This window comes from Phyllostomus hastatus, unplaced genomic scaffold, assembly GCF_019186645.2.
Source record: "Phyllostomus hastatus isolate PE091 unplaced genomic scaffold, TTU_PhHast_1.1 phas_contig_118, whole genome shotgun sequence".
Taxonomy (NCBI): Eukaryota; Metazoa; Chordata; class Mammalia; order Chiroptera; family Phyllostomidae; genus Phyllostomus; species Phyllostomus hastatus.
The window spans coordinates 5,472,496-5,616,674 of record NW_025333543.1 but is presented as its reverse complement, the minus strand read 5'-3'; positions in this window follow the sequence as shown (position 1 = coordinate 5,616,674).

Genomic DNA, 144,179 nt, shown 5'->3' with positions numbered 1-144,179 from the left:
GTCCTGGTTCTAAGAAGTAACACTTCAACGAGAAGGCACAACAAGAGTCACATTGAACCCTAAACTGACTGCTCTCTGGGCAGTTTGGAGTCATCATTCTGTCAGGGTTAACTGAAACTGAGATCAGGCCAATGTTACACAATGAGCCAAACAAGAAATACGTTTGGTTTTCAGGTGATCCACTTGCCTGCCTCTTTGAATGGTAATCATATCTGCAAAGTGCATGATGCTCAAGAGTCTCAGGCTCCTCAAGAGTGAGGGTTAGGCTCCTCAAGGATGAGGGTATGCTCCTGATTTGGCCAATGAGATCATCAGAAGTGTAAGCTGAGGGTGAGGGGAACCCAGAATGGACAATAGAGGAGGGAGATGGTCAATATCAGTTGAGGCCTTGAGACTACTGCACCAGTGGTGGCTACAGTTAACCCCATTAACCTTCCTCTTATAAGTTTCTCCCAGAAAAAGGGGCCCATGTGAGTCCTAAAGGAGCTTTTCCCAGCACTTATACAAAGAATTGAATCTGGGCAGTGCAGGGGTACATTGAAATAGATGCTGTGATGCATCCCCAGCCCTTCTTCAGGAAAGGTGAATTTATTCCCTTAACTGCTGGGACTGCTATAAGAAGAGACCCTTCAACTGTCAATATCTTTCAGCATCTGCCTCTCTCTAGGTTATGCTGCCTTCCTAGGACAGCTCACGTCCAATGACTGATTGAGCAGGAGGAAAGTACCCTGCCCTCTTGTACCAATTTGGGATAATTATGGAAGGCCATCAAAGCTTTAAAGCTATCTGTAGATATGGCTGATATCTTCACTGAGATTACATCACAACCCAACTTCTTTCTCTGCTCAAACTGCTACTCCCTACTCTTCCATATGCATTACTCCCAAGAGTATTCCCTAATATAGCACAAGAAGGTTCATCTTAGAATCTGCTTCCCAAGGAACTGAGCCTGTGAGGGAGAGCAAATACAAGGAAATATATTACCAAGGTGACTACATCAATCACCAAGCATGTCTAGTTGCTCAGTTTTCATAGCGCATTTCCAGAGAGATTGTCTGAAGGGACCGTACTTTAGAACTCTTCATGAGGGATATTGAGAGGGGCAAGGAAGACAGGACAATTTCTTTGTTGGCTCCCTCTTCTTTCCCATTGGTCAAAGTCTGCCCCATAGTGTGACAACACCTCTATGCTTCTAAGTAGGGTCACTCAGCCACTGCAGGTGACCACTGGTGAAGCCAGAGCCTTCTCTTTTTCAATCCAACCAGTGCTTGGGTACAAAGGTATTCCTATTAAATAGTAATATTTTAAATAAATTTTATGATTGTTTAGTGCTTTACAGCTAACAAAAATGGAAAAGTGTGCTACTTTTGTAGAGGAGAAATTTGTAAGACATTTTTTCCCTAGTCACCCACTAGCACTTTAACTCTTTCTGTTAGCAAAGGGGAGAATTTGATGAGTGGGATATTTCTAGGCCAAAGGAAGCCTTAGAAGCCTGGGTGTTGAAGGACATTGGAGGTGAAATATAATCCAACCACCTCCCTTTACAAATGAGAAAGCAGACCTAAAGAGAGAAAATGAGCTCTGTGTCAGCTTTTGATTTGGAAGAAATGATTAGAAAAAAAGTGATTGTATTCATGCTAAAATTAAATAGTGTCCTCATTAAAACTCTATCTCTTAGGAAGACTTTCATTTAGTAAATCCCTATTATCTTCTGTGGATTCCACATTTATTATTTTCTCTAATTAACTGATTGATCTTCACAAAATCCTAGGAGGTATATATCATCACACTTATTAATTAAGAAGTTTAGTAGCCGATACAGGGCCAGATTAAAAATTAGTATCATGTTCAGACAATAGCATTGCACTTACTCCAGAAGTGAAGTAGCTAAAGGATTATTGAAGCCAAGAGCAATGAAATCATATTTTCATTTTAACAAGTTGTTTCTACTTCCTTTTCATTTTGAGTTAAAGCATCAAAGATGATAAGACAATGGTTTGCTCCAAGTTAATAAAAGCTTATCTTTCTGTTTGAATCAATAAAACACTGACATAAATATGAGCAAAAACATCCAGGAAAGACACATTTCCAAATCTCTTCACCACAGCCTGCAGTATATTAGGTAAACCAAAGTCCTCCCACCCCAGTATCTCTGTCTGAAATGAGGGCATTCTGCTTATGGGTCTTTAAGTTTCCTTCTGGCTCTAAAATAAACAAAGCAAAACAAAACAAAACAAATACAAGCACTGCCATTTTGGATAGTCCTTTTGTTTTGTGGTAATGAAAATCCTTAAAACTTTCAAGAATAAGAACACCAATGAATGAGGAGGGGCGGACTCACTGAAATACTGACACAGTGCAGACACAGGAAGTGCTTCAGCAGAGTGGAGCCTCACAGAGAGCATTCTGACCTCTGCCTGTGGTGGTTTAGATTAATTGGCTTATAATTGGACATAAGAGAGATTACTGAAAACTTATACCCAGTGAGAAGGACCCAGTTGACCTTATGTTCTTGTTGGAGAGAAAGACTATGGGAGATCCTTCCACTGCAGGTAAGACTAAACTGAGGATGGCCTGGTTGGGGTACTCCCACTGCCTTATAACCCAGGAGCAGAGACCTGAGCATACATATGCTACAGCTGTGTTTGTTTGACACTTTTTGGTGCCCACAAGCACATAATGAGGATCCAGTAGAATCTGGCTACAATAGGATTGGCTCCTCAATATTCTCCCCCTCATCTAGTAGAGGGAGAACCAACACGAGGAGCAGACCAGAAGAGTCCACATTGAATAATGTGGACAACTGAATCCATAGCCTAGTGGAAGAGGTGGGTTGATACCAATATTTAATTAAATTTTGTTGTGTTTTGTTCATTATAAATAAGAATAAAACTAACATGTGATTCATGGCTGAATAATAATAATAATAATGATAAAGTAGACAAAAATAGCACGGTTAAATTATTGAGTGGCTTTTAGTCTTCCACTAAAGCCTCCCCAGAATACATTTAGAGCTTATTTTAGAAAAAGAAGATACTTAATATTCTTAATATTCTATGATAGGAAATTCAATGACTAATTTTGTTTAAAATGAACAATGTGTGAACTCTAGTCAGCTCCCTATTTTCCTGAACGTAATACAGGTTCACAATGCTTTATTGACTATGTTGAAAGCCAAAAGTTTTTCATAACTCATTTGGTGGCAATGTCTGATCTGAACTCAGTAATAAAACCAGATCTGAATGGATACAAAGCTGTTTATACTATTCACTTATTTCACTCATTGCGAATTTATACATTTCTTAGCTGAAATAGGAATACATTTAATTTAGTGGTGCTGCCCCAGATTTGGAAGAAGGTTTTAGCTATCTGCCCATTTTTCCTTTTGAATATTGACAAACTCTAAATTCCTAAACACCTGTGGTTCCAAGGGCATAAGATATTAGATGGTGAGCTTGTAAATAGATAACAATCTTCCTGGATACAAGGCTTTTTGTTATCTCAGAGGCTAAATGCATTTTGAGTGGTAATCAACCATCAGCTTAAAACCTTATCCCTTAATGTCTGCATGCGAAAAAAACTGTTAAATTTCTTGTTGAATTCCAAAATGAAGCATGGAGGTTATCATTGGGCTTTCTTCTCTCTACATAAACATTTGAATTTTTATTTTTTAATTGCTAAAATTATACTGGTTTGTAAAGTTATTCTTTATATCTGGGATGATGTCCATACTAGCAAATGAAGGTTAAAGGAGAGCAGTGTTTATTTTTGTATTTCCTAAGCCAACCAATCAATTTTAGGGACCATAAGCCACTAAGGAGACAAAGCTTATCCTCCTGCCAGGGGCAAAGCTCTGCCCCCTTTACTTCACCCTGATTGACCCCCAGGGGATGACTAGTTAGACAATGACTGGTAAGATTCCTCAAGGGAGGGATGACCTAAGGCAAGCATGGTTGTGAAGGGGCCATCAGGGAAGGACTTAGGGGACTATAGAAAGGGAGTGCTTGATCCTCACTCCTTGGCTCTGTCATAGCCTGAGTCCTCATTCTATCTGTAAAAAGTCCCCTAATCTCTTGGCTACCTTACTTCCCCCACCTGACTTAAACCTGAAATAATGCTGGAGGCAGGTGTGGCCCTGTGCTGGAATGGGCAGTTCCTGGGGACAATCAGACCTAAGAAAAAATGCATAAAATCCTGTGAAACCTGCTTTGCTAATACCCTCAATTTAAGTGATAAGGGTCCAAGCATACAATGAGTTTGTTTCCCAAAGTTTTATGGCCCTTTGGCTATCTGACTCTGACTCAAATAAGCCCTCATAGTTCTCCGAATGTTATCTATTGTTTGATCATTACTGCCTGACAATGATTGATGAGCTTTATGCCCTATATTCCCATGCAAATTAAACCCAGTAAAAGCCCATTGAGGAACAGGCTCAAAGCTCTTCTCTGAGAGATTGGCTACCTTTCCTTCCCAAGCAGATCATGTCTTGATAGACTTATTCTCATCTGTGACAGCCGGGGGAGCTCTGCTGGACAAAGCTTCCCATAGTATTTAGAAGTTATGTGAGTGATGTGAGATACTGCCTTGTTTTGCAAAATTGCCTAAAATTGGCAATAGTTTGTAGCCTTCACCAAGGACTTCTAGTGCCCTTAAAACTGCCTTCTCACACCTTACATGAGAGTAACCTAGAATTCTGGCTCAGGCACATTTTCATCCTTCGGAAATAAGTACTGTTAGTAAATTTTTTCCAAGCAATACTTACTTGAATTTACATCTTTAAGCAATTTCTTGTCCATAGTTGCTTCTTGTATCTTTTTTAAAATTAATTTTGTTGTTGTTACTTTTGCTAATTCTTTTATTGAGAGGTCTTTCTATGCCTGCAAATATATTTATTCTTCTCTTTGTTTGAATAAGAATCTCCCTTAGCATTAGCACTTTTAATATATTATTTTATTATGTTTAGGTATTTATTACTGTGAATAAGAAGACTGTGTTCAATCTAGTGTAGTTGCATTGTAGGAAATCTATAATTTCTCTCCAGTAGCATTTCATATTTATATTTTTTCCTTGATAGTCAAAAATTTCACTGTGGTATATCTAGCAGTATATTTTCAAAAATTTATTTATCTTATTCACATTATATAAGCTTTTTTTCAATTTAAGGATTCATGCCTTCAATTTTTGTAAAAATTTCAGATATTGTTTTTGCAAATATTTTCTCATTTCATTACTTCTACTCTTATATTCTTACTTATATGATGTCTGTCCTGAAGGTATCCAGCTATGTAATATGAACAATTGAGATATTTATGAAGAAAATACAAAATACAAGAAACATTGTACATAGGACAATGACACTTCAGTCCCCTTCAACATAGACACCTTTGGACTCCACACAATCCTTCCAGTCACCATCAGCTGCCCCATTGTATTTTCCTGAATCTCATTGACAGTCTGAAGTCTTTTCCCTTTCAAAGGTGATTTTAGTTTTGGGAAAAGCTAGAAGTCACAGGGCAACAAATCTGAGCTACATGAGGGCTGAGTCACCTGGGTGACTTGATGTTTCTACAAAAAACTTCTGCATGAGATGTGATGCATGGGTGGGCATGTTGTCGTGATGAAGCTGCCAATCACCAGTTGCCCATAGCTGTGGACTTCTGAATCATCTGAATACTTTTGCAGAAGAATGTTCAAGCTTCATGCAAAATTTGATGCGGATTCATTGTTCTACTCACTCAGTCATTTTCAATGCAATGACCACTCAGTATACATGCTCACTCAGCAGCATCTACCACCTCCACTAACTAGTACAGTGAAGTTGTCATTGTTCACACATGCACTCTCCTTGGCTTCAGGTAACACTGATGTCATGCAAACCATTCACATTATATTAACAATGACTTGACTTTTTCTAGACAGACCTTGCATTTTGGAACTTGTCAATCTATCTTCCATTTTCATTAATATCTCTTTCACAGTTTTCATCCCTTCTCTACCTATGTTGTAATCTGAGTCCTTCTGTTCTAACATACTACTACTTTTATTTTCTATATCTAATTTATTCATTAGTTCATCTAAAACCCCTTTTACTTTCTGAAAGTATTTTTTTATTTCTCTCATTTATAGTTGGTCTTTTAAAAATATATTCCTGCCCTTGTTTTATAATTTTATGTTCTTGTTTCAGGATGCTATGCACTCCCATATCTCTGAGAAATTCAAACATACATATTTAAATGCAGAATGCTATCTTATTTATATTTTATCATTTGTGAATTCTTCTGATGTGTGAATATTTTTTTAACATTTGATTTACGTTTTATTCTTTTTTTTAAGATTTTATTTATTTATTTATTTTTAGAGAGGGAAGGGAAGGAGAAAGAGAGAGAGAGAGAAACATCAATGTGCGGTTGCTGGGGGTCATGGCTTGCAACCCAGGCATGTACCCTGACTGGGAATCAAACCTGTGACACTTTGGTTCGCAGCCCGTGCTCAATCCACTGAGCTACGCCAGCCAGGGCTTATGGATGTGTGAATATTTTGACTGTGTCACATGACAGGGATTTATTTATATGCTTTATAATTTTCAGTTGTCAGTGTATCTTTTGACCTTATTTTTATTTAATTAATTAATATATTTATTGCTTTGTTTTTGTCTTTGATTTTTTTTAGGTTCAGTTGTTCATAGTTGTGAGCTTGTTCTCATTTTACTGTTCATATTTTTTATCTTCCTTTTCTTAGATAAAGCCCTTTAACATTTCATATAATAAGGGTTTGGTGATGATGAACTCCTTTATCTTGGCCTTGTCTGGGAAGCACTTTATCTGCTCTTCCATTCCAAATAATAGCTTTGCTGGATAGAGTAATCTTGGATGTAGGTCCTTGCCATTCATAACTTTGAACACTTCTTTCCATCCCATTCTTGCCTTTAAGGTTTCTTTTGAGAAATCAGGAGGTGATAAGTCTTATGGGAACTCCTTTGCAGGTAACTGTCTCCTTTTCTCTCACTGCTTTTAAGATTCTATCCTTATCTTTAATCTTGGCTAATGTAATTATGATGTACCTTGCTGTGTGCTTCCTTGGGTCTAACTTCTTTGGGACTCTCTGAGCTTACTGGACTTCCTGGAAGTCTATTTCCTTTGCCAGGTTGGGGAAGTTCTCCTTCATTATTTGTTCAAATAAGTTTTCAAATTCTTGCTGTTTCTCTTCTCCTGACACCCCTATGATTCTGATGTTCTAATGTTTAAAGTTGTCCCAGAGGTTCCTAAGCCTCTCCTCATTTTTTTGAATTGTTGTTTCTTCATTTTGTTCTGGTTGAATGTTATTTCTGCCTTGTGGTCCAAATCGTTGATTTGAATCTTGGTTTCCTTCCCTTCATTGTTGGTTCCCTGTATATTTTCCTTTATTTCACTTTGTATAGCCTTCACTTTTTCCTCTATTTTGAGACCATACTCAACAATTTCTGAGGGCATGCTGATTACCAGTGTTTTGAACTGTGCATCTGATAGGTGGGTTATCTCTCCATCGTTTAGTTGTATTTTTTCCAGAGCTTTGATCTATTCTTTCTTTTGGGCTGTATTTTTTGGTCTTGGCACCCCTGTTGCGTAGCAAGGGGCAGAGCCTTAGGTATTTACCAGCCTTTGTTTTTATTGATACAGATTCAGTGGCTTTATGGTTGCCTTATTTAGATCTCTGTGTCATTTAGTACAATTAAGGTAGTTTCTTAAACTTTTTATTTTTTGCTATTTCTGTTCTGTTAAATTCATTGAAAACTTTGTGATGTTCCTGTTTCCTTTCCTTAAGAAATACATAAGCAGATATACACATACTATTTTATTTATAACTTCAGGAAGTATATAGGCCCCTCAAAGCCCAGTCATTGATCCTGTAGGGGGATTTAGATCTCTGGTTAAGAACACTGGACTACAAGTTTAGACATTTTGTCTAATTTTGGTAGAAAAATGATAGATGTATGGCCTTCTTGCAGTACAGCACCAGTTACAATTTTCTTGAAAGATTTTACTTGGACCACAGATAAATCACACCTATTAATTTTTTTAGCCTTCCTTCCTTACAGATGTGTAGTAGTAGCTTACTGTGTTTTTAATTTGCATTTACTAAAGACTAATTATGTTGAGGATCTTTTTGGGTGCTCATTTGGATTCCGAATATTTTTGCAGGGAGTAAAGTGCTGTTCAAATCTTTTGCTTATTATTTAAAAATTTGGTTATTTGGTTTATTATTATTATTGGGTTTTTAGAGCTCTTTATACATTTTAGATGCTAGTTTGTTATCAACTACATGGTTTTCAAATATTTTCTCTCAGTCTATGGTTTGTATTTTCATTTTATTAATAATGTCTTTCAAAAGGTAGAATCTAAAAATTTTACTAAGTCCAACTTAAAAAAATTTTTTGTGCATTGTGTTTTTGGTGTTGTGCCTATAAAATCTTTGACTAACCCATAGTCACAAAGATTTTCTCTTATTTTTTTTAGAAAGTTTTATAATTTTAGGCTTATGGTCTATTTTAAGTTAATTTTTAGAAGTAACATAAAGTTACTATGTATTTTCAACTATATTTTAAAAATATTTTATTTCTTCCTTTTATTTGGAACTAAGGGGGTGAGTTATGAGCTTGTTTACCCCATCACATTGACACTACACTATATAGTGCTTTTATTCAATAGCTCATTTGTTTGATATACAAATTAATAATATACAGGTTAATTGGCTAGTTGCCAATTAAAAGAAGGAACTGACTGGTCAGGCATGAAGTACTGGTTAATGCAGGACAGTATTAAATCATTCTTTTTGACTCTCAACAGATTGCCTAATGTTGAAACTACAGCACTGGGAAAGTTATTTACATAACTAGATCAAACCTGTGCATTATCAAATACTTATTCCTAATTCTATAGTATGTATCAATGGGCTCTAAATAAATCAGTGCATAGGTGATCAGTAAATTGAAAATATAGTGTAGTTCATCATACATGAAAACATCTCTTCAAAACAATAGTATTTATGAAAAATATTCAATGACTATACATGTAATCATAGGAAGTGATGGGGTAAAGGTATTCTATACTGTTTTGAACTTTAATATATTTTTCTACCAAGCTTCTAATATTAAAAAGTACAGAAATTCACACTTTTCTTAAAAAAATTAAGTTTTTTTGTGACCCAGAAAAAAAAGAGTTTCTTTCATAACTAACAAATGTTTTTAGAGGGAAAAGAAAAAAAAGGAAAACAAAATAATTCAGAATGAGGCAGTAATGTATGGAATTCATATTCATGCCTACTTTGAAAAATGTAGGTCATTCTGATTCCACTTCATCTTTTATATAAATATTCCAAAAACTATAAAATGTGCATTGTAAGAAAAGAGTTTTTTCATTTTCACCTTCCTGAGGAAAACTATTGCTAACAATTTAAACTGTACAAAATGTTTTTGACCAACTTTTCTATTAGTATGGGACCATGGTTGATTGGGAATATGCTTCAGTTGGAATGTAAGACCTTAAAAGGGTACTGACACTGGTGACAATTTTTATGTGAAGCAAGAGCAAATATTTGTTACTTTGGAGAAAGAAGAGGAATAAGAGAGACAGAAAACTGAGATCAGCTGGTTGCAGACAACTGTCTATCTCCTGTCAAGTACTTCTCCCCTTAGGCCCAATATCCTCAAATCTTCAATAAAATGCACACACAAATTACAAAATGAATAATACTGCACATCTTGTGAAAATGGAGATGAAGCCAGACTCCTCTTATCTTGGACTAACACAGCACAAAGACATCATGTGCAGGTGAGGATCCTAAAGAGGTGTGCACAGCTACTAGTAGAAAAAATCAGGTTTCTTACCCTGGCCAGTAGCTCAGTGGATTGAATGCCAGCTGCTAACCAAAGGGTCACCAGTTCAATTCCTAGTTAAGGCACATGCCTGCGTTGCAGGCCAGGTTCCCAACAGGGGGTGTGCAAGAGTCAACCACATATTGATGGTTCTTTCCCTCTCTTTCTCCTTCCCTTCCCCTCTCTCTAAAAATGAAGAAATAAAACCTTTTAAAAGTGTATTTAAAAAAATGGGGTTTCTCACATAGGGATGTGGAATTGGGGTTTGGATCAAGTTTATCCAGATCTCTAGGGATAAGGGTGGCCCCCAATGGGGATGTCATCTTGGCTATATATATGTTTTACTGATATTAAAAAAATAATAGGGTAGAGATACAGTATTTTCTGAAATAAAAACTTTCCTCAAATATTATTCAACAGAAAAAACAAGTTGTATAGCAGAATTCCATTTTTCTACAAGTCCACTGGAAGTTTAATTCCAGACAGAAAATTTGTTATGTGAACCTGATCTACATTAGGATGAGTTTGGAAGCAAAAAAACAAGTCCTGGCAGTAGAGCTCAAGAAGAAAGAGAGCAGGAGAGGGTAAGGAAAGTCAGAGTTGTGGAGGTGCAAGAGAGAACAGACCCTTCAAAGAGAAGTAGGAGCAGGAAAGGCCACATTATTTGATGAGTCCAGTGAAAAATGGAAATCTGGGACCTCCTGATAAAAATTATAAAGAATTCCATGATGGCCAATACAGAACATTAAGTCATGTGCTTTTATGTGATCTGTCCAATGCCACTGCACAGCTACTAGCTGTGATGTTCACGAAGTTGTCCCTGACTGAGAGGACACAATCAATAATTCCTGTGCTTCACTGCACATTTTTTCTTTTTCTTTTAATTTCCATTTTTTAAAGAAAAAATATTTCTTTTCCCCAAAGAAAACACATAGTGAGAGGGTAAAGTTTTACTTGCCCCAGATCTCCTTTCTTACCATTTAAACTTGCTTCATTTCAGCCAGGCAGCTTGAAAGACACCTCCTACAAGTCCTCTTCTTAGTAATCACCATTAGCAAGTCTTGCATACTGACCGAGATCTGAAACCTCTCATGCACTTGACTCAAATACCATCTGCTTATTATTTTGCATTTCCAATAAAGCTATAATCTTACTTGTTATGGGAATGGTATGGTGAAAAGAGCAAAAGTACCTGGCATGCAGTGGGTTTTCAATACCTTTTCATGAATCAATGAATTAATCAAAATTTCATTCTAGTCACAGCTCTGAATGTTTCTGGAGAAGTACTTAACATTTAAAGGATTCAGCTTCTCTTCTGAAAAATAATGACTTAAGATAATTATCAGGTTTAAAAATGTCTATGATTTAATGTGTAGGAAGATTCGTATGAAAAGAGAAAGAGCTGAAAGGTTAGAACTTATTTCTAGCAAGTGTTCCACTCTGCCTTGGAAAAAGAAACACGTGAACTAGTGAAACAGGAAAAATTTAATGATCACCATTTCTTGATTTTCATTCCATACTCATTTAATGTCTATCTATAACTTCTATGATAATACACTCACAGTTGCACTATTTGTTTATTCTACATATACACTGTGCTATTTCTTATGTGGGAGAAATGACTAAGGAGGTTAGGGTGTGACTTTATTTAGTTGCACATCCAGACTATTAATCTGATAACAATCAAAGTCAAGGTTTGTAACTCTGTATGTTGTTCTTTGGGCAGACCAAAATTGGTTGTCCCCATGAGCCATCTCTTGAAGTACAAAGTACACCCCAAAGCATACAACTGCTGTTATTTCTCAGAGAAATAGCAACGGAACAAGAAAATAACCAAGAAAATGGCATTGCATGAGATTCGGTATAGAGCCTAAACACAAAGTTTTTCTTGAAATGAGGCTTTGTGTATTGACAGATAAGAATCGAGATGTTAATCACCATTACTAATATCAGCTGATCCAGAATCTCTTGGAAACCTAAAATTTTTGTGGGGGTGCAGAGCCAAGGAAGGAAAATAGTGACCACCTTATTTGCAGTTAAATGTCTACTTTAGACCCTCTTTATTTAGAAGTGGAGCTATACCTGATAAATTTTTTTCCTAATAAATTCTCACACCACTAAAGTAACCTACTAGCATTCGATTATGTCAATTTACCACAACTTTTTTTTTTTCTACTGATTTACTGGTGGGCATTTGGGCTGCTTCCAAATCTTGCCTATTGTAAATAACACTGCAATGAATATAGGAGTACATATACTCTTTCAAATTAGTGTTTTGAGTTTCTTTGAGTATTTTCCCAGAAGTGGAATTGCAGTTCCATGTTTAATATTTTGAGGTAACTACACTGCTTTCCAACAGGGCTGTACCAATATTCATTTCCACCAACAGTGCACAGAGGTTCCTTTTCTTCACATCCTCACCAACACTAGTTTGTTTATTTATTGGTGATCACCATTCTGACAGGCATGAGGTAATATTTCATTGTGGTTTTAATTTGCATCTCTCTGTTGATTAGTTACACTGATCATCTTTCCATATGTCAATTGGCCATCTGTATGTCCTCTTTGGAGAAGTGTCTATTCAGGTCCTTTGCCCATTTTTTAATTGGATTTTTTGGGTGTTGAGTTTTATAAGTTCTTTATAAATTTTGATTAACTCCTTATTTGCTGTATCAGCAAGTATCAGTAGGTTGTCTTTTTATTTTGTTGATGGTTTTCATTTACACAATGGAATACTATTCAGCCATAAAAAGAAGAAAATTTTACCCTTTGAAACAACAGCATGGATGGACCTGGAGAACATTATGCTAAGTGAAATAAACTGGTCAGAGAAAGAGAAATGCCATATGATCTCACTTATATGTGGAACCTAATGAGCAAAATAAACTAACAAATAAAATAGAAACAGACTCAGAATCAGAGAACAGACAGCTGTTAAAGGTATGGGGACTTGGGGTCTAGGTACAAAAGGTAAAGGAATTAAACAAAAAAAAATCATACCAAACCAAACCAAAACAAAACAAATACCCTATAGACAGACAACAGTATGGTGATAACCAGAGGGAAAATGGTGTAGGGCGAGGTAAAGAGGGTAGATGGGGGATAAAAGGTGATGGAAGGTAACTTGTTTTGGGGTGGTGATCACACAATACAATATACAGATTATTGTTATAGAGTTGTAACTCTGAAACCTATATAATTTATTAACCAATGTCACCCTAATAAGTTCAGTTAATAAATAAACTGCAAGTAAAAAAATGAAGCATCCTAATAACAAATTTAGAGTGATTGTGAAGAGTGAGATTAAGTCTAATTAATAGATTTTTCATATTGAACATAATACCACTTTTTGCCTTTTCTCATTCTGAATTTTCAATGAAACTGATGATATGAAGAAGATAATTTTGTCTGGGAAAATTAACTCTAATAAAAAAACCCCCTTCAAAATCATTGAGTTTGTAAGAAAGTTTACTCCAGCAAAAAAGTAAAATAAACACAGAACCAATTATGAAGTAGTAGAATAACAACTGGACTTGAAGTTTAAAGTTTTAAATTGTAGCTTTGCCACTTATTGGGTTGAAGCTTTCGTTAGACAAATTTGGAAACCACCACAAACTTTATTTCCCTATATAGAGATATATAATCTGTATGTAGCTCACAAGGGATGTTGTGAAATTTATACTGTAGAACAGCATCACGTTTGCATTTATGCCGTACAAATAATGTGCATTCTCCCACGAAATTAAAATACATAACTATGTGCCCCCTTTTATGCAGTTAATCTTTTCAGAAATGGATTTTGTATACTGTTCTTATTGTAAATGCTATAAATACTACTTTCACACACATGTATAAAATTGTGCATGCTATTCTTTATGGACTAAGGGATTTTTGTTAGTAACTTTACCCATATGTGATTTTCATCTTATGAAATGACTTCAAACATAATCCCCACATACTAGTTTTGGAAGTATTTTGCATATCATAAAGACCATACAGGTATAAGATGTTATTGATAGTTTTGTTTTCATTGAGGACAATCAAAATACAATTTAGAAAGGAGAAAACATTTTACATGAAAGTGTTTTCATATTATTTTTCTAAAGTGTCCCAATTTTATATTTAGATGAAATAATATGGCAGTTTAGAGCATTCTGTCTTTAATCCTTAAAAAGTAGATTTGTATTCACTTAAATATCTATGGGTTTAACAACAGTAGCTTAATTTTAACATAATATTATGTATTTAATACTTATTATAAGTTAATTTTTAAATCATAAACGAAGTTTAAATGTACTGAATAAATATTTTTTAACAATAGGTGAGTAACAAATTTGAGATTCTTTATTTTTGCTCCATGGTTGTTAGAATCTCACTAATAATTTTCAAAATAACTGATAATTCAACTAAGAAATACACAAATATCTGCTTTATAAAATAAAAATACTCTAAGTTATAAATTACCAAATGTTAAAGCTGCATACATTTTAAAGATGATTTTCTACTCTTTTTTATAATTTAGAAACAGAAATTGTAAAAGGTTAAGTGATTTAGGTAAAGGCGAGCACATATCATGGAGATGATGGAACTTTTGCCATCTTCTCCATGATATGGAGAAGAAAAGTTCAAAGGCAGCAAGAACAAACTCTCTTTTATAATTTAGAAACAGAAATTGTAAAAGGTTAAGTGATTTAGGTAAAGGCGAGCACATATCATGGAGATGATGGAACTTTTGCCATCTTCTCCATGATATGGAGAAGAAAAGTTCAAAGGCAGCAAGAACAAGTCAGCTCAGCAAGGACAGTTGAACACAGCCTGCCCCTGACCTTTGGCCTAGCTAAATTTTCAGAAATATAAGAGCATTTTGGCTGGTCCTAGAAGGGCTCCAGAATAAATACATAAGGCCACAGGAAAGCATAGGGGGATGTCAACTTCCACATATTCAACAACATTTAGAAAAATGATGTATAATATATTAATTATCATCAAATTATAATTGTATGCTAGCAAGACTTTCCCTGTTTTATTTCCACTTTTGGTAGACTGAATGATTTTCCTTGATTCTTTAATTTATGTTCCTCTATGATTAAAACTTATTCCAAGTATTTAGATCTAGTCTTTATCCCAAAAGGGTTTTGTGGCATTATGACCTCCAGGAATATGTGCAAGTTTCTAGTGAGACAGTCTTGGATGTGAATCCTGCCTCCAGCACTTGTTAGATTTGCTAAATGAAAACACTGAATCTCTGAGCCTCTATTTCCTCCCTTGTAAGTATGGATAATATTGCATGGTAGATGGAAAGATTAAATGAAGTATATAAAGTGCATAGTATAAAGTAGGCCCTTTATCTCCCAGATATCAAAAGTTTCTCATTTTCCTCAAAGAGATGTAATACCAATTCCAGAAAGTAGAGGAATGCCCCTTCTATGGAAAACAAATTGTGTTTGCATAGAGTGATTGGCCTTGTTTTATGATTTTCTTTTCCTGGCATTTTTGCAGCACCTTTCAGATCATATTGTAAACATATTTTTCCAGGTTTATTGAAGTGTGATTGGCAAATAAAAAATTTATATATTTAGATTGTACAATGTGTATGTAAAGGTGTACAATGTGATAATTTAATATGCATATGAATTGTGAAATGATAACCACAATCAAGTTAGTTAACATATCAATCATCTCATAGTTACCATTTGTGTGTATGTAGTGAGGACGTTTAAGATCTTTTTTCTTAGCAAATTTAAAGTACATAATACAGTATTGTTAACTGTAATCATCTGTATATTCAAGCCTCAGAATTTATTAATCTTTAAAAAAATTGTTTATTCTTATTCTATTACAGCTGCCCCAATTTTCTCCATTTGCCTTCCTCCTCCCAGTCCCACTGCTCACTCCCAGGGTCAATCCCCACACCATTGTCAATGTCCATGGGTCATTAATACATGTTCTTTGACTAGTCCCTTCTGTTTCTTTCCACCTTATCTACCTTGACCCTCTCCTCTGGTTTCTGTCAGTCTGTCTCATGTTTCCATGCCTCTGGTTTTATTTTGCTCATTTGATTCATCTGTTCATTAGGTTACACTTATAGGTGAGATCATCTGGTATTTGTCTTTTATCCCCTGGCTTATTTTGCTTAGCATAATAGTATCCATTTCCATCCAAGCTGTCACAAAAGGTAAGAGGTCCTTATTTCCGCTGTGTAATATTTCATTATGTACATGTACCACAATTTTTTGATCCACTCATTCACTGGTGGGCACTTAGACTGTGTCCAGCACTTGGCTATTGTAAATTGTGCTGCTATGAACTTTGGGATGCATAGGTTCTTTTGAATTCGTGTTTCAAAAATCTTAGAGTATACTTGCAGCAGTGGAATTCCTGGGTCAAAGGGCAGTTCCATTTTTAGTTTTTTGAGGAAATTCCATACTGTTTTCCACAGTGGCTGCACCAGTCTGCATTCCCATGAACTGTGCTGTAGGTTTCCATTTCTCTACGTCTTTGCCAGCACTTATTGTTTGTTGATTTATTAATGATGCCCATTCTGACAGGTGTGAGGTTATATCCCCTTGTAGTTGTAATTTGCATCTCTCTGACAGCTAGTGGTGTTGAACATCTTTTCATATTTCTATAGGCCATTTATATGTGCTCATTGGAGAAATGTTTATTCAGGTCCTTTGCCCATTTTTTAAATTTTTTTATTTTTTTAATTTTAATCATTGTTCAAATACAGTTTTCTCCCTTTTACTCCCATTCCAGCCCACCCACCCAACCCTCCCCACTTCCCTCCCATTACCACCCTCCCCCTAGTTTTTGTCCTTGTGTCCTTTAAATTTGTTCCTATAAACCCTACCCATTCTCCTCTGAAATTCCCTCTTCTCTCCCCTCTGGTCACTGTCAGTCCCATTTTTTAATTGGATTGTTTATCTTCCTGGTGTTGAATTGTATGAATCCTTTATATATATTGGAGATTAAACTGTGTCTGATGTATCATTGGCAAGTAGTTTCTCCCATATGGTTGCTTCCCTTTTCAAGTTGATGATGGTTACTTTGACATACAGAAACTTTTTAATTCAATGTAATCCCATTTGTTTATTTATTTTATTTATTTCCCTTGCCCTAGGAAAAATATCAGCAAAATAGTGCTACTTGGGATATCTAAAATTTTACTGCTTATGTTTACTTTTAGGACTTTTATTATATCACAACTTATATTTAAGTCTTTTATCCATTTTGAGTTTATTCTAGTATATGGTATAAGTTGGGGGTCTAGTTCTATTTTTTTTTTCCATGAAACTGTCCAGTTCTCCCAACACCATTTATTGAAGAGGCCATTTTTACTCCACTGTATGCTTTTGCCCCCATTGTCAAATATTTATTGACCATAGGGACATGGGTTTAATTCTGAACTCTCTATTCTGTTCCATTGATAGACATATCTGTTTTTATGCTAGTACCAGACTGTTTTGATTATAATGGACTTGCAGTATAGTTTGATATCAGATATTGTGATCCCTTCTACTTTGTTCTTCTTTCACAAGACTGGTGAGGCTGTTCAGGGTCTTTTTTGGTTCCATATAGATTTTTGAAATGTTTGTTCTAGATCTGAGAAATACGCCATTGGTGTTTTAGTAGGAATTGCATTGAACCTATAAATTGCTTTGAGTAATATGGACATTTTAATGATATTAATGTGCCCAACCCATGAACATGGTATATACTTCCACTTATTTATATCTTCCTCAATTTCTTTCTTCAGTGTTCTTTAGTTTTCCAAGTACAAGTCTTTTACCTCTTTGGTTAAAATTGTCCCTAGATACTTTATTTTTCTTTTTGCTATAGTAAATTGGATTCCTCCTCGCCCCCCCACCCAGTTTTTCCTTCTAATAGTTCATTGTTGGTGTACAAAAATGCCAGTGATTTCTGAATGTTGATATGTATCTTGCTACTTTGCCAAAATCACTTATTAGGTTGAGTAGAGTTTTGGTGGAGAATATAGGATTTTCTATGTACACTATTGTGTTGTGAAAAATTACAGCTTTACCTTTTCCTTTCCAATTTAGATGTCTTCTTTTTTTTTCTTTTTCTTGTCTGATCACGGCAGTTAGAACTTCTAGTACTAAGTTGAGTAGAAGTGGTGAAAATGGACACCCTTGTCTTGTTCCTGATCTTAAGGGGAAAGCCTTAATTTTTACACATTGAATATGATGTTGGCAGTAGATTTCTCATACATGACCTTTATTATGTTGAGGTATGTTCCCTCTATTCTAACTGTGCTGAGTGTTTTTATCATAAATGGGTGCAAGATTTTATCAAATGCTTTTTCAGCATCCATTGATATAATCTTGCAATTTGTATCCTTTATTTTGTTTATATGGTATATTATGTTTATTGATTTGTGAATATTGTAATATACTTGCATCCCTTAGATGAATCCCATTTGACCATGGTGTATGATCTTTTTAATGTATTGTTGGAATTGGATTGCCAATATTTTGCCAATATTTTCTCTTCTGTGTTCATCAGCAATATTGGCCTATAGTTTTCTTCCTTTGTTGTGTCTACCCAGTGTAGGAATTAGGATAATACTGGCCTCATAAAAAGAGTTTGGGAGTCTTCCCTTTTTTTGAATTTTTTGGTATAGTTTGAGAAGGGTAGGAGTTAGTTCTTTTATTGAATGTTTGGTAAAATTAGCCTGCGAAGCCATCTAGTCCAGGGATTTTGTATGCCAGGAGGTTTTTTTTGTTTGTTTGTTTTGTTACTGTTTTAAAATTGCCAGCTGTTGTCTACTTAGGCTTACTGCCTCTTCTTGATTCAGTTAGAAGATATTATGTTTCTAGGAATTTATCCATTTTCCCAGGTTGTCCAATTTTATGGCACATAGTGGTTCACAGCAATTTCTTATATTATTTATTTGGGCCCTCTCTTTTTCTTGATGAGTCTGATTTTAATTTTGTCAATTTTATTTATCTTTTCAAAGAACTAGCTCCTGGATTCTTTCATCCTTATATTATTATTTTTTTATTCTCTATGTAATTTAATTCTGTTCCAATCTTGATTGTTTCCTTCCTTCATTTCACTCTGGACTTTGTTTGTTGTTGTTCCTCTAGTTCTTATAAATGTAGGGTTAGGTTGTTTATGTGAGATTTTTCTATTTTCTATATGTAGACCTGTATTGCTATGAACTTCCCTCTGAGGATTGCCGTTCCTATGTCCAAGAGGTTTGGGGTTGTTGTGTGTTCATTTCATTTGTTTCCTGATACTTTTGATTTCTTCCTTGAATTCATTGTTAACCCATTCATTATTAATTCATTATTTAATAACATTATTTACTAATAGCATTATTTAATAGCATGTTATTCAGTCTCCATGTATTTGAACGTTTTTTAGTGTTTTCCTTGAGTTTGGTATCTAGTTTCAGGCCATTATGATCTGAGAAGATGATTCTTATGATTTCAATCATCTTGAATTTGTTGAGGTTTATTTTTTGTCCTACCATATGGTCTATCTTTGAAAATGATCCCTGTGTATTTGAAAAGAATGTATATGTTGCTTCTTTGGGGTTTAATTTTCTGTAATATCAATTAAGTGCATTTGATCTAGAAATGCCACAATATTTTGTTGATCCTTTGTTTTGAATATCTATCCATCTGTTGTTGGTGGGGTGTTAAAAATCTGAGATGTATTGTAATTGATCTTTTTTTTAAAACATTTCAACATTTTCCTTATGAAGGGCTACTATGCTGGGTGTATAAATGTTTACAAGGGTTATACCCTCTTGTTGGACTACTCCATTAAGTATTATGCAGTGACTTTCTTTGTCTCTTTGGCCCTGTTTTGAAGTCTAACTTGTCTGATATAAGTATTGCTACCCCACCTTTTTCTCATGCCCATTTTATTAGAATATTGTTTCCATCTTTTCACTTTCAGCCTGTATAAATCTTTTGTTCTAAGATGGGTCTCTTGTAGACAGCATATATGCAGGTCACATTTTCTCACCCATTCAGGTGCCCTATTTTTTTTATTGGAGCATTTAATCCATTTATATTTAAGGTTATTAATGATAGATATTTATTCATTGCCATTTTCCCTTTGTACCTATGCCCCTCCCCCCCCCCTTCATCTTAAACTGTTCCTTTTGCATCTCCTGCAATGCTGGTTTGGTGGAGATGTACTCTTTTAGCCCTTTTTTTCTTTTTTGGTCTGGGAAGCTCCTTATTTCACCTTCCATTTTCAATGAGAGCCTTGCTTGATAAAGTAGTCTTCATTGCAAGTCTTTGTTTTTCATTATTTGGATCATTTCTTGTCATTCTCTTTTGGCTTCTAGTGTTTCTGTTAAGAAATCAGCTGATAGCTTTATCAGAGCACACTTGAATGTTACTAGATGCTTCTCCCTTGCTGCTTCTAAGATTTTCTCTTTCTCTTTAAATTTTGGCTTTTTAATTGTGATGTGTATTTGAGTGGACCTCTTTGGGTTCATCTTGATTGGGACCCTCTGTGCTTCCTGGACTTGCACAACTTTTTCCCTCACCAAGTTAGGAAAGTTTTCTGTCATTATTTTTTCAAACAGGTTTTTATCCCTAGAAATCCTTTTTTTCCCTCCCTTCTGGTATCCTATCATGCAAATATTGTGTTTTATGTTGTCCTGCAGCTCCCTTAAATTCTTTTCATTCATTTTTAGTCTTTTTCACTTCGTTGCTCTGATGTGATATTTTTTCTACTCTCTGATTCAATCCTCTGCTTCACCTAGCCTGCTCTTGATTCCCTCTAGTATATTCTTCATTTCAGATATTGTACTCTTCATTTCTTCCTGGCTCTTATTCATAGTGTCTATGTACTTTTGAATGCTGTTGTTGTTCCCACTAAGTTCCTTGTAGCTCCCACAGCTTATAGTTCCTTGTAGCTCCCACAGCTTGTAGTTGTTGAGCCTTGTAGTTTTCACTGAGTTATCTGAGCATCCTTATAACCATTATTTTGAACTCTAAGTTTAATAGATTGTTTGTGCCCATTTCACTTAGCTTTTTTTCTAGGGATTCTTCCTTTACTTTTGATTGGTGGTTTTTTCTTTGTCTCCCCATTTTAGGTGATTCTTCTTGTTTGTTTCTGAGTATCAGATTGCTCTGCATTGACTCCCTGTCTTTGAGGGTGGACTTCTGTGGTAGGAGACCTATGGGACTCAGTGGTGCAGTCTCCTTGATCCCCTGGGTTGGATGCTCTTGGGATGCCTTTCATTGGGGCTCTCTTGTTAAAATTGGGTTTTGGTTGTTGTTGGGTTGTTCATTGGTGGGTTCTTCTCTATGCCTGGGTGACTGAGAGCCACACTGACTACCATGTCTTATACACTGTTTTACAGGTGCTGACAAAACAACACAAACAATAAGGGAAACAAAGCCCACACCCACAAAAATATTCCCCTACCACAACCACACTATCAACAACAAACGAACAGTTATTAATAAAGGTGGAGATTAAGGCTATTATAAGAAAGGAAAAATGAATTTGTGGTTACTAACAGAAAGAAAAATGATTTTGAGAGGGTAGAGGGAGGAGAAATAATAATAAGGAATAGAAACAAGGTGAAGGAAGAAAATAAACTTTACAGTGTAAATAAAAAGGAAAGGAAGAAGGCAAAATGGAGTAAGAAAAGGGAAGAGTATAATATGAGGTTTAAAAAAAAGAAAAAATAGTGGAAAAATATGCACAAAATTGAAGAAAAACAACCCCATAGCAATATCAATGACCAATGAGCAAGGATTAATAAGGGTGTAAAGAGAATAAGAAGGAAAAAAGGGAAAAAAAGATTATGAGATATTTAATGTAAAGAAAAGTAATTTTGAGAAGATAGAGGGAGAAGAAATAATAAGAGTAAAGAATAAAAACCAGACTGAAATGGGGAAAAATAAAATTTAAAATAAAAAAGGAAGGGCAGGGGGAAGGCAAATGGAGTAGGAAAGGGGAACAGTAAAGTTTGAGATTTGAAATACAAAAATAGTGAACATCTAGAAATAAAATTGAAAAAATACTACCATACCAACAACAAATGAACAAAGTTAATGAGGGTGGAGAGAGAATAAGTGAATTATAAGGAAGGGAAAAAGGGGGTGAGATGACTAATGGCAAGACAAGTGGTTTTGAGAGGCTGGAGGAAAGAGAAATAGTAAGAGTGCAGAATAGAAATATGGATAGAAAGGGGAAAAGTTAAATTAAAAAAAAATAAGAACAGGGAGAAAGAAGGCAAATTGAAGTAAGAGAAGGGAGGAGTAAAATATGATATTTGAAATACTGTAGTAAAAATATTAAAATAATAGGAACAAACTTAAAGAAAAAGAAAAAATGTTAGAAAACTATGCCAGAGAAAAAATAATGCAAATAATGAGGAAGACCATGGTGGGATTCAGTCTCAGCAGAGTCTAGTGTTTGCCACTGTCTTCTCTTTCTGGATCAACCCCTGGTGATGTCAGATGGTGTCCTAGTCTAGTCCTAGGCAGGCTGTTTGTTCATGGCTATAAATGATTCACAATCTATGGCTGTCTCCTTCAGACCTGGCTGGTCTTCCCTGTTCTGCCCTGCTGGCTTTCCATCAGCATAAGGCCCAAGAGTGGCTCATCTAATGTCCAATAGCACTGCCAATACCACCTCCACTGCCTCCAGAGCAGGCCTATGGTGCAATCTGGAGGGTAGATTCCCTGAGTCACCCACAGGAGGTGCTGTTCTGTCTTCAGGAAGATGGTGCGAGTGTTTTCCCACCCCACTCCCCTCCAACACACATCTTGATCTGTCCCTGATTATTTCCAGTAATGTATAGTTTCTGGTGAATAAACTGTCCCTTTCCTGTGAGGAGCCAATCTCTCTAAAAGGGCAAGCTCTTTGTTGTTTGGCACTACCAACAGCTCTGTGTATGAGCTGAGACTGGGTGGGGCCCTGAACACCCTTTGCTGTGCCTGTTTCTAATCTCTTGTGTTTGCTGGTTTTGGTGCATCCAGGTGTGAGGAACTAGCATTGCTCATAGTGTTTGATAGAAGTTCAGAAAGGGCCCTCTCAGAGTTTCTCTTTCTTTCCCTTACAGATACATGCTGAGCAGAGGCTCCTGAGCCGGGCCTCACTGATCTGCAGAGCCTGCAATCCCGTGGGTGGGGGTTGGGCACACCTGCCTGTGAGGGGACCTGTCTGGCTGCAATGAATCTCAGGTGCTCATCTCCTGGCCTTGTAGTCCTCAGCCTGCCAGCTCTCACAGGAGACTCAGACCTGAACGCTCCGCTTTGTGCTGTTCCCTGCTTGCCAGCCACGCTGAGTTAGGATCCAGAGTCCCTTTGGTGTTTCACTTTCTGTTCTTCCTGCATAGCTCGACTCAGTGGAAATGAAGTGCATTTCCCCTCTCTCTTCTTTGTTGGCAGAGCCACTGGATATGCAAGCACAGGGTCCTTGCCCTGCAATGCCTCAGCTCTTCTCTAAGTCTCTGTGGGGCATGCACACTGCAGTCCGAAGCCATGGGCCAGCTCTCAGTATGCTCCACCTTCCCCAAAAGCATAAAATCTTTATCTGCCAGAGATGTTCACAGACTGCCAGTGCCTCTGACAGTTTTAGGAGATCGAGTGTCTGTGGAACTCTCCCAGTTGGTGCTGCAGCTATGGACGTGCTGCTTGCCGTATGTATGTAGCCTAAGACTCTCAGACTTTGTATATCCTTCCAAGCCTCTCTGAATAAGGATTAGGTGCTTTCCCTGAGTAGGACCAGTGGCCCTGCTCCAGGAGGACAGGGAACCACTAAACTGTGTTTTCTGTCTGATCTCTCCTCTGCTGCAGGCACCTCACACAGGGCATTCTCCCCTCGCCTTATAAAATCTCTTACTGGATGGTGCAAAAATCCTCTGAGAATCCCTTAGCTTCAAAAATTTGTATCAACTGCGATTCCGTTGATGTTCAGCTTACTTGTTGGAAGCTCAGATGAAAATCTGTGCTAGGGACACAAGCAAGTGGACTTCCATCTACTCAGCTGCTATCTTCAGTCTCCAGAATTTATTCATCTTATCACTGGAAGTTTGTACCCTTTGACCAAAATCTCCTCATTTCCCCCACCCCCAGTCTCTGGTCATCACTGTTCTACTTTCTGGTCCTATGAGTTCAACTTTTCTTGGGTTCCACATATAAATGAAGTCATATAGCACTTATCTTTTTATGTCAGTTTTATTTTACTTAGCATAATGCCCTGCAGGCTTATCCATGTTCTCACAAATATATTTGAGTGTATATATTTCATTTTTGTTATCCATTCATCTGTCTTTGGACATTTATTTATGTCTTGGTTATTGTGAACCATGCTGCAGTGAATATAGGAGTGCAGATATCTCTTTGAGATAATTTCATTTCCCTCTGATAGATAACCAGAAGTGGGATTGCCGGATAATATGGTAGTTTTATTTTTTTAAATTTTTTGAGGAATCTCATAATGTTTTCCATAATAACTATACCAATTTACAGTCTCACTAACCATTTACAAAGATTTTCTTTTTTCCATATCTTTGCTGAAACTTGTTACTTCTTATTTTTTTATTAATAGCCATCTTAGTAGGTGTGAGGTGACTTCTCATTGTGATTTTCATTTTCATTTGCTTGATGATTAATGATGTTGAGCACCTTTTCATATATCTGTTCACTATTTGTTTATTTTCTTTGGAAAAATGTCTATTCAGGTACTTTGCCCATTTCTAAACTAAACTGTTTGTTTTTCTATTGACTTTTGTGAGTTCCCTATGTATTTTAGATAATAACCCATTTCAGATATATGATTTGCAAACATTTTTTCCCATGTCATCACTTTGTTGATTATTTGCTGTGCAGAAGTTTTTAGTTTGATATAGTACTACTTGATTATTTTAACTTTTTTTGTCTGTACTTTTGGTGTCATAGCAAAAAAAAATCATTGCCACGAACAATGTCAAGAAATCTTTTTGCATGTTTTCTTCTAGGATTTTAGAAAATTATTTTAGGTCTTACACTTATAGTTTAGTCTATTTTGAGTTAATTTCATTTAAAATAAGGGTCCAATTTCATTTTTTTGCATGTGGATATCCAGTTTTTCCAATGCCATTTATTGAAGGAACTACCTTATTCCTACTGTATTCTCTTGGTACCCTTGTCAAAGATAGTTGATTATATATGTGGGCTGTTTCTCTGAGCACACTGTATATTATTTTTATGAGAACACTTTGTCTCTCAGTTTATTGACATGAATGTTCACTGAGAACAAGAACAAGGTCCAAAGAAACCATATTATTGTTATTCTGGAAAAGTCTTTTTACTGGATTATTTCTCTTGGCATTTTGTCCTGTTAAAAAGGAGTAAGAAAGATCTTGTCTTAAAGAGAAAAAAATGTATGATCACTAGATATTTGATATGCAGTCTGAGTCACCATCCTTTGGGAGTCTTATCAAGTCCTACCCTCATCCAGATGCTTATTGGCTAAATAATTGCCTTTGTCCCAGGTATGATTATAGGCAAAATTTGACTTTGTCATTTAGGCTTCCAACACAACCTGGAGTAATGATAAATGCAGATGGCAAGTAACATTAACCGTTTTAAAAAATAATTATTTATTTATTTTTATAGAGAGAGGAAGGAAGGAAGAAAGAAAGGGAGAGAAACAGCAATAGGATGCTCTTCCTACCTGCCCCAAACAGAGACCAAACCCTCAACCCAGGCATGTGCCCTAAATGGGAACTGAACTGTCAACCTTTTGCTCTCCAGAGAGAGGCCCAACCAACTGAGCCACATTAGTCAGGAAAAGTAATATTAACTTTTATGTTTGCTCTCAAACAAGATCTAGTGGGAACAAGAAGTCATTAAAATATCTAGGTCTATTTGGCTGGCGTAGCTCAGTGGACTGAGCGCAGGCTGCGAACCAAAGCATCGCAGGTTCAATTCCCAGTCAGGGCACATGCCTGGGTTGCAGGCCACGGCCCCCAGCAACCGCACATTGATGTTTCTCTCTTTCTCTCTTTCTCCCTCCCTTCCCTCTCTAAAAATAAATAAATAAAATCTAAAAAAAGTTACTTTAAAAATATGTAGTTTAAAAAAATTCTTAAAAAAAAAATATCTAGGTCTACAAGGATAGCAACCTGACCCAATGTGGCAGAAGTGACACATTTACTATAAAGAGTGACTTCACAAAATATACACACCAGCCAAGAGGACAAAATGTTTTTGCTGCTTGGAAGAAGTTAAGGTAATCTGAGAGTTAATGTTGTCATACCAATTTATCTTAATTTCAGCATTACTCAATGTATAAGAGGTGATGCCTTTCTCAGCAGTGATGGGAAAGAGCCTGAGTCAGATGGAAACAATGCTCTTGAAAGGCTTCTTTGATCACACTAGCTGAAAGTGGAGCTTTTCCCTTCCATTGCTCTTTGTATCAGTTTTTTCTTTTTATCATATTCTCTTAAATAGGAGTGATTTGTGTCTCCACCTAGCATAGTTTTAAAATATATAGCAGATAGTAAAATGTATGAAATTAATACATAAATGGAAAAGTGAGAAACGTGGTTTGGCCCCATTCAAAAGTATAAGAATGGAATGAAAGTAACCAAGAGAAAATGAGCATAGAATTGCTTGACTTTGCCTAGAAGCATGGAATCATTACAAGCCTGCAAAACATTTTTACTAGTTTGGTCCCAATTCTCTGCTTTTCTGTCAGATATTTCTTTAAACTTTTTCTTGTGCATATATTTTTACTTCTTCATCATCTTTACTTCTCATTTTTGAGTGTTTTATAATTTAGCTCTTTGAGGTTAAAAATTCAGTGAAACTGAGCAATTGTTACTTTCTTTAAATTAGATCATAAATTTATTACAGTCAATAAATTTTTTTGTGAATTCTGTATAGACATCTGGCTCCCCGTCAACCCTCAGTCATTATTAACATCAATAACGCTAACTGCATTTCCTTGTGGAGTCCTGGTTGACAACACATGATGCAATTAATCAAAAACAAAATGAAAGCAAGTTGTGGACAGGCTAATTCTTTTTCATAATGAAATATACATTGATAGATAATTTTGTTAATAAGGAGTTCAGTTACTTTATAAATTGGATCTTCCCCTCCTTGTAAGCAACTGGTAAGGATTAGTGTCCTTATCTTTGGGGAATTTGAGGCTCTAATTGCACAGAGGTACTCAGGATAGGGCCAAGCTTGCTCCTAAATTAATATAATCAATCTCCTGAGTCATTTTTCTTTCTAAAGAAATCTATTAAATACCTGTAATATGAAGACACTCATCAACCACAAAACAAATGTGATAACAAGCTTTCAGTGTAGTTATTGGAAAATAGAGAAACTAAATGAACCCTTAGCTTTGCTTTCTGGCTGTAATGTCAACTCATATATTCTTCAGAAAGACACAAAATCTACTTTTTATTTCCTTTCCCCTTATATTATGTTAGCTCAGTACAGTTTACAGAGAAGATAGCTCATAAAAGGGTTGTAACTGAGTTCAAACCACTTAAGACTTGAATTAATTTGGGGCTACAAACACCATTAAATTCTTTTCAATAATTTTCTGCTCAAAATATAAAAAGAAAGTATAATGTGTAATTTTAAGGGCATAACAGGAAATTAGAGAGATATTGTCATGTTAAAAGATATTGTCATTGGTTTTGTTTTGGGGGCAGTGATCTGAACAATGCCATGAGAGTTAGAAACAAAATGAATAATAGCCTCACAATGGACTTTTTAACCAGAGTATTGTTTCCCATAAGTATTCCAAGAGTATCTGAAACAACATTATGTCATTAGAGAAGAGCCTTCACAGCCTTCAGTTTACATTTGGTTGTTAGGGTTTTTACTTTTTGTTTGTTTTAAAGACCCTCTTCAACAGATATTGGAAACCATACAGTTTCCAGTTAGGGAGGAATGCCCACCACTTTATTTATTCCACACAAATATCTATAAAAATTGTTGATTCTGCGAGCACTGGTCTAATAACTCTTATTTTGCTAAGAAAAAATTTAAAACCTGTTTATATAGCCTCCCTCAGGACTGGCATGCATCAGTACCCTTCTTTTTTTTTTAATCCTCAATCAAACATATGTTTAATGATTTTGGAGAGGGAGGAAGGTAGAAAAATAAGAGAGACACACAGAAACATTGAAAAGAGAGAAAAACATTGATTGGCTGCCTCTGGAACATGACTTTGCCAGGGATTGAACACCAAACCTAGGTATGTGTTCTAATCAGGAATAGAACCTGTAACCTATATGGTGTTGTACAGGATGATGCTCTGACCTACTGAGCCACTCAGCCAGGGTGTATCATTACTCTTCTCCTTCTTTGTGGACACTATGAAGATCCTGAAAAAAATGTATAGTGCTCTAAAGCTACCACTATCGGATAAAATAATTGTCTTTTGTTTTGAAAGCAGACCACAATGTAATCTCTATTGATTTCTGAATATTCAGATATTAATATTGAGATTTTTAAGTCAATAAATAAAAAATGAAGTAACCCACAACCATTTTTGTGTTCCTATAATAACAGGATTGCTGTCTTCCAATGGCATTGCAAAAGCAGTTTGTTAAGAAGGCTCACTCCCCAAGTTCTGCAGTCAGAAGAAGGGGGTATAGAAGCACAGAAACAAATATGTTCTGTCAGCCAAAATACCAGTTAAGCTATGTTTGCTATAGCATATATAAATGTTTCCTCTGGATTGAGGCAATGTGAGAAAAACAAGGAAATCACAAAGGGTGATTTTAACGTTAAGAAGACAGGAGGTTAGGAGGCATGAAGAAAGGTTTTTTTGTAGCCCTGGCTGGCGTAGCTTAGTGGATTGAGCGCAGGCTGCAAACCAAAGTGTCGCAGATTTGATTCCCAGTCAGGGTCCATGCCTGGGTTGCATGCCATGACCCCCAGCAACCGCACATTGATGTTCTCTCTCTTTCTCTCTCTATCTGCCTCCCTTCCCTCTCTAAAAATAAATAAAATCTTAAAAAAAAGAAAGTTTCTTTTGTTTGTTTGCAAATATTTCCAGTATACAACCCTAAACAGCTGGGTCTACATAATCACCACCAGGATGTTTCAGAGGACAGTATCTTAGACCTGGAACAAGGAAGAAGGCTTCATGGTCCTCCAAGAACATATTTAGAGAAATTGTCAAAATAATGCAGACTCTATCAGAGCACACAGCTTTCCTCCTTTTCCCAGTGGGTGACTTTATGTGGAAAAGATACTATTCTAAAAATAAGCCATTTCTTTTTTAAAATGACATTTGACTAAACAGAGCTGTAAGTTAGATCTTCAGTACAAAACATGATGTAATACTCCTATGAATATAGAAGCAATACTTATAAAAGCAGAAAATCCATAAATCCTGTACATTTTCAACTCTGCTCTAAAAACTCTAATTATATTAGTATGTCACTGACTAAGGGGGGGGCACCTCTTTTCTATGCTTTTTAATAATATAAATATTTGATGTAATAGATTTGGTTTGTCTTTTCCACTTGAGGGTCTTTATACTAGCATGAAAGCTTTGAATTCAGTCATCTTATCCATTTAGTCTATGAATTAAATTCATGTATATATAGACAGTTATGTATCTGTGTTTATATTATATATATTTATCATTACATATCTATACATATGCTTATATCCCTGCTTATTCCATGAAGACTTTAGGTGTTGTTAATGGTAAATATATGCAATAAACTTCCAAAGTAAAAGTTGAAAAATAAAACAATAAAACAGGGAAAATCTAAATTAGCATAAAATATAAATAGTCTAGGGGAAAGTGTTAGGGAGAATATATACCTAAGCAGGCTACAAATTCCTATTTAGTTGCTAGAACTGAGCCATGAATTTAGTTCTGAGCTTTAAGAATGACAAAATAATAATGTAAACAGAGATAAATAAATTGTCTTCATTATATATAAAGGTTAAGAAAAAGACAGAAGGTCCTCAGGAGGATCTGAGCTTCTGCTTAATAGTTAACTCTTTTTTTAAAAAATATTTTATTTATTTATTTTTAGACAGAGGGGGAGGGAGGGAGAAAGAGAAGGAGAAAAACATCAATGTATGGTGGCCTCTCACATGCCCCCTACTGGAATCCTGGCTTAATCCAGGCATGTGCCCTGACTGAAAATCCAACCAGTGACTCTTTGGTTCACAGGCCAGTACTCAATCCACTGAGCCACACCCACCAGGGCACTTAACAATTAAGTCTTAATGGATTCTTTCAAGGATTTTGTGTTGGGGACACTAGTAGAAGTGATGGACAATATCTTCAGGAACAATTACAATATAACCATGCCCAGTAATATGTACAGAAGAAAGTTAACAGATAATCTTTTATTTTGATTAAGTTCTTGATATGTTCATGGGGAGGAAAGATAATATAGTCCATAGTTTTGATGAGTGGTTTGGTTCAGTATAAAACATACTCTTCCTATAGTTAAATAGGTGAACTGCATTAAACATACATGTACATAATTCTACTGTTGAAAATGGCCTTATAGAAAGTAATAGCTATGACCTATTTTTAAGCAGTTACTATGGTCAGGGAATGTCTGAATGTGCATTTTCTATGTAATTTTTCTTAAGATTTTAAAAAGATAATTATCATTTAAGCTTCCATATTTTACAAAATGAGGCCATAGAAGCTGAAGAGAATTTAAAATATCTACAAAAAGGTGAGTGTGTGTGTATAATATATTTATTTTAAATTGACAAACAAGGCTGTTTCTACCTGCTCCTGGCTGAGGATTCCTTGGTGGTGTCCAGGGATGCTGATTTGCAGGATCCAGTATGGCAGAGGAGTAAGTGGAAGCCACACTACCCTCCTCCCAGGAGCAATCTGGAAATACAACAAAAGTGTAGAGAAATCATCCTGAATAACCAGCTGAACACTAGCTGGAGAGAAGACTTATACCCATGGACAGATGGAAGAAGCCACAGCACCACAATGAGACTGGTAGGGAGTGCAGAGGAGGCACAAGAGGGCTGGTTTGGCTCTCACCAGTGACAACAGAAGCTTCAGAGGGATATTTCAGCAGCTGGGGTGTTCCCCCTAGAGAAGCATAGGGTCTAAATTTCGAGTTGGGCTCCCCAGCCTGCAGCACCAGAGCTGGAAAGGAACCCAGATAGCATCTAGCTGTGAAAAGCATCAGGGCTTCTGTCTGCCAGAGAGAGAAGGCTGGAGACCCATGTAGCCTATTAAAGGACCAACACACAAAATTTCATTTGCCATCACTTACTCTAGGGTCTAGCAGAGGGAGGGAAGAGTGGAATTGAGATGTTTGAGGAGAGCCTGGGGTTGGTGGCTCTGGGAAAAGAATTGAAGGAACAGCTATCAGGATCCCTGTGCTGAGTCATTACCCTTACTGCAGGAGCCATCTTTCTCAGGCAGAGCAGTCCTCCTCAACTGACATCAGCCTGAGGGGAAGAAATAGCTTCATCCATAGAAATTAGTTTGCCCCATACTATGGTGCTTAGGCCAGGCTTCCAATTACAGTTAAGGCTATATTACTGATTAGTTTGACAACTAAGGCAGAAAATACAAAGAAGTAGCCAAAATGGGAAGACAAAGAAATAGATCCCAAATGAAAGAATAAGAGAATTCTTCAGAAGAAGAACTAGATGAAATGGAGGCAAACAATTTATCTGATAGAGAGTTCAGATAATGAATATAAGGTAATAAATATAAGTATACTCAATAGGATGAAAAAAATAGAAACCATAAAAAGAAACCAGTTAGGAATAAAGATGCAATATTTAAATAAATAATACACTGGAAATAAGTATACACTGGAGTAATTGTATAAATAATACAATGAATACATGTAACAGTAGGTTACATGAAGCAGAGGATAAAATCAATGATTTGGAAGACAAAGTAGGAAAAAATGACCAGGCAGAGCAGTAAAAAGTAAAAAAGAATTTAAAAAATGAGTTGGATAACATGAAGTATGACATTAGCATCATGAGAATACCAGGAGAAGAGAGTGAGCAAGGGATCGAGAACCTATTTGAAGAAATAATGACCATATACTTCCCTAATCAGATGAACGAGAGAGACACACAAGTCCAGGAAGCTCAGAGAATCCCACAAATTTAGACCCAAAGAAGCCTATTACGAAGACACTTCATAATTAAAATGACAAGTGTGAAAGACAAGGAGAGAATCCTAAAAGCCACAAGAGAAAAGCAGGTAGTTACCTATAGGAAGCATCAATTAGACTGGTACCTAATTTCTCAACAGAAATATTTCAGGCCAGAAGGCAGTGGTGTGAGATATTCAAGGTGATGAGAAGCAAGACCTACAACGAAGGCTACTTTACCCCAAAAGGCTATTATTTAAATCTGAGGGGGAAATAAAGAGCTGCCCAGACAAGAAAAAGCTGAAGGAGTTTGGTAACACCAAACTAGTATTGCAACAAATGGTAAAGGGCTTGCTTTAAGAAGAAAAAGTGAAAGAAAAAAAGCAGAGGAACATAGTCTAACAATAAAATGGCACTAAATATGTTACTATCAATAATCACTATTAAATGTAAATAGCTAAAATGCTCCAACCAAAAGACATAGAGTAGTTGAATGGATAAGAAAATAAGACTAATATATGCTGCCTCCAAGAGACCCATCTCAGATTGAAGAATACACATAGACTGAAAGTAAAGGGATGGAAAAAGATATTTCATGCAAATGGAAAGGAGAAAATGCTGGGGTACCACTACTTATAAATGACAAAATAGACTTTAAAACCAAGGTTATAGTAAGAATCAAAGAAGGACAAACATAATGATAAAGGGAACAGTCCAAATAAAGGATATAACCGTAGTACATATGCATCCATCAAAGGAGCACCTAAATATGTGAAGCAAATCTTGATGGATGGATATAAAGGGAGAGATTGCTATACATACAGTCATAGTTGGGGATTTTAACACCTCTTTGACTTCAATGGATAGGTATTCCAGACAGAAAATTTATAAGTAGACAACAAACTAAAATGATACACTAGATCAAATGGATATAATCAATATCTTCAGAGCATTTCACCCCAAAGAGCAGAATATACTTTTTTTCACATGGAATGTTTTCTAGGATAGACTACATGTTAGGACACAAAACAAGTCTCAATAAATTTAAGAAGATTGAAATTATATCAAGAATCTCCTCTGTCTACAATGCTATGAAATTAGAAATCAATCACAAGAACAGTGAAAAACACACAAAAACATGGAAGTTGAATAACATGTTATAAAACAATGATTATTATTAAGAAAGAAATAAAAAGATAGCTTGAAACAAATGAAAATGAGGACACAATGATCCAAAATCCATGGGACACTGAGAAAGCAGTCCAAAGAGAGAAATTCATGGCATTAGAGTCCTATTTCAAAACACAAGAAAAAGCACAAATAAATGATCTAACTTCATACTAAAGGGAACTGGGAAAAGAACATCAGACAACCCCCAAGTAAGAAGAAGATCAGAGCAGAAATAAATGAAATAGAGCCCAAAAAGCACTAAAAATTGATGAATCCAAGAGCAGGTACTTTAAAAAGATAAGCAAAATTGACAAGACTTCAGACTCATCAAGAAAAAAAAGGAGAGGACCCAAATAAAGAAAATCAGAAATGAAAGAGGAGAAATAACAACCCACACCCAAGAAACACAAAGCATGGTAAGAAAATACTATAAACAACTACATGACAACAAGATGGACAACCAGGACAAAATGGAAAAATTCCTAGAAATATAAACATTTTGAAAAGTAAATCAGGAAGAATCAGAGAATCAGACTAGACAGATTACACCTAGTGAAATTGAAGTAGTATTCAAAAAAATCCCAACAAACAAAACCCTGGACTGGATGGCTTCACAGGTAAATTTTACCAAACATTCCAAGAACAATTAGCATATTTCCTTCTCAAACTATTTCATAAAATTCAAGAGGAGGGAAGGCTCCCAAACTCATTTTACAAAGCTTGCATTATCCTAGCTCCAAAACCAATAAAGACACTACAAAGATATAAAATTATAGGCCAATATTCCTTATGAACATAGATATTAAAATCCTCAACAAAATACTAGCAGACTGAATACAATAATGTATTAAAAAGATCACATACTGCAGTCAAGTGGGATTTATTTGGGGAATGCAAAGTTGGTAAAACATTCACAAAACCATAAATGTGATTCATCACATTAAAAACATGAAGGAAAAAACCACATGGTCATATAAATAGATGCAGAAAAAGCATTTAATAAAATCCAGCACCCATTTGTGATAAAAACTCTCAGGAAAGTGGAATTAGAGGGAACATACCTAAACATAATACAAGCCACATAGGACAAATCCACTGCCAGCACCATACTCAATGGGCAAAAACTACAAGTATTCCCCTTAAGACTGGGGACAAAACACAGATGTCTGCTTTCACCTCTCTTATTCAACATAGTACTGGAAGTTCTAGACACAGCAATCAGACAACAAGAAGAAATAAAAGGCATCCAAATTGGAAAGGTAGAAGTGAAATTGTCATTATTTGCAGATGACATCATACTGTACATAGAAAACCCCACAGATTCCACCAAGAAACTACTAGAACTGATCAATGAATTCAGCAAAATAGAATACAAAATTAACATCCAGAAATCAGTTGCATTTTTATATGCCAATAATGAACTAACAGAAGAGAAAATTAGGAAAACAATCCAATTCACAATTGCTATGAAAAGAATAAACTACCTAGGAATAAACCTAACCAAAGATGTAAAAGACCTGTATTTGGAAAATTATAGGACACTGAGAAAGAAATAGAAGATAGAAATAAGTGGAAGCACATACCAAATTTATGGATTGGAAGCATTAACATCATTAAAATGTCCACAGTATCCAAAACAATCTATAGATTCAATGAAACTCCTATTAAGATTCCAATGATGTATTTCACAAAAATAGAACAAATATCTCAAAAATTTATATGGAACCACAGATAGCCCTGCATAGCAGTACCAATCCTAAGAAAGAAAACAAAGTTGTGGGAATTATGCTACCTAATATCAAAGTATATTGCAGGGCCATAGTAATCAACACAGCATGGTACTGGAATAAAAACAGACACAGATCAATGGAACAGAACGGAGAGCCCAGAAATAAACCTGCACCTTTATAGTCCATTAATATTTAACAGAGGAAGTAAGCACATACAATAGGCTAAAGATAGTTTATTCAATAAATGCTGTTGTGAAAATTTGACAGATACATGAAAGAAAATGAAACTAGAATACCTTCTTACAAACCACACACAAAAATAAATTCAAAATGGATCAAACAGAGCCTTAAATGTTAGACCTGAAACCAGAAAAATTGTAGAAAACATAAGCAGCAAAATGTCAGACATTGCTTGTAACAATATTTTTGCTACGAGCAATGTCTGACATAGAAATATAATCAGATATTTCTCCCCAGGCAAGGGAAATATAAAAAAAATAAACAAATGGGACTACATTAAACTAAAAAGTTTTTTTTCTTTTCACATTTTTTCATCGTTATTCAAGTACTCCATTTCCCACCTCCACTCCTCCCCACCCCAGCCATCCCCACTTCTCAACCTTGATCTTACCAAACTAAAATGTTTTTGCACAGCAAAGGAAGTCATCGACAAAATAAAAAGACAACCCACAGAATGGGGAACATATTTACTGATACAACTGATAAGGGGTTAATATCCAACATTTATAAAGAACTTATAAAACTCAACACCAAAAGAACAAACAACCCAATTAAAAAATGGTTAAAGGACCTGAACAGACACTTTTCCAAGGAGGACTTACAGAGGGCCCAGAGATATATGAAAGGATGATGAACATCACTAGCCATCAAAGAGATGCAAATTAAAACCACAATGAGACACCATTTCATACCAGTCAGAATGGCCATAAGAACCATAAGAACAAACAAGTGCTGGTGAGGTTGTGGAGAGAAGAGAACTCCAGTACACTGTTGGTGGGAATGCAGACTGGTGCAGTCACTATGGAAAACAGTTTTGAATCTCCTCAGAAAACCAAAAATGAAACTGCCTTTAGACCTGACAATTCCACTGCTGGGAGTATACCCTAAGAATTTTGAAACACCAATTCAAAAGGACCTATACACCCCAACATTCATAGCAGCACAATTTACAATAGCCAATTGTTGGAAGCAACCTAAGTACCCATCAGTAAATGAATGGGTCAAAAAACTGTGTAATATTTACACAATGGAATACTACGCAGCAGAAAGGAAGAAGGTGATCCTATCCTTCATAACAGCGAGGATGGATTTGGAGAGCACTATGCTAAGTGAAATAACCCAGGCAATGAAAGACAAATACCATATGATCTCACCTATAAGTAGAACCTAATCAACAAAACAAACAAGCAAGCAAAATATAACCAGAGACACTGAAATAAAGAACAAAGTGACAGTACCCAGAGGGGCAGGGGAAGGGGGATAATTGGGGAGAGAATGGGAAGGGTTGTAAAGGAACATGTATAAAGGACATATGGGCAAATTCAAATGGGCTAGGATGGAGGGTGGGGGATGGGATGGGTGGAGTGGGAGGAGTGGTGGGGGAAAAATGGAGACAACCGTATTTGAACAATAAAAGAAAGAAAGAAAGAGGAAGGAAGGAAGGAAGGAAAAAGAAAGAGAAGGAAGGAGAGAGAAAAGAACAGACCTAACTAAAAAGTAAAATGGGGACAGACTCATAGATGGAGAGCAGAATGACAGCTAGAAGGGTACGGGGTGGAAAATGGGGGGTGGGGGGTGATGCAGATACCGGCCAGCAGTATCTGCTACACTATGGATGGACGAGACACGAGAGAAATTCACACGGACTACCAAGCCCTGTGGAGGAAAAGGGATGGCACAGTTACCCTCTCATGGGGAAGGTGACTCGGAGTGGCCTGGCCACTCTCTCAAGAGGAGAGCGCCCCAATCCTTGCCTTCACAGGTTTTTACTGGCTTTCAATTTGCACAGGGATACAGGTAAAGCTCATTAATCATTGTCAGGCAGTAAGGATCAAATGCTAGATAACATTCAAAGAACTAATAGGGCTCACACTGAGTTGGGGTCTATCACCTAAAAAAGCTACAAAATTTAAGGGACTAAACTCATTTCCTGCCTGGGCCTTTATAATCTAATTAAGAGCATCCTCAGCAAAGCAGGCTTCACAGGATTTTACATATGCTTTCTCAGGCCTAATCACCCTGGGAAGCTTACTGTTTTCCTGCACAGGCTTGCATCACCCCTTGTCATTCTTACAGGCTTGAGTCAGGCAGAGGAGACAAGGCAGCCAAGAGACTGGAGGCTTCTCGTAGGTAGAATGAAGACTCAGCCTTTGTCAAAGCTGAGAGGCGAGGGTCTATCACCCCCTTTATCCATAGGCCCCCAAATCCTTCCCTGAGGGCCTTCCCATGTGACTGTACCTGTCTTAAGTCATTCCCCTCTTGGGGAATCTTACCCGTCATTGGCTAACTGACCAAGCATTGGGGCCAGGCAGGGTGAAGTAAAGTGGTCAGAGGCGGTGCCCCTGCCAGGGAGATAAGCTTTGGCTTCTTAGTGGCTTCTGGTCCGGAGGTCTCTCACTCAGCCTTAGTCATGGGGGACAGTAAATGGCTCCTGAAACCAGGCAGGGCAGTTCCTAACAGGGTGGAGGGATTGAGCAATAAGGGAAAAGGACTCATGGATATTGGCAACAGTATGGTGCTTGCTGGGTGGAGGGGTGTATAAGGGGACAAATAGTAATGGGAAAAATATCATAACCATTAAATTAAAAAATAAAATTGAAAAATTTAAAGAAAACACAAAGAAATCAAACATTGTGCTGGAATATTTGAACATAACTCTTCAATAGGTGCTATATCAAAGGGAAAAATTAGTATACATATACCAGATTTGAATGAAAAATAAAATTTTTTGATTTACATCAGGATTTTCAAACCTCCTTGATGGCCCTATGAGAATCTTCAGGAGTAGACTCAGAAGCTGTAATTTTAAACACTGCCCAGATGGGTCTGATCATAGAACAGATTTGGTAAACACTGACCTAATGAATACATGGAAATTCCTATACCCAGTTCTGTTCAAGTTACAAGGAACATTGACCACAAATTTTAAACATTTACCAAACATGACAATGGTTTGGCTATATAGAAAGGCAGAGTAAATTCCAAAGAATTCATTTCACATGGAATTCCATTTTGGATTACAATTAAACTAAATTAAAATTAAAAATAAAATAAAGCTTAAATTTGCACTCATGTATGACATGCAGAGCAAAACAAAAATGATTTGGGGATGTTAAAAATACATTTTTAATAACTTGTGGTTTAAAGAAAAAGTTGAAAATTCAAAAATACTTAGAACTGCATAATAAAGAAAATATAACTCAAAACTTTGTAATGTTGGTGAGTGGTATATAGTGAGAAATATTTAAATTGAAATGCTTTATGAGAAAAGAAGAAAGCATGGAAATTAAGAAGTTATCCATCTATGGTAAAAAGGTAATAAAAACAATAGAATAAATTCAAATAAAGTAGAAGAAAATATTAAAAATAAAGCCACAAAGTAATGAACTAGAAAACAAAGACATGAGAGAGTCACCAAAACTAAAAATTGGTTTGTGAAGAGATCAAAAATAATAAAAAACTTTTTGTAAAGTCTGATCAAGAAAACAAGAGATAACATTCAAGAAATACTTTAAAGAATGAGAAATTACATATACTGAAAAGATAAAGAAAAAACATGCTGTGATGCCAAATATTTTGAAAACTTTGAAGAAATGGATAATTTCATAGGATAATACAATTCATCAAATTTGACTGAAGAAAAAAAGAAAATGTAACTCTATAACGATTAAAATCATTGAACAAGTATTTTTAAAAATAACTCTGATGACCAAAGCAGATATAATGTGTGAAAAGGCACTAGGATACCAGGCTTCTTTTGAATATCGATCCACTGGTATTTTTGAGTAACAAGTTATTTTTGTAATTTTATTAGTGAAATAATTATTTTATTAGTGACATAATATAATTCAAATTATATTATTAGTGCCTAAAAGATTAGCACTATTATGTCTTTCTCATGAATTGAAAATTTGATCACTATGTGGTAAACTTCTTTATCTCTAGTAATGTTTTCTGCCTTAAATTATAGTTGTGTATTCTAAGTTAATTTCACCAGCTTTCTTTTAATTAGCACTTTTCAGTCATATTTTAAATTTTCTATCCTTTAAAATTTTTCTGTACCTTTATGTTTTAGCTGAGACTCCTATACACAACAACTCACTGTATTGTTGTTTTTTACATATTTTAACTGGAGAGGAATTGGTCCATTTACACATATTTTGGTTAATTTGTACTAAGTTCCAAGTGTCTTTCTTTTTCATTTTTTCCTTTCTTGTCTTCTTTTAAGTGTACGGATTTATTATTATTCAGTTTTTTTCCTACTCTACAGTTTTGTATGTTTCTGACTCTATTTTTATTCTTAGTCAAAGCCCTTGAAATTTCACCATACTTACATAACAAGATTTAAGTTAATACATACATGTATTTGCTTCTTTTTGAATAGCTCCAGGACCTATGAATATTTAATTCCATTCACCTATACACTGCCTTTTAGGTTTCATGATATTTTGTTGATTACTTTACAGTTCTTTGCAACTTTCAATTATTTTTGTTTTCTAGATTGAATATAGTTATTATTGCTTTGTTCAATATTTGTCTACATTTCTTCTCATCTTTAATATTTTCTTGATTCACCATTTCTTGCATGTCAGATGTTCTTTCTGGGAAAATATTTTTATCTTTCCAAATCCATTCTTTAGATTTTCTTTACTAAGAATCTATTGATAGTAAACTTTAGTTTTTGTTTTTCTAAAAAAGTCTTTCCCTCTCTTCTCTTTTTTGAGTGTTTGTTTTGAGCATCCACCCTAAACTTAAAGTTATTTATCAGCAGATTGATGCATTAATTCCATGTCTCTGCTTTCCATTTTTGCTATTGAGGAGAAGCCTTTAGATTAATTATTTCTTCTTTTCAGCTAGCCTGACTTTTCTTTCTGATTGCTTTTACGATCTTTTATTGTCTCTTTGGATTTCACTGTGATATGTTTTGATATGGAATTTATTTTTATTTACCCTGTGGTTTATCCAATTGGTTTATTTAATCTGAAAATAGGTGCACTTTTAATTCTAGAAAGTGCCCAAGCATTCTTTTTAAAAAATATTTTCTTCTTCTCCACTTTTTCAATTCTTTCTTTCCAGAGTTTCAATGGGATATGTTTTAGGCATTTATCATCCACATTTCAAGTGCTCCTTTATAATTTCTGTCTGTTTTTCTCTCTCTGAGAAAATGAAACTTATCCATTCATATCCTTGAATATGAAACTTTTCGTTGGTTTGTGAGTTAAATAGTAATGACCTAGAACAAATATGTATAAGGACAGTCACATCAGACTAATTGGCACTGGTGTTATGTAAAACTCCTTAGGGAAATCTGGATTAGATGTTAAAAGGAAAAAAGGAAAGCCTAATTTTTGAAAAAGGAGGACAATTGAATCTAGAAAATGCTCCTTGTTCCTTTTTAGCACTTCATGCCTCATTTTGTGCATGAAATAACTGGATATATTTCCTGTGGTCTTTCAAACTGCTTTCCATAGCTTGCAAAAATTACAGGGTATTATTGGATTAAGAACAAGCAAACACTGTGCTCATTCTGTCAAATAGGCGTGATGTGACATGCTTAGAAAACAGGCTGTGCTCATTTTCATTAATTTATTTCAAAACTTCTCTCAGTCAAAGGGTACTTGTAGGTTTAATAACTTTCTGCTATAGACTATAGCAGATGTATTAGGCAGGATTGGTGAAATATAGCTGTTAACATATAAATAGGATGCCTTAAGAATACATTTTAGAGTTGGTGATAGAACTTAAAAATGACCATTCAATACCATTACTCTCAGCAGCTTTTTAATTTGACATGGATGCTTTAGTGATTTAATGCCATGACTGTAAAGTGTCAAAAGGATTTATTGACATGAAGTGGATCAATTCATATTAGAAAATAGGGACAAGAACTAAAACATCCCTTTTCTGACCTCAATATTCTTTTGTTACAAGCAGGGGAGTTTGAAGAACTATCTAATTAGCACCCTCAATACTAATATTAGAATTATTTTTTTTCTTAAATTACATTCTAAAGTAAGTAGAGATTGTGTCTAAGAGTTGCATTCATAATGAGAACAACTGAATCCCTGGACAGAAAGGTTCCATCAAGCTCAAGTAACAGTTTTATCAATGATAATGTAAGGAGTGAATTTCTAAGTGAATCCTATATCTTTTTAGAGAAAGAAATGAAGAGAAATATTAGCTTATTGAACTATATCAGTACTTATAATAAATCCTCCCTGCCATGTTGATGGTTATTTCCATGGTAACAAGGCTTACAAAATTAGCTAATATTATGTTTTACTTAGAAAATCAAGTTTGCATGTTTCCTTCAGCACAATTACTATAATCTGCTATGGGAGTTATCACTGGGTTTAATATTACTCCTAAGGAAGTATGGTAAGTGCAGTTGTAGAGGTATGCTCACTGCACATGGAGAGCATTGATAAGGGTCACCTATCTTCAGGCTATCCAGCAAGATTTCCTGAAAGAGACAATGCCTCAGCTGTCTTGAATGCAGGTAGGAGTTAGTTGAAGAACAAAGGAAGGGTTTTCGAGGCAGAGGAAACAAACGAGGAACAAAAAAAAATAGCAGAGATAGAAGCAAAGAACCAGGTTTTAGGTGTCATTATGCCCTACTGAAGATCTTTACCTGGAAGACAATGAGGGTCTGTAGAGGATATTGTCACTTTACATGTCAGGCATCTGTTATTTGAGAAAATAATTGTATCCTGAACTTTCCTTGGAGAGTCATGCCAATATCTTATAGCATCTGAGCATTTAATTCTGTATTAAGGACTTATTGAAAAAGTTTATGTAGCATGTTTTAGTAATATACAATTTAACTTTCATTATTTATTATCCTAGCTAATTTGTGGTTGTCCTTATTTATTGTGATAATAAGGATTGTGAGAATTTATTGTGAGAATAAGGATTCTGCATATATAATATATACCAAGGAGTAGATATGTGAAAGTGAATAATTCACAGTACCTGCCTTCAAAGAGTACATAGCCTATTAGCAGATATTTTTGAATAATCAAAAGATATATCATTACAATGAAATTATACTACAGAGAATGAAATGCTATCACAGGAATAGGTATAAATTCATAGATATACAAAAGAGAATCTGAGAAGTAAGCCACTTGACTAGAATGGGTAAAAGAGGAGAAGAGAAGGATTCCAGCAGAATCTGAGTCATGACCATGTCTAAAGGACAAACAAGAGTGATAAAGAAGGAGGTGGTAGGGAGCAGGATGTGGAAATGGGGAGAAATCCCTTTCATGTCTCTCTCCCTTTAGTTTAGGAAATAGCCAGTGTTTTAGTATTGCTGGAATATGGGGTTCATGTGAGACCCTGGATAAAGCTATGTGAGTAATTTCTGGACATTTATTCCTTGGAGGTCAAGCAGCTAAACACAACTAATAGCTGAAATCAAATTTAGGTCTTGAACTTAAGGACTTCTGGTCCAGATGGAGGTGTAGGTAGATACACTTTGCCTCTTCCCACAACCAAAAGAAGGACAACAAATTAAAAACAAATAATAACCAGAACTGCCAGAAAATTGAACTGTGTGGAAATCTGATAACTAAAGAGTTAAAGAAGAAGCATTCACATAGACTAATAGGAGGGGTGCAGATGGGCAGCTGGGGTGGAGAGGACTTGCAGAAAGGTGGTGGCTGGTGGACTGTGTACTGCAGTGGCTGGCAGAACAGGCAGTCCCACATTTGTGTGTGGATAAACCTGGAGGAACAATTAGGGAGCAAGACAGACCTCACAACCCAGGGTTCCAGCATGAGGAAATAAAGCCCCAAACCCTCTAACTCAGAAAACCTGTGGGGTTGAGGCAGCAGGGAAAACTCTGCCTCATGGGATAGTTTCTTGGAGAGAACCACAAGGTTGTAGAATGTACACAAACCTACCCACCTGGGAATCAGCACCAGAAGGGCCCAATGTGCTTGTGGGTAGCAGAGGAAGTAACTGAAAGCCACCGAGAGCTGAGCAAGCAGCATTGTTTCCTCTTGGAACCCTTCAATATGGATAGCACCACAACACAGTGACATGGGTTGCCTCACCTTGGTGAATAACTAAGGCTCCTCCCATTAAAAAACAGGTATGCCGAGACAAAAAATATGGCCCAAATGAAAAAAACAGATTAAACCTCCAGGAAAAAATACAACTAAATGCTGAAGAGATAGCCAGCCTACCAGATGCAGAGTTCAAAACACTGGTAATCAGGATGCTCACAGAAATGGTTGAGTATGGTTGCAAAAGGGAGGAAAAGTGAAGGCTATAAAAAGTGAAATAAAGGAAAGTGTACAGGGAACCAACAGTGACAGGAAGCAAACTGGACTCCAATCAATGGTTTGGAGCAGAAAGAAGAAATAAACATTCAACCAGAACAGAATGAAGAAACAAGAATTCAAAAAAAAAATGCGGAGAGGCATAGGAACTTCAGGGACAACTTTAGATGTTTCAATATCCAAATCATAGGGGTGCCAGAAGGAGAAGAGGAACAGCAAGAAATTGAAAACTTATTTGAAAACATAATGGAGAACTTTCTTAATCTGGTAAAGGAAATAGACTTTCAGGAAGTCCAGTAAGCTCAGAGAGTCCCAGGGAAGTTGGACCCAAGGAAGCACACACCAAGGCATGTCATAATTATATTACCCAAGATTAAAGATAAGGAGATAATCTTAAAGGCAGCAGGAGAAAAGGAGGCAGTTACCTACAAAGGTTCCCATAAGATTATCAGCCGATCTCTCAAAAGAAACCTTATGACAAGAGGGAGCTGGAAAGAAATATTCTAAGTAATGAATGGCAAGGACCTACATCCTAGATTACTCTATCTAACAAAACTATCATTTAGAATGGAAGGGCAGATAAAGTGTTTCTCAGATAATGTCAAGTTAAAGGAGTTCATCATTACCAAGCCCTTGTGTATGACAGGTTAAAGGGACTTATCTAAGAAAAAGAAGGAGATCAAGAATAGAAACACTAAAATGACAACAAACTCACAACTATCAACAACCCAACCTAAAAAAAAAAAACCCTACAAAAACAAAAATGAACTAAGCAAACAACCAGAACAGGAACAGATTCACAGAAATAGAGGTCACATGGAGGGTTATCAGCGGGGAGGGGGAAGGGGGAACGTGGGGTAAAAGGTACAGGAAACAAGAAGCATAAATGGTAGATACAAAATAGACAGTGGGAGGTTAAGAATAGTATGGGAAATGGAGAAGCTAAAGAACTTATATGTATAACCCATGGACATGAACTAAGGTGGTGGAATGATGGCGGGAAGGGGGTACAGGGTAGAAGGGAATAAAGGGAAGAAAAAAATGGGACAACTGTAACATCGTAATCAATAAAATATATTAAAATTAAAAAGAAAACCTCTGGGAGAGACAAAAATATTTAGGTCTTGACTCCAAATACAAAAGAGATATTTATCATACCAGTAGAGTAGTACAAAGCTCATTTGGGAATTAGTGGTGAGTTTACTGCAGTAGAGAATTCTAGGTACTGCATTGTCAGCTAAGGGCAAGCAATTACTGATGTTTCCCTTTTCCTTTCCCTGTAGATACTCACTGTATCCACAGAATGATCTATTGTTTTAAGAAAGTGAACAGGAGTACTCAAATATTGAATAATTCATTTGGCCTGTTTCACTTAGTATATTTATACATTGCTTTGGCTTGGGTGTCTAAGAGGGAATGTGGATTGGACCCACTCATACCATTGATTTGGTGTGACTTTTTGGTGGTTGACAGTTTGAGCTTCTTTCTTTTTTCCCTTGTAATTATCCTGTCTTAACTATCATTTCTATTTTCTGAGACTTCTCCAATAAATCTATCATGGGAGGCTCAGAATCCCACAAAACAAAATGTAGGTTTCTTCTTTTTTTGTAATAATGCTTCCTTCAGAACTTGGCAGAAATCCTACTGGCATTATAGGTGAAGGTAGAAGAGGCTCTCCATAGTGAATTTCATAGCCCAGAAACAGGAGAGATGATTGAAAAGTACATACTCCCAAATTTTCTCATCTTAGCACCTTTTCACATACTGGTTCTTTCACCTGAAATATTCATTATGTGGTTCATTGCATTTGTCCTTTTTTTTTTCCTTCAATTCATCAGAATGAGCTTTCTTAGTTATCTTAGACTCCCATTCTCATTCTCTACCACTGCCTTCTTTTTGATTTTTCTATAACTTCTAGTTGGTTTCCTGGCTTGCCTTTCCCATGAGAGTATTGGTTTGTAGAACCTTTAAAATTAGATGCCTAGCTCCCACTTAAGATATTTTGATTTGTGGAGTCTGAGGTGAAGAATAGGTATCAAGATTTTTAATAGCTCCCTAGCTGCTTTTAATGGGCAGCCACTTTAGAACTACTGCTCTGAGCCAGTGCTTCTCACAGTGTTGTCCCAAAAGTATCAGCATCAACAGTATCAGTATCATTTGCAAATTTGTTAGAAAGGCAAATTTTCAGCCTCCACCATGGGCTTACTGAATTAGAATCTCACCTAAAATCAATCCGGTGATCTTAACATGTTTTAAAATTTAAGAACTGCTACTCTAGAATAAAGTCCATCAGGGTTATTCCTTGTATCCAAATATTGAATAAATTATATAATAAATGTATGAGTGGTTTAATTTTATAGGATTGAATGCAGGTGATCTAATACCAAGATATTTTCCTTTATTAAGATCTAAGAATACATTTGTTGTACTAGTTGTACTAACTAAGAAAGTACGTTGTACCAGAGATAGAAGAACAGCAAACAATGTGATTTTCTGAACTGCTGTCCCAGCAATTTTCTTTCTCAGCCTCACTATAGCACTGGGTGTTTTGACAAGGGTGCTATTTTCACTTCTATGACTTCCACCTCTAATTCAAAGGTGGCAAAGTGGAGAGGCTATTTATTAGATTCCATTGGTAACAGGTTAATACACACTTACTTTCTTTTAATTTCCCAGTAAGTGGGCCACTAATGGACTGCCCAATCAAAGCAGGGGATGCCTACCTCTTCCTTGTTGACTTTTTATATATGGCATGTGAACAGTCCTTGTTACAAGCTGTGTATTACTATTATCTGTACCTCCCTGGTGCCATTTGGAAACCTCACTATTCTCAGAATGCAAGATGCGTCCTCTCCATTCTTAGACATTCTTATCATGCTGAGAATGCTCAGGCACTGGGAGGAGTATGGGGGTTGGCTTACTAGAGACAAAAAAAAGAAAATATTATGCACTCTAAGTCTAGTGTGAAGTTGATATATAAGCTAGAGAGAAACAATAATATTAGTTCAAGGTGCTCAGAAGTGAATTATGCCTCCCCTTGGATAATGTCTCTAACAAATAAACTGCAAGTTGCTACCAAAGGTGGGTCCTAATCCTGTAGCTCGAGCTTGTTTCTGGAATTATCTATAATGCATCACTCTCCCAGGCCCCAGGGAGAAATGATGCTACAGCTCTGCATTAGCCAAAAGGGCTGTGCCTGCTGTTTGCTCCCCTGGCAGGGGTGAAGAGCTATCCTCCCAGATCACAGGGACTTAATTGGTACATTTCAATGGTTTTCTTACAGGGGCAGCAGCAGAAACTTTGAAGGGCACTGCAAGGACTTGCTTAACAAAGATGCCCTCCCTTCTCCCACCTGGTCCTTGATGGCTAAAATTCCCAGCCTTTGTCACCTTTAAAAGGCAGAAATGTGGTACTCTTTGGGTAAATTTCTTCCTGACCACCCTCTCCTTCACTTCCTTAGTTTTCACCCTTCTATGGTTACTGAGTATTATTAGATTGACATAGATAAATCATTTTAAAATCATGAAGAAAAAGAAACAGCTCAGAAAATGAGACCACAGATAAATTCATGGGCTCTGCTTACCTACTCTGAGAATTAGGCAAAACATGTCATGCTGCATGACAAGTGGAATTTGTACATACCTGAAATACACCACATTCCTTGAATGTGGTGAAAAGAGTGAGTAGCCAGCTGCAATGATGAAAATCCACTGTGGAAACTGATCCTGCCACTAGAACCTCCCTGCAATGGTAAATAAAGAAACATATTCCTGGACCATAGTATGCATATTTTTTGTAGAATATATGGCATGATGAACATCTTGACCACAATATTCAAAACATCTTTACTCCTGAATGATTTAAGTTTCCCGTTCTTCACTCCTTTGTACTGAGACAAAAAGGTCACTATTATATGTGGAGCAGAGGAAACGGGGAGGGCTTAATGGTAACACCTCAGCCTACCCTCTGCCATTAGAGCCTTAGCTCAAAGCTTTTTATTACTTTAGGCCATTTCATGTGGATGAACTCTGATGCAGAAGAATGAGGATGGATCTAGAAGAATAAGCCTGGTAGATGGGCTGGGGTCATATGAAGATAATGGATACCTCGTCTTGAGTATGGTAGAATGTAGCAATGAAAATGCAATGTTCATAAAAGGAATGATAAATCACCATATACTTCCTGGTTGTTTGCTCTGCAGTCAGAGTATACATTTAAAGATTCATATCCAATCATACCACTCCTCTGACTACTTCAGTGGCTACTCATTGCCTGAGCATGAAGAGAGTCATGCTCAGATTAACTCCTGTTCACCTCTCAGGTCCTATTTCACTGTCTTTTTACATGCTCTTTCGACACCCTTTGATTGTAGAGGCCATTACAATTTTATTTTGATAAGTGACTGTATACTTAGTTTATTAATATTCATTTCCATTAAATTACAAGCTCTATGATGAGATTTGATTTCGCATCAATGCTTTATTTTCAGGGTGTCCTACACAGACTTACTCAGAGTAGATGCTTAAAAATTATTAGTTACATGAAGGGTGAAAGGACAAGTTTTGGTTGGAGAACATAAAGTGCCTAAAGACACACAGGAAAGGATATAAACAAGTAGATAAATATTTGAAGCTAAAAACACTGTATTTCTCTCCTTGGGGTGGGGATAAGATGAGTACTATTTTGTTAAAAGTCTGACTGGGATAAAAGTTTGATGTTAGCTAAATTCAAATCTAATAGCTTATCTTTTCTATTGCACATGCATTATAAAATTTAGGTAAAGTTGTGGGTAGTTATTTGTTATTGGGAGAAGGGAAGTGGTGGTCAATGCCTATGCATCTAAATATGTTGTCTTTCATATTATTTTTATTTTAATTAAATCACTTTTAATTGTTATTTTATTACATTTGGCCCAGTTTTTCCCCTTTTACCATCCTCCACCCATCCCACCCCGACTCCTAGAGTCAACTCCTATACTGTAGTCTATGTCCATGGGTCACTCATACATGTTCTTTGGCTAGACACTTCCCCTTCTTTCCACCATTATCCTCCTCCCCTCTCCCCTCTGGTCACTTTCTGTTTGTTCCATGGTTCCATGACTGTGATTCTATTTTGTTTGTTAGCTTATTTTTTTCATTAGATTCCTCTTATAGGTAAGATCATATGGCATTTGCCTTTCACCACTTGGCTTATTTTACTTAGCATAATATTCTTCAGTTCCATCCATGCTGTTGCAAAAGGTAGGTGTTCCTTTTTTATTTCTGCTGTGTAGTATTCCACTGTGTAAATGTACCACAGTTTTTTGATCCACTCATTCACTGATGGGCACTTAGGCTGTTTTCATAACTTGACTACTATAAATAATGCTGCTATGAACATTGTGCATATAAGTTCTGAATTGTTGATTCAGAATTCTTAGGGTATATTCCCAGCAGAATTGCTGGGTCAAAAGGCAATTCCATTTTTTAGTTTTATAAGGAAAGCCATAGTGTTTTCCATGGTAGCTGCACCAGTCTGCATTCCCACCAACAGTGCACTAGGGTTCCCTTTTCTCTACATCATCACCAGTACGTTTTTGTTGATTTATTAATGATGGCCATTCTCATAGGTGTGAGGCGATATTTTATTGTGGTTTTAATTTGATCTCTCTGATGGCTACTGATGTTAAGAATCTTTTCACATGCCTATGGGCCATCCATATAGTCTCCTTAAATAAGTGTCTACTCAGATCCTTTGCCCATTTTTTTAATTGAGATGTCTTCCTGGTATTGAGCCATATGAGTTCTTTACATATTTTGGAGATGAAACCCTTGTAAGATGTATCATTGGCAAATATATTCTCCCATACAGTTGGCTCTCTTTTCATTTTGATGATGATTTCTTTAGCCATGAAGAAGTTTTTTAGTTTGATGTAATCCCATTTCTTTATTTTGTCCTTTATTTCTCTGTCCTAGGAGATATATTGGCAAAGATATTGCAACATGGGATATCTGAAATTTTTCTGCCTATGTTTTCTACTAGGGTTTTTGTGGTGTCGTGGCTTATATTTAAGCCTTTTATCCATTTAGAGTTTATTTTGGTGCATGGTGTAAGTTGGTGGTCTAGTTTCATTTTTTGCTTGTACCAGACCAGTTCTCTCAATACCATTTATTGAAGAGGCCATCTTTACTGGATTTATACTCCTGCCTTCTTTGCCAAATATTGACTGTAGAGACTTGGGTTTATTTCTGGGTTCTCTATTCTGTTCCTTTGATCTGTGTGTCTGTTCTTATGCCAGTACCAAACTGCTTTAATTTCAGTGGCATTCTATTATAGTTTGATATCAGACATTGTGATCCCTCCTACTTTGTTCTTTTTTCTCAAGATTGCTGAGGCTATTTTGGGTCTTTTTTAGTTCCGTATAAATTTTTGAAATATTTGTTTTATATCTGTGAAATATGCCATTGGTATTTTAATAAGGATTGCATTGAATCTGTAGATTGCTTTGGGTAGTATGCACATTTTAATGATATCAATTCTTCCAATCCATGAACATGGTATATACTTTCATTTATTTGTATCTTCCTTAATCTACTTCTTCAGTGTTCTATAATTTTCTGCATACAGGTCTTTTACCCCCTTTAGTTAATTTGGTTTCTAAATATATTATTTTTCTTGTTGCTATAGTAAGTAAGATGTTTTCCTAATTTCTCTTTCTGAAATTTCAGTATTGATGTACAAAAATGTCATTGATTTCTGAATATTGACTTCATATCCTGATATTTTGCCAAAATCACTTACTAGGTTGAATAGTTTTATGGTAGAGACTATAGGGTTTTCTAAGTACACTATCATGTCTGCAAATAATGAGATTTTTACTTCTTACTTTCCAATTTGGATGCCTTTTATTTCTTTTTCTTGTCTGTTTGCTGTGGCTAGAACTTCCAGTACTATGTTAAATAGACGTGGTGAGAGCGGACATCCTTGTCTTGTTCACCTTAAGATGACAGCTTTCAGATTTTGCCCATTGACTATAACATTGGCTGTAGGTTTCTTGTATATGGCTTTTATTATGTTGAGGTATCCTCTTTCAGTGCCCACTTTGCTGAGTGTTTTTTATCATAAATGGGTGCTGGATTTTATAAGATGATTTTCAGCATCTATTGATATAATCATGTGATTTTTGTCCTTCATTTTGTTTATGTGGTGTACTACATTTATTGATTTGCAAAAATTGTACCATCCTTGCATCCTTGGGATGAATCCCACTTGATCATGGTGTATGAATTTTTTAATGTAATTTTGAAATCAGATTGCCAGAATTTTGTTGAGAATTTTAGCATCTAAGTTCATCAGAGATATTGCCCTATTGTTTTCTTTCTTTGTTGTGTCTTTACCTTGTGTTGGATTTAGGATGACACTGGCTTCATAAAAAGAGTTTGGGAGTCTTCTCTCTTCTTGAATATTTTGGAATAGTTTTTGCAAAGGAGAGGAGTTAGTTCTTCCTTAGGTGTTTGGTAAAATTTACCTGTGAAGCCATCTGGTCCACGACTTTTGTGTGCCAGGAGTTTTTTGATAACTGCTTCAATTTCACTAGTTGTTATCAGTCTAATCAGGCCTTTGATTTCTTCTTGATTCAGTTTTGGCAGATTGTATATTTACAGAAACTTTAACATTCTCCCAGGTTGTCCAATTTTTTTTGGCATATAGTTGCTCTTAGAAATTTCTTACAGTAGTTTGTATTTCTGTGGTATTGGTTGTAAATTCTCTTTCATTTCTGATTTTATTTTTTGGGGTCTTCTGTCTTTTTTTTATGAGTCTGGTTAAAAGTTTGTTAATTTTTATTATCTTTTCAAAGAACCAGCTCCTGGATGTATTGATCCTTTGAGTTCTTTTTAGTCTCTATGTCATTTGATTCTGCTCTCATCTTGATTTATTTCCTTCCTTTTACTTGTTCTGGGAATTGTTTGTTGTTGTTCTTTTAGTTCTTGTCAATGTAGGGTTAGTTTGTTTATTTGAGATTTTTCTACATTCTTTATGTGGAAGCTCTTTATTTTGCATTCTATTTTAAAGGAGAGCCTTGGTGGATAAATTAGTCTTGGTTATAGATCCTTGCTTTTCATTGCTTGAAATATTTCATGCCAATCCCTTCTGTCTTGTAGTGTTTCTGTGGGAAATCAGCTGATAGCCTCATTGGAGCTTCCTTGTATGTTACCAACTGTTTCTACTCTGCTGCCTTTAAGATTCTCTCTTTGAGCCCTGGCTGGTGTAGCTCAGTGGATTGAGTGCGGGCTGGGAACCAAAGTGTCCCAGGTTCGATTCCCAGGCAGGGTACATGCTTGGGTTGCAGGCCATAACCCCCAGCAACCACACAGTGATGTTTCTCTCTCTCTCTCTCTCCTTCCCTTCTCTCTCTAAAAATAAATAAATAAAATCTTAAAAAATTAAAAAAAAAGATTCTCTCTTTGTCTTTAAAATTTGCCATTTTAATTATGATGTGTCTTGGAGTAGGCCTCTTTGGGTTCATCTTGATTGGGACCTTCAGTACTTCTTGAAGTTGTGTGACTTTCCCCCTCACTTTTACGGGAGTTTTCTGTCATTTTTTCAAACAAGTTTTCTATCATTTGTTCCTTTTCTTTTCTTTCTGATATTCCTATGATACAAATGTTGTTATGTTTCATGTTGCCTTGAATCTCCCATAAACAATCCTTGTTCTTTTTGAGTCTTTTTTTGCTTTATTGCTCTGATGGGTATTTCTTTCTATTTTGTGTTCCAGCTTGCTGATTTGGCCCTCTGCTTCATCTAGCCTGCTTTTAATTCCTTCTAATGTATTTTTCATTTTATATATTGTATTCTTCATTTCATTCTGTTCTTAATCATAGTTTTTGTGTTCTTTTTTCATGCTCCTGTAGTTCCCACTAAGTTCTCACTGAGTTCGTTGAGCATCCTTTTAACCATTATTTTGAATTCTGTGTCTGATAGATTGCCTGCCTCAAATTTATTTAACTCTTTTTCTTGGGTTTCTTCCTTTCCTTTTGATTGTGGGTTCTTTCTTTGTTTCTCTATTTTAGTTGACTCTATTTTTTTTCTGTGTCTCAGTTTGCTTTGCTTTGTCTGCCTGACTGCCAGAAGTTCTGTGGGACTCAGTGTTGCAGTCTTTATGGTCACCTCATTTGGATGCTTTAGGGTTGCCCTTTATTCAGTTTGTGTGCTCTCCTGTTTTACTTAGGCTTTGACTATTGATGGCTCATTCATTAGTGGATTCTCCTCTATAGCTGGCTGACTGGGAGTCACAACCCTGCCACATCTTGTATGTTATTGTACAGGTGCTGGTTGACAAAGCAATACTACCTAGAAAACCAAACCGATGCCCGCAAAAATACTGCCCTACCACATCAGCAATGTCAGAAGCAATTGAGCAGATTAATAAAGGTCTAGAGAGATTAAGAATATTATAAGATAGGCAAAAAGCAATATGGGATGACTAAAAGGGAGAAAAATAATTTTGAGTGGGAAAAGGGAGGAGAAATACTGAGAGTAGGGAATAGAAAGAAGGTGAAGATAGGGGAAAATATAATTTAAAATGTAAGTAAAACAGGGAATATTGATGGCTAAATGGAGTAAGAGAATGGAAAAATGTAGTGAGGTGAAATAAAATTAAAAAGGTAGTGAACTTAAAAGGTAATAAAATTGTGGAAAAACTACAACAGGGCCAATAGCAATGACAGCTGAAGAAAGATTAATAGAGATGGAAAGAGAATAATAATATTTTACAAAAGAAAAAAGACAACATGAGATGTCTACAGTAAAGAAAAATGGTTTCAAAAGGATAAGGAGAGGAAAAAATAATAAGAATGAGGGATAAAATCCAGGCTAAGAAAGGGAAAAAATAAAATTCCTAACTCAAATAAGCAAGGAAAGAGGAAGTCAACATTGAATTAGACAGCGGGAGAGTAACCTATGAGATTTGAAATAAAAAAATAGTGAACAAATAGAAATACCATTGAAGAAGAACAGGACTAACTATATTATCCATGCCAAACAATCCACAATTTATAAAGGTGGAGAGGAAATAAGAATATTATAAGAAGGGGAAAAAAGTGTGAATTGACTAAAGGAAGGAAGAATGCTTTTGAGAGGATAGAGGGATGAGAAATAGTAAGAGTAAGGAATAGAAATAAGGAATTGTGTGGGGGAAAATAAAATTTATAATGAAAATAAAAAGAAAAATGGAATAAGACCAGGGAAGGGTACAATATGAGATTTGAAGTAACAGTAAAGTAAAATAATATAAAATCTAAATAAAAATAATAAAAAGTCAAGGGAGGAATAGTGAATTAGTTGCAATTCAATTGGAGCAAGAGGAGAAACTTTAAAAGGCTATGTGAAAGGATGCAGGAAACACAAATTCTGAAGAAGAAAGAGGTGAAATTCATCTCAGCAGTTTGGTGTTGACCTTCTGACATCTCTTTTGGGATTCACCTCTGATTTTTTATCAGCTCAAGGTCCCAGGGTTGGTTGTCCAACTTCTGGCAGCATCACCTGTATCTCTTTCACCCGTCTCTAGAGGAAGCTTCTGTTGTGATCAGGAGGGTGGGACCTCTGGGTCTCCCCTGGAAGGCACTGTTCATTCTTCTGGGAAAATCATGGGGGTATTCTCCCTGCCTCTGCACCACCTGTCTTGGTCTGTCCCAGCTTATTTCCAAAAATGTTGTTTCTGATGAACACGTTGTCCATTTCAAGGAGGGGCTAATCTGTGTAAGAGAGTCAGTTCTTTTTTGCTTGGTGCTGATGACAGCTCTGTATGAGAGCTGAAGCTGGATAGGGCCCTGACTCCCCCATGCTGTACTATTTACTGGTCTTCCTGCTTTTCTGGTCTCCATGAAATAGGGCCCTAGGGACCAGTGTATTCTGTCTCCCTGAGAGAAGTTCAAATGGGCCCTTTTGGTATTCCTCTTTCTGTCTTTCTTTTGAGGAAATGCATTTTGCAGGGGGTTCTTGAGCCTGACCTGCTTGTTTTTCAGATCTTTCCCATTGGTGGTACTTTTAATTCTACAGGAGGTGGGGGCTTGGTGAAACCTTCCCAGAGGTTCAGTCTCTGACAGGGTAGGGGCTCTGTCTGGCCATAAGTAATCTTGGGTGCTCACCTCCCACTATTCTAGTTCCCAGCCAACTGCCCTCACAGCAGACAGTCTTTAAATCACCACTCTGCAAGTCTCTGCCCTTCCAACTGCACCAGGCTGTGCACCTTTCTGATCTTTCTGCCTAGCTACACTGTGTGGGAGCAAACTGCACCCTCAATCTTTCCCCCTTGCTGGCAGGGCAGCTGTGAGTGGGGTCCCTACCCAACACATCTCAACCCCCCTTTTTAAAAATCTCTCTGGGTACTTCTACTGCAGCACTGAGTCCTTGTATGGCTTTCTGTACACACCACCTCTCTAAAAAGCCAAGAGTCTCTCACTATCATGGCTGGCCTTGGCCAGCCTCCTCCACCTAACCCAGGTGCACACAGAATCCCTCTCTCTTTAGCACTCTCCTAGTTGGTATTTGCCGCTGCAGCTGTAGGTGTGTTGCTTGCTCTGTGAATGTGTAGTTGGAATCTCCCTGACTTTGTGTATCCAAGTCATTCCCCTGGGTCTAGGATTTCTCTGCCCTGGGAGTGGAGGGAGCCACAAAACTGTGATCCCTGACCACACACAGGGTATTCCCCTTCCACCTATAAAATCTCCTTACTGCCCATACTGAAGTGCCTTCTGTACTCCTTTGCTTCCAAACTTCATATAAGCTAAGATTCCATTGAATGTTCAGTTTATTTTTCAGAAGATCAGCCAAGTGTCCAAATTGGGTGCAAGAGCAATTGGACTCAGCTTTCACCTACTTGGCTGCCATCTCTTAAACATAATTCCTTTGACAAATTTTGATCTTGGACCAACTTTTGTTCATATTAAATGAAATGAAAAATACTATTCAACTAATTTCTTCCATGCTTGGGTATGTTTAGAGAACACAAATAGAAGGAAAAAGTTCCAAATCCAAATGGAGAATTATTTTTGGCTGCTTTGGGCTTTCCACACTACTCTCTGGTATATTTAAGCACTTTTAGTGCAGGTAATTGAGAGCTAGCTAAATGTTAATATTATTAGCAATACTCCTTTTATTTAAACAATATTAGACCCATTGATTCTATTCCTAGGGTATATACCCATAACAAATGAATACATATGTCTACAAAAAGCCTTGTATCAAATGTTCATGGTGGCCCTATTCATAACAACCCCAAACTGAAAACAACTCTAATGACCACCAATAGGGGAGTGGATATAAAGAACATATTCATGTAATAAAACATGATTCAGCATTAAAAAAAGGAATTACTGATATAAGCAATAACATAGTTTGCTCTTATAGACACTATCTTAAGTGAAAGATTCCATACTCTGTTGTTTCACTTAAGTAAAGTTTAAGAAGAGGTAAAACTAACTTTTATAATGCTAATCTAGAAATCACATTGTCTCTGGACAGGGATGTGGGTAGAGGACTGATTGGGAAGGACTGATTGGGAAAGACGATGAGGAAAGTTTTTTGGATTGAAGGAATTGCATTATATTTTGATTTGAGTGATTTTAACCCAGGAATATACACTTATCAAAATGTATTGAATGAACACTTGAGGTCAGTGCATTTTATTTGGGTAAATTATACTTTAATTAAGAAAAAGGTAAAAAATGCAAACTAATACTTTGTATTCTCAAAAAAGTACTTTAAAGTTATCAGAAATAAAATGTATTTTGTTTCTTGTAATGTATTTGATATTAAATTTGGGAAAAAGTAATACAATAGCCATTACATACATAGTAAGATATATATGAATTAAACTATCTCCCTAAACTACAGTCATATGTTGTTCTATTGTACCTTGCTTTTCTGTGTTTTGCAGATACTGCATTTTTTAGACATGAAGGTTTGTGGCAACCTTGTGTCAAGCAAATCTGTCTGTGCCATTTTTCCCAAGCATTTGCTCATTTTATATGTCTGTGTCACATTTTGGTAATTCTCACAAAATTTCAACCTTTCCCATTATTATTATATGTTATGGTGATCTGTGATTAGTGATCTTTGATTTTTCTATTGTAATTGTTCTGGAGCACCACCACAAATCATGTTCATATTAGACAGTAAACTTAATAAGTTTATTATGTTCTGACTGCTCCACAACCAGCTGTTTCCACCTCTCTCCCTATTCTTAGGACTCTCTATTCCCTGAGATATAACAATATTAAAATTAGACTGATTAGTAACCTTAAAGTGGCCTCTAAGTGTTCAAGGGAAGGGAAGAGACACAAATCTCTCACTTTAAATAAAAAACTAGAAATGATTAAGCTTAGTGAGGAAGGCATATAGAAAGCTGAGACAGGCCAAAAGGTAGGCTCACACACCAAACTGTTAGCCAAGATGTGAGTGCCAAGAAAAAGTTATTCAAGAAAATGAAAAAGTGTATTCAGTGAATACACAAGTGATAAGAAAGAGAAACAGCCTTATTGCTGATATGAAGAAAGTTTTAATGGTCTGAATAGCAGATCAAATGAGCTACAACATTCCCTTAACCCAAAGCCTAATCTAGAGAAAAGCCTCCATTCTCTTCAGTTCTGTGAAGGCCGAGAGAGGCAAGGAATCTGCAGAAAAAGAGTATGAAGCTAGCAGAGGTTGGTTCATGAGGTTTAAGGAAAGAAGCTGTCTCTATAACATAAAGTATAAAGTGAAGCATTAAGTGATGATGTAGAAGCTGCATCACCTTCTAGAAGCAAGTTATCCAGAAGCTGCATCAACTTGTAGAAGCAAGTTATCCAGAAGACTGAGCTAAGATAATTAATGAAGGTGGCTACAATAGGCAACAGATTTTCAATGTAGATGCAACAGCCTTATATTAGAAGAAGATGCTACCTAGGACTTCCCATAGCTAAAGAGAAATCAATGCTTGGATTCAAAAACAGGCTGACCCTGTCTTGTTAGGGACTAATGCAGCTGGTGACTTTAAGTTGAAGTCAATGCTCATTTACTATTCCAAAAATCCAAGGGCCCTTAAAATCATGCCAAATGTACTCTGCCTGGCTCCATAAATGAACAACACAGCCTGGATGACAGCACCTCAGTTTAGAAAATGGTTTACTGACTATCTGAAGCTCACCACTGAGTCCTATCACTCAGGAAAATAATTTTTCAACATATTATTGCTCATGGGCAATATACCTGGTCATCGAGAGCTCTATGGAAATGTACTGTGAGACTGATGTTGTTTTCATGCCTATTAACAAACCATCCATTCTGTAGCTCATGGATCAAGGAGTAAATTTAACCTTAAAATCTTATTATTTAAGAAATACATTTCTTGAATCTGTAGATAGTGATTTCTCTGATTGATATGGGCAAAATGAATTGAAAACTTTCTGGAAAGGATTCATCATTCTAGATACCATTAAGAATATTTGTGATTCATGGGAAGGGGTCAAAATATTAACATTAATGAGAATTTGGAAGAAGTTGATTCTAACTTTCATGCATAACTTTGAGGGTTCAAGACTTCAAGGAAGAAGTAATTGCAGATATGAAGGAAATAGTAACAGAATTCAAATTAAAAGTGAAGCATGAAGATGTGACTAAATTGCTGCATTATCATGACACAACTTGAACTGATAAGGAGTTGCTTCCAATAAATGAATAAAGAGAGTGATTTCTGGAGGTGGAATCTACTTCTGGTGAAGATGCTGTGAAGAATATTGTAATGACAGCATAGAATTTAGAATATTATATAAACTTAGTTGACAAAACAGTGGCATGGTTTGGGAAAACTGACTCCAATTTTGAAAGAAGTTCTACTTTGGTAAAATGCTACTAAACAGCATCACATGCTACAGAGAAAGCATGAAAGAAAGAGTCTACTGGTGCAGCAAACTTCAGTGTTCTTTTATTTTAAGAAATTGCCACAGTCACCCCAACCTTCAGCAACCAACACTCTGATCAGTCAGTAGCTATCAACAATGAGGCAAGACCCTCCACTAGCAAAATGATTATGACTTGCTGAAGGCTCAGATGATGGTTACAATATTTAGCAATAAAGTACTTTTTTTATAGTCCTCTGCAGGACATGCTTATTGATTCTAGAGTGAGGGGAAGGGAGGGAGAGAGAGAGGGAGAGAACCATTAATGTGAGAGAGAAACATAGACTGGTTGCTTCTTGTATGCACCTCAACTGGGTATAGAACTCACAACCCAACTGGGTTGTGCCTCAACTGGGAATTGAACCCATTACCTTTCAGTTTTTGTGAGATGATGCTCCAACCAATGGAGCTGTACCACCCATGGCAATAAAGTATTTTTTAATTGAGTTACGTATGTCATTTTTTAGACATAATGCTATTGCACAATAAATTGACTATAGTGTAGTGTAAACATAACTTTTATGAGCACTGGGAAATAAAAAAGTTTGTGTGATGTGCTTTATTGCAATATTTGTTTTTACCATGATGGTCTGGAACTGAAACCACAATATTTAAGAGGTATGCCTGTATAACAAACCAGATAGGTGCTTAATCAGCATGCCTACTTGTGAGTCCAATGGTGAAATCCAAAGCTCTCTTGGGGTACAGATTTTGTCTTGTTTACATTTGTGTCCCAGGCATCCAGCTTTGTGCCTGAACTGACTCTTACCTTAAAGTATTTCAGTACTTTGAAGAAGACTGAACTTCATTAGGCCTGTTTCTTTATCAACACAATGGCAATAATAACTGACTCTCTTAAATGTGTCCTATAAACAACATAATAGACCAAAAATACTTTTGATGTAGTTTAAAAGTCCAGCCCAGTCCAAATGAAACATCATTCTAAACATCTTCAGTAGGTAGCTTTATGTTTCAATCCCCCTTTTTTCTTATAAATTGGCATAGATAAGAGAATGAGTCAGAACTCTAATCCACAGAAACTGTATAGTCAAGCTCTCAAGACTTAGTTCAAGAAATAAATCACCCGTAGAAATTTTTTGAGCACTACCACAACACACATATGCACACATGTGCACACACTTACTGAAGTAAAATTTGTCACACATTCTTTGGTGCCATAAAGGCAGGAATCTATTTTTTCCAATATTGAGAACAGTAGTCCCTGTATGGTAGGTAGGTCTTTAATACCCTTTAAATAAATGAGTGGACTTCAATTTATTAAAATAGTCCAGCAATAGAGTGATTTGATTTTTCAGGGAGCATAGAATGTGTGTTGCATTTCTATATGAGTTTTATTTATTGGGTTGGCCAAAAAGTCTGTTTAGATTTTCCATAAAGTAAAAGACATATTTTTCATTTTCACCAGTGACTTTATTGATTTGGATATTTTAAGTGTGTCAGCTGTTTGCTGCTATTGGCTGCTAGTAAGTAGAGGCCAGAGGTGCTGCTAAACATCTTCCAATACATAAGATAGCCCCACAGAAAACAATTATTTGGCCAAAATGTCAGTAGTACCAAGAGACTTTGCAAACCTCTTTTGAGATTTTAAATCAGTCACAGCATCTCTCCATACACTGCACAAATCTTTTTTTGTGTTTTTATCTATTGTGAAATAATAAAGCATAATATGCTGAAAATGTTGCTTATTTTCTTCTGTATTCAATACTAAAATGGCTGTACAACATTAACCAATTTTGATGTTTTTTTTTAATGTACAGTGATATGACAGTTGTCACAATACAATCTAACAAAATCTTTTCAAATGAAGTTAAGGACAACTAAGTGCTACTATAGCCATGGTACAGAAAATAAACAAACTTTTAGGCTAACCCATATATCCTCTATTTATGGATGAGGAAATGGAGCCTCATGGAGATTAAGAACTTGCTCAAGGTCATTCAGCTAGAAGGCAGCTGGTGTGGGATTTAATCTCCTTCCTATGGTCAAACGTTGTGTCATACTGCCATGATGAGTCACTTTTCTAACATGCATTACATGTCAGATCTAACCTAATTAAGTCCTATTTGATGTAAAATAATGTTCTTAAAGACAATGATTTGTTCTTTAACAATTAAGACTTCTTTTCTGGATGGAGGACCAGGATGGAAATAAAAAAAGGTTTAGGTTATATGGTCAGGCAAGTCTCTTTTGAAGTTTGTGAGCTGGGGCAAATCATTGGAGTTCTTTCAACCTTCATTTATATCTTCTTTAAAAGGGAAAACACTATTTACCTATTCTACCTCACAGCGTAGAAAGGATCATATAACAATATGTGAAAGTGTTCTGTTAAATATAAAGTGTCATAAAAATATTTTTAAAGGTATATCAGGAATCACTGCACTGGGGGAGATTGGGTTAAAGTAAAACAGGCAAGCATTTGAATTTATGTTTGAATTTTGAACCCACACACACACACATACACACACACATATATGTTCTCTTTTCTTATAAATCTTTTTAAAATGAAGATAACTTCGGAGTATTTTTTGGGGTCTGTTTAGTTGAGGCTTTTCTATTAATTCCAACCAAGAAGACCCAATGAAATGGTTTGCAAGCCTGCAATGAGAAGCCTTGTGACCATGTGGCCTACTGCTTGAAGCAGATGGAATAACACAGTGCTAATTAAAATCTTCAAAGGACCTTCAAAGGGTAGCAGTAAATACTACATATTCCCTTTATTTAAAACACTAGCAGATGAAGAGTTCTTTTTTTTCTCCTTAATAAATATAGGATTCCCATCTGTTATCTTTATAACAATGTACCATGTAATGCAGAAGAAACAATAGAATTGAAAAAAGCATGTCATTTTCTTTCACAGCATTCTTTTCTAGAACTAGACAATGCCATTTTTCTCCTCTTGATCAAATTTTCCTTGAAAGCCATGGAAAGCCCATTGGTCAGTCAGTGACCAGGTGACTCCCGGTCTCCCTTATTTCAAAAATGGTGATAGATCCTAGAGTCTGTCTCACTTAACACCCATCCCAACACCCTACTAGCTTGTTTTCCTAGATGTTCAACAGCTAGAACAGAGCCATGTAACCACACCTATCCCCAGGCAGTCCCATGTGTGAGAGACTTGGCTGTGGGAGTGAGCAATATGATAGAACTCTTTAAGCAGGCGGCTACCAGAGTGCCTGGCTCTTTTGTGGCAGTCACGGAGAGTTTCTGGTGGCTGGCCTTAGCTTGTTAGGTGGCAAGTACTGGACAGGGGGGCAGCAGTGGCCTTTCAGCCATAAAAATCCTATGAGGCAATTGGGCATTTTTCATACTTGTTGTGTCTGTAGCTGATTACATACAAGCTTGTTTTCCTGGCCCTCCCAGAGAAGTTTGTGAGCTACTTAGTATCGTTTAATAATCCCTTCTTTGTTCATACTAGCCAGAACTGATTCTTTTGCCTATAAAGCCTGACATTTATTATAATTAATGCACATGGGGCTTTAATCAAGGAAGACAGATTCAATTGGTGCATTTTGGCAAATACCTCTAGTCACCTAACCAATAGCCTTTCATCCCTTTCTTATTCACAGAATCCTATTTTGTAAGGACAGAAATGCCCTAGCTAACCAAGGAAATTCCTAGCTTCTCCTACAATTAAGCATAACTATAGACACAACTCTAGTCAAAAGGATATCAGCTGAGGATATCTGAGTAAGATTTGCTCCCTGATATATCATATTTTGCCATGTATAATGCACACTTTTTTGCAAAACTTTTGAGGGAAACTAAGGATGTGCATTATACAGGGGTTGTACTAATTCTGTATCTATATAAAAGTTTTTAATTGTATTATTTATGCTTATGCATTAAAAGTATAACTCTAGAAAAACAGTAACAATATCCAAATGCAAAATAACACCATGCAATATGATAATCAATTTTATTTCTAAATATAAATAAATAAATAATTAAAATGAAAGGTTTTTCTCCTGAAAGTTTGGGCCAAAAACATGGATGCACACTACACAGGGCAGCACACTATACATGGCAAAATATGCATAGAAGGGTAAGTCCCCTTCTGCTTCTTTTCTGCCTGAAATATAGAAGAAGCAGTTGGAGCTTCAGCATGCTCCCGAGGACCATCATGGAAAGGCCAAAAGAGTAGCAGAGACCCTGCCTTGACATCTATGAGCCTTAGTACCAGTGCTAGCAGCAAACATGTGCATTAACTCCAGAATTCTTGGTACATGAGAAAAACCCATCTCCACTATCAATTTTCAAATACCATTATACCGGGGATTAAAGTTTTAGCATATAAATTGGAGGGAGGGACATAGTGACAGCAATTTTAAAAACATGTATCTTTGGCAACAGGTAGCCTATCCCATCTTATATTAGCATGGGCTAGATTACCAAAGAACTTCTCAGTTCCTTTCCTCATATGTTGACCCTTATTTATTTATTTTCCCCCTAAAATGAGGATAATTTTAGGGTAATTTATGGGGTCTATTTAGTTGAGGCTTTTCTATTAATTCCAACCAAGAAGACCCAATGGATTGGTTTGCAGGCCTAAAATGAGAAGCTTTGCCCATTTAGTAGGTAAAGAGATCCTGTCTCTCCTTTAGGATCCCAAACTCAACTCTTAAAGGTAAAAAAATAGAAGCCACAGGGAGACAAATTGCAGCTCTCTATATAAAAGACTATTCTGCCAGAGCTCCCAAATACCACAGAAGCTTAATTAAATGTCACGAATTCTCAGTCACTTAGGCTGTTTAAACACAGGCTAAATGACCTTTGGGAGGAGATGTTAAAAAATTAATATTTATATATTAGGTCATGATCAGAAAATATTTAAGTCCCTTCAATTTTATAGTTCTTGGATGCTGAGTCAACATCTCTTTCACACATACTTTGCACTTGACTACCAGGAACTTGTTTGTTCTACCTATCCCTTGCTATCTTTGTGATGAGCTTTTCACCCCTTCAACACCACATGTGGTATATGTGTTCTCTTTTATCGGGTACAAAGAAAGGCTGTGGGAAGGATTAGAAACCATGAGGGCAAAGATGAAACAGATCAGAAAAAAAAAGAGTGAATGATGAAAGGACACAGTTATTGCAGAAGGAAGGGTACTGAGTTTCTTAAAGCAGGAGTTGGAAGTGAGTAGATTAAAAAGTCAACAGCTAAGTGGGTAGAGGGGAGGTTAGGGTATGGAAGGATTGAGAAAAAAGGAAAAAAGGACTCATGAACATGGACAACAGTGTGGTGATTGTAGGGGAAGAGGTATAAGGGGACCAAATGGTAATGAAAAAACTTTCAGAAACAAACAAAACAAAAGTTGAGTTAGGTTTAGTTCCTAGAAAAGAAATTCTCTACAGACTTGAGAGCATGAGGACCATGTGAGTATCCAGCTTAGGGTGCTGGAGAAGGACCTGGAGAACAGTTTCAACAATGGCTGGAAAGAATGTGCTAGGCAGAAAGTCTGCTTTCCTAACACGTTTGAGCTAAAAATGATTACTCAATGGCAGAGAAGCACAATGGGGTGAAAACAGACCACACTTACATTTAACAGTGCCAAATGTGAACCTGTGATATGCTGACCTGTTTGCACTCTGACACTTTGGGACTTCTCACCTTTACAAAAGTGATTCCTTGCACTTTATATAGTTTGTCTGAGTACGATATTCCTAATAACTCACTACAAAGGCAGGATCCTGATGGTGGTTGGAGGCAGCACTGTGTTCACCATGTTCCTGTGCCCTTTGGTCAAATAGGTGAGAAGATGAGTGGCTAACACAGGTCCTGAGTAGATGGACCCTGGCTGTCTATCACCTGATCTTCTTGTTTATTTGATCAATTCTGTTTTCTCCAGCAACATTCCCTTCAGTCCAGAGAGACACCACATTTCTGCCTGCTTAGTCCAAGTATTATTCAGGCTGAAAAGTGCCTTAATTTCATCTTATGTTCCTTAGCCCTTGGTTCTTAAGCTCTTAGCATTTGCTGACTAATGTTTCAGGTAGTTGCAAGAGGCATCGTTCCTCAGCAATGTAAATACTTCCCTGCTAACTAAACCATAAATCCTCAGAATGGGGTCCCCAGCTTAGCTTGCCTTCAACAAAGCTGGTAGAAAATCATACCCTGCTTTGCCTTTGCTTCCTCTTGGCTGGCTTTGAGGCTTCACATGCTGTGCCCTACCCCTGCAAATTCTGTGTTAGAGTGCAAGCTGCTGAGGAAGTGACTGGCAGAGACTAAGCCTGGAGCACCCATTCTATTTTCCATCATGAATCATCATTCTTTCTTTGGCAGATGCTGCAGGGAAATGCTCTCTGAAAGATTTGCATAAGGCATTCACAGATGCAAAATGATTCTCCTTCCCAAATCTACCAGTATGTAATGTTAAGCAGTCCTACAATTCAGAGAAAAGTGTGTGGCCATCAGAAATGTTGGATTGTGCTTCCTGAGACCCTGAGGAATACTCATTCAGTTGTTCTCTACTGGCGACTGAATTCTTGTGAAAACTACACTGCCTTCCAAAATACATGTAGACTTTTCCTTCAGATACAATTATTATTTGTAGTGAGAAAAATAAAAATGACAAAGAGATTTTTGATTTGTATTGGCAGCCCAAAGGGCCAAACATTGCAAAATTGAGGACATATGTAATCCTTCCATTCCTTTTTATTGCCACCTCCCCCTAACTTTCCTTTCATCCTATTTGCTGAGGAGTGTTCCTTGTCTCATTCAGGTATAACTTCAAGGCCCATTTCATCTTAGAATGCCTCATAGACTATAAACATGGAAAATCATATTACTGAATATTTAATAAAAATTACATGGATGCCTGCAATTTAAGGCTATGGAAAGACTCCTTGTTAAATTCATAATGTAATTATTGACATCATTCATGTCATGCTAACTGTATTCAGAGTTTTGTTAATTTATACTAGGCCTCTAGAAGGCACACAAATTCAATTTAATAAATATTTCTCAAGAGCTATATGCATAGTAGCATTTTACATAGCATCATACAAGAATGTGGCTAATAACTGCTTTTTGATAAAGACTGTATTTTATAATATATTATGCTGGGGAGACTTTTAATTTTTGTTACAGGATTTTTTTTAAAGAGAGAAAAGTAGTGACTACTTTTCCTTAGCAAATCAGGATTTTATTGACATTTCAAACTATTATACAGGGTCTAGCACAAATGATACCCCTTTAATTACAAAATCCTTCATTAAAAAGTCATAAGCATGTAATTCTATAATATAACAATATTGCACTAAAGCAGAGCATATGACATTTTCGGTAAAATGTTCAAATTAAAACTATAAATCATACATCCATATTATTATTCTACCAGCCATTCTCAAGCAGGCATTACTTTTGCCAGAACCTATATTTCAGAGAACTTCTAGACATTCTTCAAGTAAAGTTTTTTCTTTTTGAGTTAAAAAAAATCATGGAAGAAAGTGTTATTTGTGAAATTGCATATTTTACGTTAACTTTTTTAAAGTTTTAAGAAATTAAAGGGAATACCAAGTAACATACAGGCAAATGATTATTCTAAGTCCTATATGTATTGTAAACAGTTGGCTCTAAGAACAGATATGTGTGATGATTGGAAATGTGCCAAATTTGTTATTAGTGTCAATGATTGATCAGTCATGATTGATCATTTAGCACATAATGATTGGGGTTATTTTCTAATAAAATGGGCCGACATGAAGGACAAACTGTCTAGAATTATGGATCTTTAAGTTCTAAAGTAATATAAGAGAACTGTTGGATTGTACCTCCCTAAGAAAGGAAGAACTGTGTCTGTGGAGCCTTTAGCACTTCTTGTGCTTCTTGAAAACAAAGTTTGAGACGTCTGGCCAAGATGGAAGTGTAGGAAGATACATTTTCTCTTCTCACACAACCAAAAGAAGGGTAACAACAAATTTAAAAACAATTCAAAAAATACCCAGAACTGCCATAAAATCTAACTGTATGGAAGTCTGACAACCAAAGAGTTAAAAAAGAATCATTCATTCAGATTGGTAGGAAGAGCAGAGATGGGTAGCAAGGGTGGAGAGGATGTGAGGCAAGGTGGCAGCTGGTGGAGCAGGCAATCCCACATATACTTGTGGATAAACTGGGAAGAACAACTGGAGACCATGACAGACCACACAAACCAAGGTTCCAGTGAGGGGCAATAAAAACTCAAAGCCTCAAAAAACCTGTGGGGGTTATGGCAGTGGGAAAAATTTCCAGCCTCACAGGAGAGTTTGTTGGAGAGACCCACAGGACCCAAGAATATACACAAAACCACCTACCTGGGAATCACCACCAGAAGGGCCTAATTTGCTTGTGGGTATTGAGGGAAGTGACTAAAAGCCCACTGGGAGCTGACAAGTGGCATTGTTCCCTCCTGTACCCCTTCCCCACATACAGCACCACAATGCAGTGGTGTGGGTTGCCCCACCCTGGCGAATACCTAAGGCTCCACCTCTTACAATGTAATAGGTGTGCTGAGACAAAAAATTATAGCCCCAATGAAAGAACAGATCAAAGCTCCAGGAAAAGTACAACTAATCGATGAAGAGATAGCCAACCTATCAGATTCAGAATTCAAAACACTTGTAATCAGGATGCTCACACAAATGGTTGAGTATAGTCACAAACTGGAACAGAAAAGTAAAGGCTATATAAAATAAAATGAAGAGAAATGTAAAGGGAACCAACAGTGAAGGGAAGAAAACCAGGACTCAGATCAATGCAATGATTTGAAGCAGAAGGAAGAAATAAACATTCAACCAGAACAGAATGAAGAAACAAGAATTCAAGAAACAAAACAAAACAAAACAAAACAAAAAACAAAACAAAAACCAAACAAAGAAACAATGAGGAGAGGCTTAGAAACTTCAGGGACAACTTTAAATGTTCCAACATCCAAATCATAGAGGTGCCAGAAGGAGGAGAGGAACAGCAAGAAATAGAAAACTTATTTGAATAAATAATGAAAGAGGATTTCCCCACTCTGGCAAAGGAAATAGACTTCCAAGAAGTCCAGGAAGCTCAGAGGGTCTCAAAGGAGTTAGACCCAAGGAAGCACACACCAAGGCACATTGCAATTGCATTACCCAAGATTAAAGATGAGAGAATTTTAAAAGCAGCAAGAGAAAAAAAGTTACCTACAAACGAGTTCCCATAAAATTATCAGTTGATTTATCAAAAGAAACTTTGAAGGGAAGAAGGGGCTGGAAAAAAGTATTCAAAGTCATGAAACGCAAGGACCTACATCCAAGATTACTCTATCCAGCAAAGCTATCACTTAGAATAGAAGGGCAGATAAAGTGCTTCCCAGATAATGTCAAGTTAAAGGAGTTCATCATCACCAAGCCCTTGTTATATGAAATGTTAAAGAAAAAGAAGATAAAAAATATGAACAGTAAAATGACAACAAACTCGCAACTATCAACAACTGAACCTAAAACAAAAATGAAAAGGAAAACAAACTAAGCAAACAATTAGTACAGGAACAGAATCACAGAAATGGTTATCAGCTGGGGGGATGGGGAGAATGGTGGAAAAGGTACAGGGAATAAAAAACATAAATGATAGGTACAAAACAGACAGTGGGAGGTTAAAAATAAAAACGCCCCACAAAGCTTGATCTCGAGACAGACTTGAAAAATAACATGAAGTCATTGCTTATAATCTCTTAAAATGTCACGAACCCTAGTGCACTGTTGGTGGGATTGCAGAGTGGTACAACCACTATGGAAAACATTATGAAATCTTCTTTTTTTAAAATATATTTTATTGATTATGCTATTACAGTTGTCCCATTTTCTCCCCTTCACACCCCTCCACCCTGTACACCCTCTCCCACTCATATCCCCCTCTTTAGTCATGTCCATGTGTCATACTTATAAGTTCTTTAGCTTCTACATTTCCCATCCTATTCTTATCTCCCCCTATCTATTTTCAACCTACATTCTATGCTACTTATTCTCTGTACCTTTTCTCCCTCTGTCCTCCTCCCACTCCCCTGTTGCTAACCCTCTGTGTGATCTCCATTTCTGTGGTTCTGTTCCTGTTCTAGTTGTTTGCTTAGTTTCTTTTGGTTTTGCTTTAGGTGTGGTTGTTAATAATTGTGAGTGTGCTGTCCTTTTACTATACATGTTTTTTCTATATCTTCTTTTCTTAGATAAGTCCCTTTAACATTTCATAAAATAAGGGCTTGGTGATGATGAACTCCTTTAACTTGACCTTATCTGAAAAGCACTTTATCTTCCCTTCCATTCTAAATGAGAGCTTTGCTGGATAGAGCAATCTGGGATGTAGGCCCTTGTCTTTCATGACTTGGAATATTTCTTTCCAGCCCCTTCTTGCCTGTAAGGTCTCTTTTGAGAAATCAGCTGACAGTCTGATGGGAACTCCTTTGTAGGTTGCTGTCCCCTTATCTCTTGCTGCTTCTAGGATTCTCTCCTTCATTTTTACCTTGGCTAATGGAATTATGATCTGCCTTGGTGTGTCTCTTCTTGGGTCCAACTTCTTTGGGGCTCTCTGAGCTTCCTGGATTTCTTGGAAGTCTATTTCCTTTGCCAGAGTGGGGAAGTTCTCCTTTATTATTTGTTCAAATACATGTTCAATCTGTTGCTTTTCCTCTTCCCCTTCTGATACCCCTATAATTCGGATGTTGGAATGTTTAAAGATGTCCTGGAGGTTCCTAAGCTTCTCCTCATTTTTTTGAATTCTTATTTCTTCATTCTTTCTTGCTTGGTTGTTTTTATCTTCCTTGTGGTCCACTCTATTGTTTTGAGTCCCAGTTTCCTTCCCTTCACTGTTGGTTCTCCATGCATCTTCCTCCATCTCTTTTATGGTAACCTGCATTTTTTCATGTAATTTGCGCCCAAAATCAACCAATTCCATGAGCTTCCTGATCACCAGTGTTTTGAACTGTGCATCTGATAGATTGGCTGTTTCTTGGTTGCTCAAAAGGATGAGTCCTGGGGGACTGATCTGTTCTTCTGTTGGAGACATGTCTCTCTCTCTCTCTTTTTTCCTTTTTTTTTTTCCCCAGTCTGGTCGCTCTTGTTACGGTGAGGGGTGGAGCCTTAGGTGTTCACCTGGGCTGGGCACCCCAGTCGCTAGATTGTGACGTTGTATGTGGGGGGCGGGGGGTGGGAGGGAACAATGGCGATAGCTCCATTCTCCTGGGATCTCAGTCCCTTCTCTGGGATCCTGGGTCTCGAGCTCTGCCCTGGTCCACAATGCCACCTCACTGGGTCTGCCAGCCGTAGCTTGCGTACTCAGGGTCCACCGCTGCGTCCAGGAAAGCTTACGCGCTCCCGGTTGCCTTATGCGCCCAGTTCTCCCCAATCTCCGCACGCCTCAACCCGCACCCGCTCCTCCTCTCAGCCCCTCCTACTGGTCTGGATCAACGGGTCTACTTCAACTTCTTGGCTGTCCGACTTCCATTCAGATAAATTCTCTATCAGTTCTGGGTGTTCTTCTGCCTCTAAATTGTTGTTGTTCTAATCTTGGCTGTGCATGGAGGTACGGTGTGTCCACCTAGGCCTCCATCGTGCCAGAAGTCGAAATCTTCTAAGAAAGCTAAAAATGGATCTGCCTTTTGACCCAGCAATTCCACTGCTAGGATTATATCCTAAGAATTCTGAAACACCAATCCAAAAGAACCTATGCACCCCAATGTTCATAGCAACACAATTTACAATAGCCAAATGCTGGAAGCTACCTAGGTGCCCATTAGTAAATGGATGGATCAAAAAATTATGGCACATTTACACAATGGAATACTATGCAGCAGAAAGAAACAAGGAGCTCCTACCCTTTGTGATGGCATGGATGGAACTGGAAAGCATTATGCTAAGTGAAATAAGCCAGGCAGTGAAAGACAAATACCATGTGATCTCACCTTTAACAGGAACCTAAACAACAAGACAAACAAACAAGCAAAATATAACCAAAGACACTGAAATAGAGAACAGGCTGACAGTGTTCAGAGGGGAGAGGGGAGGGAATTTCAGGGGGAAGGGTTTACAGAAACAAGTATAAAGGACACATGGACAAAAACTAGGGGGGAAGTGGAAATGGGAGGGTGGTGAGGATGGCTGGGGGGGGTGGGCTGGGATGGGAGTAAAAGACAGAAAACTGTATTTGAACAACAATTAAAATAAAAAAAGAGTTAAAAAATGTCACAACTTGGTGACCTTCTAATGAGTCTTGGGAAGTCATTGATAAGAACAGCATAGGTCAGAGTATAAACCCATTCTCATCTTGCTCAGAGGTAGGACAGGTTGTTGCCTCCATGAGTAATAGGAACCATGCTGAGAAAGGTCACCCGCTACAGAGTTATTCTCCTTCCTGGTGTTAGTGCACCTGCTGTGGGACAGACATGTTTGGTTCTGCTTCTTAGTAACCACTTGATTTTGTTAATAGCCAAAAAAAGGAGCTACCAATGAATCTTATAGTGTACCAGGCAATTTAATGATAAGAATTTATATTTATTTTCCTGTTTAATTCTCACAACTCTGAGAGGTACAGGGGTTGCACTGTCCTCATTTTATAGATGAAGGATATGAAGGACAGGGAGATCAGAAAATTTGTCTAACACAAAAGGCAGTTAAGTTGTGTAGTCTCCCACTATTAGTTTCCTTTTCCATAAAATGAAGATTATTTTAAATACATTTCAGGGCTATTGTGAGAATTAAATAAATAATAAAGGTAAAGAATCTAGCACATAACAGATACTCATTAAATAGAGATATTAATGGCCTTGGCTGGTGTGGCTCAGCGGACTGAGGGCCAGCTTGCAAACCAAAGTGTGGTTGATTTGATTCCCAGTCAGGGCACATGCCTGGGTTGCCAGCCTGGGATGCCGGCCAGGTCTCCAGGTGTGTGATAGCCAACCACACACTGATGTTCCCCTTTCTATTTCGTCCTACATTCCCCTCTCTAAAAATAAATAAATAAAATCTTTAAAAATAAAAAAGAGATATTACTGATTCTTTTAGATAAAAAGCCCTTCCCCTAACACCTTCCTGATAAGAACCCATAATGATCCCTCATTTTATTTAAAGGTTGCTTATCTACCAAACTCGCCAGCCACCAAAATGAACCAAAAAAGAAGCACATATCAATCAAAATAGTCTAATCTAAATAAGTAATCAAACAACCCTCTTGCCCATTGCCCTAACAGGGTCCTGGGAGCCTTGCTAGGAGCCTATTTATGATAAAGAAGCACTGATTGTAAGGAGCTTGGTTGTAAGGTTCTCAACTCACAGATGATTAGAAATGCAAATTACAAGGGGAAGAGTCTGCTTGGAGCAAGACTTGACAGCTGACAGTCTGACTGCAGCAAGGCAACTGGAAGCTCACAATAGCCAGACAGGAGAACTCAAAATGCAGACCAGTCTGGACTCTCTCAGGAGGACAGAATCCCTAATAACAAATTACCAGCCCTCTGAGAGGCCTATCCTGGCATCTTATTGCCCACTTTGGCAGTGTTGCTCCTCCTCCTCTGTGTCACATCACCCTGTTACAGCTTCTACTGGCCTGAACTATAGCAATTTGTCATCAGTATCCTCATGCTAATTTGACTTTAAGATCTTTAAATGGCAAGGGTATTATCGCATTCATGTTTGTATCTCTAAATATCTCACATAATGGATGTTCAATGTATGCTTATTGAATGAATGATTACTGATTCAGTATAAGAGAGATAAGAATTTAAATTCATGTTTTCAAAGATAGGAAGCAATACAAAGATTGTTGAGAAACTTTTTATTCAAAGCTATTACAGCTTTTAAAAGTTTTTACTTAAAGAGGCAAGCTTCAACAGCCTGGAAAATTAGTGTCAGTGTGGAGCATTTCATTACCTGAGGGCTCTGGATAAAGTCGGCATTACCCTGTCCATTAAGCCACTGGAGAGAAGAGAAAAGGGATGTGGGTCTTAATGAGCTCTTGGGAAATATAGTGGAGAGGGAGAAAGAAGGAACAGGAGACAGATTCTGAATACTGAAGATGAATGTGATCAATGTCACAAATGTACCGAGGCCCAGCCCTTGTCTTGCACTTTGCCCAGAAAATGAAGTGGCATTTTAGAGGAAGCTTGGAAAATGGATTTCAGTTACTTTGGTAGGTGGCATTAACCTTATCCATGTGACAAAATGAACATAAGGCAGGATAATGAAGTGAGACAATAATTCATCAGCTAAATTGTGAGGTGTCTATACTTTAGGGAAGGATGCTTTTACAAAATACAGAGTAAAAGCCTTTGACTGACAAAGGGGACTAGCACCTGTAAAGACTGGGGATTTGAGAACCCATGAGTATCAAAAGTGGTTATTTTGCAGAGCTGAGGTAAGGGAAGTGAGAGAGGAAGCAAATATGAATGATTATGGTGAGTGCTGGGGATAAAAGTCAGGGTGGGGTTATGAGATGCAGGTCTGGTCCAGAGATGGGACAGAGATAGAAGACATATTTGGACTGTTTGGTGGATCTGGATTTGGACTCAGAGAGGTCTCATGCCTATCTTTTAATTGGAATCAGAGAAGTAGCAAGACATCTGAGTAGAATACCCTAATGATATGCCTTGACACACAGGCCTGCATAGCCCCTTGGTGCCTCCTCCCTGACTTGACTCAGGAACACAGTAATAATTCCTGTGTGCTGACACCTAGCAGGGAGGGGATGAAAGGCTGTAATGAGTCCCTTATTTTATGGACACTGCAGCATGACTCTGAGAAAGCTATGTTAGGTAGTTTGGGGAAACCTTGACCCCAAGCAGCCTCAAATGGGTTCCTGAGTGTACCTTACTGAAAATCAGATGGGAAAGAGAAACCTGGACACCGATGAAGTTAGAGGACCAACTGTATCAGAATCAAGCCCCTTAAATTATGCTTAAGCACTAAATAAGGCCCCAGAATTAGATTAGAATCTCATAGTACACTGAGCGTTTCTCTGATAGGCTGTTTCATACTTGTAGAAGCATCCACCTTTTGCCACATCCTGTTTGACCCTAACCTAAAACCCACCACCAGGAACACCTACTCTGGTGGGAGCCAAAGGTTTCTCACTGTGGTTTGCTTTAAGAGGATGGAAACAGCACACTATTGACCTGTCATAAATTTCAGAAACAAACAAATTCCAAACTTGAAAAAATCACTGTGTCAATTGCATGGCATGTAATGAAACAAACTGAAATGAGCTGAAGGTGAAAGTGGGCAAAGCCTTCTTTTTGTGCAGCTTCAGGGCTGTTTGATTTCCCAGTGACCCTTGACTCTCCTCTACAAAGGTACCTGGGTTTCCCATCTGAAGTCATCTTCTCTGGTAGCCCTGTGGCAGTCCGCAACAGAACAGGCCAATGAAACCTGTGCAACTCCTTACTGAAAGCACAGAGAAGAGCATGCCCTGGCACCTGCACTCTTCGCATTTCCATAATCACAAATTTCTTTCTGTTATTCAGGCAAATGCCTTGGATTGTACCATATTTTGCCTTGTATAATGAGCACATTTTTGTCCAAATTTTTGAGGGAAAAATAAGAGTGTGTCTAATACATGGGTAGTACTAATTCTGTATCTATATAAATTTTTAAAATTCTTTTATTTATGCTTATGAGTTAAAAGTATAACTCCTTTGAAATTCTTTTATAGTTCAAAAATTATAAAATCCCTTTATAATATAAAACACAAGTATCTAAATATAAATAAATAAATAATTTTTGAATTAAAAAATTAAAATGAAAGATTTTTTTCCCTGAAAGTTTGGGCCAAAAATGTGGGTGCATATTTATATATAGGAGTACATTATACATGGCAAAATACAGTAATAAGGAGAGTTCAAATGAGCTGAAGGTTCTGGTTCAGCCCATTTTCTTATCTTTTATAAAGTTGGTTTCTGCTGTTGTTCATTCACATTTCATATCCTTGGTGGACTATATTTAGTTTCCATATTTTACACTTTTTAGAAACATGAATTATATTTCACATGCAAAATGAAACCTGTGAAATTTTCCTTCTCCCTGAGTAAAAGAACTCTCCTGGCACCTGGGGCAATTTTGCAAATTTTGCTGGAAACAAGAATCAGGTTTCATCAGTGAATACAGTTTTATGCAGCCTAAAAATTGTACTGAAAATAACATGCTAGAGGTCAATTGAAATGTAGCTTCTTGCCTTTATAAAACAATCTGAAATAAAACAAACCAGACAAATTATCATACTATTATCATATTATTATCTATGCTGCCACCTGGGAGGCAAATGAAAACAAGTAATTTTGTTTAACACTGAATTAATCAGCTTGGGCTGCCATACAAAATATCATAAACTATATGGCCTAAACAACAGACACTTATTTCTCACAGTCCTGGAGGCTGGAAGCTCAAGGTCAGAGTGCCAGCATGGTTAACTTCTAGTGAATGCTCACTTCCTGGCTTGCAGATGGCCACCTCCTTGCTGTGTTCTCACATGACTGCGAGAGAGAGACAGAGAGAAAGAAAGAGATTTTTCTATCAGATTAAGACCCCGACCTTATGACATCATTTAACCTTAAATGCCTTCTAAAGATTCTATCTCTGGATACAATCACATTGGGGGTTCAACACAATATGAATTAGGGGAGTTTTATTGGTTTGAAAACTTTCAACATACGCTAGAAGAGTGGGAAAACAGTATAGTGAGGGACCACTGGGACCTGCAATCTGGAAACAAACAGCCTCTCATTTGGTGAATAACAAAGCCATTTCAAGGCTTATGAGTCTACCAAACACTAAATCTTTCTCATTACAACAGCAATATTCCCTTGAACATAGGGTTTCTCCTAAAATTAGCTGTTTATGAATCAGCCAGAGCCATTGCCTTAAAGTACCACTAGTGAGAAAACAAATCCTTTATATAATTTATTAAGATAACTTTCAGTAAGTCAAATTCTTCCCTCAATATTGCATCATTCTACATTCTTTCTATTTACTTTCTCATACAAGTTCCTCATGCTATTTAAGAAATCTATAGATGAAGGATTAAGATCTCTGTTTAGTTAAGACCTCATCTTTCATCACCTGTTTACCTGCCCCCAGGATCGAGACTAATGTATATTACCCCACAATAATAACTAGATTCCACGGTTTCATCTCTTCCACAGCTCCTACCTTATTCATCATCCATCTGAACACAAAATTTTTCTTCTCTAAGATTCTGTACCACTTATATTTCCTGTTTGTAAAGTTCATTTGGCAATTAACTGTTTACTGCAGTCTTTCTCAACTTCAGACCTGTTCTCAGGTACTATTGGTTCTCTCTGAGAACTTGTAAGTGACTATATGTGCATGCATGCCTTTCATTTCAATGATAATCTAGAAAATACAGGTATGCTCTGGATCATCTGATGAATCCTTATAACAGAATTGCCTTATATTTTTAGTGCCCATTTGAATTCACGACTGTTTGGCCCCAGGTAATAGCACTTTAATAATAACAAGCTAATAAGGCAAGTATATAGGCAAATGATATACAATATACAATATACAAATGATGCTTTTGGATTAAGTGAAAGCTCAATGGAAGTAAGGTATTCCACATGCAGAAAAAAGTAATCATTAGTTTAAAATGAAAAAGTTCTTGGAGAATTATGTCATCATTCAGAACACAGTCATAGAAGCATGTCAAAACCTAAAAGAATTGGTGTCAATTTATTTTCAATAAAACAATATTACTTATCCTATTAATGATTACTAATTGAAATATGTAGCTTTGGTTATTTTTTCATACTTAATTTATAAATCAATTTTGGTTTTACAGCCAGGTAAGAGCTGCAAGCATACAGAGTATACCTGGTTTATGTTTTTCCATATTAAAGTACATTAAAATATAAATAATTCATCAACATTGAGATTCCACAGACTATTTAAAAGTTATGACAATAAAGTACTAATTTACTTGTTTATTATATACATATTGTGACATTTCTTTTATTGTGGCCTTAAATGGTTAAGTCTTTTACTGTTTAATTATTTCCATCTCTTATTGCTATATTGCCTCACATAAAGTGGAAATTTCTGCAGGACAGAAATGAGCTTTCAGGCCATTTGCATACTTCTTAGTATCTAGCACAGTGCTGAGGGCATAACGAATGCCCAATAATGTTTGCGGATTTTAGCTCTTTGATCAACCATTTTAGACTTGGCTTTGAATTCCAAAATATTGTCTATTTATTTTGTTAAATCCACTTCCAAGAAAGGCATTTTAAAAAATATATTTAGCTTTATGTTTCTGGTGTCTACTACAGTTACAGGCAAATGATAACTCTTCTTTACTGAGTATACTCTGATGCCAAGAACTGGTCTGAACATTTTACATAGATCATCTCACTTCACTATAACAATGATAGGAAAATGGGCAGTATAATAAATAGATTAATTCTGCTTATTAATGAGAAAATTGAGTCAAGAGAACTTAGTTAAGCATATTGCCCAAAGGTCATACAACCAGTAGGTTCTAAGCAAGGCATTCTAAGCCTGTGGGCCACCTTCATACTGCCTGCAACTTCAGTTTGCAAAAGGAATGAGAAAATCATTGGTCTATTACTACACTAATGGCTCAGATTCTTTATCAGAATAGTGCAGAATGAATATGAAAAATGTTCTCCTTCACTCTTCACAAGGATATGTGGCTATCCCACCATTTAATGCCCAGCATAGAATGCCTATGGTAAAGGAGTCAATGACAAAGTAAAGTAAACATTGTTTAAACTTCAAATTTCTTAAATGGACATGTTACTGAAAAGCAAATACTTTGGTGTTTATTTGGTCTGCTACTCATATTTTAGTTTGCCCTTTATTTTGCTTGGAAAAATGTGTAGCATGAAAATATTTGTTGAAAGGTCCTCCTCTTTCAAGCTCAGAAATAACAGTTTAGGTACAGCTTTAATGTGCAAAACTCACTTTATTTTCATTGGCAATTCATTCTTTTCCAGTTTTTTTAAAAAAAACATTCAGACCATGTCTGGATGTCTGATTAAATGACCTAATATTTTTATGATCTTAGTGATGCAATCTATTTGGGCATATGGGTTACTGGAATAGTGACATATGTGTTAATTGCAGGAGACCAATTCAGTTGTGGTCAATTGACAGAGCCTTAGGGGCACATTATTTTCACTGTATTACTTTTTTTGCCCTTTTGTCTTAGCTGCCAGAAGAGTGGATGGTCTCTGACAGGGTCTCTCCTCCCAGTGACTTTGCAGTACATTTACTTCTTCAATGAAACATTAAACTGGTTCCCTCAGTTATCACATGGAAATTTGATTTTCCATGAGACTCTCTTCGTTCCTGACCAGAAACAAGATTTGATCTCTTGTAACTCTCAGTCTAGTGTACCACTTAATGGTAATGATCAGCTCCATCCCTGACTAATGATGAGAGTAACCCTGGGGTCATTATCAGAATACTGAGTGTATGAGTGTATGAATTGAGGTCTGTCCTGGATTGTTCCTGAAACTCATTCATGCATTCATTCATTCACCCATTCCTTCAACACACATTTATTAAATACTTACTGTGTGACAGGCACAAGGGGTTGGGGATATAGAAATTGTTAGAAAAAAATTAAACCTACTCTCAGAGCACTCACATGTTGGAGAGACATGCAAATAATTAAGTAGTAAGTTAACCACTATAACTTTATAGGTGCTTGGATCCTGTGATGGGGGTGTGGTAGGGTGAGGTGATGAACCTAGAAAAAAGCAATACTTTGAGCTCTTTGACATCTTTTTTTCTCCCTGTTTTAATGAGATATAATTGATAAATAACATTGTATACTTTGAAGATATAGAATAATGTTATTTACAACTGTCAAGATCAGGAAGCAGCCCAAGTGTCCATCAGTAGATGAGTGGATAAAAGAACCACTGGACAATTTGCACAATGGCTTATGACTTGGCTGTAAAAAAAAGAAAGAAAGAAAATTTTACCCTTTGCTACAACATGGATAGACCTGGAGAATATTACGCTAAGTGAAATAAGCTAGTCAGAGAAAGACAAATACCATATGATTTTACTCATATGTGGAATCTAATGAAGAAACAACTAACAAGCAAAATAGAGACAGGATCTTAGATAGAGAGCAGGTTGACAGATACTGGGGTTAGGGGGTAAAGAGATTGAGCAAAAAGAGAAGGACTCATGGACACAGAGAGACATTTTTTTTCTTTGTGATGACAACTTTTAAGATTCACTCTGTCAGCAACTTTCAAAATACATTATTTCAACCACAGTCATCATGCTGCACATTGTATCCACAAAGTTTCTTATCTGAGAAGTTTGTGCCTTTTGGCCACTCTTACCCATTTCCCCTACTCCTACCCCCTGTCTCTAGCAATTGCAAAGTTGAACTCTGTTTCTATGAGTTTGGTTTTTAGATGCCACATAAAAGTGAGATCATACAGTATGTGTGTTTCTCTGTCTTACTTATTTCACTTAGAAAAATATCCTCAAAGTCCATCCATGTTATCACAGCTGGCAGGATTTTCTACCTTTTTAAGGCTAAATAATATTCCACATTCATCCATTGATATACACTTAAGTTGCTTCCATGTCTTGGTTATTGTAAATAATGCTACAATAAATACAGGGGTGCAGATATCTCTTTGGGATAGGGATTTTGTTTCCTTCAGATAAATACCCAGGAGTGGAATTACTAGATCAGGTGGTAGTTCTATTGTTAATTTTTTGGTGAATCTCCAGACTCTTTTCCATTGTGGCTGCATCAATTTTCATTCCCACTGGCTGTGTATAGGGTTCCTTTTCTTCCCATCCTTGTCAACACTTGTTATTTTTTGTTGTTTTGGTAAAGCTATTCTAACAATTGTGAAGTGATGTGTCATTGTGGTTTTAATTTTCATTTCTCTAATGATAAGTAATATTGGGTACTTTTTCATGTACCTTTGGCCACTCGAATGTCCTGTTTAAGGATAATCAAACTAGTCAGGTTGGGGTTGTGGGCTGAGTCCTCAGTTGGGGTGCTGTTGGGGCATGTGTGAGAGGCAGAAAATTGACGTTCCTCTCATCCATGTTTTTCCCTCTCCTTCTCCCTTCCTTCCCCTCTCTCTAAATATAAATAAATAAAATCTTTAAAGACATATTAGCTGGCTGTATATGCATGGATTTATATTTGGGCTCTCAATTCTATTATGACATCTTCTTGAATTCTGTTTAGAACAACACCCATAGTAATGGGTATAAACACTATCTGCAAGACACCTCACCCAGAGATGGAGTGAGAAAGTGAAAATGCTGTCAGTAAGCAAATAGCTATTACTTGAGGTCTTATGGGCTGTTCTTTTTAAATATGTATAAATTCATGTAAATTTTCATTCTAGCATAATATAGAAAAATTATTTTAATATAAAAATGTGTTAAAATTAATATGCCTTCCCCATTTTGCAACTGCAAGTTCCTCAACTAAAATGGATATTCCATGAAAAAATGCCAAGTGCTTTCTGGGACTTTTCATACACTTCATACACTTTTCATACACAGGAATGATCACTCCTATTTTAAGGTGAGAAAAAAATGTTTTAAGAAAAAAGAAATAGAAATGGCTTGCCTCTTCACACAACCACATCAAAACTACAACTGAAATATAGAGCAACCATCACTTAGGAATGTTAGAAATCAAGTTGAATGGAAGTCTGACAATTACAAAACTGAAAAAACCACATCCACTCATGGCGGGAGGGTTGCAGATGCAGAACAGGCTGGCTCCACACCCACATGGATACAAATTTGGGAGGGATAACTCAGGAGTAAGGAGTCTCAGAGCTCAGGCCCACCAGCCCAGCCCAGGATTCCAGTGCCAGGAAGATAAGGCCCCACAACTTTTGCCTGTGAAAACCAGTGGAGATTGAGTTGGTGAAGGAGGTTGCTGGAGCCCTAACCAGTTCATCTTGAGAAACCCACACATGGACTCACCTACTCAGACTTGCTCCCTTTGAGCTCTAGCACTGGGGTAGCAGCTTGAAGGGCATCAGTGGTATATAAGGGAAGACTAAAGTGTCTAGCATCAAGGCAAGGAGAGGCCATTGTTCTTTTGCTGAACCTTCCCCCTACAGAGCTGGTAGGCTAGTGCCATATCTGAGAATCCATCAACCTGGCTAACACTGTGTGACCCACCTTGGAGATCCAAAGAGGCTCCATCCCACCCAATTTATGAGCCCACCCAAGCTGCTTTTCCATAAGAGTGTCTTGTTTTAGCTCCTAAATCCTATCAAACAAGCAACAGCTGGCTTCAGTGAGCCCTAGTGGAAGCCAGAGTAGAGTCACAGCTTAGCTTCAGCTGGGAATCTCCAAGCCCAGCACAAGTAGCAGCCTCCTCAGATTACTTTATAGCTCAGGCAGGGTGCTGCAGGTAAAACACAGGTGGGGGTTGACCTTGGCCTACATTACCAGAGAAACCCCAGGGCCAATGCACCCAGTGGACAGCTACAGACCACATTGGAGCACCACCATACTACCCCTGCATAGCTGATCCTCCATGGAGGGCAGAGGTTGGTGGTCTGTGGTCATAACCAATCCTTGCAGCGGACAGGCCTGGATAAATCCCTCCCATTGTTTTGCCAATGGCAACCAAGGCTCAATTACAAGAGGAGGGTGTACTCAACCACAAAAAGCATAGGCCTTGAGTATCCAGCTTGGGTGCTAGCGGAAGCTGTGCCACTGGATCCTACAGGACACTTACTACATTAGGCCACACTACCAAGAAACGGAGTCAAAGCAACTCTACCTACTACATAGAAACAAACACAGAGAGGCTGTAAAAATGAGGAGACAAAGAAACATGGCCCAAGTGTAAGAACAGATCGAAACTCCAGAAAAAGAGTTGAACAAAATGGAGATAAGAAATCTATCAGTGCAGAGTTCAAAACGCAATTTATAAGCATGCTCAAGGAACTTAGTGAGCACCTCAGCAGCATGAAAATGACCCAGTTAGAAATTAAGAAATTGAAATAAGGAATAATTTATAGGGTAACAACAGCAGAATGGAAGAAACCAAGAATCAGATCAATGATTGGAACATAAAGAAGCAAAAAAAACCAACCATACAGAACAACAAGAAGAAAAAAAGATCCAAAAAAAAATGAGGATAGTATTAACAGACTCTGGGACAACTTAAAGAGGTACAACATTCACCTAATAGAAGCACCAGAAGGAGAAGAGAAAGAGCAAGACACTGGAAATCTATCTGAAAAAATAGTGAAAGAAAACTTCCCTAATTTGGTGAAGGAAACAGACATGCAAGTCCAGGAGGTGCAGAGTCCCAATTATGATAGATGCAAAGAGGCCCATTCCAAGACATATTATTTTTTAAAGGCCAAATGTTAAAGATAAAGGGAGACTCTTAAAGGCAAAAGAAAAGAAGCTAGTTACCAAAGGCTGTCAGATGTGAGGGGGGAGAGGGAGAATGGGTAAAGAGGTGAGGAAATTAAGAAATACAAATAGGTAGTTACAGAATAGCTATGGGGATGTAAATACAGTATAGGAAATGGAGTAGCCAAAGAACTTACATGCATGACCCATGGGTATGAACAGTGGTGGGGGATTGCCTGAGGGAGTGCAGTTTGGGTTGAGGAGGGCAAAGGTGGAAAAATCAGGACAACTGCAATAGCATAATTAATAAAATATAATTTAAAAATAAAAGAAGAAATAGAATAACATACTATTTCATTCAATATGTGGAGACTATGATAAACCCCATACATTTTTGACTAAGATACTTAACAAAACAGTATAATGTCCGATTTAAATCCATAGACCCAATTATTTTAGCAAAAAAATTTAAGAAAAATGTTTACAAAGTTGTTGATTAAAATAATTTTGAAAACACTGGCTTAACAATTCATCTTGTTTTGAATTGATAAGAGAGAAGGTACAAGAATATTTGTATCTATGACCATAAAATGTATCTTAAATTTATACTTACTCTATAACTTGTCATTATAAAATTAGTTTTTGATCTAAGTCTATTTTCTTTCTTCTTATATTGAATATTTTGTGTAGGTGGTTTCAAGTTCTGCTGATTTATAATCCTGAGATGATGATTTTATTATAGGAAGCTATAAAGGAAATATTTGTTACAGAAAAATGCTTTATTTAAATATTTAAACCATTTGCCCTAGGAGGCTTAACTCACCAACATACTTAACTAACTGAATGAAACCTCCCTGATCTGGTTCTAGTGAGCTGAACTGGTATAAGAAGATTGAACAAACTCAGACAACTAAAGGCATTCCCGCTCATAAAAAGCTACTTTTACAAGTAAAATAAAATAATCCTGACAGATTAAAACACAAGGCAAAATCTTGAATTTTCCTCTTAGTTCCTCAAATAAAACTCAAAAAAATCCATTTATTATCTGCTACCTCTTCCTCCCATACCCTGCTGTACATTCTGATTGCTGCTCCAGCCGATTGCTGCTCCACCTGCCCCCCCCCCCCCCCAACTTCCTTCACTACTAACCTGTTAAAGCCTCATCACTCACCTGGCTACCCAAAGCAAAGTGTTTTTGGATTTCTCCTTCTTCTCTCTACCCACCGATCAATCATTCACCACCCTAAACGGCAAGCTGCAACCAATAAATACTCCTAGTGGCTGCATACTGCTTAGCACAGGGAATTCTTTCCTATCTTCACTTGCAGACCTGGCCTTCCTATACCTCTACCCCATGTTCTGGAACTCAGTAACCTAGATTCAGATGCCAGTTTAGTGACTAATTTAGCAATCTCATAGAATGTTACTATTCAGAATCTGTTCCTTGCATTCTCTCCCAAGCCCATAGCCAGGCTGCAGGTTGGTGCACTCCAGTCTTTATCCACTGCATCTGTTTTGCTCAGGGAGAGAGATCAGGAACATGTCCCCCAACTGCCAGTCACTTTCAGTCAACACCCCACCTGCCACCAAAGGCACCATATCATTATACCACTTAAAGCAGTCACCAAATCCCTACTGTCCAGCACAATAACATCTGTCACCTTATTTAGAAACACATTTAAGGCCCACTGCAAACAGGGTCAGACTGTTGTGTCCCCTACACTCATGTCATGTTAGATTATCCCAAACATTCATTATTTCATTTAATATTTTCTCAGTGGCTGCTACATGCCAGATAATTGGGCTAAGAATTCCACAATGAGTAAATTAGACATTCTTAGAAAAGTGATATCTGGAAGGAGTATGAAAAAGCAAATAGTTAAAACAAAATAATGACAACTATAAGTAGTGTTTAAAAGATAGGCTAGATGTGCACCTAATCCAGCTTGGAAGCCTGAAGTAGGGATGGATTTCCAGAAGACAAATGGAAAATGCAAGCTTTGAAGATGAACATATACTATGCCAAGGAGTTATCAATTAGTTTCTCTCTTTCGAAAGAACTTTTTTGTTTTCCAACACCATTCTTATTTGGCCTTGAAGGTCACTCCGTGAGGCTTTCCCTGACCTTCCTAGGCAGAGCTAAATGTTCTCTCATCTGTGGTTTCATAGCACATCTTCCATACCCATATTTTTTGTTCTTACCCTATTGTAACAGTGTTTGGTGAGTGGCCGCATTCCCACCTGGCTGCTCTATCAAGGCAGAGAACATGTCTTTATGCATCTATGTGTCCAGTCACACTTGGCACATAGAATGTGTTCAGTAGACCTTGATGAATAATTGAGTTTAACAAACATATAAGTCAACTTTGATATTTCAAAGTCATTTTCAAGTAAGAAACTTCTGTGAATGTAACACATTCAGGAGAATCCCTTATTTCACAGATTTTTTTTTTTTTTACATTTTAGAAAGTACAAGAGGAAATTGGAAAAAATATTCCATATGGAAATGAACAAGAGAACAAGTACTTTTATATGTTTGGACACATTTTCTTCACTTGGCTGATTTAAGCAATGTTTATGATAGTTGTTAAATTGTGGGCAGTTAGGCACTTTGCCATTCACAGACTTTAACTGCGACTGAAGTCAGTACAGACAGCTCACGCAAAGCACTCTAAAGTCCACAGTCATGTCCATCTAGAGCAAACCCACCCACAGGCTTTTGGGCCACTGAAATTGCACTGATCTTTACCCACTTAAATTTCTGGCAGATGCCTCTACAATTTCTGACTTTGTATCACATGGGCTATTTTGGTCACTAACAAGCTCAGACAGGGTAGCTGAAAATATATTACCCATATACCTCATAACCACGTGTTATTTTATAATTCCTTCTACAATATTTAGAAGATGTTTCTAGTAGAGGCCAGCAGGCCATTGTTTGTTTTGCTTTTCCATCTGGCATTCAATTAATATACTAATAACCACTACAATTTCTCTTGTTATAACATTGATCTTATTTTTCCCTGGGGCATGTTTATTTTCCTTTGGGGACTGAAAAGCACTGCAGGTTGGAAACAATATTTTATTTATAGCTACTACATGTAATATAGCCCAAGTGCTGTTAATGTTCCATAATGGGAGCACGGCTAAATCTAACTCACTTCTCCATGTGCTTAGCAATCTCTTGGATATTAATGTTGATCAAATTTATATTATTAATTTTTTGTTTATAAAAATGATGTTAATATGTAAGAATAATATTGTAAAGCAAAAATAGAATATCAAGTGTCAGAGAGTGATTGATTATAAAACACCTAAAGATAAATGTATGCCTTGTGTGGTATGTTTTCTCCATTTCCCTCTTTTCACCTTTCTTGTTACTTCCTTTGGTTCCTATGGAAGTTGCTGAGCTTTACTGTCAAGTCCCCAGGGCATTTTGCAGGTGTGAAGCTGGGAATTTAAGGACAACTGAGTAAGAAGATAGAAATGTTCAGAGAAAAGTCATTTCAAGTGCAAGTGAATGGACCAGAAATATTCTCATTGTACTTCTTGTTAGTGAGGAGAAAATGCAACTACCTTCAGAGAAGGTAACAAAGAAGATAACAGAGAAGATAACAAAGGCCAAAAAATGTCACATTGCCAAAAGTGATGATCATGAGTCATAATTCTTTTTTATCTCTCATAGGATCTGGTACAGTTCTAGGCAATAGTAAGTGATCAATTAAATATTAGTGGATTGGTAAAGAGGTTAGCTTTATGCATGGTTCAAGTGATGCAAACTCAGAATTTTTTCCTTCATTAAGCCCATCTATAACATATATCCAGATCATTACATGGCCATCCCACCCTAGATCTGAGCCATTGTCAGAGTAAACTCAGACATCCATTCTCACTACTGGGTGCATGTCTAGAAGGTAGGCTCTGCTGACAGGTCAGAGATATTACTCCTTTGTTCCAGTGTTTTCTTTTTATTCCCTCCATCAAAATCTCTAAGTAACTGCTTGTGCACTTTCTTTCCATCTAAATAGAAAAATACCTTTAAATCAAGTCATTAACTTTCTCTTCCATAATTTTAAATGCTGGGATGAAATGCTAAGAAAGGCCCCATTATCCAGGATTATTGCACACTACCGTTAGGTTGAGTACCTAGCCAAAATGCAGATGATCAAAGAATGTCTGCAAAATTGAATTAGTTGAAAGAGACATCTACTTCTTGCCTCTTGAATATCACAATCAATTCTTTTAAATTTTATTTATTAACTGAAATTACTAGGGTGACATTGGTTCACAAAACCAAACAAGATTCAAGTGTACAACTCAATAAAACATCATCTGCACACTACATTGGACACCAATGGTCCCAAGCAAAGTCTCTTTCTATCTGCATTTTCACCTACTTTACTCACATCTACCTAGTCCCCATTTCCCTTTCCTTTTGACTATTACCACACTGTTGTCTGTGTCTATGTGTGTATATATATGTAGTTTTTTTGCCTATCCCTTCACCTTCTTTTGTCCAATCCTCCCAACCCTCCTCCCCTCCTCCCATTCTGTTCCATGTATCCATGCTTCTTTCTATTTTGTGCATCACTTTGTTTTGTTCATTAGATTAGTTTCCCCATGAAAGTGAGATCATATGGTATGTGTCGTCTTCTGACTGCTTATGTCATATAGCATATATTCTTTAGGTCTATCCATGCTGTCACAGAAGGTAAAATTTCCTTCCTTTTATAGCAGTGTAGTATTCCATTGTGTAAATGTGCCACAGCATTTTATCCACTTATCTACTGATAGGCACTTGGGATATTTCCAGATCTTGGCTATGCTGTACAACACTGCAATAAACATAGGGGTGCATATATTATTTCTAGTTAATGTTTCTCATTTCTTTGGATACATTCCCAGAAGTAGGATCACTGGGTCAAAACGTAGTTCCATTTTTAATTTTTTGAGAAGACTCCATACTGTTTTCCATTGTAGCTGCACAAACCTGCATTTGCACCAGCAGTGCATGAGGGCTCCCTTTTCTCCACCTCCTCACCAGGACATGTTGTTTGTTGATTTGTTGGTGACAGCCATTCTGATGGTGTGAAGTGATATCTCATTGTGATTTTAATTTGTGTTTCTCTGATAATTAGTGATGTTGAATGTCTTTTCATATACTATTGGCCATCTGTATGTGTTCTTTGGAGAAGTATCTATTCAGATCCTTTGCTCATTTTTTAATAACATTGTTTGCTTTACTGGTCTTTTTTAAAAATATATTTTATTGATTATGCTATTATAGTTGTCCCAATTTTCTCCCTTTGCCCCCCTCTGCACAGTACCTCTGTTCCCTCCAGCAATCCCCTACCTTAGTTAATGTCCATGGGTCATGCATGTAAATTCTTTGGCTACTCCAATTCCTAAACTGTTCTTAATATCTCTGTCTATTTAGTACCTACCATTTTATATTTCTGAATCCCTGTACCTTTCACTCATTCTCACCCTTCCCCCTTCCAGCTGATAATTCTCCAAATGACTTCAATATCTATGATTCTGTTCCTGTGCTGCTGGTTTCCTTAGCTTGTTTTTTAGATTCAGTTGTTGATAGCTATGCATTTGTTACCATTTTAATGTTCATGGTTTTGATCTTTTTCTTAAAGAGTTCCCTTTAACATTTCATATAATAATGGCTTGGTGATGATGAACTCTTAGTTTTACCTTGTCTGGGAAGCACTTTATCTGACCTTCAATTCTAAATGATAGCTTTGCTGGACAGAGTAATCTAGGTTATAGGTCCTTGCTTTTCATCATTTTGAATACTTCTTGCCAGTCCCTTCTAGCCTGCAAAGAATCTTTTGAGAAATCAGCTGACAGTCTTAGGGGAACTCCTTCATAGGTAACTCTCTGCTTTTCTTTTGCTGCTTTCAAGATCCTCTCTTTATCTTTAACCTTTAGCATTTTAATTATAATGTGTCTTAGTATGATCCTCTTTGGGTCTAACTTGTTTGGGACTCTGTGCTTCCTGGACTTGTATGTCTATTTCCTTCACCAAATTAGGGAAGTTTTCTTTCATATGTTTTTCAAATAAGTTTTCATTTTCTTGCTCTTTCTCTTCTTCTGGCATCCCTAAGATTTGGATGTTGGTATGTTTGGAGATATCCCAGAGGCTCCTTATTCTATTGTTTTTTTTTATTCTTTTTTCTTTTTGCTATTCTGATTGAATGCTTTTTTCTTCTTTACATTCCAAATCATTGATTTGAATCTTGGTTTCATCCCCTCCATTGTTTGTTCCCTGTGGATTTTTCTTTATTTCATTTAATGCAACCTTCATTTCTGCCTGAGTCTTTTTTATGCTGTGAAAGTACCCAGTGATTTCTTTGAGCATCCTGATGACCAGTGTTTTGAACTCTGCATTTCATAGGTTGCTTATCTCCATTTAATTTAGTTAATTTTTTTTCTGGTGTTTTGTTTTGTTCTTTCATTTGGACATATTTCTTTTTATCCTCAATTTGGCAACCTCCCTGTGTTTGTTTCTGTGTATTAGGTAGAGCTGCTTTGAGTCCCTGTCTTGGTAGTGTGGCCTATTAGAGAAAAGTCACCTGTAAACTGTGTGGGTTGGAGCCTTAGGTAGTTACCAGGGCAGGGCAACCCATTTCATTGCTTTGTGGCTCTCTGTCAGGGATGGCTCAGAGGGGAGACAATGCTGCTGCCTGGTTTTTGAAGATTGCCTGAGAGGAGGCTGTCTCCTCAGCACTCGTCCTCTTGACAGTGACCTTATTTTCTCCTCTTCTCCCCATATGCCCCTTCTATCTGTTGTCCTGGTGCTGAATCCCAGAGGGCTTTGGCCTGCATGAGTCCTAAGTCTGTTGCAGGCCCTTTAAGAGAAGTCTCTTGAACCCTGTAGTTTCTTCCACTGCCTCAACCACAATTGGATTTTGCAGCCAAAAGTTATGGGGACTTATCATCGTGGTGTGGGAACCCTGGGCTAAGTGGTCTGATCTGGGGCTGGGATCACTTGCTCCTGAGGTATCCCTCCCAGTTTTTATTCACAGCATTTGAATGTGGAATCACCCATTCTGCCACCTCTCCATGCCCCTCTGGGCCTCTGCCTCTCCAACCCTCCTACTGATCTGGATAAATGTGGCTTCTTTGAATCATTGGTTGTTGGACTTCCATACAGTTTTATTTTCTGGTGAATCTAGGTGAAATTTGTTTTGTAGTCTAGTTGTAATTTTTTGTTGTAGTAGTGCATGGAAGTGAAGTGTATTTACTACTCCTCCACTTTGGCTGTGTCTTCTTCATCTTGAGTTGTATAAGTTCTTTGTATAGTTTGGAGATTAACCCCTTATCAGATGTGAAATTAAAAAATATAGTCTCCTATACAGAGGAATCCCTTTTCATTTTGTTGATGGTTGCTTTTACTGTGCAAAAGGTTTTAGTTTGATGTAGTCTTATTTACTTATTTTTCCTTTGTTTCCCTTGCCTAGGGCACAGGTGGCAAGCAAAAGGCCTGTGGGCTAAATCCAATCCTCCACCTTGTTTTATCTGGCCCCATGCCTTGTTTCTATCCAGTGGCAGTGCGGAGCTCCTTGTCCCTAGTTAAGGAATAGCTACATTTATACAGTTCTAAAATTACATTTGGCCCTTTGAAGGCAACTGTGAGGCCAATGTGGCCCCTGGTGAAAATGAGTTTGACACTCCTCCTCTAGGAGATATATTGGCAAAAATATTGCTATGAGAAATGTCCAAGATTTTACTGCTTATGCTTTCTTCAAGGATTTTTATGTTTTGTGACTTACATATAAGTCTTTAATCTATTTTGAGTTTATTCTTGTGTATGGTATAAGTAGAACACCAACTTCGGTGTTCTAGTTTCCTTCACAGGTACCAGTCCAGTTTTCCTAACAGTATTTATTGAAGAGACCGTCTTTCCTCCATTATATGCTCTCACCTTCTTTGTCAAATATTAATTAACAATAAATGGGTGGGTTTATTTTTAGACTGTCTGTTCTGTTCCATTGACCTTTATTCTGGTTCTCATGCTGCTATGATTACAATGGCCTTGTAGTATAAGTCATTATAATATACTTTGTTTTTCTTTCTCAAGATTGCTGAGGCTATTCAGGATCCTTTATGGTTCCATATAAATTTTTGAAATATTTGTTCTACATCTGTGAAATATGCCATTGGTATTTTAATAGGAATTTCATGTAATCTATAGATTTCTTTGGGTACTATGGATATTTTAATGATGTTAATCCTTCCAATCCATGAACACAGTATATTTGTCCACTTATTTGTATCTTCCTGAATTTCTTTCTTCAATGCCCTATAATTTTTCTGAGGACATTTCTCTTCCCTTCTTGGTTAAATTTATTCCTAGGTAGCTTAGTTTTTGTTGTAATAGCAAATTGGATTTGAGGTGTTGGCATATATAATCGGATTGTATTCTCAATTTCTCTTTCTGATAGTTCATTATTGGTGCATAAAATACCATTGATTTCTGAATATTAATTTTGTATGCCACTACTTTGCCAAATTAATTTATTATATCTAATATATTTTTGATGGAGTCTTTAGGGTTTTTTTATGTATAGTATCATCTCATCTTTAAATAATGACAGTTTTACTTCCTCCTTTCCAGTTTGGATGCCTTTTCTTTCTTCCTCTTGTGTGACTGCTGTGGCTAAGACTTCCAATACTATGTTGAGAAAAAATGGTGGAAGCAGACATCCCTGTTGTGTTCCTGATCTCAAGAGGAACATTTTTGGTTTTTGCTTATAAGTATGATATTGGCTGTAGGTTTGTCATATATGGCCTTTATTATGTTGTGGTATGATCCATCTATTCTCCCTTTGCTGTGAATCTTTATCATAAATGAGTGCTAGATTTTATCAAATGTTTTCTGCATCTATTGATATGGTCATGTTATTTTTGTCTTTGATTTTGTTTATGTGATGTATCATATTTATTGATTTGAAAATATTGTACAAGCTTGCATCACCATAATAAATCCCACTTGATCATGGTGTATAATCTTTTAAATATAATACTGGATCCAGTTTATTAATATTTTGTTGAGAAGTTTAGCATCTAATTTGATCAGGAATGTTAGCATATAATTTATTTCCTTGTAGTATGTTTATGTGGTTTTAAAATTAGAATAATGCTGGCCTCATTAAAAGAACTTGGAATTTTTCTTCCTCTTGAATATTTTGGAATAGTTAGAGAAGGATAGGTGTTAGTTGTTTGGTAACAACTAACATTCTTTAAATGTTTGGTAAAATTAACCTGTGAAGGCATTGGGTCTAGCATTTTTGTTTGCTGGAATATATTTTTTTGAATACTGCTTCAATTTCATTAGTTGAATTGGTCTGTTCAGGTTTTCTGATTCTTCCTTATTCAGTTTTAAAAGAGTGTATGTTTCTAGGAACTTGTCCATTTCACCCAGGTTTTCCAATTTGTTGGCAGTTGTTCACAGTATTTTCTTATAATCCTTTGTATTCCTGTGATAGTAGAGTAACTTCTCCTCTTTCATTTTTTTATTTTATTTATTTGGGTCCTCTATTTTATTTTCTTAAGGAGCCTGGTTCAATGTTTGTCAATCTTATTTATCTTCTCAAAGAACCAGCAGTTGGTTTCAATGACATTTGGTACTTTTAAATCCCTATGTCATTTATTTCTGCTCTGATTTTTATTATTTCCTTTGTACTACTTACTCTGAGCTTTGTTTGTTGTTATTTTTCTAGTTCTGTTAAGTGTAGGGTTAGATTGTTTACTTGCACTTTCTTGCTTCTTGAGGTAGGCCTGTAATGCTATGAAGTTCCCTCTCAGAACTCCTTTTGCTGTGCCTCATGTATTTTGGGTCGTCATGTGTTCATTTTCTTTTGTTTCCAGGTAACTTTCGATTTCTTCTTTTATTTCATTGTTAACCCATTCATTGTTTAATAACATGCAATTTAGCCACCATGTGTTTGAATGTCTTCCAGTTTTTTTCTTATAGCTAGCTGATTTCTAGTTTCATACCATTATGATCAGAGAAGGTGCTTGATATGATTTCAATGTTCTTGAATTTGTTAAAACTTACTTTGTGTTCTAACATGTGGTCTATCTTTGAGAGTGTTCAATGTGCACTTGAGAAGAATGTATATCTGCTGCTTTGGAATGACACCCACCTGATCCAGTTTGTCATGTAAATTCTCTGTTGCCTTGTTGATTTTTTATCTGGGTGATCTATCCATTGGTGAAGTGGTGTGTTAAAAATCCCCTACTATGACTGTATTGTTGTTGAACTCTCCCTTAATGTCCACCAAGATTTCTTTTACATACTTTTTTTGGTCCTATATTGGTTACTTACACATTCACAAGGGTTATATCTTCTTATTGGATCAGTTCCTTTCATCCTTTAGTATTATGTAGTGACCTTGGTCTCTTTTTATGGCCTTTGTTTTGAAGCCTATTTTGTCTGATAGAAATACTGCTACCCAAGACTCTTTTTTTCATTTTAATTTGCATGGAATATTTTTTCCATTCCTTCACTTTAAGTGTGTGTGCATCTTGTGTTCTCAGGGGTGTCTCTTGTAGACAGCATATATATGGTTCATGTTTTTTTCATCCATTTAGCTACCCTATGTCTTTTCATTGGAACATTTAATCTGTTTACATTTAAGGTTATTATCAATAGATATTTATTTATTGACATTTTATTCTTTATACATGTACCCCCCAACCCCCCACATTTCTTCTTGTTTTAAGCATGCCCTTTAACATTTCTTGCAATAATAGTTTGGTGGTTATAACCTCTTTTAGCCTTTTTTTTCTGTCTCAGAAGCTCTTTCAACTTCAGTTTTCAATGATAGACACGCTGGATAGAGTAGCCTTGGTTGTTGGTCCTTGCTTTTCTTCACTTTGAATATTTCATGCCAATCCTTTCTGGACTGTATTGTTTCTGTTAAAAAATCAGTTGACAAACTTATGGGAGCTCCTTTGTAGGTAATTAACTGTCTCTTGCTGTCTTTAATATTCTCTCTTTGTCTTTACCCTTTGCCATTTTAATTATGATGTGTCTCTGGTGGGTCTCTTTTGGTTCATCTTGATTGGGACTCTCTGTGCTTCCTGAACTTGTGTGACTTTTTCTTTCATCACGTTATGGAAGTTTTCTTCAAATAGGTTCTGTATCACTTATTCACTTTCTTCTTCTGGTACCCCTACAATGTGGATGTTGTTACTTTTACCTTTTTAAAAAATTATCTTTTCTTTTTGATGCTCTGCTTGGATGCTTACTGTTATCTTGTTCTGTAAATCACTGATTGAATCTTCTGCTTCATCTAAGCTTCTGTTGATTCTTCTAGTGTATCTTCATTTCAGATATTATATTCTTCATTTCTGACTGGTAATATTTTTTGGTTTCTATGTCCTTCTTAATGTTTGCTATCTCTTTGTTTAAGTTCTCACCGAGATTATTTATTCTTCCCTTAAGGTCCTTGAGCATTAGTATAACCATTGTTTTAAACTCTACATCTAGTATTTTGGTTTCTTCCATTTCATTTAATTCTATTTCTTGGGATTTTTTTCTCATTTGGGGCATATTTCTTTGTCTTCCCATTTCGTCTCTTTATATTAGGTCAATCTCCTATGACTCTCAAAATTGTTATGATGGCTTTATGATGAAGGTGTCTTGTTGGATTTAGTGGCACAATCTTCCAGATCACCTGAGCTCAGATCTCCAAAATTGTTTCTTGTGGGTTATGTGCACCCTCTTGCTGTAGTTGAGTCTTGAATGCTTTTGGAACTTTTGTGAGCAGAGTTAACTCTTTAGGCTTGCTGACTCTAGTGTAAACCTTGATCACCATGTATTAGACACTGTGCAGTGTCTTCCCCCTGAGGCAAAGTTGTTCTCAGCAGTGTCCTGTACCTTCCAGAGTCCCCCTTTGGGTGTGTCAATTGTATGGTTTGTTGGGTTGAGTTGTGGGCTGGCCTGAAGTGGAACACTGGTTATGTTGGTTTTGGGTCCACTAAGGTGGAGTTTGGGTACAGTTCAATGTCCGACATTGTGTGTAATCCACCTTGAGAGACTTGTCTTAAGATACTGTGTAGATCCCTGTTCATGGCTGCATCTATTGGACCTGGGTGTGTGTGCCAATTTGTTTATAAGAGTCAGTTTCCTTCAGTTTAGAGTTGGGGGAAGGTCTGTAAAAGGACTGAGGCTTTCTGAGGTTTTCCTTTACCTGTTGGCTACTCTGCCTCCCCCTGGTGTTACCTGGTCTTCCTTCAAAGCCTTCTGAAGAAGGACTGTAGGTTGGGCTCATGCTGACCATGAACCTCAGCACAAGTTGTAAGCTTGGTAGGGTGGGGCAACCAAAATTGGTAGGACAGTACTAATGTGTCCCCTACTTGAGTATTATACAGTCAGACATTCAATGAGGGAAAGGTGGCCCCTACCTCAGAGCCAAACTAGTCTTTGCCAGATTCTCCAGCTCTAGTTTCCTCTGGAGAGGCTTTCTGCAGGTTCAGGTTGGATGTAGCCAGCCATATCCCCTGCAGGAGTAAGCTCAGTTGCATCGAAATCAGGAGCACAGATAAAATCAGTTTCCAACTGGAAGTGATGCTGGCCCAGCCCACAGGAGGGGGTTAAGCACTTCATCCAAGTCCCAGACAATAGCCTCTGAGGGACACCCACTTTGACTACACAAGCTCTGAGCCACTCTCTTTACCCCCAACAGACCTGAGCCCAGTGGGGCAGGGTACCTGAGACTTGAGAGTTTCTCACTGGGGATCATGCTCAGAAGGCTGTAGGAGGAGAGCGGGTATTTCTTCCCCTTCCAGGGTTAGCACAGGCTGAGATCACAGGTGAGATAGAAGTGGCCCCTTCACAATGTAGCCACACCCTCAGCACCTGCCCCCCTGGTTTCAGACAAAGGCTTCCCCAGAAACAGGGTCTGAAAGTCCCAACTCTGAGCAGCATTCTGGCCCCTTTTCACCATTGAACTCAACTGTATGGGCTTGCTGAGTATGCAACAGGTGGGGTTAGGGTTGCCAGCTGTGCACTTGAGGTGGGGGATACCAGCCCTCTTCTCCAGTCCACAGAATTTCTTCACTGTCTGAGTCTTCACCAAAATCCTCTCTATAAAAAGAGGGCCTTGAAAGTGGTGTGTCACTGTTGTGTGCAGCCAGCAGATCCTTCTACAGGACCCAAGTATAGCAGCATGGCCTTTTCAGCAGTCAGAGACCAGGCAGTACACTGTCTATGCTGGTGCTATAACAATAAGAGATCATGCCCCTATGAAGGTGGAATCTGGGTCTCCCCAGGTAGACTGAGTCCCAAGATTTTCACCACCAGATGCTATGGAGGCTCCACTTTCCTGCCAATGTTGCTCTGGGTTGGGGATCCCTGTGTGAGATTGACACCCTAGGTTCCTGGGGTGAGTGAATTTTGCAGCCACAATATACTTCCAGATCCTCAATTGCAGCTCCTGGGTACAAAGGCTAACTCTTTCCTAGTCTCAGCCTTTCTTACCAGTCTCTTTGTGGCTTCTTCTGTAAATCCTTCAGTTGATTATTCAAGTTGATTGCTCTTAATTTAGCTGTAAATCTGGTTTTGATCCAGGAGCAAGTGAGGATAGCTTCCATCTACTCTGCAGCCATCTTGGAATCTGAATGCTTTATTTTAAAAAGCAAAACCCTTGGTCTTTACTAAAAGGTATACAAAAGGATCTGAAACAGCTCTATATTTATTGAAACAATTTATAACTTTAAATCCTAAGCCCTGGCTCTGATCACATATCATCAGCATGCCAATTGGTTATTGAATTTAATTTAGTATTAGTGCAAATTAACCTGCCTCAATAACTTGAAGTGCATCACTCTAAATACTTTCCTTTGACAGAATTGTATAATTCTGGTACTACATAGCTTTAGTCTTCATTGTTTACTTCTGAATTAGCCTGTCAAATAAAAAAATGCTCTTGATTAAATTTTAAGAGAAAAATAGTAAGTTATAAACAGTGTGCTCACAATATTGCACATAATGCTGTATTTTAAAAGTTATATGTGTATGTTTATAAAAAGAAGATAGAAATATTAAACTGTTAAATGCAGTTATTTTTAGTAGGTGGGATTGTAGAAAATGTTTAATTTCGTCTTTGTGGTTTTAAAATTATTTTCTGTTTCCTATAAGGACAAGTGCTACTTTAATAAACCAGAAAAATAAAAACCAAGCACTAAACATTATTTTAAAAATTTGGCATCAAATATAAAATTTCAAATTAAATGTGTTAAAAAATATTTGTCAAAGGCTCTTGTTTGTATTTTTCCACCTGTCATAGACCTAAAGGGTCTGCTTAAATAATTTATATACTTATGAAGAAAATATGCTAATTTAATAGAAATTATCTGGTTTTATGTTTTTGAATTTAGGATGTTATATATAGGATCAACAGGTATTTTCTTTTAAAGATAATTTATTTTTCCTTTATTTTTCTTTGGAAAAATCATGATATAAATACTGGTTTTTGACAAAGATAACAAGTTTAACTGAAAAGAAGAAACCTCTCTTCCAGTGGTAACTTAATGGAATTCATGAATGAATCCAATCATGTCTTCAATAAATGTTTATGAGCACAGTGCATGCCATGATTGTTCTAGGACTGGAGATGAAGATATAAACAATTATTCACAATCTCTGATCCACATTCTAGTGGAGCAAATAGTAAATCCATAAAAAGCTGCATGCTATTGATTCTAAATGCATATGTATTTTTAAAACATCTCTGATATTGAGATGCATTCTATAGTCACTGATCTGTAGTGGTCACTTCCTGAAACATGTGACTTCAAAGGCTTCACAATGGATGTCAAGAGCTTGGAAGAAAATTCTAGAAACAATGTATATCACTGTGTATTTTTAAAAAAATTATTTAATTTTTCACATTTTTTATTGTTGTTCAAGTACAGTTGTCTCCATTTTACCCCCATCACTCCTCACCACCCCAGCCCATCCCCACTTCCCACCTTTGATCCTACCCCCCTTTGGTTTTGTCCATGTGTCCTTTATACATGTTCTTGAAAAACCTTCCCTTCCCATCTCCCCCTGGTTATTGTCAAACTATAATCATGTGAGCATCAAATCAGCATAGCTGACATATTATAATAAGAAGAGTGGAAAGATGAGGGCAATGACATTCCTTTTACCCTCACCAATGGTCAAGTGCCAATAGGCCCTTTCCTAAAGTTGAACTGTGTCTCTCTGCCAAGTGACTCCTCAATTCTGATTTGAAGGGCTGGCTTCAAAAAAGTGAAGAATCAGGAAGACCAATTTTGTATAGCTCCAAAGGGGAGAGCTAGGGCCAGTAGAGCCAGATCTAAGTTTAGCTTAAGAAAGAATGTGCCAAGAACCATGGTCAAAATGTCTCTTCCCTGGGGGACAAAATAAGGTGTCAGTGATGGTCTGGCCCACCTGGGGCAGACAGAGGGAATCACTCCACCAAAACTAGGTACCATTGAAATCAAAAGACCATGAAGAGCAGAAAGTCAATCAGGTGCAAACTTAGGTAAGAAAGAGTGGAGTCGCCCCAATGGAAGTGCAAGAAGCAGGTTTTATAAGGTGGGAAACTAAGTCAGAGATAGATAATAATGGCAACAACTAATAAGGAAAAGATTGACTGCATAATCTGTGTAACTCAGTATAAAATGAAAATATAGAGTCATTTCTTTAAAAAATTATTAAAAATTTCAAAATATAGCCCTGGCTGGCGTAGCTCAGTGGATTGAGCGTGGGCTGGGAACCAAAGTGTCCCAGGTTCGATTCCCAGCCAGGGTACATTCCTGGGTTGCAGGCCATAACCCCCAGCAACCGCACATTGATGTTTCTCTCTCTCTCTCTCTCTCTCTCCCTTTCTCTCTCTCTCTCTCCCCCCATCCCTTCCCTCCCTAAAAAAAAAAAATAAATAAATAAAATCTTTAAAAAAAAATTTCAAAATATTACCAGCAGAATATCAAGTCAAGCACGGGGTCTTTCTAAGCACAAAACCCTGTGAAATCATCCCTGCACAAAAATGATTCATCACCAGAAAGAGAGGACTTTTTCTGGGTTTATCATCTTTGGGTGGCACTTATTTTTTAGCACATGCAGGAGTAGTGTGGAGACATGGGGTGCATTAAATTGACAAGGACAAGGAAGAGAGAGCTTTTCCAAATATATTTGGAAAGTATGGTTAAAGGAAATGTTTGAAAAGAGGTTGCGTGTTACAAAGAGAATTCAAGCATGGGTTGGGTATTTAGACTTAAGGATTCCTTCAGACTTGGAGTCTAGAATTCCATGCTAGTTTTGTTGGCCTAAATTTATTTTTAAATATTCTTTAAACTCTAGATTTTATAAGCTCTGAGTTTTCAATATATTCCCCACTCAAATTTTAATTCTCATAATTAGTATATTCTTACTTGTCAGCCAGCTATATCTCAGAGACATAGATGCTATGACACAGTATTCCTTGCTGACTTGCTTAACCCTAAAATTAACTCCTGGACAAAAGAATTGCAGGTGATAATCTCAGAGACATTTTGGACCTTCTTTCTCATCTCTAAGAATTAGAAAAAGAATACTAGATTCTATTTCTCTGGTCTACTAAATTCAAATTTTCTTCCTCTTCCTTCTATACAAACATTCCGACAATGCTGAGAGCTGATTTTGTTAGCCACTTCTCTTCTTATGGTGCAGTATACAAATCACTTTCATTCCTCCTTCCTTACCTCCCCATGTCCATACTCTTTGCCACATATTTCTGAAGTTCTTCCCATTAACAGTGGAGTACATTTCTCCATATCATTGATGGTAGGATTTACTATATCAATTTTTTGCTTATGAAACATGGTTGGAAATGACAATGTTCTGGCTCCAAGTCTAGTTCTTAAGGTTTGGAACACTATGTGCTTCCACTTGCCTTTTCTTCACTTCTGTTAGTACCATGTAAAGAACATGGTTCTGGGTAATCCACTGGTCAAGAGAGATGGGATGAAAGACTTGTGAAGCAGACATAGGATCAAGCTGCAGCTTGGGATTTCTCCCAGTCCAGCCAAGTTTCAATCAGCTGAGCTTAAGGAAACTCACAGGTATATGAGCAAGAATAAGAAATTATTGTTGTTTTTAGCCATTGGCTTGTTATATAACATTATGGTAACAAATACTAACTCATATCTCCCTTAATTCTCTAGCTCTTTCATACTTTTAACCAGTTAAATGATAGTGAACATTGAACTAATTTATCAGAAGGTGGGGGACTAAGAGTATGATGATTAAGAGTTCAGGTTTTGGAGTAAGTGAGCTGGATCAAAATCTTAGCACTGACACTCCAATCCATTCTACCTCTAACCTCTTGGCCTTCCTCTGTTGGATGGGATAAGAAGATGCCTGACTTCATGAGACTGTTTTTGAGATGAAAGGAGATAAGGCACTTAAAGTTAAGAGCACAATAATTTTCAACTGCTATTGAGGTTGGCCTTGAGTAAGCAAAGAATGGCCAAGCAAATATGGTTTGAAGAGATGTGGCTATTTGAAATAAGAATCACATTATAAGGTTCAAACAATACCTGTTGTCACATCAAACACAAATTGAATCAACAATGAGAGAAAAAAAAAACAGTATCAGATACAGAGACTCAAGGAGAATGTACTCTGGTATTTTCTAAACCCAGTCCTGTACTACAGCTGGTACAATAATAGCTAGATTCTATCAATCCACAAGATTTAGCTGAAATGAGAGGTAAAAGAAGAAGTTGTTCTAGGATCCGTTGTAATTTATCATGGCATAAAGAGTAAAATGAACAGATGGCCAATTATTTTTGCAATTGCAATAAATGAGATGTTTTTATTGGGGAGGGTGAGTTTAGATCAGCTTCCTGCTTCTTTCTATACTGATGACAAAGTCAAATGAGAACTTTGACATGATAGAGGTTAGCAACAACCAACATCCACAATCTGTTCATAGTTCATAAAAATATTGTAATTTTCTTTTACAATTATTTCTGTTCACTGATTTATGAAGGGCATCTGTACATTAAACAAGGGTTCACTTTTTTTCTGTCAATCATTCTGTCTTAATTGATTTTGGGGACAGTTCAATGAAATAAAGCATGTGAAAAAGAACTTTGCCAAGTGTAAAGGGCTGTACCTGCTGGCCAATTTAGTTTGAATTAAATTGTGTGGGAATTAAACTTGCTTCTCTGTTCCATGATGGCAAATTGTAAGCTGTCAAACATGGGATTAGAATCTGATGACAAAATCAAGGAAAATGAGCAGCTGCCTCAGGGGCTGGGGGTGGGAAAACAGCCTATCTTTCTAGAGCCACGCACTGAGAAGAGAATGGTGACAAAGATGAGAGGAGAAAAGGCTAAGTGAGATTTGGAAAGGTTTTTCTCCCCTAACTGTGTTTCTGCTTGAAAGAGTGACTGCCGCTTGATTTTACTTGAATGAAAATAAAATATAACTTGCTAATTGGACACCAAATGGTTCCTATTGTTTCTACAGTTTTCATTTCTGTGCAAAGCTCTAAGTCTTAAACCCATTTTAAGAATTTAGTCACCAACCAATGACCTAAGCTCAAAATACAGTCTCCTTGTTTTCTCTGGCCTCTCCCTGGTACTTTGAACAATGTTGCAGTTGGTGTGCAGTTCCCAGAGAAGTAGCATGAAGAGAAAAATCATCTTGGAAACTTTTTTTCCTCTTGTGGTGGCCCAAAGAAATGGGGAAGAGTTGAAGTTGGGGTTATGGGCTCCATTTTTTGTTGGCTCTATGACCATGGACAATTTAGGCTCCTGATCCACTAAAAATGGGAAAACAGTGGTACCTACTTCATGGGAACATTATGAGAATTAAGTAAGATAACTCATGAAAACAAGTTTATTCTAATACTTGACTGATTGTGTTAATTTAGCATTAGCTATTATTATAGTCCATCAGTACTAAGAAAGAAAGCAGGGTGTCTGGTCTGAATGGGGCAGAGGGAGAGATAGCAGAAATAATTGTGAGCTGATACAAAGAAAAGACAAAAAAAAATTTAATTAAAACTAATTCAAATCTTGTGAAAATTAAATATCAGATAGGTTTGCATAATTTTGTATTGTAAAGAAGCAAATGATACATAAATTAATAACATAAGAAGATTATAGGTAGAGTGATTAAGCCAGTTGAGTTGGGGGATACTATTTTAAGGACATTAGAAGAATTTACCACCATGGAATTAGTATGTTTGTCACATGCTAGTGTTATCTATTTGATCACATAACCTAAGCTCTCTATTTAGCAAAGCAGTCAAGTTAACTTCACTGTATAAACTTAAAAGAGAAAAAAATTCTCTTTTTTAATACTTCAGCCTGGGGAGTGTTTATAAATTTACAGATTTTAGTGATATTTTCCTGTATGTGTGCCATTTTGTATAACTGAGTTATGGAAAATAGCATTGTTGAGCTTCTTCTATATAGAAAAAACTTGACAAAGATCAAAATAAATCATTCTCAAAAAATACTGCCAGTGACTTCACTGTATGAACCTTTATGAAGTAATTTTAACAAATTATATCCTAGCATATTCATGTAAATAATTTTCAAATATATTAAGGACCATGAATATTAGTTGGGCCTGAAAACCAATTAATTCCACTCCCACTCATTACAAGAAAATGAACACCCATTGCCGGTGTCAGATTACTCATGTTCCAAGCCAGAAACAACACAATCAGATCTGGCCTGACTTTCTGTTTCATCTTCTGCCCATGTGGGCAAGCCCTTAGTAATCATGGAGAGGTGCCATGCTGAAATATGTTCATTAGCCTTCCTGCCTGGTGAGTTCTCTGAATTGGTGCTTGTGTCTTGCTGCTGCATTTATTCCTAAAATAACAGTAACACACAGTGATATCAATCCCAGAAGGAGAGATTCCAGTTGCCCAGGCTGGAAATGAAAATTACTCAGGTCTTGGTCACAACCCTGATCATCCTCTAGTTCCTCAATTAGTCAGAGGCAAAAGGCCAGGACTGTCATCATCATTTCTTAGCCAGGGTTCTGCAGTCTATGGCACATAATTGTCATAGCACTTTGTTTGGGCAATCTCTTTATTCCTGCTGTGAAAATATGCTCCCTTTTTCTGCCAGAAATATTTGCTCAGGGATTTTCAAAGTAGATTTGAAGATGACAAAGGATTTTTTTCATCGGGATGTTTTATGTGTTAGACAATTCCTTTGAACTAGAAAATAAATTTGAAAAAGGATAAAGAAGGAGGCAGGTAAAACAGAAAAAGGAAAGATATCAGGGATTAGGCAGCCAAATAATCATTGCTCAGTATGATTTCATTTTATTTTACATTTTTGTGGTTTGGGAAGAGAAAGTATAAAAGTGTGGGGAACAAACAGCATTTGATCCATCAATGGCTACTGTCAACTGATGATTGTTGACACAAATTCAACACCAACAGGAATCCCCGGTTTGGCATGTGATGAAGAAAGAAATGTTATTTAGTATAAACAGCTCAAACAGCATGGTTATAAAAACAGCACTGTTGTGGAACAGCTCAATAGTGGTACAGCAAGGCTGTGAGGCTGCCCACAGGTCAGGAGCCCTGGAGGCCAGGGCCTTCATCAGGATGGTCTGTTCCACTCTGCCCTGTTCCCTGCTGGTCTGAGACACTCTAAGTTTCTTCACTATTTCTGTTTCAGCTCTAGCTGGGGAAATGCAATCCTCAATGGAAAGTGTGCTCTCAAATATGATTTTAAACTTCTTGACCTTAGATGTTACAATTTTTTTTTCTTCTTCAAAATGCAGCTCTCCCTTGCAGGGCATAATCGTTTAGATTATTTCATGGAGGAAAATCTTCATAGAGCCAGGTTAGAAATAGAATGTGTGGGCAAGGTGGGGAGAAGACCAGAAATAAGGCCCTAAGGATGAATCTTTGAGTCTTCTGGCCTAGCTTATGACACATACATTGTGCTCTTCACAATGCAGTGACTGTACCATTTACATGGAAATGCAGTTCATTGGGAAATTTGTAGATAACCTTTAATTATTTTATGCAATTAGATATGATACACTTACACCAGTTTCAGAATTAAATATGATAAAAACAAGACTGTTACTGTAGGCAGCTGTCAGTCAGAGTGTGGGCCTGACTGGCCACTTTGGATGCTTAGGCAATGGAGCTACTGTGCAGAGGACACGAATGTTCCAGAATCCAAGGGTTCTCTGCAGACTTCCTAGGTGGCCATCTCCAGGCTTCCTAATGACCAGTCCTGCAGCCTTCCCCTTCCCCACTACTCTAGACAGTCAAGGAGTGCTGGGAAGTCTCCTTAATTGACCAAGATGCTGCAGGGGGAGGTTCTAATATCAAGTGTGGCAAACGCTAGAAAGATGAATGGAAAGGGCCTGAGCATGCCAAAAGCTAGAAAGATGTCTGAACAAGGGCTCAGGTGTACTGAAAGCTGGTGAAATAATTGGGTAGAAAAAACAGCCCTCCCCTTCCTATTATTAAAAGAAATATGGGCTTGAGTGGGAAGGGGGGATGATCTTTGAGACAGGAGTCCATTGCTCTCCCAGGTGGTGGCACCTGAATAAAACTTTTTCCTTTTGCACTAGCACCTGTCTCAAAGATTTGACTTTCATATGACAGGCAGCCAAACATGCAAGTTTGGTTATAGTTTTTGGTGACCAAGATGGGGCAGCACAAACCTTTGTGTCAGTAGCCTGAAACACTTGGTTGGTGAAAAGAAATGGATTTCTGGGTAGCAGATGGACTCTAAGACTGGGTAAGTGAAACTGATGTGCACACTGTAGGTCCTCTATCCCTGCCACTTGTGCTTTGTGCCACTTGGATCTGGTTAGGCCCATTTGTGGTACTGTTTGGTAGGCTATCCCTCCTTGGGCTTTGAGCCACTTGGGCTTAGTGCCTCTAGGGCTTTATGTCATTTGGTTTGGTCAGGACCACTTGTGGTATTGGTTGGCAGGAGATAAGATGCTAGGACTTGCCTGTGAGTACCCATTTGGAATAATGGAGTTATGGATCCAACATAGGCTTACATGTTCCCAAATTGTCTGGAATCTTTGGGATCTTTCTATGGTTATGGTTTTGGGTTTGTTCTTTTGTTCCATCAAGGATTGTCCTGTTTTGACTCATGAAGCAAGCCCACTAGGCTGAGGTCCTGTACACCTCTAATCCAATGAATAAGAAGGGATTGGATTTCTATGGTAATACTGTTTGGTGTATGTATACTTTAGGCTATAGGGGGAAATGGCCCTTAAGTTGTCCTCTAAATTCCTACAACATTATATAGTAGGAATTGTTTTTCCAATGGTCAAGGAAATGGGACAAGATCCCTTATGTCTAGGCATTCATGTCTATACAATAAGGATATGGTAAGGAAAAAGAACAATCTTTTTGAAGGGAAGAGAATTTGCTTCAAAACTCCTCCCTGATAGTAAGACATCAAGAGAAAAGGAAAATTAAAAGGTGAGTCTTTTTAATATCCTGATCCCAGGAGACCCAGTATTAGCAGCAGGAAGTTTTCCCCAACATCACCCCCCTTCCAGATATCCATGACACAGGGCCCAGAAGGGTGACAGCCCTACTGATGAAAAAATGGTTTCCATCTTGAAGACCCAGCAGGGCAGCCGATTTGGCCAGGAAACACCCCTATCCAGAGTGGCACAATTTCCTCTGAGGCAATACTCTGTGGGCAGAATAAACCAGGAAGGCCAGCCCGCTGGTCCATACTCCATTTTCCATTTCAGATGTACTGAATTTGAATAATTCCAACCCTTGATATAGGGAAGATTCTCAGAAAATTGCAGATTCCAACACTTTCATTTTTGACCCTCACCCTAACTGAGCAGATATGCAGGCTCTCCTTAACATCCTGCTAATGATGGATGAAATTTAGCTAGTTATAAATAAGGCTAGTGAAGAGGCTCATCACCTCCATCAAGACAATTCTAATGGGACCCCCAACCCACCTGGGGAAATTCCCTTGACAGAGCCCTACTGGGACCTGAATGGCAACAACATAGCTTTCCTAGAACATTACAAAAGGTTCATATTGGAAGAGCTTGAGAGAGGGCTGTTTAAAAGCTAGAAAGTCGAATGGAAAGGGCCTGAGCATGCCAAAAGCTAGAAAGACGAATGAACAAAAGGGCCTGCCTATGACATGCACCACTCAACAGAAACCAAACAAAGATCCTTCTGAGGTTTTAGAAAGGATCTATCAGGCCTATTGAAAGCACACTGGTGCTGACACACAGTCACCATGAAATATTCAGATGGTAAACATGACTTTTACTGGGCAAAGTGTTAGGGATATCAGAAGAAAACTTCAACATTTAGACAGAGCATTAGGAATAAATCCCTTCCAGCTGAAAGACATAGCCTTTAAAGTTAACCATGCCTGGGAAAAAAAAAGAAAAGAAGTAACTGCTTTCTTAGAAACAGTGCAGGGAAACCAGGAGAGACAGAACCCAAAAGAAAAAGAAAAAGGAAAGACATACTAGGTGCCAGTCAATGCACCTATTGTAAAGAGGATGGCCATTGGAAAAAGGACAGTCTGGAGCTCAAACAGAAAAATAAAAAGGATAAAAACACTCACCAAGAAATTAGGGAGGACTGATGAATCTCATGACAGATTAGAAGTACCAAAGTCTCCCCTAGACAGCTCCTAAACTAGTGTATTTCCCCACAGGAGTCATGGATACAATTGACAGTGGGAAACAAGCTAATTGACTTCATTGTAGATATGAGATCTACATAATCTGTGTTAAAAGCAAAATTAACCTAGAAAAAATCAGCTGCAGAGTCAGTTAGTGGAGTGACTGGACAATTACAAAAACAGTCATTCCTTTAACTTCTAGAATGCCAGGTTTAGGATAAAAAACTAATGCATAGTTTTATCTACATGCCAGAGTGTCCCATTCTATTATTGGGCCAAGAGTTAATTTATAAATTGTATGCACAAATAACTTTTCCCCCTGAGAAACAGTAATTATAAGTCCCACTTGAACATGATGCTTTTCAGCTCCAGGTTCGTCTGATTGTTTGGAAATGTCCAGAGGTGGACTCTTCCCACCTGAGATCTCTGAGTAAGTGATCAAGACATTTATTTGGGCCACCAAAACACCAACATTTAAAGCAACAGTGGACTGTAGTTCTCTTCAGAATCTCCCAGAAGATAGGACAAACACTACCAACTTAATAGAAACTATATATATATCTTGGAGACCATAATCTAAGTAGAAGACTGAAAAAAAAATGAACCACACAATAAAGACCCTGGTGAAATATGCCAGAAAATGCATTTGAAATGGGACCAGGCACTCCCTATTGCCATGCTCCAGATTAGAGTAGTGCCTCGAAATGGGTTTAAATGAAGTCTTTTTGAAATACTTTATGGGAGATTCTTCCAAGTTTCTGTTTTAGAAACAACCCCTTTAGAGTGGGAATCAAATATCAAACAATATGTACAACATTTAGGGCAAATGCTGACAACTTTGTACAAGTTTGCTTATTGCAGGCTTATCTTCCCATCTGATGAGCCCTTATATTCATTCTAGCCAGGAGACCGAGTCTTACTAAAGACCTGGAAGACTCAAGAACCTGAGAGCAGTTAGACAAGCAATGGACTGGTCCCTATGACATCCAGCTGACAATGCACTCTTCCATAAAACTCACAGGAATGAAGCCTTGGATCCACCACGCAAGAATGAAATGGGTCTGAGGAGGACTCAGATCTTACTGCTGCTGTTGATACTCCAAGGGAAAGATGGACTGGCACTTCCTGAAAGAGATTTAAAATTTCTCTTCCAGAAAAGGACATCACCTCCCAAAACTAAGTGACAATGTTACTTTTTATTTTATTATTACTTTTAATACATGATATACATTATGCCCGTGCTTGGGCTGATAATGCCTTTGTCTCCATTTCCTTGAAATGGAGACAAAGCCTCCTCAGCAAACCTATCCTGCTGGTGGGTGTGCCACCCAAAGCCTCATTCAGGATTAGATAGGGGGGATCCCTTAGTCTTTCTAGTTTCTTATTTCATTACAATTCCTTCTGCACCATTAGGCATGTCCCTAACTAAATACTTAATTCCTTGTCTACACAATAGGTCTCACTTTGGAGCCCATCTGCAACACAGCATGTTGAAAAATGAAGCAGTCTACCAGCTTTGCTTGTTCAGCAGTGCCATCCTCTAGATACTGCATATGCCACCTTTCAAAGACAACAATTCTCCAAGGATAGCTTCCCTCCATTCTTGACCCCCTTCTTCCTTTAGTAGATAACAAGACTTACTGACCTGGGGACAGCTAACACTATGTTCCTTGACAGTAGAAAGAAACTACAGAAGATGAGATTTTCATCCATTTACCCTCATAAGGTTAGAAGGGTCATGAATTTTGAAGGGGGGAATTGTTAGCATAGGCAGCCATCCGTCAGAGTCTGGGCTTGGGTGGCCACTATACAAGGGTGGGTTGCACTAGGGCTGCACAGAGGATGCTTGTGCACCATGATCCATAGATTCCCTGAGGACCCCAAACATGTCCCTTGGATGTGCAGGTGCAGTGTCCAGCATTGGGAGGTGGGCTGAGGGCTGTGGTATCTCTAGGCTTCCCATTGCTGAGTACTGCAGCTCCCACCCCTCACTATTGTAGATAATCATGGAGCACTGAGGAGTTTTCCCTCATTGGCCAAGATGAGCAGAGAAAGTTTCTTATACCAGGCATACCAAAATTTTGAAAGAAGAATGTATAGGGCCTGAACATACTAAAAGCTAGAAAGATGGATGAACAGGGCTCACGTGCAGTGAAAGCTAGTAGATGATTGGATAGGGGAAAAAAAAACCCTCCACTCCCTATCTCTATAAGAACCATGGGTTGAGCAGGAACAGGGTTGGTCTTTGAGGCTGGAGTCTGCCCTTTTCCCACTTTGCAGCACCTGAGTAAACCTCTTCCTTTTTGCACCAGGACCTGTCTCATGAATTTGGCTTTCATTGTGGCAGGCTGCTGAACCTGTGTTTTAGGTTACAAGATGACTAAACTGAGGGTAGCAAAAGACTCAGAAGTTATTCTTGGAATAACTTTGGGAAAGTTCTTTCCCTTTTATTTCAGCAATTTTGATTTGCCAAACCTTTACCGAGTTGTCAAAAATACATTGTGATTAAAGTAGGTGAGAGCCCTGCAGGTTTAGTGAAATATACTTATTCATTTCAAAACTTAAAAAAGACAATGAATATGTTTATTCTTGTGTGGATAAGAAGGCTTGATGCCAGCCAGGGAGTTAACTACAAATGTGTTATGTTCAGTCCATTTACTGTTCAACATTTTTTAAATGAGAAAGAAGTATTTAAAAGTTGGGAGGTTTCACAGAAAAATCCATATTTCTGATGAAAATCTGTCAATCCTGGGGCTACAGTCCCATATGGAAAAATCTGCAAGAAGTTTCAGAAAGAATATACTCTTTTGGTAGGCCACAGCCTCCATCATTCTCTCATCTAGTATATCTGGCCCAAAGAACTCATAATTGTTAACTACATGGCCATAACAGCACATGGATTTATGGCTTCTGATGCAAATGCTCCATAAATTGACTAAAATCAACTTTTATATAAAATTATTTTATAGATAGTGTGAATTATTTTCTGCATATCTTAGCCTGATTTAACAGTCATACAAAGTGAGATTGGGCATGTGTACACATGTACACACACATACACAAACAGCATAGTTAAAAGGGCACTAAAATGGGAACAAAAATTACATTTTTCTTCTAGGCCCTGCTATGTCAGTTGCATAACTTGAATAATGTTTTGTATTCTCTTCAGGCCTAAGAGACTCATCTGTAAAATGAACCTAGAGAGCTTCCTAGCTTCCCTCTCAATCTAACATTCTGTCCTTTTTTTCCACTTAAAATTATTTAGGAAAATGTATTTTGAGACTTTATTGATCCGGTTTGATTTTCTTCAATATTAAAATTCATGGGACCATAGAACTAAAGTGAACAAAAAGTTATGGTTCAGCATTTTCATTTTGTATATAGGAAAATCTAATGCTTGGGGAGATCATATTAATAAATAAAGAAGAAATGTGGAAAATGCAATGAGAGGTGTTCAAAATGCTATGTCACAGAGAGTCCCAAAGAAATTGGACCTGAAGAGGAATACACCAAGGCACATCATCATTAAGTTACCCAAGATTAAAGATAAAGAGAGAATCTTAAAAGCAGAAAGAGTAAAGGAGAGAGTTACCTACAGATGAATTCCCATAATACTGTAGGCTGATTTTTCAAAAGAAACCTTGTAGGCAAGAAGGAGCTGGAAAGAAGTATTCAAAATCATGAAAGGCAAGAACCTACATCCAAGAGTACTCTATCCAGCAAAGTTATCATTTAGAATGGAAGGATGGATAAAGTATTTCCCAGATAATGTCAAGTTAAAGGAGTTCATCATTACCTAGCCCTTATTATATGAAATGTTAAAGGGATTTATCTATGAAATAGAAGAAGATCAAAAACTATGAACAGTAAAATGACAACAAGCTCTCAACTATCAACAACTAAACCCCCCAAAAAACAAAAACAAAGCTAAGCAAACAACTAGAACAGGAACAGAATCAGAGAAATGGAGATCACATGGACGGTTTTTAGTGGGGAGGGGGAGGGGAAGAATGGGGCAGGAAGGTACAGAGAATAAGCAGCATAATTGGTAGGTATAAAACAGATGAGAAAAGGTTAAGAATGGTATAGGAAACAGAAAAGTCAAAGAACTTATATGTACAACCCATGGACAAGAACTAATGGGAGGGAAAGCTGGAGGGTTGGGAGTGCAGGGCAGAGGGGGGATAAAAGGGGAAAAACTGGGAAAACTGCAATAGCATAATCAATAAAATATACTTAAAAAAGAAACAAAATGCTATGTCGACACATAGAAAAAAGTAGATGTTACCTATTTTATTTAAATCATCTCTTGTTTTTGTTTGCTCTTTTACCTCTAGGAAAATATTCTATGAGCCACGTGGCTGCAATGCGATTTAACAGCAACCTCATCCAGATCACTGACCCAGTGATCCAATCTGGAGTCTTGTAGTGGCTAGGTGTAAAATTAATATTTCCCCAAATTTTATTGTACTAATCCTTATATTATTAGGTCATATCCGTCTCCAGTACTAAGCAGAAGTAAATCTTTAAGAGTAAGCACTGCTCATCTTTTTGTTTCCCATATACATTATACATTTACAGAATGGTGCTTTGCATAGCCTGCATATTCAGTACAGGTTTGCTAAATCCAAAGAGAAACTTCCAAATCTATAAAGTATACAGGTACATCTTAATTGTCCCCAAATTAATCATATAATACCATAAAGGGGTTTGAGTTCCAAAAACAGTAGAATAGACTTGTCCTCAGTAATATGTCTTATTCCACTGCATAGCAGTTGAGTTCAGTAAGTCTATATAATGTATCTATTATATGTAAGATATATACTGAATCTGTAAGGCAAAATTTAATAAATCTGTGTGATTATCAGCATCATCTGAAGAGGTTTTAAAATATAGTAGATTCTGAAGCCATCCCTAGAGATTCTGATAAAATATATGAGTACCTGGTATATGAGTATCTGGAGCTGGGTGGTCTCTACCTGTGTTTCAAGTTCTCCAATTGACTCAGATCATTACTCAGGTTTGAGAATTTTTACTTAGGTAATTAATAGCTGAAGAATATAACTGCTAATTGCACATTTTATTTTGAGTTATGTGATCTAAATTTCAGGACTTTAGTTAATCCCTTTCAGAAGAGAGTAAACAGAAATTGCTAATATCTCTTAAAACCAACCATAGAGTTATTAATACCTATGAAGTTTAAAATGAGTTGAGTAAAATATATAAAAATACCAAATTACATGAAATATTAATATTGTCTATCTCTGTAGAGAGTGATAAGCCACCATTTCTTCTTTTTTTCAAGATAATTCAGGAATATTAGTAGTGATAATAGAGGACTGCTTCCTTCACTTGACAAAAAAATACATGATTACCATGGTAACCACTGAGATGGGACAAGATGTCTCCTTAAAGGCAGAGAATAGAACCAAGCATCAGTGGGAGAGAAGAGTCCTAATTACCCACAAGTGACACTTTAAGCTATAGTTGTATAAACTCAGGTCATTTTAACTAAAACTTCTAAATTAAATAATTTTTAACTCTAAGAATAGTAGCTGCCTACATTAACTGCCCATATGTAGGTTTTGTGTATTCATGTTAACTAGTTTGAATATTTTTGTTAAATCTCCTAGTCAAGAAAACTGAACCAGTTTTAGCATGTAAAATGAACAAATAAACAAAGGAAATGAAAGCAGCTGAAATACTCTTTCTTTATAATAATGATAAATAATGACAACTTCCATTTAGTGGGGGCTTCTTATGCCAAATACTTTATCTCTATTATGTCATTTAATTCTTATAAAAGCACCACAAAATTGATATTATTGTTTCATCTTATAGAAGAAAAAAATTAGTTTCAGAGAAGTTAAATAATTTATCTACCATTACGTAGCTAACAAATGATGGAATTAAGATGAAATCATTTTGACTCAAGAATCTTTTCCTCCAAAATACAAGCATAATTTGTACCATAATAGATGTGAACTACAGCCTTTCTAGCTCAGTATACCCTCTCAAAGGACACCATGATCTGTTTGAGGAAAAGATGGTTGTTCTTCTGCATAGCAGTGCATCAACCTCAAAGATTAGCAATATACAATCTTTTCAGTCAGTCCTTGAATATATTCTGCAATTTCTTTAATTTGTTAATGTTTTTAATCTATGCAATCAAGTAACAAACATAATAGTGTATGTACCAAGTGCCAAGCACTACTATACTTATTATTGGAAATATAAAGGCATAAAGCAAACTTTGTACTAGGTAGCATCCAAAGGCTTGTACACTACAACACTATTACTACAACCATTTTTTATTTATTCAACACTATGTGCCAGACACTAAGCTAAATACTTTACATACATTCTTTTGTGAGGAAGTTAACAGTTGAAGAAACTGCAGCTCAGATAGATGTTGTGATTTGCCTATATCATGTAACTTAGGCAGAGGTAGAATTTGATCTCAGATCAGATGTCTTCAACTATGTATTTCTCTGCTATGCATGGAATAGCAGGTATTTGGAGATTACACACAGGTATTTGGACATTATTTCCCTATAAGCAATGAGAAGCCACTTGAGGATTTCAAAATACCATGTAATGTGATCAGATTTGCATTTTTGGAAGGATCTCTCTGGCATCAATGTAGAGAATGAACTCAGAGTGATACTGAACTAGAAGACCAGAGTGGGGAAAGGAATAACAGGGGAAAGAAGCAGAAGGGGCAAGCAAAGGAACATGAATAGAGGACTCATGGGCACAGACAATGGGGGGATTGACTGTGGAAGTGGGGTGATGGGGCTGGAGTGACCAATGGGGAAAAAGGTGGGACAACTGTAACTGAACAACAATAAATTAATTAATTAAAAATTAAAAATTAAAAAATCCAGTGAATTCTATCTTTCTAGTCTTTTGTAAGTGTTAAGCTTCAAATTGTTGAAAAAAATGAAAGAGTTCATGTGAAAAAAAGACAAGTTAGGAAGTTAGTACAAGTGTCCAAGTGAAAAAAATGAGAGCCTAGGCCACTGGTTCTCATAGTTGGCTGTGCATTGCAATATCATGAAAAACTGTTAAAAATACATAATGATGCAGACACTAGCCCACAGTGTCTGTGTCATTATGGATAAAATGAGACATTCACACAGACTACTGAGTCTGGTGGAGGAAAAGAGACAGCATGGCTTTTCTCTCAAGGGAAGCAAAAGCCACTGCTTTCACTATGATAGGCCTTTATTTCTTTCTCTCGTCCATTACATGATGGTCCTCATTTACTATGCACAGGTTCACTTTAGATGGTTACGTTTTACACAAGACAAAGGAGCCAATGCTGCTAATCACATCATAGAAGAGGGATATTTGCAAATGAAAAGGCAAAAGTGGTTGAACAGGTTACACTCATCCTTGGAAGGATTAGCGTGCATTTTAGGAAGTTAGTTTGCAGTAAATGTCCTCAATTCAGGGTGAGGGAGTTTTAGCAAAAAGCAAGACTCAAAGCGGCCTAGGCATATTGCAGGCCTGATTCCCCATGGGAGAACCTATCTGTGGGCATGGGTCCTGCGCATCTCCCAATGGGAGTTGGGCCCACGCCATGCAGAACAGTCTCCTACACATAATGCTTGGATTTGACACTCAGATATTTTGCTTTAATTCATCTTATTTGTGGCCTGAACATTGGAATTTTTAAAGCAACCAAATGATTCTTTTATGCAGCCAGAGCTGAGAACCACTGGCCTTGGTCAAGTCAATGAGGGTGAAGACAGAAAAGAAGAGATGAGGTGAGTATTATCTAGGAATTAGGGTCAACAGGAACTTAGTGATTGGTTACATGTATGTGCTGTGGTGATGGGGTAAGGTAGGAATGGCAGAGAACTCCGGGATGTCTCCAAGGTTTCTGATTTAGGGGATGAGGAGATTGTAGCTTCATTAATCAGGATAAGAAATACAGCAACAAAAGGTTTATAATCTCTTAAAACAATGGAATATCAGCAGAATAATTAGATGATATAAAATAATGATTAAAAAATATTTTAATAAACTCTAGCATAAGACACTAAATCGAAGTACCTGCTTTTGGTCAAAGTGAGAAAATATAGCTTTTAAGTCTTTTTTTTTTTCACCTGAGGACATGCTTATTGATCTTAGAAGGGAGGGAGGAGATTATTCAGGGAATAATTCTCTTCAGGGAAGAGAATTATTTTGTAACTGCAAGTTATGGACTTTGAGAGAAAGAGGGAGAGAAACACTGGTGCTAAAGAGAAACATCAATGAGTTGCCTCTTGGAAGGTGTCCTGACTGAGAACCAACCCACAACCTAGGTAAATGTCCTGACTGGGAATCCACCCCAACTTAGGATCCTGCCCACAACTTTTTCAGTTCATGGGCCTACTTCCAACCAACTGAGCCACACTGACCAGGGTGCTTTTAAGTCTTTTGAAACTAAATCCTACCCTTCTATCTCCTGTCTCCATTGTTGACAACCCTCTTGTTCCTTTTCTCCAGGGAGTCTCATCATTCCTGGCAGCTGTGATGATTGGTGAGAGTAGGTTGATGATGGCAGTGTGCTATTAAAACTTCCTAACAACTTCAATTCTACTCACAAGCACTCTCAAGGGATAGTCTCCACTGCTCTCCTAAACTCAAAACCAATCTTAGTCATAATACTAACAGGTCAATGAGAAGAGGAAGCAACTACCTGAATCAGGTAACACTGACTTATACCCACCTGGGTTGGTGAGAGAAACAACACTGTTTCTTACCCTGGCTGCTCACTAGAATCACCTAGAAAACTCTAAAAAGTACTGGTGCCTGGGTTTTACTCTCAGGAATTCTCATTTTAATTAGTCTTGGGTGCAACCTCAACATTGTGATTGAAAATTTTATTTATTTTAAAATTATAGTTGACATATAATATTATGTTAGTTTCAGGTGCACAACATAATGATTTAATGTTTATACACTTTACAAAATGATCACCACAATAAGTCTAGTACCTATCTGTAATTATACAATGATATTATAAAATTAATGACTATGTTCCCTATGCTTTATATTATGTCCCTGTGAATTATTTTATAACTGCAAGTTATGGACTTTGAATGATTATAATGGGTCAGTGTGGGTTCATCTGTTGTAACAAATGGGCCCCTCTGGTGCAGGGTGTCGACAATGGGGGAGAGTATAAGTGTGGAGGGAGTCAGCAGGTATATGGGAACTCGATACTTTCCTATCAATTTTGCTATGAACCTAAAATTGCTCTGAAAAATAGTCTGTTTTTTCTTTTTAAAAAAGTCAATCATGAACTATAGAGAAAACAAAATTGGTCCAAGAAAGGAAGAGCACTCACAGTTCACTATATGGCTCAATCAGGACCATATTCAGGTTTTATGAGGCCTAAAGCTTAAACAATTGAGGGTAGGGGCAAGTTGACTCTTGAAGAAAAGAAAAACACTAAATCGGAAATAAATTGGATTAAGTCTCAAAGTATATATATTTGTGACAAGCATAGATAAAAGATACAGAATATACAAAGAGGAAAGTTTGGATAGGTGTAGTCTTAGTGTGCAGAATTTTACTGGTACTGAACATTCAGTGGTAGTGATAGTGTATCAGCTACCTCAAGGGTGCTATTTTCAGTTAAGTGGTAAGTATCATTTCTACAGGTCAATTTGCAGGAATAAAATTTAGAAGAATCATTTTTCCCCCTCAAAACTTACCCTGGCTACATTTACTGAAAAACAAGTTGTCTTTCTGCAAACCTGCTGCTAAAATGGCCATATGGGCTTTAACTCCAGGGCTAACTTTCTACCTGCTGGTGGTCATACAGTATTGTTTAGAGGAATCTTGCTTATTCCAAAAAAGCATCCTTGGTTAATGGAGTGGACCTGGTCTCAGATGGGGCCACCTGACTGGAACATTGATGAGAGGTACTACTTTATGAATTTGGACTAAGATGCAAATGCAGAAACTGTATTATTTTCCCAAGGAAGCATTAATCTTAATCAGGTGGAAAACTGGATTATTTTCATGTTCTCTCTTGAACTGTAAGAAATTGGAAAGAATTAACTCTGAGAGGATTGTAATTCAGTTTTAGTTGTCTATTCATGAGTCTATTCTGATTAAGATGACTGTTACACTGGATTAAACACAATTATTTCATGGTGGTTTCTTTTTTGAAAATAAAATTTCCCCAAAATTTTATAGTTTGCCTTCCTGGAGGACCATCTTCTAAGATTTGGGGAAGCTTCTCAGGTGGGCAGCTGAAAGGAGGCTTCTAATAGCAGAGTGAGCTGGATTACCCATTAGGCAATGGTCTGCTTTGGAAATACAAAACTTGAAGTAATATGGGATCTGGAAAAACTCAATATGGCCAACTAGTGACCATGACTATGATCTTATTTGTGATTCAGAGCTGTTTGCACTTACACCTGGTGTTAGAGGACCTATAAACAATGTAGGAAAATATAGGTAAGTACAATCAAGATGTTAAAAATTCTAACACCAGGATAAACATGACTTTCTCCCAGTCTGTGCCACATATAGCATTTATTTGGCCTGAACCTCCTCTGTGTAGTTCTTTCAGAATGATTTTTCTACTGGTAATTCAGTTTCATACAGAGCCAGTACTTCATTTTTTTTTAATCTTCAACTGAGGTTAAGTTTTTATTGATATAGATGTGAGAGAGAAACATTGAGGGTTGCCTCCTGTATCCACTCTGACCAGGGATTGAACCCACAACCTAGGTATGTACCTGGACCAAGAATTGAACCACAATTGTTGGTGTATGGGACAATGCTCTAACAAACTGAACCACTCAGCCAGGACCAAAGCCAGTGCTTTAAAAGGTTAGATTACTCTGAAAATATATCCGTCTTTTTCAACACCTCATGGAGCACATAGTATATCCTTCCAATCTTAGCTTCCAAGAAGAGATGGGGGTCTTATCCTGACAAGTTGATTTTATTTGCCTAGACTCAGTCTATAGTGATGACAGGTAGAAGCACTAGGTACATTGTGTTTCGTTGGCAAGGTGATGTTCACTGAAGACTTAGAGTTGTATGCTAGTACAAATTTTCTTGCATGGAGTTTGTGTCTAGGTTTTGTATCCTAAACACTATTTTGAGGCCAGGAATACCTCATATAGTCCAACCTAGCAAATATCCAATAGGATTTTTTGTCGATTCTTCCCTTCGTTGTGACTACCATTCTCATAAAGGAAAAAGTAAGCTTTTAGAATAAGTTCTATGTTGTTAAATATTTTAGTCAATATTTTAGTTAACTCCCTTCCATCTCTCACCTGCTCCTGCACTTGGCCTGGGTTGGGAGTAACAAGAACAATACAAAAGTGATTGTGTGTTAAAGGATTTACTGATTCATTTTACAGCAAGACCTATGACATGGGTCTTTCTGTCACAGGCAATAGGAACAGGCAATCCCCACTGAGGGCTAAAATTATTCAGGAATCTTCCTATTACTAAAAACAATCAGCTTTCCTTCAAGGATAGGTTTTTCTTCAAGTAGAAATTTACATTTTTGTATAAAACCCTCAGCCATTTTCATTTTTATCTTTTGGCTTCATTCAGGTTTCCAGTGAGATAGTCCCTAATTTAGTGTGGAAATTAGGTTTTCATATACACTTCCTTCTATAAAGGTGACATTGTCATGAAGGGAGTGTTTTCTTATTCTTGATTATCTCATTTTGATGTAGCATAATTCTTTGAGATAATTTCTTTACTAGCTGGTTGTATTTCAAATGTGTGCAGACTCATGTTATGCTTCCCTAATCTAAACTATACAAAGTACCAGACCCCTGCTTTCTACTCTATCTTATGGACACTAGTTTTTATTAAACTGACATCAATATTTCATTTTGTTTTCAGTTTGAACCTGTTTCCCCCTAAGATTTTAAAATATACTTTTCCTAAAACATTATTTGAGCTTGAATATATTAATTATAATATAACTAACTAAATATAATATTAATTATAATATAAATGTATGGCCAATTTTTCTCTGCATTATTTTACCCTTCATTCTCTAACATTCTCTCATTATTTCTTATACTTATTTTTTATTCCATTTTCACAATAGTTCGGGGGATTCAGCCATAGAGTAACAACTGGGAACTTTTTAATTATGGAATCTCTTATAACCACTTTAATTATTAAGAAAATATTCAGACCAATCTATATTTCAGTAGAATGTAAACCAAAGAGCTGTGGGCAGTCACTGATACAAGTTACACAAAAGGATATTAGGAGTCCATTAGATATTAGTAGTCATTGTTAAAAAAGGTTTCAAAATTATCTCTCAAAACGATGGACAGCTACATCAACCCTTTGAGCTGATCTCTCCAAATGGAATTATAACATGAAAAATCCAAAGGACCTTGAATACATACTCTTGCTAAATGCTTCATGGATTTAGCCATCTTTGTTATCCTTTTTGGAGGATTATGCAGGGCACAGGGGTATGAGCTAATCATTCAGAAAGCTTGCCTAGGAAACTAAAGTAGGAGTCTACTAACATTAGTAGATTGATTAACCAAGCACACTGCTATCCTCTGGTCCTCATAGCTGAGGAAACTTGTCTGAGGAGTTCTTAAAGAGTCTAATATCCTGGAAAAGTTTAGTGGCCTGTGGCTTTGACTTAATGACAATAAATTTTGAGGCTTACTGATTTAGCTTAATAGAATGTTATAATTCTATGCAATTATGTGTGAGCACATTAGAAAAGCTGAAGAGAAGATATGAGAGAAGTGGGAAAGGTAAAAAATGTGGAAGTGATCTCAAAGTGCTAGCTAGACATTTGTGGTTAACTTGATCTAGAATATCATGGGAGCCAGTGAAAGCAAAGAAGAAAAAAATGTAGTCACAACAATGCAAATAAAGGTTATTTTACCTCTGTCACTAGACATGTGAATATTTCACTATAGGTAAAAATCATCCTATACAGCATTTATTGGATCCTTCCATGGTTTCCTGATGAACTTTTATCGAAAACTTGAGATAAAATGTGAGAACAAAGGACCTGAATTATGTTCTCAGCATATTCTATCCGACTTTTTGTGCTGGATTTTTATTACCCACCCTACTTCTCCCAAATAATCATTTCTCTTCCTCTGTCCCACCTCCCCACTGTCATCCTATTCTTGTAGATTTTGTTACTGGGAACACATACTCCCTTTCCTGTGAAAATGTAGCTGATGTCTCTTGGAAAAGAGATAAGACTAATTGGTTGCACTGGCAATCACTTAGTCCTGAGTCTAGCAGAAAGGGGTGTTTTTTTGGCAGGATAGAGACTTAAATGCTCAAATTCTCAAGCTGTCAGCTAGCAGATGTATGTTCAAACAGAAGAACAAAGAACCTTCTGGAACAAAGTGAAGACCTTGGGGTGTGTTGTCAGTTGGAAGGGGAAGCTGACTGTTTCAGCTCAGAAACAAATGCCCAACAGCCTGTGTCCTGCCTTTCTGCACCAGTCCCCTCACCTCACCTCTCCAACCCCATGCCTCTAGCTTGCTGAGAGAATATCACTCCAAAAGGGACACATATGCGTACAAACTCAAATTTTTACCCATGCCACATGCTTGTGCATCTTTATCATTAAACTAATTGCATTAGGCAGCACCAGGTGCTTTCCACCTGGCCTTTCTCAGTGCCTGTTTCAATCCTATCTCCCTGCTTCCAACAAGGCCAGGCTTGGGTATGCCACAGATTGTCTTCTGGCCCCGGTCAACAGCAAGAGGCCAACAATCCCTACACAAAGAGCTAACAACCTGTTTCCTGGCTTTCTGCTAGTATAACCCACCCCCTTCACTGTCTTTAGCCTTTATGGTGCAGATGAGGTTTCTTAATATCTCTACATATTATTGATGCCATGCTCTTTCCAGCAAGCCTGTAAACAGTGTCATCCCCTTCATCTAAATCTAAATCACTATCAAATCTCACCCATATCAATGTCTTTGCCTCTAAATTAGCCTTTGGAATCTACCTTTGTTCCACTTCAGTCTAACAGCAACCTAGCTCCATGGTGATGCTGTTATATTACATTGCCCATTACATATTTATGTTAAAAGTCCAACAACAGCAGCTTCCCCGAACACTCAAAAAAAGCAGAAGTGTTTAGAATCATTAATAATGCTCTGTATGACTTGGTACACCACTGATTTTCTGGCCTCAAGTCCTACTTTTATTTCTTCGATCACCCAGCTCCAGTTATGCTGTCTTCATTGATGTTTGCCAGACCTGTTTCCAATTTCAGGGTCTTTGATTGGCTGTTTCTTCAGCTTGCATTGCTCTTCCCTGAGGGAGTCCTATGATTTACTTCCTCCCTTCTTACCCTGCAATCTGTTTCTTCCCTGCTTTTTTCCTCTGTAGCACTCATCATTATATATTTTACTTATTTATATTTTTATCACTTTTCTTGCTATAATTTAAGCTTTATTTCCCTCTAGCTTCCATATGCTTTCCCCATGAATTTTCCTCTCTTATTAGCATTTGGCATTCTTTGAAGCATTCAACATGACATCTTTGCATCAAACCTATTACTTTTCTCCATCTTCATTGAGACATAGTTGATATATAACATTCTATAAATTTAAGATATATAGTGTGTTGATTTCATACACTTATATATTGTAATATGATTCTACCACTGGTTAGCTAACAGCTCCATCACACCACATAATTACCAAGTCCTTTTTGTTGTGAGAACATTTAAGATTTCTACTCTCTTAGCAACTTTCAGGTACCATATAATACATTATTACCTAAAATCACCATGCCGTACATGAGATTCCCAGAAATTATTCATCTTATAACTGAAAATTTATAATATTTGAGCAGCATCTCATTGAAAGCTATCACTTTAGATTCTTTCTCCCCCGCCCCCACCCCCGCCCCAGGTCCATCAAAAGCACAAAAATCCCTCATACTACGGAGGGGGAGAATAAACATTATGAGATAATTTGAGAATAGATTTTTAGCAGAGCAGTCTGTTGAATAGGTAAAAAAATGCAGGATAACAAAAGGCAGAGATACTATTTAATGCAGAAAGAGTGGGAAAGACATTCTAACTAGAACAGATTAACTGTAGATCTTTGCTGTGAAAGTAAGAAAAACAGACCAGCTCCTCCCAATTCTGATCAAACTCTTATAAGTAGCATAAATCTTGGAAAAATATAAAGTTTCTTAGTCTTTGGATAATTCTTGTCTGACTGGGTCTACTTCTCTGCAGACTCCTACATTCCTAACTACCCAGGCATGTGTCTGGGTGAGGGACATTTTAAGTCAACATAGGAAGAATTGCCTTAAATTTGGTGTCTGGACCTGTAGGAATTAAATAAAACTTTATTGGTTCATTTTTTTATTAAGGATTTTATTTATTTACTTTAGAGAGGGGAAGGGAGGGGGAAAGGGAGGGAGAGAAACATCAATGTTCAGTTGCCTCTCATGCGTCCCTTGTTGGGGACCTGGCCTGCAACCCAGGCATGTGCCCTGACTGGGAATCAAACCGGTGACCCTTTGGTTTGCAGGCCACCACTCAATCCACTGAGCCATACCTGCCAGAGCTATTGGTTCATTTTATATAATCAACTATTCTTCTGCCTATACCTTCAGTGGGTCACAGCCTTTTTCTGAGCTACTTCTGGTGAAATGGGTAAACATAAGACTTTTTCTAATTTGAGGCACAATCTCATGCCCAATAATCCATAGGACTACACTGTCTCAACTCCCTACTTACAAATAAATTAATTTGTGAGACACTTTTACTCCAGTTAAGATTTCAGAATAGCTGGAAGAGGGAAGTGTTTCCCAAACACAACTAATCTGGGTTTCAATAACGATCTTTATTTTGGATCACAGACCCTTTCCATAATTTTTCTTTTATTTTTAATATATTTTATTCATTATACTATTATAGTTGTCCCATTTTTTTCTCCGCTTTGTTCCCCTCTGTTCTGTACCCTCCTCCCACCATCATTACCCTACCTTAGTTCATGTCCATGGGTGATACATATAAGTCCTTTGGCTTCTCCATTTCCCATACTATTCTTAACCTCCCCCTGTCTATTTTGTAGGCCATTTATGCTTCTTATTTCCTGTATCTTTCCCTTCCTTTGTGTACCTCCCTCTTCCTGCTGATTACCTTCCACGTAATCTCCATTTCTGTGAATCTGTTCCTTTTCTAGTTGTTTGCTTGGTTCATTTTTGCTTTTGTTTTTTCAGGTTCAGTTGTTGGTAGTTGTGAATTTGTTGTCAATTTACTTTTCATAGTTTTTGATCTTCTATTTCTTATATAAGTACCTTTAACATTTCACATAATAAGACCTTGGTGATGATGAACTCCTCTAACTTGACATTATCTGGGGAGCACTTTATCTGTCCTTCCATTCTAAATGATAGCTTTGTTGGATAGAGTATCTTGGATGTAGGTCCTTACCTTCCATGACTTTGATTACTTCTTTCCAGTTCCTTCTTGTCTGCAAGGTTTCTCTTGAGAAATCAGCTGATAGTCTTATGGGAACTGCTTTGTAGGTAGCTGTCTCCTTTTCTCTTGCTGCTTTTAAGATTCTTTCCTTATTTTTAATCTTGGCTAATGTAATTATGATGTGCCTTGGTGTGTGCTTTCTTGGGTCCACCTTTTTTTGAGACTCTCTGAGCTTCCTGGACTTACTAGAAATCTATTTCCTTTGACATATTGGGGAAGTTCTCCTTCATTATGTTTTCAAATAAGTTTTCAATTTCTTGCTGTTCCTCTTCTCCTTCGGGCACCCCTATGATTTAGATGTTGGAATGTTAGAAGTTGTCCCGGAGGTTCCTAAGCCTCTTCTCATTTTTTTTTAATTCTTGTTTCTTCATTTTGTTCTGGTTGAATGTTTATTTCTGCCTTGTGGTCCAAATTGTTGATTTGAGTCCTGGTTTCCTTCCCATCACTGTTGGTTCCCTTTACATTTATCTTCATTACACTTTGTGTAGACTTCAGTTTTTCTTCCATTTTGCGGCCATACTCAACCATTTCTGTGAGTGTCCTGATTACCAGTGTTTTGAACTCTGCATCTTGTAGGCTGGCTATCTCTTCATTGCTTAGTTGTATTTTTTTCTGGAGCTTTGATCTGTTCTTTTATTTGGGCCATATACTCTTATCTTGGCACACCTTTTCAAAAGTAATAAGTAGAGCCTTAACATTGGCTAGGGCAGGGTAACCATGTCACTGTGTTGTGGCACTTTATGTGTGGGAGGAGTCCAGGAGGGAACACTGGTGCTTGCTCAGTGCTCCTCTGGCTTTTAATCACTTCTTCCACTACCCACAAGCAAATTGGGCCCTTCTGGTGCTGATTCCTGAGTGGGTGGGTTTGTGTATGTTCTAGGATCCTATGGGTCTCTCCAATGAACTCTCCTGTGAGTCTGGGAGTTTCACCCATTGTTAAAACCCCCACAGATTTTTACAGCCAGAGGTTTAGAGGATTTATTTCCCTGCACTGGAACCCTGGGTTGTGTCATCTGTCTCACTCCCTAGTTGTTTCTCTCAGTATATTGGCATGCAAATGTGGGACCACTCACTCCACCAGCTGCTGCCTGCCAGGAGTCCTCTCCACACCAGCTGCCCATCTCCACCCCTCCTACTGGTCTGGATGAATGTTTCTTCTTTAACTCCTTGGTTGTCAGACTTTCATACAGTTTGATTTTCTGGAAGTTCTGGTTATTTTTTATCTTTAAATGTGTTATTGTCCTTCTTTTGGCTGTGTGAGGAGGCAAAGTATATCTACCTATGCCTCCATCTTGGCTGGAAGTCCCTCCCCTTCCAATAATTTAAAAAAATCATTGATAGTCTCAGACTATTTTGTTTTCATGATAAAAATTATCAGGATACTAAGTAGTGGCAAAGCATTTAATTTCTGGTATATTGTAAGAATTGACATTTAAAAATAAAAGTATTACAACATTCCTCTAAATAACTCATGAGAAAGCAAATGCTAAAATTTTGGTAATTATGATAATTTACTTAAAATATATTAATATGCTTTTCCTTAACATTTAGAAATTTTCCATCTTTTCTTTGTGTTAACTCATATTTTCATTCTACTTTACTTCCATAGATATTTATCTTTGAATGATATAGTTTGTGCTTAAAAATATTTTGTTGATCATTTTATTATGCTTATCTGTAACAAATATGCATATAGATTTAAATTTAAATTTTTAATTTTCTCTAACCATGAGACTTTAAATGTTATAAAAATTTTTCTGAATTGAGTTACCATTATAATCTTTAGTAATGTATTGTTTTTATAGTATATTTTATTGATTATGCTATTACAGTTGTCCCTTTTTTTTGGCCCTCTTTATCCCTCTCTATTCCGTACCTCTCACCTTTCAGCATTCCCCCTCCCTTACTTCATGTCTGGGCTGTACACAGAAGTTCTTCAGCTTCTCCATTTCCCACAGTATTCTTAACCTCCCCCTATCTGTTTTGTGTCTAGTAATTATGTTTCTTTCCCCCCATTTTCCCTACTCCCCCTCCCCACAGATAACCTTCCATGTGATCTCCATTTCTGTGAATCTGTTCCTGTTCTAGTTGTTTGCTTAGTTTTTGTTTTTTATACTCATTTGTTGGTAGTTGTGAGTTTGTTGTCATTTTATTGTTCCTAGTTTTTGATCTTCTTTTTCTTAGATAAGTCCCTTTAACATTTCATATAATAAGGGCCTGGTGATGACAAACTCCTTTAACTTGACATTATTTTGGAAGCACTTTGTCTGCTCATCCATTCTAAATGATAGGTTTTCTGGATAGAGTACTCCTGGACATAGGTCCTTGCCTTTCATGACTTTGAATACTTCTTTCAAGCCCCTTCTTGCCTGCAAGGTTTCTCTGGAGAAATCAACCTACAGTCTTATGGGAATTCTTTGCAGGTAAGTCTCTCCTTTTCTCTTGCTGCTTTTAAGATTCACTTCTTATTTTTAATCTTGGGTAACTTCATTATGATGGATCTTAGTGTGTTTCTTCTTGGATCCAACTTTTTTGGGATTTTCTGAGTATTCTGGACTTGCATGCCTAGCTCCTTCACCAGGTTGGGGAAGTTCTCCTTCATTATTTTTCAAGTAAGGTTTCCATTTCTTGCTCTTCTTTTTCTCCTTCTGGCACCCCTGTGATTCAGATGTTGGAATGCTTAAAGTTGTCCCAGAGTTTCCTCAGCTTCTCCTCATTTTTTTTTTTAAATTCATGTTTCTTCTTTCTGTTCCTGTTGGATGTTTATGTCTTCCTTTTGTTCCAAATCATTGATTTGAATCCCAGTATCCTTCCTTTCACTGATGGTTCCCTGTATATTTTTCTTTATTTCACTTTGTATAGCTTTCATTTCTTCCTTTATTTTGTTACCACACTCAACCATTTCTGTGAGTATCCTGATTACCAGTATTTGAACTCTGCATCTGATAAGTTGGCTATCTTCTCATCACTTAGTGCTTTTTCTGCTGTTTTGATCTGTTCTTTCATTTGAGACATATTTCTTTGTCTGGGCACACCTGTTACATTGTAAGGGAGGAGCCATAGGTATTCATTGGGGTGGGGGAACCCACATGACTGCATTGTGGAACTGTTTGTGGGGAAGGGGTCAGAGAGGAACCAATGCCACTTGCTATCTTACTTGGCTCTCACCCCACTTTTCCTCATTTTCCTCACTTCCCACATGCAGATTGTGCCCTTCCAGGTGCTAATTCTTGTTTAGGTGGGTTTGTGTACATTCTAGGATCCCATGGGCCCCTCCAACAGACTCTCCTGTGTGACTGAGAGTTTCTCCTGCTGCCATGACCCCCACAGGTTTTTATATTCAGAGGTTTTGAAGCTTTATTTCCCTGTGCTGGAACCTTGGGTTGCATGGTTTGTCTCATTCCCCATTTGTTATTCCTGGCTTATCTGGATGTGAATGTGGGACTGCTCAGTTGCCAGCCACCCCCTGTCCACCTGGTCTGCCAGTCACTGCCTTGTCATGCATCCTCTCCACCCAGCTTCCCATCTCTGCCCTTCCTACCAGTCTGGTGGATGTTTCCTTTTTAACTCCTTAGTTATCGGACTTCCATACAGTTTGATTTTCTGGCAGTCCTGGTAGTTTTTTATTTTTAAATTGGTTATTATCCTTCTCTTGGTTGTGTGAGGAAGTGAAGAATATCTACCTATAACCTCCATCTTGGCTAGAGTCTGGTAATGGATTGTTGATCAAAATAACATAAGTATACTAAAAATGTTGGTGAATGAAATGTAAAAAGTAAACTTTTAATTGAAAAAATTTTAAAGGAGATGAATGATGAACAAACTTTTCTTAGGTTTTTAGTGATAGGGAACTGCATTTACTGCTAAAAACTAATTAGACATTATAACATTAAAACATTTTATAACATGAATTTATGAAGACTAATTACAATTGGAATACTTCACATAATATTATATATGCAAATTTCCAAGCCCTATCCCAAAGAGACCCTAATTCAGTAGCTCACCCCCTCACACCATGAGCAGCACTAGCTTTGTAGAGCCTACTCAAGATTTGAGTCCTAATAGTAAAGGTAATAGCCATTGAAAAATTCTAAGTTAATGATTGACATGATCAGAATTGTGGAAATATGAAGAGTGGACAACTGAGGACTCAAAGAGGCTATTGAGATACCATTTGGAGATTTTTTCAGTAGCCCAGGTGATATTGGTAACCTGGCCAGTGTGGGTAACTGCCATGCCTGAGTGGGAGCAGAGGAGAGGGGAACACAGGTGTGGTGTCACATTGCCTGGGTAACCAGGCTAGTGCTGCATGTGAGGACAGATCCTCCCCATCACTGGGCAAGATGAGGAAGGAGGAAGTCATTGCACTGAGCTTGCACAAGGCTAGGGAGGGTGATTGGCTAAGGGAAAAGCCCTCCTGTTCTGCTCTGGTGAAGGCCTGTCAGTCTAGCCTGGTGAAAGATGGGATTGGTTGGTGGGGGATGGACCCTCCTAAAGGAGGGGAAGTTTAAGAACCCAGCCTGGGCCAAAGGTGTACATTGTATAAACTGAGGGAAGGAAGAGACATGGTCTCTTTTGGATTTACTGCACAGACAGGCTGGGCCTGTGCTTTGTGGGAGTGTTAGGTCCTGGAAACTACATGGCTGGTGACAGCACTGGCCCCAAACTGCATGTCCCTAGAAAGGAGTGTAAAGCTAACTGCAACCCAGAACAAGTCATGCCACCTGGACAATTATGCATCAGCCACCTGTAGTTCCCAAAAGATGGTATTTTTTTAAAAGATTTTATTTATTTATTTTTAGAGAGGGAAAGGAGGGAGATAGAGAGAGAAAAACATCAGTGTGCGGTTGCTGGGGGTCATGGCCTGCAACCCAGGCATGTACCCTGACTGGGAATTGAACCTGCGACATTTTGGTTCATAGCCCAAGCTCAATCCACTGAGCTATGCCAGCCAGAGCTAAAAGATGGTATTTTTAAATGGGAGAAGGACTCTGGGCACAGCCTTGGACTAGTGTGGCATAGGGTTGCTGAGTTACTTCTGGGTTTTCTATAGGGCATGAGCTTTGAGGCAGGAGCCTGCCATCCTGCCAGACTGTGCAGCTTTTGAATAAAAGACCCCTTTCCTTTTCTCATCAAACTTCTGCTTCTGGAACTTGCCTATACAGGTGGTGGCAGAGAGCTGAACCCCATTTTCATTTAGTAATACAGGCAGGAGATAATAATAACTTAGAACACAGTGGTGGTATTCATGATAGAAAGAAATAGAGAGGTGAAAAATACATTCTAGAGGTAGAATTAAACACAGTATAGTGATTAATTGAATGGGGAAAGTGTGGTAGGAGTGTCAAGGGTGACTTTCAGAATTCTGGCTTAAGAAACTGAGTGATGATATCATTTTCTAAAATATGGAATACCAAAAGTGGAATAGTTTGAGACATAGAGAAAGATCATGGTTTCCACTTGAACATGTCTATAAGAAATCCATGTAATTGTAGTTGGTCAGCTACACTGGCAGAGAACCCAGAAAAATAGTACAAATCAAAATAGCAGTTCTCAAATTTTAGCTAGCATCAAAATCACTGGTAGAACTTTTTTTAAAAGTTCTGTTTTATTGTTTATGCTATTACAATTGTCCCACATTTTCCCCCTTCACCTCTCTCCATCTAGCCCACCCCCTGCATTCATAAACAGCCCCATGGTAGTCCATGTCCGTGGGTCCTTCATGTATGTTCTTTGACTAATCCCTTCACCTTCTTTGAATCAGTCCCCACCTCCCCCTGCCTCTGTTACAGCAGTCAGTTTGTTCCATGATTCTATGCCTCTGGTTCTCTTTTGCTCATTATTTTGTTCATTAGACTCCTCTTGTCAGTGAGAGCATATGGTATTTGTCTTTCACTGTCTGGCTTACTTCACTTATCATAATATTCTCCACTTCAATCCATGCTATAGCAAAAGGTAGGAGTTTCTTCTTTCTTTCTGTTATATAGTATTCCATTGTGTAGAAGCACCACAGGTTTTTTGATCCACTCAAATACTGACGGGCACTTAGGCTGTTTCCAGCCCTTGGCTATTGTAAATAACACTGTTATGAACATGGGGGTGAATTAGTGTTTCAGTATTTTTCGTATGTATTTCCAACAGTGAAATCTGTTGGAAATTTGTTGGAAATTTTGATGCTGCATCAAAAGACAGTTGCATCTTTAATTTTTAAAGGGAATTCCATACTGTTTTCCACAGTGGCTGCACCAGTCTGCATTCCCACAAACACTGCACTAAGGTTTCCTTTTCTCTGCATTCTCACCACCACTAGATGTGTGTCAATTTATTAATGAAGGTCATTCTGACAGGTTTGAGGTAATATCTCATTGTGGTTTCAATTTGTATCTCTCTGATGACTGGTGATGATCAGCATCTTTTCATATTTCTATTGGCCCTTTGTATGTACTAGGATTGTCTGTCCAGGTCCTTTGCCCATTTTTAGATTGTATTGTTTGTCTTCCTGGTGTTGAGTCCTATGAGTTCTTTATATATTTCAGAGATCAAACCCTTCTTCGATGTATCATTGGCAAATATGTTCCCCCATACAGTCAGTTTCCCTTTCATTTTGATGATGGTTTCTTTAGCCATGCAGAAACTTTTCAATTTGATGTAGTACCATTTGTTTAATTTTTTATTTATTTCCTTTGTCCTAGGAGATGTATTGGCAAAAATATTCCTATGTGGGATGTCTGAAATTTCACTATGTTTTCCACTAGGACTTTTTGTGGTATTATGACTTATACATAAGGCCTTTATCCATATTGAGTTTATTTTTGTGTATTGTGTAAGTTAATGGTCTAGTTTATTTTTCTTTTGCATGTACCAGTCTAGTTCTCCTAATACCATTTATTGAATAAACTGTTTTTACTCCATTATATATTCATGGCCCCTTTGTTGAATATTACTTGACCACAGGGACATCAGTTTATTTCTTGGATCTATGTTTTGTTCCATTAATCTATGTGTCAGTTCTTATGCCAGTACCAGGTGTCTTTTATTATAGTGGCTCTGTGGTATAGTTTAATATCAGGTATTGTGATCAGTCCAACTTTGTTCTTCCCTCTCAGGATTGCTGAGTCTCTTCAGGGTCTTTTTTGGTTCCATTTATATTTTTGGAATATTTGTTCTAGATCTGTGAACTATGCCATTGGTATTTTAATAGGAATTGCATTGAATCTATAGATTGTTTCGGGTAGTATGCACATTTTAATAATGTTAATGCTTCCAATCTATGATCATGGTATATGAATCCATTTATTTGTAACTCACTCAATTTATTTTTTTAGTTTTCTATAGTTTTCTGCATACAGGTCTTTACATTCTTAGTTAAATTTATTCCTAGGTACTTTATTTTTCTTGTTGCTATAGTAAATGAATTTTTTTTTTTTTAGTTTCTATTTATGATACCTCATTGCTGGTGACAAGAATGCCATCAATTTTTGAATATTGACTTTGTATCCCACTACTTCCCTGAATTCACTTATTAGGTTGAGTAGTTTTTTGGTGGAGACTATAGGGTTTTCTACATACACTATTTTATTGTCTGCATATAATGAGTTTTACTTCCTTCTTTCCAATTTGCATGCCTTTTATTTCTTTTTCTTGTGGAATCACTGTGGTTAGAACCCCCAGTACTATGTTGAATTAGATTGGTGAAAGCAGGCACCCTTGTCTTCTTCCTGATCTTAAGGGAAATGATTTTAGGTTTGCCCATTGAGTATGATTTTGGCAGTAAGTTTGAATTATATGGGCTTTATTATGTTGAGGTATACTCTCTCTACTCCCACTTTGCTGGGTGATCAAAGTGATAACCACTTTGCTGATTTATCATAAATGGGTGCTGGATTTTGTCAAATGCTTTTCAGCATTTATTGATATATTCATGTGATTTTAGTCTTTCATTTTTTATGTGATGTATTACATCTATTGATTTGAAAATGTTATACCATCCTTGCATCCCTGGTATAAATCCCCTTGATCATGGTGTATGATATTTAATATTACTGGATTCATATTGATAATATTTTGTTGATGATTTTAGCATTTATGTTCATCAGAGGTATTGGCCTGTAATTTTCTTTCTTTGTTGTATCTTTACCTAGCCTTGGAAGTAGGATAATATTGGCCTTGTAAACAGAGTTTGAGAGTCTTCCCTCTCCTTGAATGTTCTGGAATAGTTTGAGGATAGGTGTTAGTTTTTCTTTGAATGTTTGATAAAATTTATCTGTGAAGCCATCAGGTACAGGGCTTTTGTGTGCCAGGAGTTTGTTGATTACTGCTTCAATTTTACTAGTTGTTGTGGATCTATTCAGGCTTTCTGATTCTTCTTGATTCAGTTTTGGAAGACTGTATGTTTCCAGAAGTTTGTCCATTTCATTTAGGTTGTGCAGTTTCTTGGCATATATTTGTACATAGTAATATCTTACTACCTTTGTGTTTCTGTAGTATCGGTTGTTACTTCTTTTCTTTTATTTCTGATTTTTTTTATTTGGGTCTTTTCCCCCTTTTATTTTATTGATGAGTCTGGTTAAAGGTTTGTCAATTTTGTTCATCTTGTCAAAGTACAAGCCCCTGGATTCATTGATTTTTTTATTATTTTTTTAGTCTCTCTGTCATTTAATTCTGCTTTGATCTTGATTATTTCCTTCCTTCTACTTGCTATAGGCTTTGTTTGTTCTTCCTTTAGTTCTTGTAGATATAGGATTATGTTGTTTATTTGACATTTTTCTTTTTTTTTTTAAAGATTTTATTTATTTATTTTTAGAGAGGGAAGGGAGGGAGATAGAGAGAGAGAGAGAGAAACATCAATGTGTGGTTGCTGGGGGTTATGGCCTGCAACCCAGGCATGTACGCTGGCTGGGAATCGATTATTTGACATTTTTCTATCTTTTTTATGTAGGCATGTATTGCTATGAGTTTCTCTCTCAGGCCTGCCTTCACCATGTCCCTTAGCTTTTGAGCTGTTGTGTGTTCATTTTCATTTGTTTCCTGATACTTTTTTATTTTTTCTTTGATCTCATTGTTAACTCATTCATTATTTAATAACATGTTATTCAGTCTCCATGTCTTTGAATATTTTTGAGTTTTACCTTCGAGGATGGTCTAGTGTCAAAGCATTGTTATTTGAGAATATGCTTGATATGATTTCAATTTTCTTGAATTTTTAAGGCTTATTTTGTGTTCTATCATGTGGTCTATCATTGAAAATGATCCACGTGCATTGAAAAGAATGTATACTTTGCTTCTTTGGGGTATAGAGTATTGTTCAGTGCCATAATATCATTATTGATTTTTTGCTTGGAACATTATCCATTGTTGACATGAGGTGTTAAAATCCCCTATAATGACTGTATTGCTGTCTATGTCTTTCTTAAAGTCCTCTAGAATTTTTCTTATGCATTTAGGTGCTCCTATGTTGGTTGCATTTATGTTTAAAAGGGTTATATCCTCTTGTTGGACAAGCCCCTTAAGTGTTATGTAGTGTCCTTCTTTGTCTCTTATTTTGGCCTTTATTTTGAAGTTTACTTTGTCAGACAGAAGTATTGCTACCCCAGCCTTTTTTTTTCCATCTCCATTTGCATGGGATGTTTCCTTCATTCCTTCACTTCCAGCCTGTGTAAATCTTTTGCTCTGAGGTGGGTCTTTTGAAGACAGCATATACATGGGTCATGTTTACTTTTCCATTTAGCTCCTCTGTATCTTTTGATTAGGGCATTTAATTCACTTACCTTTAAAGTTATTATTGATAGATACTTATTCACTGCCATTTTTTCCCTTTGTACCTGTGTTTTTCTCTGTCTCCTTATTGCTTCCTCTTCTTAAAGCAGTATCTTTCACATCTGCTGCAATGTTAGTTTGGTGGAAAAGTACTGCTTCACACCCTCCCCATTTTTTTGGTCTGTTAATCTCTTTATTTAGCTTCCAATTTAAGTGAGAGTCTTGCTGTACAGAGCACTCTTGGTCACAAGTCCTTCCTTTTCTTTCCTTGGAATATTTTATGCTAATCTTTTCTGGCTGGTATTGTTTCTGTTGAGAAATAGGCTGATAGCCTTATCAGAGCGCCCTTGTATGTAATTTATTGTTTCTCTTTTGCTGCCTTTAAGATTCTCTTTTTGTCTTTAAACTTTATCATTTTAATTGTGATATGTCTTGGTGTGGCCTCATTGAATTCATCTTGATCAGGACTCCCTGTGCTTTCTGAACTTGCATGATATTTTCCTTCACCAAGTTAGGGAATTTTTCTGTCATTATTTCTTCAAATATATTTTCTATTCCTTGCTCCCTTTCTTCTCCTGGTACCCCTATGATTTGAATATTGTTACCTTTCATGTTGCCCCAAGCTATCTTATACCCTCCTCATTCTTTTTAAGTCTTTTTTCATTTTGTTGCTCTGACTAGGTGTTTTTTTCTACCTTGTCCTCCAAATCATTGATTCTATCCTCAGCATCATCTAGCCTGCTTTTAATTGCTTCTAGTGTATTCTTCATTTCAGATATTGCATTCTTCATTTCTATGTGATTCTTATTCATAGTTTATATGTTCTTTTTCATACTGATGTGGTCTTCACTAACTTCCTTGTAGTTCTTAGTAAGTTCCTTATGCATCTTTATAACTGTTACTTTGAACTCAATGTCTGATTATTTTCTTGCCTCAATTTCATTTAAATTTTTTCTGGGGATTCCACTTTTTCTTTCATTTGGAGGTTGTTTCTTTGCCTCCCCATTTTAGCTATCTCTTTTTCTTTGTTCCTATGTTTTATATAGATCTCTTTTGACTTCCTGTCTTGGGGGGTAGATTTATATTGTAGGAGTCTTGTGGTACTCAGTGGTCCAGACTGCATGATATTCTGATTTGAATGATCTAGGAATTAGTTATGTGTAGGTTATATAGGCTCTCCTGTTTTATTTGGGCCCTGGTTGTTGTTGACTTGTTCATTGGTGGGGTCTCCCCTCTGACTGGCTACTGAGATGCTTCACCCACACCATGTCTTGTGCACTGTTGTACCAGTGTTGAATGAACAAAGCAACACAACACACAAAAAATAAACCAAAGTAAGCAGAACCTCCCAGCCACAACTGCCATTTCAACAACAGAAGATCAGAGAATGCTAAAAGTGGACATAGAAATGGAATATTAGGGAAAGTGAGAAATAAAAGAAAAAGAATAAGAGAAGACCAAAGGACAGAAAAGTGATTACAGGAGAAGAAAAGGGGAAGATCTAATACTAGTAATGACTTGAAAGAGGAAAATAGGAAAAATGGACAAAGAAAGACATAGAATAACAAAAATAAGAAAAGGAAAGAAAAAGGGAACAATGGAATAATCAATAGTAAATATAAAATAAGAGCTATGGCATAACAATAGAGTAATAGTAATATAACAAAGTAGAAAAAAACTAATGAAAAGGCTATGAAAAAATAATAAAAATAATGAAAAAGAATGAAATGGAATTCATCTCAGCAGAGTTCAGTGCTTGCCTGCTGGGTTCTCCCTGTGGATATCACTCTACTGCAGTCTGAGACTGGTGTACACCAGTGTCAGTTGCTCTTAATTTCTAGTCTTTAGCAGTCTGTTCAAACCTACTAGTGATCCAGTTTGTAGCTGATTCATCTGGGCTTGGCTGTGCCATTGATGTGCCAAGATGCTCTGCACAGCTGGTCATGGTTATGTAAGCAAACAACCCAAGTCACCACTGGATACCCCTCCATCTACCTTTGTCTGCCAGCCTATTGTCAATCTTAGACTAGTTGTAGACCTGACTGTTTCTAAGATGGCATCTGGTGGGATGGGGGTGGGGGGTGGGACTCCTGGATATCCCATGGCAGGTGCCTTTCAGACTTCAGGAAAGATGGTTAGTGTGTCCCCCTGCCCCCAAGGCACTTGTTTGAGTCTGTTTGGGATCATTTCCCTGTAGTCAATATGGTGGGGCCCCTAATAGGCTATTAGGTGGGGCCTCCAGAGTCCAGGTTTTGGGTCTGCCAGAATCCTGGAGGGGGTTTCTATGGCTTTCCTGTGAGGGTGAGCACCATTCTGTTTCCTGGGAGAGTGTATGGTGTGGCTGCACCCTACAGCCAGTCTCTGACACCCTCAGAGTCTGTGTATGCTGCTGTCTCCTCAGCACGAGTTAAGATGCAGGATGAGAGGGAAGAAAGAATAAAAGGAAAAAACCTCACATGAAACAAAACCCAAACCCAAACAAACCATATGAAAGGAGAAAAAAAAGAGGCAAGGTGGAAGGAACAGTATTGCAGAGAGAAGGGGGACAAGCAATACCCCATAGGGTAAGGTAATTGTTTTCCTCTTCAAAAGGGCTTTTTCTTCCAAGCAAGATGGCTGCTGTGGTATACAGATATATCCCAGTACAGAAAACCCACAGCCACTCCCCCATGTCTCTCCCAAGTGCCTCACACTCTAGAATCTCCTCACATGACTGCAGTCTGTACCACCTTCCCTTCAAGGGAGCCCAAGGTGAGTGGTTGCAAACATAAGACCTATGCTTTGGCCCGTTTAAGAATTAAGAAAGAAAAAAATATATAATGGCTTTGTCTCTAGAAGGTCTTGCTTCTCCCAAGTAGAGACAAACCCTGTGCCTGTCCCAGCTGGGTGCTATGTGGTCTGCTGATTTCCAGCACTGCTCTGTGTTTGAGAGACTGGTTTCTGTTCCCCACTTGTATCCTTTCAAGGGGAAGCTCCCAAGGCCATGCTGCCACCTCAGCCCACTGCCCTTGTGAATAGGCCAGCCCCTTTAATGACATCACTCTTCCTCCCAGTTGTAGTGCTCCCCACCACCCCTGTCCTTGGTTAAAAGCCTTTTTTAGGAAGTCTTCAGTTTATTTCAGGTGTCTAGTCCTCTCTTTAGGTTTATTTCTAGTTTGGTACTGGGAAGAGGTGCATGATATATATTCCTACTCCACTGCCACTTTTTTTTTCTGTAGATCTCATCCTCCGAGTTTCTAATTTTACAGGTCTCGGGAGGGATGGGACATGAATTTGAATTTCTAACAAGTACTTAGGTGATGTTGTTGCTGCTGGTTCAGGGATCACATTTTGAGAACAATAGAGCTTTATATTTAGGAGTCATTGGTATGTGGATGGTATCTGAACCCATAGAAATGAATGAGATTACTGAGGGAGAAAAAGTGTCAGTTGGGAAAAAAATGAAGCTTTAGTGAACTTCAAAATTTAAATTATGAATGGAGGATTTGAGTACCCAAAAAAGAGTGAAAGGATAAGATTTAGAGGTATACAAAAAAGCTAAGTGAGGGGTGTTACTCCATTCACCCAACCTTTTGTAAATCTTTGCATCTCTATAGAATTTGCCACAGTCAGTACTAAGAAAATTCATTAGAATATTGAATAAATGTAATCTAAAAGCAGATACTGCTATTGGGAGTAAAAAACTCCAACCCTTTACTTTCTGCCTAACTCAGCTGAAAATTATGAATCAAAGTTATGATAAAATAGCTGAAGAATTTAGGTTTGTTAGGAGAATGGACATATCTCTTAAAAGGAGCACAACATCTATCCAAATCACTGAGGATCATCAACATGCAAACCATCTTTAATGTATAAATCTTTTGGAATCTCATCCAGTTCCATGGGTTCCATTTCTATTATGCCTGTATTTAATGGTGAGTTTTTTTCTGCATCCTCAGAATTTTAAGGATGGTGCTTGGTATTACAAGGGAAAGGCACCACCCCACACTTCCTCCCTGACCCTTTTTTGAAGAGCCCAGCACTCTTCCTGACATCCACTGTTTTTTTCACTGTTTCCAGCTCAAATAATCCTTTTCTTATAACTCAAAAATATATTTAACTGAGGGATATTCAAGTAGGAATCTCAAGAGGAATTGGCTTCCAACTCCATCAGAGACTTCTGTGACATCAAGGAAGGTCACCGGGCCTCCTGAACCATGTAGTTGCTTCAGTGTTAAGTAAAATCTGTTGCATGACTGAAGTCCCTAGTAGAGAATATAGTTATTTCTATCAACTCCCAGAGACACAGGGAGAGTTCTGTTAGTGATCCTCTCCTTCATATTCATAAGGCTAGCCTGGGTAATTTTAGTATCTCTAATCATGGGTAGAATTCACTTGAGCTCCTGACTCTGTCAGGACTGCCCACACATAGCAGGTGACTAGCCCACACAGAGAAAGCACAAAGTAAATAGCCTCTGCTTTAGCATTGAAGTCCTCCACCCATATTATCTGATGCTTCTCTCATTGCCAATCTATCTTGGCATTCTCCAGATCCTGTCTACAAATCCTCCCTGGTACATGGATGGAACAGCTGCCAGCTTTCCCACATACCTCTCTACTCTCAGGCCCACCCACCCTACCTGTTTGCCTGATCTGACACATGATTTTTTTCTTTTTTTTGCAATTTGAACATTGAAAATTTGACCCACAACATCTCCTCTTCCCTGCTCTGTTTTTTTTTTAGTTTAAATTATAAGTAGTAAGTGTGAAATCAATGTTCTGCTGGAACTATGTTATACAATAAATATAAAAACTATTTTTGGTAAATTAGTTGATTTTAAAATTCAGTTTGAATATGTAAAGTTGAATATGTAAAGGATTTCCTTTATACACTAAAGGGTTTATTTATACTATGAATCCTCTCTCTCTAATATACACTTTTCATACATTTAGACTTGATTTTGTTAAAGTGGAGCACTCCAGCAACCTGAAAATAACTTTTGTCATTAATAATCCTTCTTGCCTATAATTTCAACTGAACTGGGTATTACTGAAGCAGTGCCATTATAGATCTAGATGTAGTGGAAAATCCCACTCCCTTTATAGGTTCCCAGCTCTGCCAGCATACAGTGTTTCATCCTGTGCTGGTGTCTTCTGAATGACACAAATGTCAAGAGTAATAAACTTCATTGTTGATGATTTTTTTTCCCCGAAGGCCCAAAATATCTTTTGTAACACCAGGACTCTATACATAAAACAAGCACAATGTGGCACAATGAAACCCATCATTTCTGTCAAACTAATGAATATGCCAACTATAAATGAAAAGCCTATCTGCAGCAACTGGTACAGTCTGAAATGAGTGCATCAGCTGTGTCCCAGTTTAATGCAGGGGCTGAATATAGAAATGGCCTATATACTGCTAACATTTTCTTCTGCACAGAGGAAACTATGATTATGTTTACATGACCAGAAAAGGATATTCTTCCTCCTTGGAGTCATCAAATGTTTTCCCACATTTGCCAATGATTCTCTGTGAGCAAATTCTTTGAATCTAGCATTTTGGATATATTATGAAAGTAAAACTAGCCAGTTATTTCTGACTTTGAACTAGATTTCTGGGAGGCATAGTTGCTTGACCCTGCAGTTTATTGATGATATGATAGGGTCAGGGCAAACATGGGTCCAGGGCAGTTGCTTATGAGCAGAACTAATATATGATGAAGTATCAACTTTCTTCAACTATTAAATAATTAAGCTCCAGTACATTTACATTCTAAACTTTGAAAAGATTCTGAATTATAAGCATCCTGGAGTCAGAGAGTATATAAAAGATATCTTTGCAGATGTCTTAGCACTTTCTATAGAGAACTACATACAACAAGTACACAATTAATCCTTAAGAGAATCATGGAATATCATAGTTGAACCCCAGGAAACCCTTTAAAATGGTTCAACATTTTTCTGAAGTATAAATTTTAATAGGTATCTCACACAAAGCATCTGCTCAAGTCTCTTCATGGATACTTCAAAAGCTAGGAAAGTCATTGCCTCTGGGCAAGTCCATTCAAACAATGGGAAGTTTTAATTTACTGAATAAAATAAACGTTGGCAAAATTTAAAAAATCACAAGCACAAAAACATAGCATTTTGAGTTAGACAGTGCTTTAGTGACTAAAGTCAACATCTTAAACTCCATGATCCATTATTGTAATCAATGCCTTGCATGTGCCTATAATTCACTTGTCTCTGTCTCGCTTTGTCTTATTCCCTTGGCTAAAAAACAACCCAACTTAAATCCATCTCTCCTACTATTTCATTACTGCGCTGTTCTGCTTAGTGTGCATGAGTAAAATTCAGATATGCACTGACTGGCTGTCCTTTGAATTCATGAACCTCAGAGGGTTCCTAAAGTTGCATAACACTCATTCTATCCCCTAATTAATTCATTTTCCTATTCTTCTTTACTACTTTCATGTCTCTTCTCTTTCCTCAAAATGTCAAGCAGTTTCCTTATTGCATCCCTATTGACAGTGGAACACTTTGTTTTCCATTTCACTGAGAAAGTAGATGTAATCAGAAGAGAAAGTCCTCAGTTCCCCAACTATATCTACCCAACTACTTGCATCTGTTCTTGTAAGCTCTTCTTACAGCAAGGCAAAACCCTGTACTTGTACTTTAGTTCCATTCTCTTTAGCCTGCTTAAGAAAATTATGTAGCAGTTTTTCCTTTTTCTCCTTTATGACCACTTTTCCTCACTACTAGTCATTGCCACGAGCATACACATAATATTTCTCATTAAAAATATCCCTTTTTTTGATCCCTCTTCCTGCTTCTGCTACTGTCTCATTTTTCTCCTTGAACAAAAAAATGTCTGTACAATCTAGCTCCAATTATTCTTCTTCCATACTTCATCAAATCACTTCAGTCATACTTTTATCCATAACAGTATGGGAAATGTTTCTTAACAAGGTTACATTGTTAAGTATAGCTTATTCTCATTTTTAATGACCTCTCAATAGCATTCAACATAGTTGATTATTCTTACTTTTCTTTAAATATTTTCTTCACTTAGTGAAGTAGCTTATTTCCAAAGAGCTCCAGTTCTATTCCATGTAACTGCATGCCACTGTCTTACTAAGAAATGTTTATTCCTCCACCATCCTGATCCTAGGCTGGCCTCTTATTGCTTTGACTAATAGAATATGTTTTGACTAATAGAAATAACACTTTTAGCCTTCAGTGACTCCAGATCCAGTCAAGATCTGACTGCAGCCAAATGAAAGACATCAACTAAATACCATCTAGCTGAGACCAGTCAATTCACACAGCCAGATCTTTATTAATCTATATCAATAGATTAATAAATTGTTTGGACACATAGTTCTAGGTTGGTTTATTATATAGCAATAAATAATTGGGTTACCACATTTGACAGGCATGAAAATATGGCCTTCAACTAGGAGTTTAAGTGACCAAGGGCCTTAACCAATGCATCTGGAATCCACTGTCATATTGGCATAGCATGCAAAACCAAGCTTCCCAGTGACTGCATATGGCAGGGGTATCAAGATAGGCCATTGCTGGGAAGTGGGCACTCCTTAGGTGGTTGATTTTAGCTTGAGGATTTCTCAATTGAGTTGCTGAACTCTCTTTAAACTTCATCCATTCAAACATCTTCTTCACTTGTAGTTAGAGTTTCTCTGCAGTCTTAGCTGTCCCAGTCTTGTGTGACTACCTTCAACACTCACAGGTATTTCCCCTACTAAAATACTTGTATGTTTAATTCTACCTTGGCTTCTGCACAGAGGACCCAGGTTAAGGTACCACACTTGTCTACCTATCCTCTTAACTTTTTAGTGACTGTTTTTCAGTCTCTTTCATTGGTGTCTCTATCTCTGTGAAGTCAGTGTTGATATGCCCTCTCAGTCCTTAGACTTCTCCTTTGCATCCATACTCATTCCCTTAGAGATCTCATCCAGCCTTATGGCTTTATACAACATCTATATGTTGAAGACTCCTAAACTCTATATTTCATTCAGATATATTTTTTAAAAAATTAAATTGATCAGGGTGACATGTCTCAGAGGTCTTATGGGAACCTCTCAAATTAACATGTCCATAATCAACATTTTCCCCAAACCTTGCTCTTCTCACATTTCTCACCATGTCAGTACATTGCAACCCTATCTTCCTAGTTGCTGTGGCCATTCTTGACTCTTTCATATATCACTTCTTGTCATCCATATATCCTGTCATCTATAACTCCAAAATATATCCAAAATCTCACCACATCTCACCAAACCCCCTTGATACTATTCTTGTCCAAAGCATATCATCTCTTACCTGGATTATTGCAACAATTTGTAATCTGGTTCCCTGCTCTCTTCTTGCCACATTCACCTTATTCTCAGAGAAGCTGCCAGAGCAATCTTGTTAAAGCTTGTCAGATCATGTCATTCCTCTGCCTCAAACCTTCATTTATTTAAAATTCTTACTTTACTCTGAGAAAAAGACAAATTCCTCATAATGATGTATAAAACCCTCCATGATCAGGTCCCCAGTACTACTCTGACTCATCCTCTTGCCTCTCTTCTTTGCTCACTCTGCTCTAACCATATTCGTCTTCTTGCTGTGCCTCATATCTGCCCAGCTTGTTTCAACTTCAGAGGGCCTCTGTTTTGGCCTCCTGCTGAAACATTCTTCCCCTTAGTGTGAACCTCTCTCATTTCCAGTTTATATGTACATGTCAACTACTCAACTAGACCTTCTTTGGCTACACTCAGGATACTTCATATTCCTCATTGATTATTTTATTTTTCTCCTTAGCACTTGTCACTATCTAAAGTAATGTATATTTTGCTTATTTATCTTGTTGTTTATCTGTACCACTATAATGCATTCTCAGCACCTAAACATTGTTTGTTACATAGAAGATGCTCAATATAGTTATTGAATAAATAAATTATTTTTCTAAAATAGAATAAAAATACAAATTTTACTGTCTGGTACATAGAAAGTGTTTAATAAATATTCATTAAATCAATGAGTTATTTTCCTAAGATAATTATTTTAAAAGTCATGACAGAGAACTAGAGATGCAAAAGCAGCTTTGTTTTGCTGAAATTGCACAGAGGATATCATTCTATAAGTGAATCAAAGATTGAACTTTATTCTGATCAAAGAATGTATCCTGATCTAAGATTTAGGAATCTTTTCAATTATGTAAGTATTTTAAAAATAATGGTATATTTCTTGCCTCCATGTATAATTTCTATCAATGAGTTATTGGATTTCCTGTCATTAACCACTAATTATGGTGGGATTTAATTAAAGCAAAATCAAAGGGAAATTTTTCTACCTTTCCTCAGAAGAAGAATGCAACTCCAACTGAATTTATTACAGTGAAATTAAGTTGTTCAGGTAAAATATGCAGATATTAAAGAGAAGAAGACAAAAGAAGAAAGAATGAGCTTAGAAATTTGAAACTCTTCTCTCAATCTCTATGGTTGTGGGAGGCATATCTTGAGTCACTGGAGCCCTAAAGTTTCTGGAGCCCAAAATTCCACTTCTCCATTCTCTCAGTCTTTCAGTCATATATTTAAAACAGCCAAATGCAAGGGGAACTCACCATATATTCACAAGGGAAGGAAGTTGTGCATTTTTTTAATATATCCTGCGATATTTTCACCATATTTAAAGAACATTTTTTGACAATAGCAAACTAGGGCCCTTTGAGAACTAGTTATTTAAACCCCTGCTGAATGTATCCTGACAAAAATTAGACCGTTTTATTAATTAGGTAGCCTGAAGAGAATTAAATCTTGACTCACCACCTTTTGTGCCAAAAAAAAAAAAAAGTTGAAATCTTCAAACTTAGCCTTGTCATCAAAGGGCCCCTGTTAGAGAGCCAGTGTAGTCACTATTCACACGAAGGAACCTGGCTGACAGCATGAGCACAACAGCAATTTCAGAAAGACAAAGGATAAGTGGGTGTCATTGAAAATATGTGATTTCAATCTCCAGGAAACCAGGGCAGTTGAAATTTACAGCTTTGAAAATCAGGAGACTGTGACATTTTCTTCCCAAAATATGCTGAAGTGTATGCGCCATTATCTGCACAAAGGGTAAAAAAAAAAAAAAAAACCAGAAAAAGTTTAATTGTTCCACCACTTTCTTAAGGATAAAAAGGTAGGGATGAAAACTCAATGGACTTCTTTCCTAAGCCCCAGCAGGCAATATTTTTATAATTTGTACTAGAGCTCTAGTGAATTTCATGCAACTTTAAATATTCTCTAGAAGAAAGTACCATGTTGTAGCTCCCATATATAAGAATGTTTGATTTAAAAAAATATGACATTTTTCAAATCATTTGCATTTTAAAGGTCTAAGGAATTTTAATCACTGATAAGTTTTAACCCACGTTTCCTGTATGCATGCTGCATACACCCTCAACTTTGCTATCCTCATAAAAATTCTCTCTTAAACTCATACTTTCATGTGTTTTAAAAATGGCTCAGCTCCCCCGCAGCTCTCATCAGCCTGCCTTCCCCGGTGGCCACCCCCCCTGCCTGGGAAGATGAAAGGCCTTCCTCTCTTCAGTCAGGGCTCCTGTCTCTGTTTTCACACTCATGGAAAATAACTTAAAGGTGGGAAAGGAACTGAGTATCACAGGCTAACCTTGAGCTAGTCCAGTGTATTTCCTCACAGGGCTCTCACGTGGTTTTCATTCCCATTTGAAAAAGCCAACTAATGCTTCAATTTTTTTTAAATTAAAATAAATTTTACTGATTTATATCTAACCAGTCATAGAATAAAAGAAACCAACTTATTTTATGGCAAATTAATTTTATTTTATTTTATTAATTTTTTTATTTTAATCTTTGTTCAAGTACAGTTTTCTCCCTTTTAGTCCCATTCCACCCCACCTACCCTCCCCTCCCCACTTCCCTCCCATTACCACCCTCCCCCTAGTTTTTGTCCATGTGTCCTTTAAATTTGTTCCTATAAACCCTACCCATTCTCCCTTGAAATTCCCTCTTCTCTTTCCTCTGGTCACTGTCAGTCTGTCCTGTATTTCAGTGACTTTGTTTATATTTTGCTTTTTCTTTGTTTTTTTTGTTTAGGAAAGAATAAACAAATGGGACCTCATCAAAATTAAAAGCTTTTGCACAGCTAAAGAAAACAGTAGCAAATTAATTTTAGATAATGGAGTCAGGCTTCCCAGGTTCAAATCCTGGCTTTCTCTTTCATTAGCTGTGCTATATTGAACAAGTTAAGCTTTCTGTGTCTTGTTCACATCTGTAAAATGAGAAATATTATTTCTATAAAATGAAAAATAATTTTATTACCTATTTTAAAGGCTTATAAAAATAAATAAGTAAACATATGTAAAATATTCTATAAGTGTAAGCTATTATTAGTTTATATTCCCCTTTTACTAATATAGTGACTGATGCACTGTTATGGCTCTTGATGACATTTAATGCCTCCAGGATTACAAACCACATAAAAGTTCAGTGCTATCCACTAGCTTATTAGTATTAACTATTACTATGGCTTGAATATTTGTGTCTCTTCTCCCTATTCACATGTTGAAATTCTAACTCCTGAAGTTGATAGTATTAGGAGGTGGGGGTCTTTGAGAGGTGATTAGGTTGTAAGAGTAGAGCCCTCATGAATGGGATTAGTGCCATATACAAGAGACCCCACAGAGATCTCTAGACCTTTCTGCCATGTGAGGACACAGTAAAAGATGAGTAGGAATCGATTTGAAAGAGGGCCCTCACAAGACCAGGCTCATACTCTGTGATCTTGGACTTCCAGCCTCCAGAACTGTGAGAAATAAATATCTGTTATTTATAAACTACCCAGTCTGTGATATTTTGTTATAGCAGGTTGAAAGGATTATGACAACCAGTCTGACAGTTATCACTTTTCATGTCTACAAGAAATGTTTAATTGACTCAGCTTCAAGTCATCATTAGCTGGCATACAGGGCTACAAGGCTCATTTCCTTATGAATGAAGATATGGTGTTCTTGGCAAATGAGAGTCAGACAATATATTTCTCAAGTAATATGCAGTCAATAATATTTAAGTGATTCTCATGGAATTATGAGCTATTACCACTAATAAGCTTTTATTGGGTGATGATTGTGTGCTGGGCATTGAGCCAGATGCTGAGGACTGATAGAGAACCATGATGTGGTCTTTTACAATAAGCTTAACATCTAGTTGGAAAAACAGAATATATTCATCAAGAGATAAATAAAAACAAATGGCAACATAAGGTCAGTGCAAACTAAGTGGAACAGATAATTGTGCTTTAGCAATTCAAAGGAGCAACAAGTTAGTCTGGGCTTGGCCAGCTGGAAAAAAGCTCCCGCCCTTCACCCCCTGCCACACACACACACACACACACACACACACACACACACACAGGCTAGAACTCAAGGAAGGTTTTGAAGATGAAGTAGAACTTTAAACATGTTTAGAGAAAAGAGAGGAGAATGCACTTCAGTGGTCTAAGAGTTAGAAATGTTTATGACACAGCTGAGGAATGATCTGAGTAGTTTAGCTGCATCAGGGTGCCATAACACTTCATCAAGGATGATTTCCCAATTTCACAGAATATATATTTTTGAATTTAATATGAATTTA